Consider the following 105,638-nt stretch of genomic DNA (forward strand, 5'->3'; position numbering starts at 1 on the left):
AAAAAAAAAAAAAGCCTTTCCCACCCTGAAAGGCTTAGTTCTAAAACCAAGCCCCAGGCTACAAGGATCCTGCCTGCCCACAGCCTGGCCCCAACCCAACACACATTAATATCACCTGGGCGATGGCTTCTACGTGGGCAGCGCCTTTTTTTTTTTTTTTTTTTTTTTTTTTACAGAGACAGAGAGTGAGTCAGAGAGATGGATAGACAGGGACAGACAGACAGGAATGGAGAGAGATGAGAAGCATCAATCATTAGTTTTTCATTGCGCGTTGCAACACCTTAGTTGTTCATTGATTGCTTTCTCATATGTGCCTTGACTGCGGGCCTTCAGCAGACCGAGTAACCCCTTGCTGGAGCCAGCGACCTTGAGTTCAAGCTGGTGGGCTTTTTGCTCAAACCAGATGAGCCTGCACTCAAGCTAGGCAGCGCCATCTTTACAAAGTGAGCATAATATATATATTTTATCTGCCCAACATTGGCCAATGCAGGTTCGAATTTGATTTGGACAGATGGTAATGAAACAATGGAGCCAAGAACTGATGGGCCATTAGCTTTAATCCTAGCTTGCACCTTGTGGTCAAGTAAAAACGCACACTGGGAAAACATTTCCCTTTCCATTCAGAGCTCCCAAAGCCACTGACTTATCCAATTTTACTAGAATCAAAGGTTTCTAGCTCACTAGCCTTATTCACCTCTGTTCCCCATCTCCTTCTCTCTGCACAAACAGGCTTCTCCTTTAGCACTCTGCCATCTTGGCTACCTCTCCTCTCCTCCATGTGGTCTTTCTCTGCTCTCCTCTCTAATGCTAATCTCAGGAACTGAGAGAGCAAGCTCCCGGTCTGCCCCCATTTTATAGTGTAGAAATCAAAACCTTTAATCCAATATACAAACAAGGAAGTCTCTGATACAAAGTCACTTATCTGAGGCATAATGGGATTCCCTACATCATGCAATCAGTCAAGGGTGTGGGGAAAAGCTTAGTCTTAAAACTAAGCCTTAGGATATAACCACCCTGCCTGCTTACAGCCTGTCCCCCACACCCAATGCAAACTATAAGCGAGCTAACATATACATTATATTTACAAACTTATTTGACCAACAGCAATTATATAGGATGTTATCACATAAATATATATATATATATATATATATTTTTTTTTTTTTTTGGTATTTTTCTGAAGCTGGAAACGGGGAGAGACAGTCAGACAGACTCCTGCATGTGCCCGACCGGGATCCACCCGGCACGCCCACCAGGGGCGATGCTCTGCCCCTCCGGGGCATCGCTCTGTTGCGACCAGAGCCACTCCAGTGCCTGGGGCAGAGGCCAAGGAGCCATCCCCAGCACCCGGACCATCCTTGCTCCAATGGAGCCTCGGCTGTGGGAGGGGAAGAGAGAGACAGAGAGGAAGGAGAGGGGGAGGGGTGGAGAAGCAGATGGGCGCTTCTCCTGTGTGCCCTGGCTGGGAATCGAACCCGGGACTTCTGCACACCAGGCGATGCTCTACCACTGAGCTAACCGGCCAGGGCATCACATAAATATTGATGGGAAAAAATGGGGCAGGATAAGGGAGTCGGAAAGACCAGGTGTGGGGATTTCAATATTAAATAGGGTTGTCAAGGCCCTGGCCAGTTGGTTCAGTGGTAGAGCTTCGGCCTGGCATGCAGGAGTCTCAGGTTCGATTCCCGGCCAGAGCACACAGGAGAAGCACCCATCTGCTTCTCCACCCCTCCCCCTCTCCTTCCTCTCTGTCTCTCTCTTTCCCTCCTGCAGCCAAGGTTCCATTGGAGCAAAGTTGGCCCGGGCACTGAGGATGGCTCTGTGGCCTCTGCCTCAGGTGTTATATAGAATGGCTCTGATTGCGGCAGAGCGACGCCCCAGATGGGCAGAGCATCACCCCCTGGTGGGCATGCTGGGTGGATCCCGGTCGGGCGCATACGGGAGTCTGTCTGACTGCCTCCCCGTTTCCAACTTAAGAAAAATACAAAAATAGCCTGACCAGGCGGTGGCGCAGTGGATAGAGCGTCGGACTGGGATGCAGAGGACCCAGATTCGAGACCCTGAGGTCGCCAGCTTGAGCGCAGGCTCATCTGGTTTGAGCAAAAGCCCACCAGCTTGAACTCAAGGTCGCTGGCTCCAGCAAGGGGTTACTCGGTCTGCTGAAGGCCCGTGGTCAAGGCACATATGAGAAAGCAATCAATGAACAACTAAGGTGTTGCAACGCGCAATGAAAAACTAATGATTGATGCTTCTCATCTCTCTCCATTCCTGTCTGTCTGTCCCTGTCTATCCATCTCTCTGACTCACTCTGTCTCTGTAAAAAATAAAATAAAAAAATTAAAATTTTAATTATAAAAAAGAAAAAAATATACAAATAAATAAATAAATAAATAGGGTGGTCAAGACAGACTTCTTGCTGGAAGATGACCTTTGAGCAAAGAATCAAAGGAAGTGAAGGATTGACCCAGTGGAACTCTAGGAAAAGTATATTCTAGGCACAAGAAACAGTGTGGAATTTTTTAGGGATATTCTTGCAAAGACCTTAGTTGGGTTCAATATAAATGAATGAGTCAATGAACAAAGCATGTGGCCATCAGGAAGGTCCAGCACCTTCCCCCCCACTTCTGGCATTTGTAACTTCTGTTCCCTCAGCCTAGAACACATTTTATTTTTCTGAACAAACTGTCGATGGACCCTCAATCCTTAGCTCTCAGGTTACAGCTTAAGAGAGGCCAACTCTGAGACCTCGTCCTCACTCATGAGGAGTTCTTTCCTTGGGTTCCCATAGCCCTGAAGACCTTCCCCCATTCTTATTCCTCAGCCTTCTTCACTGGACTGAGTATTCAAGGGTATCTACTGGATTTAGCCCAGCGGTACATAGTAGGTGCCTAATAAGTCCTTAAGCAAGTATCCCTGGCTGGGTAGCTCAGTTGGTTAGAGCATCATCCCAATATGCCAAGGTTGTGGGCAGGGCATATACAGGAATCAACTAAGGAGTGCATAAATAAATGGAACAACAAATTGATAATTCTCTTTCTCTCTGAAATCAGTAAATAGAAAAAAAATTAATTTTTAAGCAACTAAGTGCCATTCTTTCATTCACCACATAAAATCTAAACTCAGACTTGTAAATCTGTCTGTAAAATCATAATCTGGTTCTGAGAAGAGACACACAGCTGTATGTGGTGGAGGCTTCTGGGAGGGGAACTGGTTGGTAGACAGGGGACAGAGGTTGAAGAAGACAGACTTTTCACTCTAGTTATCCTCGTAGTTTTTGAAAAGTTCTTTACCAGGTGTGCAAATTACCTACACAAACATAAACTAAATATATAAAATTCTACAAAATAGAGGACTAAAAGATCTTTTTGTTTTTTAATTTTATTTATTTACTTATTTTTTACAGAAACAGAGAGTGAGTCAGAGAGAGGGATAGACAGGGACGGACAGACAGGAACGGAGAGAAATGAGAAGCATCAATCATTAGTTTTTCATTGCGCGTTGCAACACCTTAGTTGTTCATTGATTGCTTTCTCATATGTGCCCTGACTGCGGGCCTTCAGCAGACCAAGTAACCCCTTGCTGAAGCCAATGACCCTGGGTCCAAGCTGGTGGGCTTTTGCTCAAACCAGATGAGCCTGCGCTCAAGCCGGTGACCTCGGGATCTCGAACCTGGGTCCTCTGCATCCCAGTCCGACACTCTATCCACTGCGCCACCGCCTGGTCAGGCTAAAAGATCTTTTTAAACTGCAAAGAACGTGGAGTTTCTAAAAAAGATTTTGTTGTTATTATTATTATTATTATATATTAATTTTAGAGAGCAGAGAAGAGAGAGAGAAAGTCAGGATTGGGAGGAGCAGGAAGCATCAACTTATAGTTTCTTCTCATGTGTGCCTTGACTGGGCAAGCCAAGGGTTTTGAACCAGCGACTTCAGTATTCCAGGTCGATTTATCCACTGCACCACCACAGGTCAGGCTGAATGTGGACTTTTAAACACACATTCACAGTTACCTTGCAGGGATAGCATGCACTATGAAATACATTTTAAGTTTTCATTAATACTTCATATAAATATCCATATGTTATATATCAGTTGCAACCCCCCCCCCCCCATCTTTGGTATATCATTCAGATCTTCCAGGGTCCACCCCAATCCCCACCTTTGCACTTACCTTGCTTTAATGACAAAATTCACTTTTAATAATAATAGTAATAATAATGCTATATATTAAATTTTTCACCTTGTGCCAAGTATGGCACACTTCACCATTATTTCATTGAAATCCCATAACTCACCCATTTTCCAGATAGGAAAACTGAGAATGGCTTCAAGGCCACGTTCTCGGCCCCAGACCACATTGACCTCCACATGATCAAGCCTGACCAGGCAGGGAAGGCTGCTATGGGCTCGTGGCGCCCCTTAGAGGTCGTACGGAGAACGTAGCAAAGAACCTAAAAATGACTATTTGGATTTCTGTTGAGTGGGGTGGGCAACGAGAAAGGTAATACAAGATCTGTGAATTCCTCACTTTGCTCTTTCCTAGGAGAGCCTTGCATGTCTCAGAAGGACAAGACCCTGGCCTAGGGCGTGGGGGAGACACAGACATGGAAATTGAGCGGACACAGTCCTGCCCTGTGGGATCTAAGACGATAGGAATGGTCCCGCAGGCTCAATCCTTAGGGATTTCTATAGGAGATAAGGCCCTGCAAGTACCAAACCAACAAGAGAAAGGCAAGTCCGAGAATCTAGAAAGCTAAATGAGGGTGGGGCGTGGAGGGCGTGGCTTACACCAAAAGCATAACAGTTATTGGTCATATTCCCTTAGGTGTCCTCCCCAGAACCGCCCAACCATGGGCGGGTCACTTTTCCAGACTTAACGCTCATTGGCTAAGCGAGTACCGGCTCTTTGGAGGCGGGACACAACAGAGGAAGGCCTACGGAGCGTGCGGTCATTCATTCATTCATTCATTCATTCATTTATTTTAAATTCATTTTAGAGAGGAGAGGGAGAGACAGAGAGAGAGAGAGAGAGAGAGAGGAGAGACAGGAGAGAGAAGGGGGGAGGAACTGGAAGCATCAACTCCCATATGTGCCTTGACTAGGCAAGCCCAGGGTTTTGAACCTGGGCGACCTCAGCACTTGCAGGTCAACGCTTTATCCCACTGCGCCACCACAGGTCAGGCCCCTGCGGTGATTCTTGCTGTGTGGTCTCGTTCCCAGATGTCACAGAGGGTCCTTTATGCCAGGAGTGGAAATTGGAGTCTGGAGGTTAATCCTGGGGCGGCGGTGGGGGCAGGCCAAGCCGGGCCCACGATCCTCGCTCTTGCATGCTCTGCTTTGCGGTGCCGAATCCGAGCGGAGCAGGAGGAGTCGCGGGCGTGACGTAATCGCAAGGCGCCGGTGTGCAGAGGGAGTCTCGACCTCTCGCCGTGAGGAGGTGCGCTGCAATGCTGCTGCTAGTCAGGGCCCGGGCGCCGGTCTGGTTTTCGCCCACGCGGAGCCTGGTGAGGCTGGGGACTGTGGGCAGGGTCGGAGAACAGAGGTTGGAAGATTCAGGGTTTGTTTCTCACTCGCCCACCGCTTATAGGGCCTGACCGCGCTAGCGGAAAAGGCAGTACAGCCGCTGGAGAAGCCAGAACCGATAAAGAGTGCGGGTGAGGTAGCCGGGGTCACCCTAGGAGGGGCGGCGCCTGGGAGCTCTAACTCTTGTTTCTGACCCCTGACTTCCCAATTGCTTCAGATCCCCAGGCACCTGTGCTGCGCAAGTGCGAGCTCCAGGTACCCACGCACCGGCGCCCGGTGCAGGCCTGGGTGGAGTCCCTGCGGGGCTACGAGCAGGAACGCGTAGGTCTGGCCGAGCTACACCCCGACGTTTTCTCCGTGGCACCCAGGTGAACAGAGCTGGAATGGTGAACTGGGTGACAAAGGGGCGATGAGTGCGGGTTTAGGAATCAGGTGACCTGGGCTTGAGCCTCAGTTTCTCCACCTGTCAAAGGGGATGGTTTTCCCTGCTGCAGAATGGTGAGGTTGAGGGCTGAGAGGCAACATCCTCTAGGCGGGTTAAGGATGCAGAGCTCTGAAGCCTGCAGAGGTTAATGATGCAGAACCTCTCAAATCTTGCCATCCCATATTGTGCTTTAGTGTATACCTGTCAGACATCAAGAGGTTGCTATGATGATTGAATGAGTTAACTCTGGCACATAGTAAGTTCTATAGGAATGTTGATTATCATTGCTGTCATTAGTTTTTGCAAAAAACAATCACTAACAATGTCTAAATCTTTACTGTGTGCCTGCCACAGCCTGTTTGCCTTTGGTTAACTGGATGTCATAGGAACCCTAGGGAGGGGTTCTGTTATTGTTATTTTGTTGATAAGGAAACTGAGCAGAGACTGGTTAAAAAATTTGCCCAGGGTCACACAGCTTGTAACCTTTTTTTTTTTTTTAAAGATTTTATTTATTCATTATAGAGAGGGGAGAGAGAGAGAAGGGGGGAGGAGCATAAAGCATCAACTCCCATATGTGCCTTAACCAGGCAAGCCCAGGGTTTTGAACCGGCAACCTCAGCGTTTCCAAGTTGACGCTTTATCCACTGCGCCACCACAGGTCAGGCACAGCTTGTAACCTTTAGAGGCAGTATCTCAACCTTATGTGGGCCAACACTCAGGGCTGGGTTATTGCTTTCCCAGGTGTATGATGCCTCTCATGTGCATGGTGTCTGGCACATAAGTGGTATTAAGTTGTTACTCTTGCCTGATCAGGCGGTGGCACAGCGGATAGAGCATTGGACTGGGACGTGGACGACCCAGGTTCGAAACCCCGAGGTCAGCAGTTTGAGCGCGGGCTCATCTGGTTTGAACAAGACTCACCAGCCTGAACCGAAGGTTGCTGGCTCGAGCAAGGGGTTACTCGGTCTGCTGTAGCCCCCTGGTCAAGGCTCATATGAGAAAGCAATCAGCCTGACCAGGTGGTGGCCCAGTGGATAGAGCATCGGACTGGAATGTGGAGGACCCAGGTTCGAGACCCCGAGGTCGCCAGCTTGAGCGCAGGCTCATCTGGTCTGAGCAAAAAGCTCACCAGCTTGAACCCAAGGTCACTGGCTCCAGCAAGGGGCTACTCAGTCTGCTGAAGGCCCGCAGTCAAGGCACATATGAGAAAGCAATCAATGAACAACTGAGGTGTTGCAACGCGCAATGAAAAACTAATGATTGATGCTTCTCATCTCTCTTCGTTCCTGTCTGTCCCTGTCTATCCCTCTCTCTGATTCACTCTCTGTCTCTTAAAAAAAAAAAAAAAAAAAAAGCCAGATAGTAAATATTTTTTGCTTTGCAGACTATAATGTATCCATGGCAACTATTCACCTCTACCAATATAGTGCAAAAGCAGCCATAGGTGATATATAAACAAATGAGCAGGGTTGTATTTCAGTAAAACATAATTACAGAAAGAGGCAGCAGGCCAGATTTGGCCTATTAGCCATAGATTTCCAACCTCTAGCCAACTACAACCCAGGCACCATGTTCAATGTAGCCACATAATGTGTAATTTAAATTCTGGCAGCCACTTTTTTTTTTTTTTCTGAAGTTGGAAACAGGGAGGCAGTCAGACAGACTTCCTCATGCGCCCGACCGGGATCCACCCGGTATGCCCACCAGGGGGTGATGCTCTGCCCATCTGGGGCGTCGCTCTGTTGCAACCAGAGCCATTCTAGCGCCTGAGGCAGAGGCAATGGAGCCATCCTCAGCACCTGGGCCAACTTTGCTCCAATGGAGCCTTGGCTGTGGGAGGGGAAGAGAGAGACAGAGAGGAAGGAGAGGGGGAGGGGTAGAGAAGCAGATGGGCGCTTCTCCTGTGTGCCCTGTCCCGGAATCGAACCTGGGACTCCTGCACACCAGGCCGATGCTTTACCACTGAGCCAACCGGCCAGGGCCCACATTTTTTTTTTAAGCAAGAGAGACAGAGAGAGAGGGATTGATAGGGACAGACAGGAAGGGAAAGAGATATGAAGCATCAATTTTTCCTTGCGGCACCTTAGTTGTTCATTGATTGCTTTCTCATATGTGCCTTGATGGGGTGGGGGTAGGGGTTCCATCGAGCTAGTTGTGACCCCTTGCTCAAGCCACTGACCATGGGGTCATGTCTATGATCCCACGCTCAAGCTGGTGACCTCAGGGTTTCGAACCTGGGTCCTCTGCCCCTGACCAGTGCTCTATCTATCTACTGCGTCACCACCTGGTCAGGCTGATAGCCACATTTTTTAAAACAATAGGAAGAAACAAATTAAATTGATTTCAATAATGTATTTTATTTAACTTGATATAACTAAAATATTATTTCAACATGTGGCACTGGCACATTTTAGGAGTTTAGTAGCCACACATGTGGCCAGTGTCTACCATATGGGACAGTGCATGGCTAAAGAGTCAAACCAGTTCGTAAAGAAGGTGGCATTAAGTAAGCTATAATTACAGGAAAGGAGCAAGGTGAGAATAAGAAACGCACAGCTTTCTCTTTTGCAAGGGTCCTTGTCTGGGAGATATTTGGGCTAAGATGCAGCTAGCCAGAGGAAGAGCATTGCTGGCAGAGGGAACAAATGCAAAGGCCTGGAGGCTAGATTTCATTTCACAGAATGGAATGGAGGGGGAGTGACGGTGGCATGACATGGGGTCAGAGAAAGGCAGGCGCAGATCTCATAGACCCTGGAGGTGGGAGGGAGGAGCCTGGGTTTTCATCTAGTGGAGTGGGGGCCGTGAGAGGGTTTTAAATGAAGGCACACCTCTCAAGTCTCCTTTCTCTACAGGCTGGATATCCTGCACCAGGTCGCCATCTGGCAGAAGAACTTCAAGAGAATTGTGAGTGTCCTGAGTGGGGCGAGGTGGGCATAGGAAGCCCCTTAGTGTGTTTTCTCTGGACTGCTGGGGTCGGGCCCATTTTCTCTCTCCTGAACCATTCACTGATGGGTTGGTCATTTGTCAGGCACTTTCTAAATACCCACTATACGCTGGGCATATGTGCTAGTGGATGAGACAGGAGAGGTCCCTGCCTTCGTGAAGATGGTCTAATTGGAGAGGTGAACATGAATCGAGTGGTACACTTGTAAATGTATAATTAGTAAAGCCCCACAGAAAGTGGCATTAACCTCAGGTGTGCACTCAGTAGCTAGGTGAAGGGGATAGCAGGGCTGGGATGGAAGTAGAGGGAGTAGCACATGCAAAGGGACAAAAAACAGCCCTGTGTGGCCTAGAGGTCAGCAAGAGAAACGGTGAAGACCTTAGATTTTATGCCAAGGTCATTGAAGTAGCCATTTTCAATTAGGATCTCTGCCTTCCATCTCCCCACTCAGAAGTGCAGCGAGTTCTCCCCTGGCCACACCCTCCCTGGCTCCTCATTGCCCTAGGAATGAAGCTGTCATCCTGGCATTGGAAGTTTGTCATGATTCCCTACCCTGCACCTCTCCTGATTCTCTCTAGCCATGTCTTATCCCAAGTTCCACCTTCCTTTCCGTTGCAGCCAAATTGAAATTGTTCAAAAACTACTGATCAGCTACTATGTGCCAGGCAGCAGATCCCCTGCCTTTCTGAGTCTGATATCCTGGAGTGGAGGAGGGAACTCTTGATGTCTTTATCCTTCCCTCCCTCTGAAAGTGATCTGATTGTCCTGATGGAACCCCAATCTCTGTGCTTCCTCTGTGGTTTCCCAACTGCAGGCCCAGGTCACTGTTATATTCCTGGGGATGACACCTTTTGGCTATGATGATGTTTGCTTCATGAACCTGACCCCATCCTCACTTTGTGCCCACAGAGCTATGCCAAGACCAAGACTAGAGCTGAGGTGCGAGGTGGTGGCCGGAAGCCCTGGCCACAGAAAGGCAGTGGGCGTGCAAGGCATGGCAGCATCCGTTCCCCGATTTGGCGAGGAGGTAAGTGCACAAGGCTGGGAGGAGTCTCTGGGCTAACTTGGGGCCTGGGTGTTTTTTTGCCACATCTGGAGTGATGTCAGTCCCATTCCCTCCACCTCATCAGCCTACCTGGAGCTGGGACAACAGGACTTAGACCCACACCCCTCCCTGCCCACATGCAGGGAGAGATCTGACAATTGTCCACTTTTCACCATCTGTCCTGCTGCCGCCAGCTCTGGCCTTGGCCTCTCATCAGACTATGACAACAGTCTGCTTTGGCCCAGCCTTCCATCTCTCCTCTTATGGCCCATGCTTGACACAGCAACCAGAGGGATCTTCCTAAACCTTCCAGCTCCTGCAGCCTTTGCATGGAGATCCTTTCCTTGGCATTCCAGGCACTGGTGGGTGCAGACTGATCTCCTCCACATGTCCTCTTCACACCCTTTCTGCCCAGATAGCACTAACTCAGAGTCATGTGCCATTTGCCTGGCCAACTGCTTATCCTTCTGTTGTGTTTAGGATATACCTCCTCCAGGAAGCCTTCCTTGACCTTCCCTCCCCCACACAGATCCTGGGCTACCCTGTCAACCTTTATTTCCTCTGTGGTCAAGCTTCTGTATGAATATGAATGGTATGAGGCAGGGATCCTTCCATCTTGTTCCCTGTGGCACTCTCAGGGCCCAGAAGAGGGCAGGTGCACAGGTGGACAGTCCTTACCTAGAGTTTGATGACTGAAGAAACAGAGGCCCAGGGAGGTAAAGTCAACTGTCTTAGATGATGTCCAATCAAGCCTCCCCTCTCCATCCCTACCAGAGGCCCTGCCCTCTTTGCTGGAATTGAGCCTGGTTGGCAGCACCTCCCCACCCCTACTCTTGCACCAGCCACTGGGACTAATTTTTTTACCTCCAAGTCCAGCTGGGACCCTCATCTATTTACACACCTCTGCCTGCAGGAGGCATTGCCCACGGCCCCCGGGGCCCCACAAGCTACTACTACATGCTGCCCATGAAAGTGCGGGTGCAGGGCCTCAAGGTGGCGCTGACTGTCAAGCTGGCCCAGGTACAGGCCCAATCCTATTGGGAGCCACTAGGGTCCTGGGGCGTGTGGGCTGTGAGGTCTGGGGAGCAAGGAAGGCTGGGGTGGTGGCTCAGACTATCTGTTCTTTCCTTCCACCAGGACAACCTGCACATCGTGGACTCTCTGGAGCTGCCAACTGCAGACCCCCAGTACCTGACAGAGCTGGCCCACTACCGCTGCTGGGGGGACTCCGTGCTCCTGGTGGACTTGTGAGGGTGCAGGGCAGAGTGGGGGTAGGGGTGCTAAGCTACATCCTCTGCAGAGCTCACCTCCTGACCTCCATTTCAGAGACTACAAGGACATGCCTCAGAACATCGTGACAGCCACACTTGGGCTTAAGACTTTCAACCTGATTCCAGTGGTAGGTGAGTAAAGGGCACTGATCCACCCCCGGTCCCCAGGGAGTGCAAAAGTCAGTTCAAATCCTGTCTCTACCTGTCAATCACTGAGTGATCTTGGAGAGTGACCACCCTCCCCAACCCTCAACTAGCCCAAACAAAGAGAGTCAGATAGGGATAGACAGAAAGGAAGGGAGAGAGATGAGAAGCATCAACTCATAGTTGTAGCACTTTAGTTGTTCATTGCCTTCTCATATGTGGCTTGACTGGGGTGGGGGTGGGGGTGGGGGAGCTCCAGCCAAGCCAGTGACCCCTTGCTCAAGGCAACGACCTCAGGGTTTCGAACCTGGGTCCTCAGCGTCTCAAGCAGATGTTCTATCCACTGCACCACTGCCTGGTCAGGCAGAGTGATCTTGTTCTTAAATGCTGTGATATCACATCTATCCAAGCTTGAGTCACAGTGCTGGGTGCGGAGTGAATGCAAAGGCTCACTGGCTGTCCCCACCTGGCTCCTCACTTAGAGAAGCAGAGAGTCAGGATCAGGTCTGTCTTGAGCACATCATACTCAGCCTATGTTGCTGATCCCCAGAGCTCCACCCCAGTCTCCTGATTGCATGTCCTGCTGCCTCCTGGACAGGTACAGAAGGGGGTCTGATAGGCATCTCAGCATCTCTTTCCTTCCAGTGGCTTAGGCCCCACACCATGCCATCACCCTCCACTCTAGTCAGTCAGCTCACCCAGTCGATTCCGTCTCTAAATAATCCAATCACCTCTTACCACCCTGGGCCAGCCCTCTGCCTGGATCAGCACAGCCCCCTCTGCCCTTATCCCTACAGTCTGTCCCCCTGCCCCAGCTGCCAGAGGACACCTTGGAGCAACTGAGTCCATGCACATCCTTCTGGTACCCACAGCTCTCCATGGCTCCCACCACACTCTCAGGGAAAAGCCCAAGAGACCCCCAGTACTCACCAGATCCTGATTGACCTGCCTTGTTCCTTCCCTGCCTTCCCCACCTCCCTCTCTCCTCTTTGCCTACTAACTGCAGCCACACTTTCAGTACATTGTTTCTATTCATCTGCTCTGTTTCTGGTCTGTACCCATCCACTGGAATGTGAGGTGTTACTCATGGCCAAGCAAGGGGCAGACTACCTGGGAGGCTGTCTGTCAGAAGCTGGTGGGTTGAAGCTAGTCCCTTGTCCAAGGTTCCCCAGTGGTGAGCTGCTGAGCCAGGGTTTGAACCCAGGCCGCAGGGCTCTCAAACCCCATGCCAGACCATGAGTCTCTAAGGGGGGTGCTCCTGTGAGGAGAGAAAGGGGTCCAGATGTGGAGTACATCCCACCCTGACTACACCCCCTGCCCCCCAGGCTTGAACGTGCACAGCATGCTGAAGCACCAAACACTGGTCCTGACCCTGCAGACTGTTGCCTTCCTGGAGGAGAAGCTGCTCTGGCACGACACACGCTACACACCCCTCTACCCTTTCCGCCTGCCCTACTGCGACTTCCCCTGAGCTCTGGTCCTGCGCCCCAGTGCCCTTCAGCTGCCTTCCTTCCTGCACCATTCTCCATGCCAGTGCCTGCTCTGAGCAAGGCCGAGCACCCCTGGCTGGTTTGGGGTCTTACACCCACCCTGCAAGAGCAGCACTGCCCGGACTCCCTCATCCCAGTAGGAAGCTGAGGCCATGAGTGGCTGGGCAGGCCAGGCAGGCATCATGACCGGAAAGGGTCAACTCGAGAGAAAGCCTGATCAAGTTCCTCCGCTAGTCTCTTTTCTATTTTTGAGATAAACTTTATTTTTTAATTACAGAGGAGAAACAACAGTTCGTTGCCATGTTGTGAATCATTCCATCTGACAAGTTGTCTCTTTCTCTGGTGGGGGGCACCACCGGTGCCTCTCTCTTCAAGGGGCAACCTCAGTACTATTTATAGAAATGACCTTGAATCAGCTTCCGTAGGGTGAATTGGCCTCCGGGAACTCAGAGGAGTAGAAGCAGTGCCCTTCGCTAGGAAACTGCTCCTGGCCCCTTCTGGCTCCCAGGCACTGTGATTGTGTACTTGCCTTCCTAACAGGGCCCGTGGTACCATTTGTTACAGTCCCTCAGTCCAATGTGCGGGCTTGATTCCAAAAGTAGGTGCCATATACAGACCTGAGTGTTCATCACAATGATTTCCCCTGAGCGCAGAATCAGAATCAATGTGGTCAATAAATGAGAAAATAAACATGTTTTTTTAAAGCGCCAAACTGGTACCATAATTCTTGAGTTTGCTGATACTGTTTTCTTCCTCCAAGTTAATTTTTTTTTCAAGTTAATTTTTTAATAGCCATAATACAGACTATAAAATAATGTGGCCAATTTCTTTAACAACTAGAGCTGTCATCTGCATATGCAGGCCCAGCCAGGCCAGACAGCCACAGTAGCCACTCATTGGCTGGGCTGTCCTTCACCAAAAACCTCTGGAATGCCTCTTGGGAGCAACCTCAGAGCTTGAACTACCTTCTTGTTTTTTTTTGTTTGTTTGTTTGGTTTTTTTTAAAATTCATTTTAGAGAGGAGAGAGAGAGAGAGAGAGACGGGGGAGGAGCTGGAAGCATCAACTCCCATATGTGCCTTGACCAGGCAAGCCCAGGGTTTTGAACCGGCGTATTCAGTATTTCCAGGTCGATGCTTTATCCACTGGGCCACCACAGGTCAGGCTGAACTACCTTCTTTGAAAGCCCTCAGTGGACATAAACTGATGGTTAAAGCACCAGATTTAACTAAGTAAAAAGGTTATTTGTAGTCAGTAGTAAGGGATGCAGAGAAGGAAATGCTGTGTGGGCCTGAGCCAAACTGTTAACTGCTTCTCCCTGTGTGTCAGGCTGGCCCTGTATGGTATCAAGACCTAAAGTAAGACCAGCTGTTGTCCTGATACACTTAGCCTAGTCTGCATGGTCTTGAAGGAATATGGCTCAATTGTCTACATCAGTGGTCCCCAATCTTTTTTGGGCCACGGGCCAGTTTAATGTCAAAATATTTTCGCCCTGGCCAGTTGGCTCAGCGGTGGAGCGTCGGCCTGGTGTGCAGGAGTCCCTGGTTCGATTCCCGGCCAGGGCACACAGGAGAAGCGCCCATCTGCTTCTCCAGCCCTCCCCCTCTCCTTCCTCTCTGTCTCTCTCTTCCCCTCCTGCAGCCAAGGCTCCATTGGAGCAAAGATGGCCCGGGCGCTGGGGATGGCTCTGTGGCCTCTGCCTCAGGCGCTAGAATGGCTCTGGATGCAACAGAGCAACGCCCCAGAGGGGCAGAACATCGCCCCCTGGTGGGCAGGCCGGGTGGATCCCAGTTGGGCGCATGCGGGAGTCTGACTGCCTCCCCGTTTCCAACTTCAGAAAAATACAAAAAAAAAAAAAAAATTTATATATATATATTTTCATGGACCAGCCTTCAGGGTAGGACGGGACGGATAAATGCACAAAATAAAATTATGCGACCGGCGTAAAAACTGGTATTTTTAAATATAATTGTCGAACTTACGATATTTATTGGGCTAAGTTAAAGGAGAACAAGCATGTCCTCATTATTCAGACTGTATTTAAATTTGTTATTCTGACAACATTTCATGTCTGACATGAATATGTAATATGATAGGTTCAGGCTCGCTACCAATCATGAACCTACGACAATAAAAATAAACATGAATCCACTGTGTACTCGTATGCAACTTTATTAGAAGCATCCTCTTTTTTTTATTTATTTACTCTTTTTAGGTTTTATTTATTCTTTTTTTTTTTTTTTTTTTTTTTCATTTTTCTGAAGCTGGAAACAGGGAGAGACAGTCAGACAGACTCCCGCATGCGCCCGACCGGGATCCACCCGGCACGCCCACCAGGGGGCGACGCTCTGCCCACCAGGGGGCGATGCTCTGCCCATCCTGGGCGTCGCCATGTTGCGACCCTACTGGGTGTCGCCATATTGCGACCAGAGCCACTCTAGCGCCTGGGGCAGAGGCCACAGAGCCATCCCCAGCGCCCGGGCCATCCTTTGCTCCAATGGAGCCTTGGCTGCGGGAGGGGAAGAGAGAGACAGAGAGGAAGGCGCGGCGGAGGGGTGGAGAAGCAAATGGGCGCTTCTCCTATGTGCCCTGGCCGGGAATCGAACCCGGGTCCTCCGCACACTAGGCCAACGCTCTACCGCTGAGCCAACCGGCCAGGGCCTATTTATTCATTTTTATTAGAGAGAGAGAGGAGAGAGAGAGAGGGAGAGATAGAGAACAGGGAGGAGCAGGAAGCATCAACTCCCATATGTGCCTTGACCAGGCAAGCCCAGAGTTTTGAACCGGTGACCTCAGCATTCCAGGTCAACGCTTTATCCACTGCGCCACCACAGGTCAGGCTAGAAGCATCCTCTTAATATCACACCAACATCATAACATGAGTAACATCCTCTCTACCTCCAACCACTTTCCAGTCGCTATGGTAACATTTAAACATGCCTTAAAAATAAGATACAACAGCCTGACCTGTGGTGGTGCAGTGGATAAAGCCTTAACCTGGAATGCTGAGGTTGCCAGTTTGAAACCCTGGGCTTGCCTGGTCAAGGCACATATGGGAGTTGATGCTTCCTGCTCCTCCCCACCTTCTCTCTTTCTCTCTCTCTTCTCTGAAATGAATAAATAAAATAAAAATTAAAAATAAAATACAACACAAAAACAAATATAAAGTGCATGAAAAATACAACTCACCATTGTTATGAATATTGTAAGTTAAGGGTTATTATAATGTCTATATAGAATGAGAGATAGTAACCTATCTCTCAACAACCATAACGCTAAATCAGTGGGAGCTTGTTTCTCTGCAACGAGATGGTCCCATCTAGGGGTAATGGGAGACAATGACACCCAAAGTGTGTTGCTTATGTCCAGTCTATTCCGTAATTTTGTTTTGATTGCTGTCACTGCAGAAAATCCCGCTTCACACAAATAGGATGTCGGAAATGGCAACAGGGTTTTTAGTGCTTTTGTGGCGATCTCAGGGTATTCTGCTATGACTTTAATCCAGAACTCTGGCAGAGTTGTAGTCTCGAACATATTTTTAAGGCCGCCGTCATTTGCGATCTCCAGTAGTTGATCTTGCATAGACACGCTGGATTCACCTGATTTGCTGACAAATGGATCGCGGATTCATTCCTTGGCAATTTGTGGGTCTTTTGTGGTTGGGAAGTAGCGTTCAAACTCTTTTAAAAGTAAATACAGACTGACCAGGCGGTGGCGCAGTGGATAGAGCATCGGCCTGGGATGTGAAGGACCCAGGTTTGAGACCCCAAGGTCACCAGCTTGAGCATGAGCTCATCTGGTTTGAGCAAAGATCACCGACTTGGACCCAAGGTCGCTGGCTCGAGCAAGTGGTTACTCGGTCTGCTGTAGCCCCACGGTCAAGACACATATGAGAAGGCAATCAATGAACAAGTAAGGTGTCTCAACAAAAAACTGATGATTGATGCTTTTCATCTCTCTCTGTCCCTATCTATCCCTCTCTCTGACTCTTACTCTGTCTCTGTAAAAAAAAAAAAAAAACACAGAAAAAAACTTTTGATGGAATTTTGTTTTTCACTCATTTTGCTAGTTTATGGGTTTAATTTTAGCGGCAACGTATCACGTGACCTAGACAAGCGTCAGGAGTGAGTCTTAGACGAATGTAACAGAGGGAATGTGGTCATTTTTAAAAAAATAAAACATTGGCCTGACCAGGTGGTGGCGCAGTGGGTAGAGCGTCAGACTGGGATACGGAGGACCCAGGTTCAAGACCCCGAGGTTGCCAACTTGAGCGCGGGCTCATCTGGTTTGAGCAAAAAGCTCACCAGCTTGGACCCAAGGTCACTGGCTCAAGCAAGGGGTTACTCGGTCTGCTGAAGGCCCGTAGTCAAGGCACATGTGAGAAAGCAATCAATGAACAATTAATGTGTCACAATGCACAACAAAAAACTAATGATTGATGCTTCTCATCTCTCCGTTCCTGTCTGTCCCTCTCTCTGACTCTCTCTCTCTGTCATTGTAAAAAAAAAAAAAAATTGTTCAGATTTAAATATAAATAAAACGGAAATAATGTAAGTTATTTATTCTTTCTCTGCGGACCAGTACCGGTCCGTGGGCCGGGGTTTGGGGACCACTGGTCTACATCATAGCCATCAGGAAACATGGTAAGACCAACCCTTGCCCAGTGATTTTTCAAAAAATGAGCCAGAGCCTGACCAGGTGGTGCTGCAGTGGATAGAGCGTCAGATGGACGCAGAGGACCCAGGTTCAAAACCTGAGGTTGCCAACTTGAGCATGGGCTCATCTGGCTTGAGCAAGGGCTCACCAGCTTGAGCGTGGGTCACTGGCTTGAGCCCAAAGGTCACTGGCTTAAAGCCCAAGGTTGCTGGCTTGAGCAAGGGGTCACTTGCTCTGCTGTAGCCTCCAGGTCAAGGCACATATGAGAAAGCAGTCAATGAACAACAAAGGTGTCCCAATGAAGAGTTGTTGCTTCTCATCTCTCTCCCTTCCTGTCTGTCCTTATCTGTCCCTCTCTGACTCTGTCAAAAAAAAAAAGGCCAAAACCTGTTCCCTTGTACTGGAATCCCTCAGCCAGATCAGAATGAAAAATAGTATCAGAGCCTGAATTGTGGTGGCGCAGTGGATAGAGTGTTGACCTGGAATGCTGAGGTCACTGGTTCGAAACCCTAGACTTGCCCGGTCAAGACACATACGAGAAGCAACTACTGTGACTTAATGCTTCCGGCTCCTCCCCTGCCTCTAAAATCAATAAATCTTTTTTTTTTTTAAGTATCTGAAAAAATATATATCTTTCTCTAAAAACAATAACATTAAAAGAAAAAGAAAAAGCCCTGGCCAGATAGCTCAGTTGATTAGAGCATCATCCTGATATGGAAAGGTTGCAGGTTCGATCCCTGGTCAGGGCACATTCAGGAACAGATCAATGTTTCTGTCTCTTTTTCTCTTTAAAATGAACACTTAAAAAAAAAAGATTTGACATCTAGAATATGCTTTTAAATAATTGGGGGTGGAGGTGGGAGGTGTATGCTCAAGCTGCTATAACAGTACCATAGGTTAGTGGTGATGCTTCAACAACAAATGTATCAGTCAGCTCACAATTCTGGAGGCCAGAACTCCAAGATTAACATGTCAGCAGGGTTGGCTCCTTCTGAGGCTGTGTTGGAGATTCTGCCCCATCCCCTTCCCCTGGCTTCTGGTGGTTTGCTGGCAATCCTTGGTGTCCCTTCGCTTGTAGACGTATCACCTTCATCTCTGCCCTCATCTTCAAATTCAGTCTCTCTGTGTGTGTCTGGGTCCAAGTTTATCCTTTTCAGAAGGACACCAGTCATGTTGACTTAGGGCCCACCTTAATGACCTCATTTTGGCTTGATAAAAGACTCAAATAAGGTTACCTTCATAGGTACTGGGGGTACATTCATTCCTCCCTCCCTCCCTTCTTCCCTCCTTCCCTCTCTCTTGCCTTCCTTTCTTCATTCCTTTTTTTGCATGGAGGAGAAACGGTTGAACCCATGACAGTAGGTAAGGAGAGATATGGAACAGGAAGATTGGCTGTGAGAACTAGGGAAGCTGGCACATGTGACTTTATCATGTGCCTTTGCTGTTGCCTATGTTTGAAAAATCTCTATAATAAAAAGGCTTTAAAAAAGAGAGAGAGAGAGAGAGATAGGTGAAGACATTTCTTCAAGGGGAGCTATTGCAACCTGCAAGTGCCCATCCCACCCTCTTGGGACAGGGACTAACCTAGAGCCCAGAGAGGAAGGGGAATTAACAGCTTTTGGAAAGTGTTCTTTGTAAAGGCTCCCAGGACTCAGGTCGACTCAGCCTACAAAAGCTGGGGGATCTGTTTTCTGGGAATCCAGAGGGTAAGAGGCAGGTAGCTCTGATGGTGGAGCCAGAGGGTCTGTTTATTGATGCTCAGTCGACCTGGAGGCCTCCTGAGAGAAATGAGATAGTAGGACCAGATCCTAGGGACTGGAGAGCCACAACCCAGATCAAAGAGGCCCAATCTAGCAAAGGGGTCTCCAGGAAAGAGGAAGCCTCCGAGCTCCTGAATCCATCACATATTCACCAAATCCACCAGAGGGCGCCACTGCAACACTGCTGCGTCATCCAAAGAGAGAAAAGCCATCAGCCAAGGAGGAACTACCCTGTCTGCTGTTCCCTTCTCCCTGCATCTGGGCAGGAGGGACCCAAAGGCTGGTGAGAGAGGACAAGGTGGAGAGGAAGAAGGTCAATCACAAAGGGACCAAGTCCTTCTTCCCCACTGAGGCCTCTAGCCTGAAGAGGCCTGATCTGGGGTTCCCATCCGACACCAAGTCAACTTTAGAAATTTGAATGTAAGGATGATCTGGGTCTGAATCTCGGGCAGAATTCTCAGCCAGGGTAGTGCAAGATTCCACTTATAAATGAAGCAGCAGAGGGAAAAGCAAAGTTGTTTTGATGACATCCAAACTTCATGAATTTTTTGCTTTATATCCTAAGGTCACTAGGGTAGCTGTAATGCCCGTGAACAAGATCTGTGAGAACCCAGAAGAGGAAGCATATATTTCTGCCTAGGAAGAGTGATGTGGGATTCTCAGTTGAGTCCTAAAGAAACAGACAAACAGTAAATACTACTACTGTATGTTATCACTTTGTACTTGGCCATATCAAGTGCTGCACATGAAACATCTTAATAAAATCTCACATCCACCCTTTGAGGTATGTGTTATCATCCCACATCTACAGCTGAGGCCATTAAAGTGCAGCCAGGGGAAGTGCCTTGCTCAAGGTCACAGGTTGTGGCGGGCACTCTCAGCACTCTGACTGACCACTTCTCCTTGGTTCTTGCTGTCCCAGGCACAACCCCGGCTTCCTATGCTGCAGGACTATGCTGGACTTGTCAGAGGACTGGGGAATCACAATGATATACCACTTTCAACCCATTAGGATGATAATATTAATAATAAAACAAAAAATAAGTATTGGCAAGGATGTGGGGAAATGGGAACCTTTGAACACTTGTCCATTTCTGGTGGGAATGTAAAATGGTGCAGCCGCTGTGGCAAAGAGTCTGGCAGTCCTTCAAAAAGTTAAATATGGAATTACCACGTGATCCAAAATTCTACTTCCAGTAATACACCCAAAAGAACTGAAAACATGTTCATACAAAAACGTGTATGTGCCTGACCAGGCAGTGACGCAGTGGATAGAGCATCGGACTGGGATGCAGAGGACCTAGGTTTGAGACCCCGAGGTCGCCAGCTTGAGCATGAGCTCATCTGGTTTGAGCAAAAATCCAACAGCTTGAACCCAAGGTCGCTGGCTCGAGCAAGGGGTTACTCAGTCTGCTGAAGGCCCACAGTCAGGGCACATATGAGAAAGCAATCAATGAACAACTAAGGTGTTGCAACGCGCAATGAAAAACTAATGATTGATGCTTCTCATCTCTCTCCATTTCTGTCTGTCCCTGTCTATCCCTCTCTCTGGCTCACTCTCTGTCTCTGTAATAAATAAAAAATGTGTATGCCGCCTGACCAGGCGGTGGTGCAGTGGATAGAATGTTGGACTGAGACGCAGAGGACCCAGGTTTGAAACTTCGAGGTTGCCAGCTTGAGCGCGGGGTCACTGGCTTGAGTAGGGTATCATAGACATGACCGTGGTCACTGACTTGAGCCCAAAAGTTACTGGTTTGAGCCCAAAGGTCACTGGCTTGAAGCCCAAGGTCACTGGCTTAAGCAAGGGGTCACTTGCTCTGCTGTAGCCCCCTGGTAAGGCACATATGAGAAAGCAATCAATGAATAATGAAGGTGCCACAACGAAGAATTGATGCTTCTCACCAAAAAAACTTGAATATTCATAGCCGCATGACTCACAATAGCCAAAAAGTGGAAACAACCACATTTCTATCAACCAATGAATGGATGAACAAAACGTCACATATCCATGCAATGGAATATTATTCAACTATAAATAGGAGTGAAGTATGCCCAGAAGAATTGAAAAGAGGGACTCTAACAGATATTATATGCCAATGTTTATGGCAGCATTATTCACAATTGCCAAATATAGAAAGAACCTAAACACCCATCTATAGATGAATGGATAAATAGAATGTTATATATCCTTACAAAGGAATATTATTCAGCCAAGAAAAAGGCAATAAATACTGATGCATGCTATGATGTGGATGAATCTTTATGACAAATATTCTGAACATCATGCTGAGTGAAAGAAGTCAGACATAAAAGGCTACATATTGTTCTATTCCATTTACATGAAATGACCAGAATATGCAAATCCAGAGAAAAAGAAAGTACATTAGTGGTTGCCAGGGGCTGTGGAAAGGAGGGATGGGAGGTACTAGGTTTCTTTTGGGGGGTGATGGAAATGTGCTGGAGTTAAATAGTGATTGATGACAGTTGTACAAGAGAGTGAATATACTAGAAAACCCTTAAAAGGCAAAAATATGAAGTTTATGTTATGTGAATGTATCTCTGTCTCAGTTTCATATATATATATATTTATGTATTTATTTTTTGAGAGAGAGAAAGGGAGATGAGAAGCATTAACCTGTAGTTGTGTCACTTCAGTTATTCTTTGAATAAGTCTCATATGGACCTTGACCAGGGAGCTCTAGCCAAGCCAGTGACCCCTTGCTCAAGCCAGAGACCTTGGGCTTCAAGCCAGTGACCTTGGGATCATGTTGATGATCCCATGCGTAAGCCAGCAACCCCACAATCAAGCTGGCAAGCCTGCACTCAAGCCAGATGAGCCCATACTCAAGCCAGCGACCTTGGGGTTTTGAACCCGTGACCTTGGCACTTCAGGTCAATGCTCTATCCACTGTGCTACCACCAGTCAGGCCATATACAGCTAGTGCTCAACTTACGACCACAATTGGTTCCAACAGACCAGTCATAACACAATTGGTCGTAAGTTGAGTAGGCTATATGTACAGTACTGTGAAATGATGTTATAAAAATCTTTAAGTCAGGGAGAAGACAAGATGGCGGAGTAGGCGGACGTACCAACTTCCACCTCCCAGAACCAAAGTGGATTACAAACTAATTTTAAGAACCATAGTCTGGAAAAACCAACTTTGGACTAAACTAAGAGGACTCTTCAACCAAAGATACTGAAGAAGCCACACTGAGACTGGTAGGAAAAGCAGAAATGCAGAGAGGGCTGCCGAGCTCTCCCAAGCAAACGGCAGCTGAGAGAGACTTGCGTGGCGGGAAGTGAGTTTAGCAGAGAGGGGAGGGTCCTGAGCCCCAGGAACAAAGCCCCAGCCTGCAGCCCCAGAGCCTAGAAGAGGCATATGGACAGTAGTTAGCTGGAAACAAGACAGTATACTGTTTGTGAGAAAGAGACTGATTTCTCAGACCCAGGATTCTTCTTAAAGGGACCACGCAGAAAACCGCTCTTACAACCATTCACCTGGGGCTCCAGGGGATGGGGAGAGAGGAGAGGACTGGAGTAGCAGGAAGAGAGTGTAATCTAAGAGGCACAGGGAGAAACATTTTGAAAGACAGCCACCCTAAATTCTGGGACGAGTCACTCCCCAAATCTGAAGTGAATATTTTCCCTGGAAACAGCATTACCAGCAAAGGAAAGCAGGACACCAGCCAAACAAGCTCGCCTGTGGCACTGGGGCAGAGTCACTTAGAAGGAGGGACTACAGTAGTGCGTCTTAGGGTCTGAGCTGCAGCGCCCTGACCCACACGGCTGAGGGCTCACCCTCGGGCAGGCAGCGGCAGGATGTGGAAGCACGGTTCTGTCAGCAAGGGCAGAAGCCAGCTGGCCACCACTGAGGCCCAGATGTGAGCTCAGTCTTGCCTGGCTGAGGAAGAGGGGACTTGCAAAAGTGGTCAAGCTCAGCTGCGGGCTGTCTGTAATCCAGCCTGCGGGGAAGGGCAGGAGCCCCAGAAGGGGTGGACACCTGCCCTTGAGCAAGGGCACAGGAGCACCCACAGAACCAAGGCTTATGGCCTGACTTAGGAGCCAGCTCCACTGACAGGGGTGGAGCCAAAAGCCCAGAACAGGCGGAGGCCTGCTACTGAGCATGAGCACTCAGTCCTGCCTAGCCTGTGGAGCCAAGTCTTGTAGCCATCCCACGAGGGGGCTCCTCCTGCAGGGGCGGGGCGAAAGCCCGGAATCAGGTGGAGACCTGCAGCTGAGCAAAGGTGCTCACCCCTGCCCTCAGGGCCAAGCATAACGCCACCCACAGGGGCAGGGTGAAGGCCAAGGCCACTGAGACTTGTATACCTGAGCACGTGATCACAGCCACTCCCATGAAGGAGAGGCAGAAACCACAGCAACAGCCCCAGTAGGCAGGCACCAGCAACACCCATACCCGAACGCCCTAGGCAGCAACAGCAGAGGGAGTGGCGGGCCTGCAGACAGACCACACCTAGGGAACACAGAGGCCACACCCAGTGGACTCCAGTGACCAAAACCTTCTTTTACACAGGAAAAATGAAAAGGCAGAGAAATGCAACACAAATGAATCAAGAGAAATCCCCAGAAAAGGACCTGAATGAGTCACATATAACCAAATTACCAGATGCAGAGTTTAAAATAATGATTGTTAGGATGCTCAAAGATATTATAACAACAATAGATGGTCATTACAAACACCTAAATAAAGAGATAGCAAATATAAAAAAGACATTGAAATAATAAAAAAGAATCAGTCAGAAATGACAAATACAATATCAGAAATGAAGAACACAATGGAAGGAATTAAAAGCAGGATGGATGAAGCTGAGAATCGAATCAGCGAGTTAGAGGACAAGATAAATGAAGGCACGGAAGCAAAGCAGAAAAAAGAAAAGAGAGTCAAAAACTCTGAGGAAACTCTAAGAGAGCTCTGTGACAACATGAAGAGAAATAACATTTGCATCATAGGGGTTCCTGAAGAAGAAGAGAAAGAACAAGGGATAGAGACTTTGTTCAAACATATCATAGCTGAAAACTTCCCTCAATTAAGGCTCACAAATTCAAGAAGCACAGAGAATTCCATTAAAGAGAAACCCAAAGAAATCTACACCAAGACACATCAAAATTAAAATACCAAAGCTAAGTGATAAAGAGAAAATATTAAAAGGTGCTAGAGAAAAAAAGACTATCACCTACAAAGGAGCCCTCATAAGGATGACTTCTGACTTCTCAACAGAAACACTTGAGGCCAGAAGGAATGGCAAGAAATATTCAGAGTAATGCAGAACAAGAACCTACAATGAAGACTACTTTATCCAGCAAGGCTATTGTTTAAAATTGGAGGAGAAATAAAAAGTTTTTCAGACAAAAAAAAAATTCAAGGAATTCACTACAACCAAACCAATACTGCAAGAAATACTAAAGGGCCTGTTGTAAACAGATCAAAGGAGAAAAAAATATAGCAAAAGATAAATACAGTTTTAAAGAATAAAATGGCAATAAACAACTACATATCAATAATAACCTTAAATTGTAAATGGATTAAATGATCCAATCAAAAGACATAGGGTAGCTGCATGGATAAGAAAACAGGACCCATACATATGCTGTCTACAAGAGACACACCTTAAAACAAAAGATGCACATAGACTGAAGATAAAAGGATGGAAAAAGGCCCTGGCCGGTTGGCTCAGTGGTAGAGCGTCGGCCTGGCGTGTGGAGGTCTTGGGTTCGATTCCCGGCCAGGGCACACAGGAGAAGCGCCCATCTGCTTCTCCACCCCTCCCCCTCTCCTTCCTCTCTGTCTCTCTCTTCCCCTCCTGCAGCCGAGGCTCCATTGGAGCAAAGATGGCCCGGGCATTGGGGATGGCCTAGATGGGATAAGTTTGCGGGTTCTATCCATGTAATTAGGTGAACCAAAGGATTCAGTGTGTGTCTCTCTCCCTTCCTCTATCTAAAAAAAACAAACAATTTAAAAAAAAGTAAAAGCAAAAAAAAAATATTAATACTCAGAAATCAGAGGCATTTTTAAACACTAACAATGAACTGTCAGAAAGAGAAATTAAGGAAGCAATCCCCTTTACCATTGCAGCCAAAAAAATAAAGTACCTAGGAATAAATTTAACCAGGGAGATTAAAGACTTGTACTCGGAAAATTATAAAACATTGATAAAAGAAATCAGGGAAGATACAAACAAGTGGAAGCATATATCGTGCTCATGGTTAGGAAGAATAAACATCATTAAAATGTCTATATTACCCAAAGCAATATATAAATTCAATGCAATACCGATTAAAATACCAATGACTTACTTCAAAGATATAGAACACATATTCCAAAAATTTATATGGAACCAAAAGAGAACACGAATAGCCTCAGCAATCTTGAAAAGGAAGAATAAAGTGGGAGGTATCACACTTCCGGATATCAAGTTATACTACAAGGCCATTGTACTCAAAACAGCCTGGCCTTTGCATAAGAACAGGCATATAGGTCAATGAAACAGAACTGAGAACCCAGAAATAAATCCACACTTTTATGGACAACTGATATTTGACAAAGGAGGTAAGAGCATACAATGGAGTAAAGACAGCCTCTTCAACAAATGGTGTTGGGAAAATTGGACAGCTACCTGCAAAAAAAATGAAACTAGACCACCAACTTACACCATTCACAAAAATAAACTCAAAATGGATAAAAGACTTAAATGTAAACAGTGAAACCATTAGCATCTTAAAAGAAAACAGGCGGTAGGCTCTCTGACATCTCTTGCAGCAATATATTTGCTGATTTATCTCCATGGGCAAGTGAAATAAAAGATAGAATAAACAAATGGGACTATATCAAACTAAAAAGCTTCTGCACAGCTAAAGACAATAAGAACAGAATAAAAAGACAAACTACACAATGGGAGAATATATTTGACAATACATCTGATAAGGGGTTAATAACCAAAATTTACAAAGAACTTGTAAAACTCAATACCAGAAAGACAAACAATCCAATCAAAAATGGGTGAAAGAAATGAATAGACACTTCTCCAAAGAGGACACACAGATGGCCAATAGGCATATGAAAAAATGCTCAACATCACTAATCATTAGAGAAATGCAAATTAAAACCACAATGAGATATCACCTCACACCAGTCAGAATGGCGCTCATCAACAAAACAACATAGAATAAGTACTGGCGAGGATGTGGAGAAAAGGGAACCCTCCTGCACTGCTGGTGGGAGTGCAGACTGCTGCAGCCACTGTGGAAAACAGTATGGAGAATCCTCAAGAAATTAAAAATCGAACTGCCTTTTGACCCAGCTATACCACTTTTAGGAATATACCCCAAGAACACTATAGCACTGTTTGAAAAGAAGAAATGCAGCCCCATGTTTATGGCAGCATCATTCACAGTAGCGAAGATCTGGAAACTGCCCAAGTGTCCGTCAGTGGACGAGTGGATTAAAAAGCTTTGGTACATATATACTATGGAATACTACTCAGCCATAAGGAATGATGACATCGGATCATTTACAATAACATGGATGGACCTTGATAACATTATACTGAGTAAAATAAGTAAATCAGGAAAAACTAAGAACTATATGATTCCATACATAGATGGGACATAAAAATGAGACTCAAGAGACATGGACAGAGTGTGGGAGGTTACGGGTGGGGGAAGGAGAGGGAAGGGGTTGGAAGGAGGGGAGAGGCACAAAGAAAACCAGTTAGAAGGTGACGGAAGACAATTGGACTTTGGGTGATGGGAATGCAGCATAATCAAATGTCAAAATAACCTAGAGATGTTTTCTCTGAACATATGTACCCTGATTTATCAATGTCATCCCATTAAAATTAATTTAAAAATGTAGCCTGACCTGTGGTGGCGCAGTAGATAAAGCGTCGACCTGGAAATGCTGAGGTTGCCGGTTCGAAACCCTGGGCTTGCCTGGTCAAGACACATATGGGAGTTGATGCTTCCAGCTCCTCCCCCCTTCTTTCTCTCTGTCTCTCCCTCTCCTCTCTGAAATGAATAAATAAAATTAATTTAAAAATGTAAAAAAATCTTAAATCATATTTTATCATAATTTTCTTTCATTATTGTTATATATCATAATTTTATTTGTTCATTTTATGCTATTTGTATCATCTCTACACCATTTTGTTTCTTATTTTTACATTCATCAGGTTTAAGTAAAACACTACATTACCAGTACAACTAGTTTAATATTTGCGAAGACAATTTCCTCTTGGTAGACATCTTGGGAGGGGTTTAATGAAAAATATCCAAGACACAAAACACAAATTGCTGTACTGAGTCTGGGATAACAGTTGAAATGGTGCACGCGGAGATGGTAATGCTGCTGGAAGCTGGTCCACACTGTCATATGCCCAGCTGGGCAACACTTGTGCTGCCAGACACCGAGCAGTCATGGCTAGCGATTGTGGTCGTAAAGTCGAATGGTCATAAGTTGCATAGGTTGTAAGTCGATCAATATTTGTATATATTTATATATGAAATTGTTGCAGCCACTGTAGAAAGCAGTATGGAGGTTCTAAAAAATTAAGAATAGAACTACCATGTGATCCAGCAGTTCCACTTTTGGGTATTTTTTTTTTTTTGTATTTTTCTGAAGCTGGAAACGGGGAGAGACAGTCAGACTCCCGCATGCGCCCCACCGGGATCCACCCGGCACGCCCACCAGGGGCGATGCTCTGCCCACCAAGGGGCGATGCTCTGCCCCTCCGGGGCGTTGCTCTGCCAAGACCAGAGCCACTCTAGCACCTGGGGCAGAGGCCAAGGAGCCATCCCCAGCGCCCGGGCCATCTTTGCTCCAATGGAGCCTTGGCTGCAGGAGGGGAAGAGAGAGACAGAGAGGAAGGAGGGGGGGTGGAGAAGCAAATGGGCGCTTCTCCTATGTGCCCTGGCTGGGAATCGAACCCGGGTCCCCCGCACGCCAGGCCGACGCTCTACCGCTGAGCCAACCGGCCAGGGCCCACTTTTGGGTATTTATCTGAAGGAAATAATATCACTACCTGGAAAGATATCTGCAACCCCATGTTCATTATTTACAGTGGCCAATGCATGGGAACAGCCTTAGTGTCCATGATGGATGAATGGATAAAGAAGATGTAATATATATATGTATGTAAAACATGTAGACACACACACACACACACACACAATGGGATGTTATTCAATCATTAAAAAGGAGGAACTCTTGCTACTTATGACAACATGGATAGACTTTAAGGGCATTATATTAAGAGAAAAGTAAATCAAAAACAAATACTGTATGATTTCACTTATATGTGGAATCTTAAAAAAAGGAAAGAGCCTGACCAGGCGGTGGCACAGTGGATAGAGCATTGGACTGGGATGCTGAGGACCCAGGTTAGAGACCCTGAGGTCGCCAGCTTGAGTGTGGGCTCATCTGGTTTGAGCAAAAAGCTCACCAGCTTGGACCTAAAGTCGCTGGCTCGAGCAAAGGGTTACTTGGTCTGCTGAAGGTCTGCGGTCAAGGCACATATGAGAAAGCAATCAATGAACAACTAAGGTGGTGCAATGCTCAATGAAAAACTAATGATTGATGTTTCTCATCTCTCCGTTCCTGTCTGTCTGTCTCTGTCTATCCCTCTCTCTGACTCTCTCTCTGTCTCTGTAAAAAATAAAAATGAATAAATAAATTCCCCATGAGATGAATTCCATTTGCCCCCAAAGGGGAAATCCACTAAAGTTCCCCTTTGCTGTCTCCCTTCCTTGATTCCCCCTGGCTCAGGTGTTTCCTGGGATCACCTTCCAGATAAACTACCTGCATGCCAATCTTGTGAATGAAATTCTCAGGAACGTTTTGTAAAAATGGTGGGAAGGGAATTCTGTGCTGGAAGAACAGCATGTGCAGAATGCTCAGAGACAAGAGAATTTCATTTATTCACCTATTATGTATTGATCACCTGCTAAAATGATCATTCATTGATTCAGGTTCTGTGGTGGACAGGGTCCCTGCCTTTCTTGGGTTCACAGAAATAAAGGTCATAGACAATCAGATAAATAAAAAGAATGTCGGCCTGATTGGTGGTGGCACAGTGGATAGAGTGTGGACCCAGAGCACCAAGGTCACTGGTTTGAAACCCAAGGTTGCTGGCTAGGGCCTGGAGTCATCAGCTTAAGCCCAAGGTCACCGGTTCTGTCCCTGCCCAAAGCATAGATGAGAAACAATCAATGCACAACTAAGTGGAGCAACAAGTTAATACTTCTACCTCTCTCTCTCTCTCTCTCTCTCTCTCTCTCTCTCTCTCTCAAAAAAAAAGAATTTCATCAAGTAAAGGAACTTTCAGTAATGAACCCATTAAGTCAAGGAACAGGGAGTGAACAGGGCATGGCTCAGGATTGGGGTGGGGGGAATAAAGGAAAGTTTTGGGGGTAGGCTCAGGCCCGAAGAAAGTAGGAGCAGGCCATATCGGAGATGAGGAAAGAGCATTCTCAGCTGAGAAAACCTCAAAGTGTCCACACCAAAGCTGAGAGTGAGGGGAGAGCAAGCATAATGTCATGGAGTTAGGCATAGATATCTCTGCCTTTGGCTTATTCTTTGGACTGTTCTAGACTGCCTGGCATCCTGGAGGAAGCCCTTCCTTTCCTGGCAACTGCAGCAAAGGACTGGGGACTATGCTTCCCTTTTCCTTGAAAAAAAAATTAAGGGGAGTGTGCATGTTCCTCCTGCCATTACCATCCCTCCTCACTCAGGAAATTACCCTCCATCCTCCCAGAGTCTCAGAGCATGACCTCAAGGAGTCATCCTTTGTTCTGCCCTGCCCCCATGTTTTAACAAGTTCAGTTGGCTCTGCCACCAAAACAGATGCCAAATTTGACTTCTCCAATGCCACTGTCCAGTCCAGGCCCCATGGTTACTAGCCTGAACTAGAGCATTCACTTCCTCTCCCATCTGTCTTCCACCCTGTCCTCCCACCCCTTGATTAGAGCTCCTGAAGTCTCAGGAGGGTGCCTGTAAACACCTTCCTCTGCTTAGAACACTCTATGGCTCCCACCTCACTCAGAGGAAAAGCCAAAATGCCCACTTCCCTACACACATACTCAGGCAAACAAGCACAGGCATGCTCTGCCTCACCCCCTTTCTGCCCTCCCCTCCTCCATCTCTCCACCTTCCTTACTGCATTCCAGTCACACTGGCCTCCTGGCTGTTCCTGAAGGCAGTTCCTACCTCAGGACCTTTGCACATTCAGTGTTCTTTGCCTGATATATTATCTTCTTAATATTGTCACAGCATCCTCTTCACCACCCTATGGTTTAAGCTCAAATGTCACCTACTCAATCTTTCCCAGAATTCTCTATTTAAAAGTACATTAACCCTCATATTACCTCTCCCCTTCCTCACTTTATTTTTCTCCTTAGCACTAGTAGCAAACTAACACTTCATTGATTTTTTTAATTTTAATTTTTATTTATTCATTTTAGAAAGGAGAGAGAGAAGAGAAGAGAGACAGAAAGAGAGAAGGGGGAGGAGCAGGAAGCATCAACTCCCATATGTGCCTTGACCAGGCAAGCCCAGGGTTTCGAACCGGCAACCTCAGCATTTCCAGGTCGACGCTTTATCCATTGTGCCACCACAAGTCAGGCCCATTGATTTTATTTTTTAAAGATTTTATTTATTGATTTTTTAGAGAGAAGAGAGAGAGAGACAAGGTGGGGGGTGGGAAGAAGCAGAAAGCATCAACTCGGAGTAGCTGCTTTGTGTGTGTGTGTGTGTGTGTGTGTGTGTGTGTGTGTATTTTTCTGAAGCTGGAAACAGGGAGGCAGTCAGACAGACTCCCGCATGCGCCCGACCGGGATCCAGCCGGCACGCCCACCAGGGGGCGATGCTCTGCCCATCTGGGGCGTCGCTCTGTCGCAACCAGAGCCACTCTAGCGCCTGGGGCAGAGGCCAAGGAGCCATCCCCAGCGCCCGGGCCATCTTTTGCTCCAATGGAGCTTCGGCTGCGGGAGGGGAAGAGACAGAAAGGAAGGAGAAAGGGAGGAGTGGAGAAGCAGATGGGCGCCTCTCCTGTGTGCCCTAGCCGGGAATCGAACCTGGGACTTCCGCACGCCAGGCCGACGCTCTACCACTGAGCCAACCGGCCAGGGCTGGAGTAGCTGCTTTTCATTTGCGCCTTGATCGGGCAAATTCGAATTTCAAACCGGGGACCTCAACATTCCAGGTCGATGCTTTATCCACTGCGCCAGCACAGGTCAGGCCAATTTTCTTTTTGTTTCTTGTCTGTCGCTCCCACTAAGACTACCTCAGCACGATGGCAGAGACTTTTGCTCTGTTCCGTTCTGTTCATTGTGTGTCTCCAGCATCTAGAAAGATGCCTGGTACAGAAGAGGCTCTCAATTAACACTGCGCAGCGGTGTGGAGAACCAGGCTTTTCTGGCTGCAGAGGGTATCTGGGCCGCGCGGGGGAGCTAGCGGCCCGTGCACTTCGAGTCAAGGCCAAGGGACTCCGCGATGCAAACCTGTGAAAAATCCGCCAGAAAATGACACCTCGCGCAGGATTTCACCAGACTCTCTGAGGGGCAGGGACGTCCCTGGTCCTCACTCAGCACTGGAGGGGAATTTAGCATCCTCCACCCCCTATGAAGAAAAATCCCCGTGGAAACTCCGCAGGAGCCATCGCGACTGTGGGAGGAGGGCGGAGGGACGCGTTTCTGGGTGACCAATGACTTGCAGCCCCATTGGCAGGAGGAAAGGCGGGGGCTTCCCCCGGGCCGATTCTCTTTCCCCTCTGCTTGTTGAACCCCTGACCCCTCAACGGTATCCATGGCGACGCGGCGCGCGCCCCACAACAGGAAGCATTGGACTCCACCACTTGGCGCGCTCGGATACTTCAGAGTTCCCAGCCTCGACGTGGTGGATGACGTGACTTGGGGTCACACGCAGAGGCTGGGACCTTAGGGATGGGGACGTGGGGGTGGCCTGTAGAACGCCCCTAACACCCTAATGGAACCAGCCCCGTCAAATTCCTGCACACATTTAGTGCTAGAGCCTGAGGTTCAGGTTTTAGGGTACGCGTTTTGAGAGCCGCAAGCCATGGGCAGGTGTTTGAGCGCCCCCTCTCCCCTCTCCACTTAGGGGCCTAAGAGCTTTCTCGGTTTCCTATGGAAAGGCAATGCCTCGAGCACCTCTCCTTCCCGCTCCAGGTTGGCTGCCTCAGTTTCCCTGATGAGCTTGGGTATGGCAACGGGGAGCTCCGCCTGCTGGGACCACCGAGCTTCCTTCCGTTTTCTGGGAGCTGTAAAGACGCCCCCGCGGCCAAAGCGAAAAGGGGAAGCGAGGCCTCGGGAGTAGGGGTGCCAATGGGTGGCAAGATGCCTATCCTGGGACGTGACAACGTTGTGTGTCGTCACCCTCGTGGTATGCAGATGCCTGGAGGTGCCTAGTCCGGCTTTGGCGCTTTTCGGAAATCTTTGCCAAACTGGGTAGGGACGTCCTCCTTGGGGGCAAGACACATTTGATGGAAGCTGCCCCGGGAGGATTCCCAGGCCCCTTCCCCTGCGAGGGATCGTCGACTCTACTAGGTTCAAAGAGGGCTTCAGGCGCTTGGGAGTCAAATCGCCTCGCATCTCAGAACTTTAGTTTACCCCTCTCTGGAATGGGCACGATAACAGTCCGTACTCTTCAAGGGTAGTTGTAGACGCTCAGCACAGTGTAAACACAGAATCAAGGTTAATCTGGCCTGGGGACCGGACCACTAGGACCCAGAGCACTATCCGGGTTGAATTGCATCAATTAGGAAATTCCAGCGCTCCAGCGGCCAGCGAGGGGGCACAGCCAGGCTGGGGCCCGGCACCTTGTCAACCCGGAAATGCCAGAAAACTTTGTTCCGGAGGGGAGGGCACGAGGTTTCCGGGAAGGCAGCACCGCCCTTCGGCCCCCTGTGGCCAGCCACTATAAAGGGATGTGCAAGTCGCTGGTCAAAGTCCGCGCTGCGAACAGCCTCACTTGCACGATTCTAAGGTTCTCCCTGCCTAGGTTGCTATGGTTGCCATCGTCGCCCGGCCCCCTCTGCCAGCGCTCCTGGCCCTGCTTGGGGCTCTGCTCCCAGGTGAGTCGAGGATAGGGCTGTCGTCTGACCAGCGCCCGGAATCCGGGCTGCGCCCTGAGAGCGGTGGTGGTGGTGGGGGATTGGCTCTCCACCGGCTAGGGACAAAGTCATTCGTTTTAGGTAGTTCTTTACTGGAAGTTGGGGCTAGAGCCATCCATTGAAAGTCAAGCGTAGCCTGACCTGTGGTGGCTCAGTGGCTAAAGCGCCGACCTGAAGGCTGAGGTGGCAGCGGGGAACCTTGGATTTGCCTGATCAAGACACATATGAGAAACAACTACTATGAGTTGATGCTTCCTGCTACTGTCCCCCTTTCTCTCTCTCTCTCTCTCTCTCTCTCTCTCTCTCTCTCCCTCTCTCTCTCTCTCTCCTCTCTATCAATAAATAAAATCTTTTTAAAGAGTCAAATGCCATAGGCTCAAATCCAGAAACTGCATCCCCCTCAATGTGTGGCCTGGGGTTAATAGGCTGAGCCTACCCAGCCTCAGTTTCTCAGCTGTAAAATAGAGGACAATAATGTAATTGTGTCCACCTTGCCTTGGTGTCACCTAGCCTAATGCACATCTGCCCCTAAGAGACTGTCAGGTGGTATGGGACGTGGTTACCCTCTGAGCGGACTGGGGACCCCCACACCTTATGTACTTTTTGTTCCTCCTTTCCTGCTCTTGGGGAAGTCCAGACATGCTTCTGCTCAGGGGAATTCCAGGCCTGACTTGCCCAAGGACCAGAGGCTGAGAAGTGAGATTCCCCAGCAGCCCTCCACTAACTCCGACCTGGAGGGAGAGGAGAAGGGGGTTGGAGAATCTCAAATGGTGGCCAGGGTGGGAGAGCAGGAGAGTGGAAGATGGACACCATGGTTACCAGCTCTACAAAATGGTCTAATGTAGACTGAAGTCCAGATTCTACTGCTTCCTGACTAACCTCCCCTCTCCAGGTCTCACCATTTCCCACTGTGAAATGGGAATGAGCTCTGGACTACTCTCAGAGAGCTGTTTTCACACCCCACCCCCACCCTAGATAGAGTGGGCCCAAAGCTGAGGGCAGGAATCTTTGGGGGTATTGTAGGAGGGAGGGGCTCAGAAAGACATCTTTTCAGTGTTGGAGGCACCAAGGTCTGAGGGAGCTAACACAATCCCTTTCCTTACCTGAGGCTACTTGCTCCCTGCTGTCCTTTGAGTTACTTTCATTAGCAGGGTTGGTGTGTGTGTGTTGGGTGGAGGGACTATACACACCCACCTTACAGATGAGGAACTGAGGCCAGAGAGAGGAGACCACTTGTCAAAGGGAATGAGGAACCAGCTTGATTCAAACCCCTCAATTCCAGAAGGCTGACCCCTGCACCTGACCTCTTGGGTGTGAGGACAGTGATGCCATGTCCCTCTTCTGCTGAAATCTTCCAATGGCTCCCCATTGTTCTCAGAATGAAAAGTGAAAAACACTTCCTTGGAATGGCTTACACTGCCTGCATGATCTTCTGACCTCATTTACCCCACCTCTTTCCCTTTGCTGACTGGGCTCCAGACACTCTGCCCCAGGACCTTTGCATTCTGGAACTCATTTCCCTTTCCTTTGTATGGCCCTTCTTATCTTTTATATCTCTGTTCACACACTACCCTGCTGCCAAGTCACTGTCTGTTCTATCACACTGTTTTGTTTTTGTCAGAGCTCTTATTAACATCAGTTATTAATTATCCTGTTTGCTTATGATTTTTTTCTGTCTCCCACACTAATGGCAGAGAGTTTTGTCTTGTTTAAGGCTGTGACTCCAGCACAGGCTGGGGACCCAGGAATGTTGATGATCCCAATTCATAATGCCTTTCTCTTCTTCACACTTTTGTTCCAGGGCCTGGAGCTGCCCAAACATCAGTGAAGCCCCTAGAAGCCATCATACCCCGAGGTGGCTCCATGAAGGTGAACTGCACAGCCTCCTGTGATCAACATCCCATTTTGGGTCTAGAGACTCCACTGACAAAGAGTGTTGTGGCCAATGGGTCCCACTGGGTGACCTATGAACTTAGTGACATACAAGATAACAGCAGACCAATGTGCTTCTCAAACTGTGGCACTAAGCAGTCGGCAGCTTCAACGTCGATCACTGTGTACTGTGAGTGGCTGGGCCCAGGGGCTGGACTAGGCATGTTGGGTGGGGAAGGTGGGCAGGGGAGTCCCCAGCAGTCTGTGAATGCCTTTGAAGTTTGGTGGTGGGCCCAGGGAGGTTCTCAATGAAGGGCAGGTGGGCACATCTTCAGAAAGCCTCCTTATCATTTGAAACCCTTCCTTGAACTTCCTAGGATGTAGTTAGAGCATCAATAGAGATTCAGCACATTTGAGAATGCTGGCTCTCTAGGCCACTGACAAGACCTTAGATCTGACTCTTTAATATGTGGCTTGTAATCTTTTTTTTTTTACAGAGACAGAGAGTGAGTCCGAGAGAGGGATAGACAGGGACAGACAGACAGGAACGGAGAGAGATGAGAAGCATCAATCATTAGTTTTTCATTGCACGTTGCAACACCTTAGTTGTTCATTGATTGCTTTCTCATATGTGCCTTGACCGCGGGCCTTCAGCAGACCGAGTAACCCCCTGCTGGAGCCAGCGACCTTGGGTTCAAGCTGGTGACGTCGGGGTCTCGAACCTGGGTCTTCCGCATCCCAGTCCAACGCTCTATCCACTGCGCCACCGCCTGGTCAGGCTTTTTTTTAATTTATTGATTTAGAGAGAAAGGAAGGGAGAGAGAGTGAAACATCAATCCATTGTTCCAACTATCTATGCATTCATTGATTGATTCTTGTATCTGCCCTAACTGGGGATTGAACCCACAACCTTGGCTTATAGGATAATAATACTCCAACCAACTGAACTACCCTGCCAGTGCCTAACTCTTTTTTAAAAGATGCAAATTAAAGCTAGCCCTGAAGTGGCTTTTTTCACATATTAGTAACAATGGAAATAGTAACAGCTGTGCTGGCAAGACTACAGGACAGCAGGCAGTGCTGGGACACTGCTGACAGTGTGGGAGCATAAGGAAGCACAACCTTGGCTTTCAGAGAGAAGTGGGCCTCAGTTCCTCAAATGATATGTGCATGTGTCCTTTGACACAGAAATCCTACTCCTGGGAAATGGGTTTACATGTGTGCCCGCCCACAAGGGAACTAGGGGTGGGGTTATTCACTGCAGTTTGATTTGGAAGGGCACAAAAGTTTGCAAGCCTCTCAAATGTTAAGGGCTGGAGATAAAGTATGATTTGACTATACAGTGGAATAGTATACAACTGTGTACAAGACTGAGGAAGCTCCTTTTGTTCCAAAAGAGAGTGTGCTCTAAAGGTCTAGACAGGTCAAGTTCAAAAGAAGTAAGGTATGCCCAGAATGAGTGGCATGCCATTCTGGGTGTTAGGGAGTGGCAGGAGTGGGGTGAGGGAGGCTGTGTTTACTGAAAGAAATGACCATATTAGTTTGGGGAGGGGAGGTGGCTCCAGGAGAGGGCAGGAGTGAGTTTTTTCTCCTTGTACCTTTTTTCCCTTTCCTTTTTTCTTTTTTCTCTTTCTTTCTTTCTTTCTTTCTTTCTTTCTTTCTTTCTTTCTCCTTTCCTTTTCCTTCCTTCCTTCCTTCCTTCCTTCCTTCCTTCCTTCCTTCCTTCCTTCCTTCCTTCCTTCTTTTCTTTTTACCTTTGGGCATTTTGAACTGTGAGAATAAGTTACTATGACCATAGGCAATACATAAAATTCAAATTAGAATAAAACAAACCAGGAAGGAAGGAAGGAAGGGAAAGGAAAGGGAAGGGAAGGGAAGGGAAGGGAAGGGAAGAAGGAGGGAGGGAGGGAGGGAGGGAGGGAGGGAGGGAGGGAGGAGGAAGAAAAGAATTGACCAACTGGCTTTGGGATTAGACAGCCCAGGGTTCCAGTCCCAGCATAACCCTTACTAATTGGGTGACTGTGGGGAACATAGCTTCTTGATTGACTTTCATATGAGACCTCCTGGGAGGGGTATAAAGACACAGCGAGGCATGAAGGACATTCCATCTTCATGGTGTCTGGGTGAGGAAGCCTTTGGGTAAATATCAGCTTTGCTTCTGATTTTGAGGATGTCTGAGCAGATGTTGGCCAGGTGGGGGAAGACCCCAAACATTCCCGGTTGCCTCTATAAACCCTGGGGAAACTTCCTAAAAGGACCTTCCACAGCTTGGCCTGATAGTTGAAAGCCCAGCCCTTCAAATGTGAGTGCCAGCTCTACCACTTTCTCCCACTGTAACTCTGGGCACCGAACTTTGCCTTAGTTTCTGCCTTTGTGAAATGGAGCACATAGCTGGCACACAGTAACAGGAGTGTCATCTAAGAGCCACTGTGGCTTGGTCCTGCCCCACCATCAGTGGAAAGATGAGGGGCATCCCTGGGTAGCCAAGCTTTCTCTAGAAAGCTTAGTGATAATTCCACAGGAGGTGACCCCTAACTAGGCCTTGAAGGATGCATAGGAGTTTGTAGACAAGCATTCTGGGCAGAGAGAACAGCCTGTGGGAAGGTTTGGAGTGGGGAAACATACTGCTCTGGGGTTGGGAAGGTCTTATATGCCAGGCCGAGGAGTTGGGAACTTCTCCTCAGGGTGATAGAGTGTGTGAGCAGGCCAGGGATCTAGCTAGCAGGAGGCTAGACATGTGGGAAGCCAGAGAATAGTTGGCCGAGGGCCTTGTCTAAGCCATACGTGTTGTGGGCAGTGGCTGAGTACAGGAAGAGAAAAACGGACAAATATATGAAGAGCAGAGTGACCTGGACTTGGTGAGGGACTGAAGGTAGGGGGTCAAGAAGAGGGACAGACCTATTTCACCAGTCTGGCTTTCAGGGCAAAGAGCTGGGCTTGGAGATGTGGGGGTTGAGGTTCAAGAGGACCTCTAGCTCTGCAAGTTGAGGTTTGCAGCAGATGATTAAATGTCAAAGCTGGATGTCTGAGGGTTTCTCAGCCTTTTTTTTTTTTTTTTTTAAAGAACCAGCTTTGAAGCGTGCAGTTCAATGAATTTTAGTGTTTATAGAGTTGTACAAACATCGCCACAATCTAATTTTAGAACATTTTCATCGCCCTAAAAGGAAACCTTATGCCCATTTACACTCACTCACTCAACCTTTTAAAATGGATTAATAATAGTCCTACTTCCAATAGCCCCACTTTACAGCACAGGAAACCGAGGCTCTGTTTTTGCAGCTTGGGGGCTGGGACTGTTTCAGAGCCAAAGTCACTCACCCATAGACATTGCAAAAAAGCAAAAAAGCTAGGAACCAAACCCAAGTCCCTGACACTTTAACAGCATCACTGAGTGGCATTTCAGTGCTTTTTGAGAAGGGGACAGTGACTGAGCCCTCTAGATCCCTCCCTGCAGAGCCTGGGGGGATTTCAGCACTAAGTCACAGCTCACCAGGATTCTATTGTAAATTTTCACAGGCAGTTTAGGCTCTGAATTCTGTTACCTGGTGCAGAGTGGAATCCCCGACCTGCAAAAACCAAGCCTACAAGTTGTGTTTTCAGGGGTTATTCAGAGTTGCATTTTGAGTGTCTGTGGGTTGTTCTTACATTTTTAACATTTCAGGGGATCACACAACACATTCAGGGAAAGCCCTTAAAACAGGCTCCTGAAAGTCCTCAAATCAGTGTGGGTGGCTCAACCTCATTCTTTCTAAAACTATAGAGTATCTACTGTGTACCAACATGACGGACACAAAGCAAACAAAAATCCCTGCCTCCTGGGCTGACATTCCATGGGGGGAAATTGAGGAGGAACAGTTCACTGAGTAGATCAGTGGTTCTCAACCTTTCTAATGCCGTGACCCCGCAATAGCAATACAGTTCCTCATGTTGAGGTGACCCCAAACCAAAAAATAATTTTGGTGGCTACTTCATAACTGTAATTTTGCTACAGTTATGATTAGGAATGTAAATACCTGATATGCATTATGTATTTTCCAATGGCTTTAGGCGACCCCACCGGGGTCGCGACCCACAGGTTGAGAACCGCTGGAGTAGATGATCTTGTACATCAGAGGGTGAGGGGCTCTACAGAGAAAAATATGACCAAGATAGGAGAAGGGGGAGGAGGAGTCTTTTTAAAACAATCTCTAATGGACTGGGCAGCTGAGATTTACTGTTTATTTCACCTGATACCTGGTAATAGGCTGGGAGGTTCTTTTTCACTTTTCAGACTTAGATACTGCAGTGAATAAAGAATTGTTTTTGCCCCTTCACAACCACTTGGGGACTTCTCACAGGTTTCCCCTGAAGTTCTTAACATTCCTGTATGGCTTAGGTGGTTTGGGGTGTGTTTAGGGGAGAGAGAGTGGCGAGGCTTCCCTGGCCCAGGTGCGGGGCCCCAGTGCCCCCTGCTGGTGGGTGTCCTGTCCAATTCACATGACACTCCCTCTCTCCTCCCCCAGGGTTCCCAGAGCGCGTGGACCTGGCATCCCTGCCCCACTGGCAGCCTGTGGGTGAAAACCTCACCCTACGTTGCCAGGTGAAGGGAGGGGCACCCCGGGCCCACCTCTCCGTGGCGCTGCTCCGAGGGGAGGAGGTGCTGAATCAGCAGCCTGTGGTCAAGGAGCCTGCTGAGGTCACAGCCACGGTGCTGGCACGCAGAGATGACCATGGCACCAATTTCTCTTGCCGCACAGAACTGGACCTTCATTCCCTTGGGCTGGGACTGTTCCAGAACAGCTCAGTCTCCAGACAGCTCCGAACCTTCGGTGAGATATTGGGGAGTCTGTAAGAGACCAGGCTTAGGCAGTGTTCCTGCTTGGGGTGCAGGGTTTCTGGGAAGGAGGGACTCCTAGCTATGAGGGTACTGAGAAAGTAGTGACCGAGATTGCAAAGGCTTTTGGGCAGAGCATGTTCTTGGCCTTTAGGGTGGGGTGTTGAGGGATGAGCTGAATGGAACACAGGATCTTCTGAGAAGGCTATGACCCAGGATAAAGGGTGCAAGTGTCCGGGGCAGTTTCCTGGGAAGAGGAGTTCCAGGTGATGGAATGAAAATGCTACAGGAAAGGGCTTCAGTCTCTTCTCTGTTCACACCCATCCTCTCTGGCTAGTCCTGCCAAAGATCCGCCCACGTCTTGCTACCCCCCGGATCATGGAAGTGGGTACACACTGGCCCGTGAACTGCACCCTGGATGGGCTTTTCCCAGTCTCAGAGGCTCGGGTCCACCTTGCACTGGAGGACCAGAGGCTGGAACCCACAGTCAAGTACAGCAAGGACTTCCTCTCGGCCACTGCTTGGGTCAACGTGACTGGGAAGGACGAAGGCATCCGACAGCTGACATGTGCAGTGATGCTGGGAAACCAGGATCAGAGGACTCAGGAAAATGTGACCATCTACAGTAAGTAGAGACCAGTGTGGGGCCTCTGAGGGGTGGGGCCAGAACTATGGGTGAAGTTCACTGTGTGCTCCTCCCCCAGGCTTCCCAGCTCCCAGCCTGACCCTCCGAGTTCACCACAGTCCACTCGAGGACCTTGGAAACAAGTTTGAGGTCTTTGAGTCGACTGTGGTGATCGTGGAGTGTAAGGCCCATGCTGGAGCTGTGGTGACGCTAAGCGGGGCCCCCACCAAGCCTCCAGACTCCAGTGCCCAACTGAAGCTGAATGCCAGTGCCGAGGACAACGGGCGTAACTTCTCATGTTCTGCTGCCCTGGAGGTGGCTGGGCAGATGCTGTATAAGAACAAGACCCAGGAGCTCCATGTCCTCTGTGAGTGGGGCTGCTGGACAATGACCCCTGACCTCCAAGGCCTACCTCCTAAGACCCAATGAGCTCCTGTCTTCCCAAGCCTACCTCTGTCCCTACCCTGGGTTCCCTACCTAAGTGCTCCAGTCTTGGGTGTTGAGGGGTGTCCTGGTCCCTAACTCCATCGCTCATCTTGTTTCTCCAGATGGCCCTCGACTAGATGAGAGGGATTGCCTTGGAAACTGGACTTGGCAGGAAGGCTCCCAGCAGACCCTGAGGTGTGAGGCCAAGGGGAACCCAACCCCCAAGCTGGACTGTCGCCGGAAAAAGGATGAGGCTTTGCTCCCCATTGGGGACCTGAGGCCTGTCAAGTGGACTATTTCAGGCACCTATACGTGTAAGGCCACCAGCCGTCTTGGTGAGGTCACACGTGAAGTGGTTGTGAACGTGATCTGTAAGTGTGCCAGTGTTCAGGGCAGGGCAGGGCAGGGGCAGTGAGCCTGGCCAAACCCCCACCTCCCCTTATTGTTCTCCATACAGCCCAGCCGAATAACATGGTCATCATTCTGGTGGCAGCTGCAGTCACCTTGGGCACTGTGTGCACAGCTGCTTACCTCTATAACCGCCAGCGGAAGATCCGGGAATACAAGCTACAGAAGGCCCAAGAGGCAGTCGCCATGAAGCTGAACACACCACCCTGAGCCTGTCCCTGGACAGGGCCTCCACCAATGTGGCAGCGGTCCTGAATTGAACAGTGGCAGACATATCCCATTCAGCAGCACCCTTCTTGGGGTGTCAGGGGACAGGATAGAGGCCTCGGTCAGAATAAAGACGGCATTTGGGGGTCATGGCACCTGCACACTCAGGACTCCCAAGCCTCACACCTGACCTGTAGCAACAGGACTGAACCAAGACTCTGAGGCAAGACGAGGGGCCTGACTGCTAGTGATATCAAAGGCTGACCTGGCCAGAGGGGTGTGATGGAGACAGGAACCTCTGGCATTGGGACACCCATCTGGAAAACATAGAGACTCACCCCCTACTGCATGTGCTAAGGCCCTATAGTCCTAAAAGAGAAGTGGCCCTGCCCAGACATGGGCAGCATAGAAACACAAACTACCACACTTCCTCCGACAGAAGCCAGCTCTGGCACTGCTGTCCACTGACTGGTCCCAGCTCGTAATTCATTTGTTCTTTTTTTATTTATTTATTCATTTTAGAGAGGAAAGAGGAGAGAGAGAGAGAGAGAGAGAGAGAGAGAGAGAGAGAGAGAAGGGGGAGGAGCAGGAAGCATCAACTCCCATATGTGCCTTGACCAGGCAAGCCAGGGTTTTGAACCGGCAACCTCAGTGTTTCCAGGTTGACACTTTATCTACTGCGCCACCACAGGTCAGGCCTATTTGTTCGTTTACCAGATATTTATTAGTGACTTTTATGGGGGGTAGAATGGTACACAGATGAACAGAAATGCCTAGCCTGTGGTGATGCAGTGGATAAAGTGTCAGTCTGGAATGCTGAGGTTGCTGGTTCAAAACCCTGGGCTTGCCCAGTCAAGACACATACTATAAGAAACCAATGAATAACTAAAATGAAACAACTATGAGTTGATAATTCTTGCTCCCCCAACACCCTCTCTGTAAAGTCAATTAAAAAGAAAAGAAAAGAAAAGCCTGACCAGGCAGTGGTGCAGTAGATAGAGCGTTGGCCTGGGACACTGGGGACCCAGGTTTGAAACCCCAAGATTGCTAACTTGAGCACAGGCTCACCAACTTGAGTGCAGGGTCGCCGGCTTGAGCGTGGGATCATAGACATGACCCCATGGTCGCTGGCTTGAGCCCAAAGTCGCTGGCTTGAGAAAGAGGTCACCAGCTCGGCTGGAGCCCCTTGGTCAAGGCACATATGAGAAAGCAATCAATGAACAACTAAAGTGCCACAACTATGAGTTGGTGCTTCTCATCTCTCTCCTTCCTGTCTGTCCCTCTCCTCTCTCTCTCTTTCTCTCTTGCAAAAAACAAAACAAACAAAAAAAAAAACAAACGAAGTTCCTGCCTTCCAGAAGCTCAGTCTATTCTCATTCAGGATGGTGAAGTACAGTTGTATTGGCTCTGCATTTTACCCTGCAAAAAGATCACATGGGGTGGAATTTCCCACTGCATTGGCCAAACTGCTTTCCCTGAGAAGGGGACTAGCAAACAATTCAACATGGTTTAGCTGGTGACATTCCCAGGGACAACCCACAGACTTTTTTTTTTTAATTTTGTTTATTTATTCATTTTAGAGAGGAGAGGGAGATACAGAGGGAGAGAGAGATGAGAGACAGAGAGAGAGAGAAGGGGGGAGGAGCTGGAAGCATCAACTTCCATATGTGCCTTGACCAGGCAAGCCCAGGGTTTCGAACCGGCGACCTCAGCACTTCCAGGTCGATGCTTTATCCCACTGCGCCACCACAGGTCAGGCCAGACTTCTTTTTTTTTTAAGATTTTATTTATTCTTTTTAGAGACGGTGTAGGGAGATAAATAGGTAGATAGAGACAGAGAGAGAGAAGGGGGGGAAGGATCAGGAAGCATCAACTTCTGTATGTGCCTTGACCAGGCAAGCCCAGGGTTTCAAACCGGTGACCTCAGCGTTCCAGGTTGACGCTTTATCCACTGCATCACCACAGGTCAGACATCCATGAAGTTCTTAACCCCCAGTACTGGTGCTGATCTCAGTTAGCCACCTCTCTACCTATATGCATCTCTTCTAGTGCTCACAAAGACACTTGGTGGCATGCCTAAACATGAGTGCTCACTCCTTAACAGCTAAACCATGGGGTCCCATGAAACTCTGCCCAATCCATTTGCCCCTGCTTTGTCCTACCTGTTTCCATCTCATTGGGACCATGGTAAGAATAGAACTCTGGCAGCTCCAAATTTCTGAGAGCCATGCAGACAGTGAGGAGGACTGCTTCCCAGCTCTGGAAGCCTCTCCTTTGTGCTAATAAAGCTTTTTCATTAGGCCCAGCCTTGTATGAGTTAAGGGAGGTGCCACGTCTAGCTGGAGCCCTTTTCAGCCCCTCTAAACAGCCCTGTCCTCCTATTTCCTCCCCCAAGAAAAGACAGCTGTTCAAGGCCCAACCCTGAGGCCCTAATCTAAATCTGGGTGTGTTAGGACCTTTTGAGACTTGAGAGAAAATTAAAGACCCTTCTCTGGAAAAAAAAACAAAACAAAAAAATCACGAAATCATTTGGTTTATAATGGGGTCTGGTATCCCCTTTTTTTTTTTTTTTTTTACAGGGACAGAGAGTCAAAGAGAGGGATAGATAAGGACAGACAGACAGGAACGCAGAGAGATGAGAAGCATCAATCATCAGTTTTTCGTTGCTACACCTTAGTTGTTCATTGATTGCTTTCTCATATGTGCCTTGACCATGGGCCTTCAGCAGACCAAGTAACCCCTTGCTTGACCTTGGGTCCAAGCTGGTGAGCTTTTGCTCAAACCAGATGACCCTGGCCTGTTGGCTCAGTGGTAGAGCGTCGGCCTGGCGTGCAGAAGTCCCGGGTTCGATTCCCGGCCAGGGCACACGGGAGAAGCGCCCATCTGCTTCTCCACCCCTCCCCCTCTCTTTCCTCTCTGTCTCTCTCTTCCCCTCCTGCAGCCAAGGCTCCATTGGAGCAAAGATGGCCCGGGCGCTGGGGATGGCTCCTTGGCCTCTGCCCCAGGCGCTGGAGTGGCTCTGGTCGCAACAGAGCGACGCCCCGGAGGGGTAGAGCATCGCCCCCTGGTGGGCAGAGCGTCGCCCCCTGGTGGGCGTGCCGGGTGGATCCCGGTCGGGCGCATGCGGGAGTCTGTCTGACTGTCTCTCCCCGTTTCTAGCTTCAGAAAAATACAAAAAAAAAAAAACAAAAAAAAACCCAGATGAGCCCGCACTCAAACTGGCAACCTCGGGGTCTCGAATCTGGTTCCTTCCGCATCCCAGTCCAACGCTCTATCCACTGTGCCACCGCCTGGTCAGGCTTTTTTTTTCTTTTTTTAAAAAATTCCATTCGTGAGTTGTTCACAAAAATTAGGGGAGCAGGGAACCTGCAGCTACTCCAGTACTTTCAGCCTTTTGTACAGTGCATTTTCATCAATTAAATAAAAGTTGGGTTTGCATCTCATTTGCATAATCAAACAATTCTTTGACTTGTCCTTTGCTTTTCTGATGTTCTTTTTTTCTTCTTCTTCTTCTTTTTTTTTTTTTTTTTTGTGTGTGTGTGTGTGTATTTTTCTGAAGCAGGGAGGCAGTCAGACAGACTCCCGCATGCGCCCGACCGGGATCCACCCGGCATGCCCACCAGGGGGCGACGCTCTGCACCAGGGGGCGACGCTCTGCCCACCAGGGGGCGATGCTCTGCCCATCTGGGGCGTCGCTCCCTTGCTACCAGAGCTACATCAGCGCCTGAGGCAGAGGCCACAGAGCCATCCCCAGCGCCCCGGCCATCTTTGCTCCAATGGAGCCTTGGCTGCGGGAGGGGAAGAGAGAGACAGAGAGGAAGGAGAGGGGGAAGGGTGGAGAAGCAGATGGGCGCTTCTCCCGTGTGCCCTGGCCGGGAATCGAACCCAGGACTTCCACACGCCAGGCCGACGCTCTACCACTGAGCCAACCGGGCAGGGCCTGATGTTCTTGTTTAATAAAAAAAATGCTTTTTTCTTTAATCGTTTCATATTCATTTTGAAATATCCCCTAATTTTTGTGAGCGGTTTATTTCAGGGCTCCTGGCCCTCTAGGAGCCTCTGTCTCTCTGGGTGGGGTCGAGGAGGCGGGGCTGTGGGCTCCCTTATCTACAGAGCCTGCTTTGGCTTCCTGGCGACTGTCCCTCAGCTCGGGCTCCTTGCCATGGGGTTTCTGCTCCCGCTCTCGCTGCTGCTTTTGCTGGCGGCAGCCTACCCGGGAGGCCCCAGGGCGCGGAGGCGCGGGGCTGCACGGACGCAAAGCCCAGGAGTCAGCTCTTCTGCGCCCTCAGCTACCACCGCGCCGTTCTGGGTGCGCATAAGCCCCAAATTCATGGCCGTGCCGCCGGGGAGTTCAGTATGGCTCAACTGTAGTAGCAGCTGCCCCCTGTTGGAAGGTTCCACCCTGCATACTGGGCTGCGGCGGGGCCAGACGCTCAGCGGGCCCAGCTGGGTCTCCTTCCAGCTCCTGGATATTAGGGCCTGGAGCTCCGACGTGCACTGCTTCGTCACCTGCTCAGGAGTAACGCGGGGGGCCACGGCCAGGATCAACGCCTACAGTGAGGGACTTGGGTTCAGGCCCTACTGGGGAGAAGGGAGGGGGACAGAAATGGGGCAGTTAACAGTTGCGCTAGGGGACGCGCACCGACCTTACTCAGCGGCCCCCTCTTGCTTTAGAACGGCCACACAGCGTGATTCTGGAACCTCCAGTTTTAAAGGGCAGTGAGTACACTCTGCGCTGCCACGTGACGCACGTGTTCCCAGTGGGCTTCCTGGTGGTAACCCTGCAGCACGGCGGCCGGGTCATCTACTCCGAGAGCCTGGAGCGCTTCACAGGCCTGGATTTGGCTAACGTGACGCTGACTCATGTGTTGAGGGCTAGGCCCCACGATTTTTGTCAGCCCGTGACCTGCCACGCGCGCCTCAATCTCGACGGCCTGGTGGTCCGCAGCAGCTCAGCTCCCATGACGCTGAAATTCTTGGGTGAGGCACCCTTGTAATCCTGGGGACTTGAGGAGGTGTGGGTAGTAAGGGTTATGAACCCATGAGGGTGTGCTGGCCAATCTGAACTCCACGTGAGTCGTCACGCCTTCAAGTGTCCCATTCCTAATTCTCATCTCCTACCCCCAGCTTGGAGCCCAACGTCCAAAGCCTTGACTTCCACCTCCATCACAGCCCTTGTGATTATTCTTCTCATCGTGGGGGCCTCCTATCTTCGAAAGTACCTACTGATGCAGTCCCCTGCGTAGAGAGGGTGGTCCATGCCTGCTGAGCCCGGGCAGAAAGGGATCAGGAACAATTTGAAGACCCCTGCCTAGATCAATAAAGCCTCCCTCAGCCAGCCCTTCCCACGGTCTGAAGGCTCCCCAGTAGAGCACTGCCTCTGAGAAGTGGTCTTTTCTTGGCCTTTTCATAATCACTTTCTCCTAGTCCCTTGACTCCCTGAAGTTTCCTCACGCTGGTCCACTTGGGGTTCCCAGCCCCTCAGCATTTCTAGCAGGTGTAGTAAACACCTCTAACTAGTGGTATTATCAGTGTGGTGCAGATGGGCAAAGCCTGAGCGCTGCAGGGCCTTGGGCTGTGGGTGGGAGCCTTCACATGGCTCTTGCTGACTGGCTCTGTTGCTATCAGGCAGTAGCTCTGATTGGATGTTACGTTTCCTTTCCCCTTTTCACTTAAAATTATTTAAGGAAAATTGATTGATTTTAGAGAGGAATGGAGAGAATCATGGACTGTTGTTCCACTTATTTATGCATTCATTGGTTGATTCTTGTATGTGTCCTGACCCAGAGTGAACTCGCAAACTTGGAGTATCAAAAGACCTGACCGCCCTGAGGGTATAGCTCGCTAGCTGGAGCATCATGCTAAAGCACAGAGGTTGGAGGTTCGATCCCAGGTCAGGGCACATATGGGAACAGATAGATCAATGTTCCTGTCGTCTCTGTCTCTCTCTCTCTCTTTTCCTCTCTCTCTAAAATCAATAAAAGAAACATTAAAAAAAAATTTTAACCGGTTCGAAACCCTGGGCTTGCCTGGTCAAGGCACATATGGGAGTTGATGCTTCCAGCTCCTCCCCCTCTTCTCTCTCTCTGTCTCTCCTCTCTCTCTCTCTGTCTCTCCCTCTCCTCTCTAAAAATGAATAAATAAAAAAAATTTAAAAAAATTTTAAAAAGACGTTTAGACCAACTGAGCTACTTGCACCTTTGGTCCTGCACTTTGGAGGACAAGGGCGTATCTAGAACTGATTCCCATAGCTGACTTGTTAGCGCTGGGGACAAGAGCACAAATGGGCTGGGTCACATGGACATACTGAGGGACGTGGATATACAGAAAAGCTACCCCATGTGTTGACTAAGGGAAAGAAGTAATCAGTCCATGTGGGGTGCCACAGACTCGCGTTCTGGCAATGTTCTGATAGTCACCGGGCCTGGAGGGCACGTGGGGGCCCGGATGCTGAGTCAAAAGTCACAATTGGTCTCATGGTCTCGCGTGGACACAATCGAGGCCGCGCTGGATGACTGGCAGGGCCCACACGGTTGAGGGCCCTGCCCACCGCACAGAAAGAGAATTCAAGGGCGCTCTTCCGCAGCTCGCGCTCGCACACTCGGAATAAACACGTGCCCGCTGCACGCTGGGTAAATACAGACCGCCAGCCGAGCCGACCCTAATTTGGACGCCCACGAACGCTGCGCACACGCACACGTGTTCCTGGCTCGCAGGCACTTTGGTCCCCACCCCCTCTGTCGCGTGCGGGGGCGGAGCTGGAGGAGGACTAGTCCTAATCCTCAACTCCCCAGGGTTAAAAGGGTAAGGATCTAGGAGGGAGGCATTCCACTTCCGTCCCTAGAACTGTACCTATCCTATCCTGTGCTTCCCAGTCTCTCCTAGCCCACAAATCTATCCTGGTTCCAAGGGGCGTTGATGGGAAGGGTAAAATATGGGGGAGGAGCTCGGTGTCCAGCTCCTCATTTTAGCATCTAAGCTAGAGGTGGAGTGGGGGTTTGAGAAGGGCAACCCAGAACACCCCCACCCCACTCTACGACCTACGTGTCGCCCCGGGGAATGATGCGGAAGCTCGCGGCCGCCCCCACAAGCCACCAGGCGATAGGGGCGGCTTCCACGTAGATCCCCGGGGGTCGCTAGCTCTTGCCAGCACGCCTTCACCGAGACCGGCAGCCTGGCTAACGCTCGCCCTCCCGCCTCCCCGTCGCCTCTGACGCCTCCCCCTCCTTGGAAACCAAGTTACCAACGTTAAACCAATCCCAGAGCTCAGCTGTGCCTCCTCCATACCCCACCCGCGGCGCCGCGCCGTCCTCGATCTCAGCTCAGCGCTCGCGCTCTCCTTTCCTCCTGTACTTACCCCGCGGTGGCAATGCCAGGGCCCTCGCCAGGGCTGAGCCGGGCGCTGCTCGGCCTCTGGGTTGCCCTTGCCTTGGGGCTCATCGGCTTCTCAGGTAAGAGCCAGTCCGGGCTCTAGGTGGACAGGGCGGGGGCGGAGTTCCGGGACCTGAGAAGCCACCTGCCCCTCCCGGCTCCGCCCTCGCCTCGCTCCCACGCTTCCCCCTTCTTGAGCCCTGGGCTTTCTTCTCTATATCTCATCCCCCAACACACATTGGAGACCCAGCTTTCCGACTCCTCGCTGGCCCAGGTCTCTACCATACCCCCTTCGAGATCCTGGGTGTTCTTCCGCATCCAACCTCATGCCCCGGAGACCCCGCGTCGCCATTGTCCCCTCCGGGGTACCTCCTCAAGCTCTGCTATGCACCATGGTCCACGGATTGGCATCTTCCCCATTTGCGGCCCACGAGGATCTGATCTCCCCAACTGCCGTGATTCAGAGGCGCTGTTCCGCCCCACCCCGGAGTCCTGACAACCGAGTCCCTCGATGTTCTCGTGGTTCCTTCCTTGAGCCTAGCCCCGGATCCTCTTTTTGTGTTCTTCACCCGGGTTTGGAGTCCTCCCTTATCCTTGATTCCGCTTCATCTTGTCTTTACCCTCACCTCAACCTCAGTCTCCCCCTCTCGGTGATAACCCTGAGAACCAGTTCATTACCCTTCGCCTACTTGGAGCCTCCTCCTCCCAGAGTTGCTGTGTGTCGAAGACCCCATTTCCCCTCTCACCTTCCCTCAAACTCCTATGCTTTCTCATCACCCCATTGGCACCTTGGAGACCAGAGCTCTCCGCTGTCCTGTCCCAGAGACATCCTCGAGGTTTTGTACCCTGGAAGCGTGCCTCCAAACCTGAGGCCTGGGCTCCTTCCTATGGAATCCCTGAGTCAGCATAGGGGCGCTAAGATGCTAGGAAGGTGACTCCCCAGGCTGAGCCCACATTTCTCTGGGTAGCGGTCGCGCAGGAGCCTTTCTGGGCGGACCTGCAGCCCCGCGTGGCGCTCGTGGAGCGTGGCGGATCGCTGTGGCTGAATTGCAGCACTAACTGCCCACGGCCCGAGCGCGGTGGCCTGGAGACCTCGCTGCGCCGGAATGGGACCCAGAGGGGTTTGCGTTGGTTGGCGCGGCAGCTGGTGGACATCCGTGAGCCGGAGACCCAGCCGGTCTGCTTCTTCCGCTGCGCGCGACGCACACTGCAGGCGCGTGGGCTCATTCGTACTTTTCGTGAGTTCTCTTCAGCCACTCTCTAACTCCACTACTTTCCCTCCCTTCCGGGCCCTGCCCCCTGGGTCACGAGGCCCTCCCCTTCAGACCCCACACTCTGGCTCCCCAAACCCTCCCGGCTTGGTCCCTGGATAGCACTACACGTACAGCTGAGCCCCGGCTTTTCTAAGAGCCTTGGTTCCTCCCTTGCAGAGCGGCCTGATCGTGTAGAGCTGGTGCCGCTGCCTGCCTGGCAACCTGTGGGCAAGAACTTCACTCTGAGCTGTAGGGTCCCTGGCGCTGGGCCTCGTGGGAGCCTCACAGTCACCCTGCTGCGGGGCGCCCAGGAGCTGATCCGCCGCAGCTTCTCCCGGGAGCCACCTCGAGCACGTGGCGCAGTGCTAACCGCTACAGTACTGGCGCAGAGGGAGGATCATGGGGTCAATTTCTCATGCCGCGCAGAGCTGGACCTACGGCCCCACGGCCTGGGGCTGTTTGAAAATAGCTCGGCCCCCAGAAAGCTCCAAACCTTCGGTAAGTGTTTGGGGAGAAGGGGACGCAGAGACATGGGCCCAATGCTCAAGAAATTTGGAGGTAGAGAAATCTGAATTCTAATCCTACGCCAACACTCACTAGCTGAAAGCTATTTTGCTCTCTGTGTCTCGAGGATAGCAGGTTAACATAATGCATATAAAGCACTTAGTACGTAAATATTGAGTGTTCAGTACTTAAGTTCAAGCTCTCTTGTTCGACTCTCAGCACTGTCTCCGGATCCCCCACGCCTCGCTGCCCCCCGGCTCTGGGAAGTGGGCTCGGAAAGACCTGTGAGCTGCTCCCTGGACGGGCTGTTTCCAGCCTCAGAAGCCCGGGTCTACCTGGCACTGGGGCACCAGAGGCTGAGTCCTGATATCACCCTCGAGGGGGACGCGCTCATGGCCACTGCCACAGCTACAGGTAGCGCAGAGCAGGAGGGCTCCAGGCAGCTGGTCTGCAACGTGACCTTGGGGGGCGAGAGCCGCGAGACCCGGGAGAACGTGACTGTCTACAGTAAGAGGGAGTGAATTCGGACTTCAGAGGCTTGGGGGTGGGGCCAGTAAAGGGAAAGCGGGATAATGATGGGCGGGGCTTCTAATTGGAATGGGGGGGACCCGAGAGTCCCGAGGGGCGGGGCAGATGGAGGGCAAACTGAAGAGCAAGAGAAGCCGAGTCGAACTTCCGGAAGGGGGTATTGCTTTTTACCACCTGGAAGGGGTGAGGTGAGAAGGGGCGGAGTCTGAGTAGTTCGAGAGGCGGGGCATGCTAGCTAAAAGAGTTCCTGCTGGTAAGGGGAGTGGTCAGTCGACTCTTCAGCATTTGCTCCTCCCCAGGCTTCCCAGCGCCCCTCCTGACCCTGAGCGAGCCCAGCGTCCTGGAGGGGAAGATAGTGACAGTCACCTGCGCTGCTGGGGCCCGAGCTCTGGTTACTTTGGATGGAGTTCCGGCCGCGGGCCCGGGACAGCCCGCCCAGCTCCAGCTAAATGCCACTGTGAACGACGACAGACGGGGCTTCTTCTGCAACGCCAACATTGAGGTAGACCGAGAGATCCTGAGCAAGAACGAGAGCACTGAACTGCGAGTCCTCTGTGAGTTGAGCTTTCTCCTCCTTGTGATCTCCAAGGACCTACCCAGCCCCTGGCCATGTCATGGAAGTGGAGCCTTTCTCATGGTCCAAGTGTAGCCTCTCTATCCCACACCCCTGCCCCCAGATGCTCCCCGGCTGGATGATTCAGACTGTCCCAGGAGCTGGACGTGGCCTGAGGGCCCAGAGCAGATTCTGCGTTGCGAGGCCCGTGGAAACCCAGCACCTTCTGTACACTGCGCCCGGCCCGATGGTGGGGCAGTGTTGGCGCTGGGCCTGCTGGGTCCTGTCACTCGCGCGCTCTCCGGCACATACCGTTGCACCGCAGCCAATGTCCATGGCAAAGCGGTTAAGGACGTGACACTGACAGTGGAGTGTGAGTGGGGGTGCACAGGGTGTATCTTTGTCTGGTTCCAGAGTCTAGAAGTAGCCAGCTTATAGGGAAAAGTCGGAACAGAGCCTGAGGGGTGAATTTGGGTAGGATTTTGGGAAAGGGAACAGACTGCTGTTTGGCATTAAGGGAAGATCTTGGAGGGGAGTGGGTTAGTGGTGTGCAGGCATGGTATTTGGGCAGAGTCTTGGAAAGGTGTGCTCCAAGCCATCTAACAGTTTTGAGGACAAAAAAACTGGGGGAAGGTCCTGTGGGCACTTTACAGGAATCAGAAAAAGGTGTCCCTTGCGGTTCATGGGACTCTAAACAGCACGTGGCTTGACTGGTGTGAAACCCCTTTGGTTCACTGTCCATATGCAGGGTATTAGCCTGCCCAACCCTATGTAGCTGCCTTGGAACAGAAAAGAGATTTAGGGAAATTAGGATGATTCCCAAACCCAACAACACTCTTGTCTCCAGACGCACCAGCGCTGGACAGTGTGGGCTGCCCAGAACATATTACATGGCTGGAAGGAACAGAAGCCTCACTAACCTGTGTGGCACATGGGGTACCACCGCCCAACGTGAGCTGTGTGCGCTCTGGGGAGAATGAGGTCATCGAGGGCCTGCTGCATGTGGCCCGGGAGCACGCAGGCACCTATCGCTGCGAAGCCACCAATGCTCGAGGCTCTGCGACCAAAAATGTAGCAATCACGGTGGAATGTGAGTGGGGGCAACAAGGGGCAAGTTGCAGTATGTCTGAGTAACTCTGCCCTGACTTTCAATTCCTGTGTTACTCTTTGCTCCCCAGATAGCCCCAGTTTCGAGGAGCTGAGCTGCCCCAGCAATTGGACATGGGTGGAAGGATCTGGACAGCTGTTTTCTTGTGAAGTTGATGGGAAGCCACAGCCAAGAGTGGAGTGCATTGGCTCCAAGGGCACCAGTGAAAAGGTGGTGCTGCCGCTGGCACCGCCAGACCCTAACCCCAGAGCTCCCAGAATCCCTAGTGAATTTGCCTCTGGTATCTACACCTGCAACGCCACCAACCGGCACGGCTCCATGGTCAAGATGGTGGCCGTGAGTGTGGAGTGTGAGTGGGCCGGGGTGTGGGGGTGTGGGCAGGTGGGCTGGAGTAAAGGGTGTCCCATTCTGGCTCTTCCTTGACAACCCCATGGCTGCTTTGCAGCACCTCCAAAAATGGATGAGTCCACCTGCCCGAGTCACCAAACGTGGCTGGAAGGGACTGAGGCTACCGCACCCACCTGCGTTGCCCTGGGTCGCCCTTTCCCACAAGTGAGCTGCTCTCGGGAAGGTACTCCCTGGCCTCAGCGGCTGCACGTGTCCCGACAGGATGCAGGCACTTACTTCTGCTTGGCCACCAATGTGCATGGCACGGACTCCCAGACCATCACCGTGGGCGTGGAATGTGAGTAGGGGCAGGACCAGATAGAGAGTCCTCAGTCCTCAAAACGTGGACTTGGCCCTGGCCGGTTGGCTCAGTGGTAGAGCATTGGCCTGGCGTGCAGGAGTCCCAGGTTCGATTCCCGGCCAGGGCACACAGGAGAAGCGCCCATCTGCTTCTCTACCCCTCCTCCTCTCTCCTTCCTCTCTGTCTCTCTCTTCCCCTCCTGCAGCCAGGGTTCCATTGGAGCAAGGTTGGCCCGGGCGCTGGGGGTGTCTCTATGGCCTCTGCCTTAGGCGCTGGAATGGCTCTGGTTGCAACAGAGCATCGCCCCCTGGTGGGCGTGCCGGGTGGATCCCGGTCGGGCGCATGCGGGAGTCTGTCTGACTGCCTCCCCGTTTCCAGCTTCAGAAAAATACAAAAAACAAACAAACAACAACAAAAAAAACCCGTGGACTTCCAGCAGTGGGACTGCGCAGGGGAGTCCAAGGGTACCTCCCCTGGTCCCATTCTCTGGGACAAGGGATTGGCCTAAATCTGAGGGCCGAAGGAAACTGTAGGGACGAAGAGCCTGGTCCCCTCAAGTACTGGGTGAGAAGGACACATGGCATCCTCCCATTCAGTGAAGTAAGGCGTGGGATTTTAGTACCTACTACAGCCAGTTTGTAGGGGGAGGAGGCTCTGATGCAAGGCAAGATCCTGCCTGTGCATCAGAGCAGGGTTGGTCTCAGATTATGGTGGGCGGAAACAGGGCACTTGGTCAGCGTCAGGGCTGGCGCTGAGCCCCTAGCTAACCTCCCATCCCCTGCAGACCGGCCAGTGGTAGCCGAGCTGGCAGCCTCGCCTCCAGGAGGCGTGCAGCCAGGGGGGAACTTCACATTGACCTGCCGTGCTGAGGCCTGGCCCCCGGCTCAGATTAGCTGGCGCGCACCCCCAGGGGCACTCAACATCGGCCTGTCAAGCAACAACAGCACGCTGAGCGTGGCAGGCGCCCTGGGTAGCCACGGAGGCGAGTATGAATGCTCAGCCACCAACGCACATGGGCGCCATACGCGACGCATCACCGTGCGCGTGGCCGGTAAGTGGCAGAGGGGTGTAGCCTGCATCTTGGGATATCTGACCCCATCCCTGCCTCCCGCTCTGTCCCCACAGATAAGACTGAAGGAGGCCGGGGTAGAAGTCAGGGCCTTCTTGACGGGTGGGGCTTTTGATGTTTAGTTGGGGGTGGGAGGAAAAGGGAGCTGAATGAACTTCAAGAGGAGGAACCCTCCAGGGCTGTGTCTGCTGTGGGGAGGGACTTACTAACTTGGGGGGACTTTTGCTTGGTTGAGACTTGGTCCAATTCACTCTCCACTATATCGCTGTGGAGAAGGGGACTTGGAAGAGGATTTAGGGTAGAGGATTGGAGTGGGGGGCAATTGACTAGATCCCTTCTCCCAGTTCATGCCACTCCAAGGTTTGGTTCTTTCTGAGGTAGAAGAATGACATGGTACCCCCCTCACCCTCATTGTTTTTGGGGTGAGGAGAGTTGACTTGGTACCTATGGTCAGCCAGGGTGGTATATCCCCATGTGCTCTGGTGGCATGTAAAATGGGTTATGGGTCGCACCAGCACTGGGGATGGCTCGGGCTTGGCATCTTGTTGGAGTGGGGGGAACCCCAAGCTCGTCCACCCTCTTTGAGGGCCTCCACCCCGCAGGTCCGTGGCTGTGGGTCGCCGTGGGCGGTGCGGTGGGGGGCGCGGTGCTGCTGGCCGCGGGGGCCGCCCTGGCCTTCTACCTACAATCCACCGCCTGCAAGAAGGGCGAGTATAACGTACAGGAGGCCGAGAGCTTGGGTGAAGCTGTCTGTCTGAACGGTGCGGGCGGTGGCGCAAGCGGGGGTGCCAGCGCTGAAGGTGGAACAGAACCAGAGGGCACCACAGAGGCACCATCAGGGGGTGAGATCTTCGCCATCCAGCTGACATCAGCATGAGCCAGCTACCCTCTCCCCGCAGGCCGGGGGACATCCCCCAACACATAGGGGGCTATTTGTTCTATTTATTCCTTCATTTATTTATGTATTCAACTCCAGGGTGTCACCCCCATTTTCTAATGCCCCCAATAAAGTTTTTACAAAGGACTTAGGATTTGTGTCTGGTCTCCCCATGAGGAAGCAGCCCAGCTTTCAAATCCCAACCCCATGTGTTATTCATTCAAAAAACTTTGTTTTTGACAGCTTACAATGTGTTGGGCACAGTCCAAGCTGTCTTTGCACAGTGTGACCTGGAGCTTCTCTCTGTTCCCCATTTCTTGTTTTCATTTGACACTTGGGCCAGAGTGGGGACCATGCTCCTTTGTCCCTTTCTCTGCTGATTATCATAGGCCCAGCACTGCCCTCTAATCCAGCTAACTCTTAGGGGTGAGAGCTAGGTGCTCCCCAGGCCTGGTTCTAGACAGAGCTGAGGCTGCCTTCCCAGGATGGATATGCCCCCTCTCCTGGGGATCTAGTGTGGGGACTCTGCCCTGAGGCCTCGACTGGATGGAAGAGGGAGGAGGTGGCTGCAGCTATGGGTTCAGCCCCAATATATTGTTGTCCCACTCTCAATGCTTCATTTAGTGCCTCAGTTTACCTCATGATTCTGAAGAGACACGCAGGGTATCAGCTGCAATCCCCACTGCACACCAATATCCCCCTCATTCCTCATAGCATAAGAAGAAAACAGGTGGGTTCCTTACCTGCCCTTCACCTGCCTCAGTCTTCTCCTCCCTCAAAAGCAGGAACAAAGCTGCAGAGAAGGATGCAGGTCTGGACAGCTCCAGCTCCACTGGCTGCCCATGCAAACATTGCATGAACAAAGGTGAGAGCAGGAAAGGGAGGAGCTAGAGGCCAAGCCAGTATTGCATGCCACGTACAGAGGCAACAAGGTGCAAGGGTGGTATAGCCCCTGTTGTCTGAGCCCCACTCCCACTGCCTCCTCCAGATTCCCTGAACCCATGCCATAGGGCTTTGCTCTTGCCATTCTATCTGCCTGGAGTGTCCTCACCCCAAATAGTCCCGTTGCTAGTTTCTTAATTTCAGGTCTCTATGCAAATGTCACCTCCTCAGAGAGGCTTTCCTGATAACCATGGCTAAGCCACCCAACTCCTTATCCTCTGCTATACTTTTATTCTCTCTGTAGCACCAATCACTACTTGACATTCTATTAGACATGTCATTGAATATTTCTTTCCCTCAAATTTATTTATTGATTTTAAAGAGAGAGGAAGGGATAGCAAGAGCAAGACAGAAACATCAATCTGCCCTGCATATGCCTTGACAGGATTGAACCCACATCTTTTGCACATCAGGAAGACAATCTAACCAAGCTATCCAGCCAGGACATAATTGAATATTTTTTTTAACTGTAATTCTAGTATACTGGCTGCAGAGAGTAGAGATCTTTGTTCTTTTTACCATGCAGTGTCGCAATGTCCCCTTTAAGGCCTGGCACACAATAGTTGCTCAGTAACTGTTAAAAATAGTTGGCAAGTATATCCAAGAAACATCTGATACAGCCAAACATTTTTAAAAATTTATTCATTTTGGCCCTGGCCAGTTGGCTCAGCAGTAGAGTGTAAGCCCAACATGTAGAAGTCCCAGGTTCGATTCCCAGTCAGGGCACACAGGAGAAGCACCCATCTGCTTCACCCTTCCCCTCTCCTTTCTATCTTTTTTTTTTTTTTTAAAGATTTTATTTATTCATTATAGAGAGGGGAGAGAGAGAGAGAAGGGGGGAGGAGCAGGAAGCATCAACTCCCATATGTGCCTTGACCAGGCAAGCCCAGGGTTTCGAAACGGCGACCTCAGCATTTCCAGGTCGATGCGTTATCCACTGCGCCACCACAGGTCAGGCTCCTTTCTATCTCTCTTTTCCTCTCCCGCAGCCAAGGCTCCATGGGAGCAAAGTTGGCCCGGGCGCTGAGGATGGCTCCATGGCCGTCGCCTCAGGCACCAGAATGGCTCCAGTTGCAGCAAAGCAACGGCCCAGATGGGCAGAGCATTGCCCCCTGGTGGGCTTGCCAGGTGGATCCCAGTCGGGTGTATGCAGGAGTCTGTCTGCCGCCCTCCACCCTGCTTCTCATGGAAAAAAAATTATTCATTTTTAGAGAGAGAAAGATAAACATTGATTTATTGTTCCACTTATTCACATATTCATTGGTTGATTCTTGTATGTGCCCTGACCAGGGATCAAACCTGCAACCCTGGTGTATCGAGACAATGCTCTAACCAACTGAGCTACCTGGTCAGGACAATAAATGTTAAATAAAGGGCTAAAAATAGAAAATAGCCATGAGTTTGCAGACACACAGTCTGAGACCTTTGTGTGTGTTTCTGAAGAGGTTCCCTATGCTGGGCACTGGGGTGACGTGTCATGGTCAGGGACACAGATGTAGTGGTAAGCTTGGACCTTTGAAGTCATGGTCCAGTGGAGGAGGGGAATGTGAAAGAAATGACCTTGGAGAAGCAGACAACTAAAATTTCTGGTAGGTTCTAAGCAGGAGACCACAAGGAGCTGAACTTGAGTCTGCCATGGGTAGGAATGAAACGTCTGTTTTAGATGAGGCTGTGAAGGGGACTTCACTTTGAAGGCTAAACCTCTCCTCCCCAAGTGGTGAGAAGGCGGCAGCTACGGGAGTCATGGGGGGACAGTGTTCTGTACCAAGGAAGGTTGGAACCAAATGAGTCAGGGATGGAGTCTGAGGAGTCTGAGCCCAGGCCTTCTGTACAGGCCCACCCGGGAGACGATGGGGGTCTTGCAGGGGCTTGCCTTTCTAGGGCATGTGGCCGGGCAAGTCTCACTCACGCCCAAGGCAGTGACCACCTCTGCCCTCACTGCGTCCCACCCATCCTTGACTCTCACCCTTCCCTCCCTCCCAGTGAGCATTGGTAGTCAGCATGTTCTGACGGCAATGGCAGGGCTGCCATCAGAATGACGGAAAAGCAAGGGCTGAGCTCTGCTCAGGGCTTGCTTTTCCCATAAGGCTTTGGCTTCAGGCTGGGGACATCTTTTGTTGGGTTAGAGAGATCTTGAAAGAGGGAGAGGCGGACATTGCAGGGATTGGTGCCTATAAGGATGCAAGAGGTGACCTTCTGCAGGCAGGGGTGGAACTGATAGGTGAAGGACCAATATATGTCATATGTGTGTTTCATGTGTCCGCTGACATGTGCATCTATACTGTTTATCTGTTGTGTCTAGTGATATGTGTCTATCATGTATCAGTGGACATGTCAACCCATGTTATCTTTCGGTCTTGTGTACGGTCTGTCTCTATGTGTGTGTTTGTCTCATGTGAGTGTCAGCACATATGTATGTCTCTATGTGTGTCCTGTGTGCTAATGTATGTATCTGTGTTGTGTGTGTGTTCCGTCTTTCTACCTGTTGTCTGCCTCTGTGTGTGGTAGCTGTTTCCTTCTGTGGGACACTGTGATGAATGTGGCTAATCTCCTGCGGAGGGGCTGGTGCCTTTATATATATGACGGTGTGTGTGTGTCCCTCTGAAGCCCAATAAGAAAATGCCTGCCCCACATTCTGGGGCTGGGGGAGTGGCAGGTGAGGGCGCACAAGGTAGGATCCCTGAGTCACAGTGCTCCTTCACTGAGTAGTTCTGCTCTTTATTGTCCCTGCTATTAACAAACAGTATGAATGTCACTACTGAGAACATTTCCTGAGGGGGAGCTTAACCAAGCTGATTGGAGCAGGGGCTGAGGAAGGGGCCAGTGACCCCCAGAGACAGGGACTCTGGGACTTGAGGCCTATGTCATCTGCTTGGGGTTACTGAATGGGGAGGGGGAAGAGAGGAAGAACACTGCAGCCCTCAAGACCCAAACTCTACCCATTCTCCCTCTAGAGAAACTGAGGCGAACAGGCTTGGCTAGATGAGGAAGGGCTTACCCTTCCTGGCTTGGGCCTTGGTGAGAGTCCAAGGACATCCCACATCTGCCACATAACCTCTTAGGCTGGACGTTTTTCCTGGGCACCAGCCAACAGCTGGAGCACCGGGTGCCATATTTCTTGTACCTGGGGTGGAGGAACAAAAAACCAACATTCAGGATACACCAGCGGCACAGAAACCACCACAAGGAAATCCCTTCCTTAAAGGTATTTTCCCTCCCCAATAGCCCATGCTAGCTAAGCACATGCTGATTTGGGGACCCCACCCCAACTCCCTCCTCTACTCTGCAGACCTGATACCACAGGCATTGCAGAGAGGTGTCCCATCTTCAGCATCTCTCCAGAGTGGGGTTCTCTGGGTCCTACAAGAAGCACAGCACCGGGGTCCTGAAGGGGCAAAGGCCAAAGGGAAGGTGTCAAAAGTCAAGAGTCCCAGTTCAGGAGGTCCATGTGGGTTGGGGAATACTGGGAGGGTCTCCGTGAAGGCCCCACCTGGCTCTGGGCCAGCCCTGGGTGTCGCCAGATTTAAGACAAAGGAAAAGTGAAGAAGGGAGACAGATGGCAAAGCTCTGGCAGAAAAGGAAGCTGGGGGTGGGAGTGACTCAGCAGAGTGAAGGGGGGCACTGAGACTCATCCTGGATGTGTTTAAATGGGGAAGCAAGATGAGGAGAAAGACAGGGAGGATAGAAGGTCGCCTCCCCCACCCCCTAATATTTATAGCTCTCATATCTCCAGGACTTACCCAGGGCCTCACTGCCTCCTGGGTTGGCCTCAGGGTCCCCAGAGGGTCCTGTAGGGGGCCCCTGAGAGCGGCTGCTGCAGGCCAGGCTGGGGATCAGACAAGGCATTAGTATTGTGGAAGTCTGTCCTGTCCCAGAAAGCCTCCCAAAATGGAGATTTACTATCAAGACATCAGGCATTCCTCAGGAGGCATCTGATATCTGAAAGGCCTGGCTTAGTCTCTCATCAGTAATAATAATAATTTGAAGAGGCCCTGGCTGGTTGGCTCAGCGGTAGAGCGTCAGCCTGGCGTGCGGGGGACCCAGGTTCGATTCCCGGCCAGGGCACATAGGAGAAGCGCCCATTTGCTTCTCCACCCCCACCCCCTCCTTCCTCTCTGTCTCTCTCTTCCCCTCCCACAGCCAAGGCTCCATCGGAGCAAAGATGGCCTGGGCGCTGGGGATGGCTCCTTGGCCTCTGCCCCAGGCACTAGAGTGGCTCTGGTCACGGAAGAGCGACAACCTGGAGGGGCAGAGCATCGCCCCCTGGTGGGCAGAGCTTTGCCCCTCGTGGGCGTGCTGGGTGGACCCCGGTCGGGCGCATGCGGGAGTCTGTCTGACTGTCTCTCCCCATTTCCAGCTTCAGAAAATTAAAAATAATAATAATAATAATAATTTGAAGAAGCAGTGGGCCTGGGACCAGCCTGCCAGGTTGAAATCCCATTTCTCCCTGTTCTTGCTGTGTGACTCTGGACAGCCACGTCCCTCTCTGTGCTTCAGTTCCTGAATCTGTAAAATGGGCTTTACCAGGCTTCAATGAACCCATATACATCAAGTGTTACCTCTTATTGTTGTTCCTGACGAATGCTAGCTACTATCATTATTGAAAAAAATAACGGTAGCAGCAGCCTTCAGTTGGTCAGACCCCTTTCATAAAGAGGAGACACAGGTTCAGATTTGGGTATGACTGGCTATGGCATCAGAGCAGTGACTGGCAGCAGTCTTACTCAGAGATTGGGCCACTTGGATTCTAGCGCAGGTGTAGGAGTTTGTGAGCCCACGCTTGGAGGTGCCTCCCCACAGGCCTCTATCCCTACTGTTATCACTATTAACTACATAAATGGCACCCTATTGGAGGCCAGTTCCTACCTGTAGCTGGGTATGATCTGTAGGCTGGAATCCGGCTTAATCTGAAACTTCAGAGTCACTCCCTCAAACTGGGGGTCCACTTTCTCGGCACCCCGATGTGGGTTCGACTGCTTCCGGGGTCTCCTCTGGGGTGGGGCTGAAGGGGCCGGGAAAGTCTCCAGTGCCACCAGGCCTCCTCCTTGCTGGCTGATTGGGGTCAGCATGGCCTTGGTATCCCTGGCCAGAAGTGGGGGTTCCAGGACCCCCAGCACTTTCAGCTCCCAGCAGGGCCCCAGGGCCTGGCTATCCTGGGTGGGGAGCTGGGCCAGCCCCTCAGCTGTCTCTTGGAGGAAGTGCAAGGTGGTGACCGAGTCCTGATGTGCAGGCCACAACGACCTGAGGAGAAGGGCAGTGTGGTCACCCCCTTCTCTGGGCAGCACCTACATAGTCCTCGAGACATGGGGCAAAGGCAATTGCAAGGCCTCTGACCACATATACATATGACCCCACCTACCCCTAGGAACCAGACCCTCTTCTTTGTAAGTATCAGAAACCAACATTGTGACCCCTGAGCAACCCCAGGGATCAAAGGTCATGACCCCTTGACCACTGGGCCAGTTTGGAAGAAGGGGCAGCTCCTTAACGCACCTGACATTGGGTCTGAGGCATCTTGGGATCCTTGGCGCCTGCTGGGTGGGGGGTCTGGGGAGCGGATCGGGGTCCAGACAGAATGGCGCCAGCAGATCTCGCAGCATCATCGAGAGGTCCCGCGCTGGCTCGGCCTCCATCATGCCCCAGCCCACCCCCACCCTTGACTAACTTGCCCCGCCCCTGCGGGCCCACGGATGAGCGCCACCTGGGTGAAGCGAAACCTGCGGGGTGCAGGAACTTCAGGCAGAGTGGATAATGAGCCTCACGTGGGTGGGGCGGAGCGATGCCAGAGGCCTTTTTCCTAGCCCTCACCCTCAAGCCAGCCCTGATCCCTCTTTCCCTTCCGACTTGGCTGTTCTGCTCGGTTGGATTGCACACCCCTCGTGGCCAAGAGCGGCTTGGGCCCCTTCAAATCCCTCCGCGGATGCAGGGGCGGGGCCTTGCCACACTAATGCACGTGGCTCTCAGACTCCCAGGCTCTCTCCTCCAAGGCCTCTGCCTCAGTTTCCCCACTGAACCCCACTGTTGTGGGAGGGGAGAGTGGAGGTCCTGGAAGAGTTATAGGCTTAGGGGCTGCTCCCCACCTCCCCGCCAAGGACACTCAAGATGCTGGAGTTCTGTAAGATGGTTTTAATGTCACTCTAATTAGATTCCAACCCTATCCATACCCAATTTCTCAGAGGCTTGGAGCCTGTATGGAATCTCTCTTAAGCATTTGACCTTCTTAGCACTTCTGACATCCCTCTTGGCCCTGTCCATGCTTGGGATAGGCTGGAAAGTTGGCTATTCCTCTAGTCCTGGCCCTGGGGCCGTGGGTGTCTGCAATGGTCCAGCTGCCCATGTCAGTGCGGCTTGGGGATATGGCCGTCCACGTAGAAGTTCCTAGTGATCTTGGGCAGGGTGAATTCAGCCCCTTCCAGCTCCGGTGTCAGCATGATCTGGCAGCCCAGTCGGGAGTTCTCCTGGAGGAGGGGAGCCATGTCCAGCATGTCATCCTCCCTGGACAAGGGGGAGAGTGGTTAGCAGTAGTGAGGTCGATGCAGCTGGTGAGGGTCCAGAAGGGCAGCCTCTCAGGCCAGGAAGGGGCAGGTTGACTGAGTCCAGAGCAAGTGATTAGGGGGCAGTGCCCCTGCCAGCCACTGGAGGGGAGGAAAAAGCTGGGGCTGCCCTTTGCTATTGCCCAGTGGACCTCTGGACACCAGGAATGCAAAGGTGTAATGGAAAACCCTGCAGTTTGGAGCTGGGAGGGGGCTGCTTTGCTCACCTCTCATCAGGAGAAGGCAGAAGTTCCAGGTGGTCCTCACTCACATACACGTGGCAGGTAGAGCACGCCAGGGAAGCTTCACAGGCCCCTGGGGGACAGCAAGTGAAGGGAGCATAGATGAGAGGAATGATTAGGCTGGTGCCATCCAGTGAAAAACAAGTGAGAAGCCCTTTGTTTCAACATATATTCCCTCATCATTCCCTCCGAGGCCTGGATGCCCACTGTGTGCATCCTGCACCCTGTCTACTCAGCTAGCTATTCCCAAGCTGCGAATAGGTTCTTCAAAGGGATGTCTAGAATCTCCCATTTCCCAGGGACTCCCCAGCAAGCTGAGGACCAGGCTGGGTACAAGGGACCATTAATGAGTGTGGACTTGACTTAAGTGTAGCAGGGAGGGGAATGGCCAGGCAGGTTGCCTGTAGCTTTTTTTTTTTTTTTTTTTTTTTTTTTTTACAGAGGCAGAGATAGATAGGGACGGACAGACAGACAGGAACGGAGAGAGATGAGAAGCATCAATCATCAGTTTCTCGTTGCGCGTTGCGACTTCTTAGTTGTTCATTGATTGCTTTCTCACATGTGCCTTGACCGTGGGCCTTCAGCAGACCGAGTAGCCCCCTGCTGGAGCCAGCGACCTTGGGTCCAAGCTGGTGAGCTCTTTGCTCAAGCCAGATGAGCCCGCGCTCAAGCTGGCGACCTCGGGGTCTCGAACCTGGGTCCTTCCGCATCCCAGTTTGACGCTCCATCCACTGTGCCACCACCTCGTCAGGCTCCCTGTAGCTTTTGAAGTTCCTTGCTGTGACCCTGTCAATGTGTTGAGCAATGTGGTTCTGCCTCTCTTCTGTTCCTGAAGGAGGAACCCACTCACTTTAGGGGGTCATTAGGGGGTCATGCCTTGCGGGCATGCAGAAGCTGGGGTTTCCTGATTGTCCTTGGACACACTCCCAACCTTCTGACTGATGACTGAAAACTCTGTTTGGGGGGGATAATGTCCCTCCTGGATTAAAACCTTCCAAAGGTTTTTTTTTTTTTTTTGGCAGAGACAGAGAGAGTGACAGATAGGGACAGACAGACAGGAAGGGAGAGAGATAAGAAACATCAATTCTTCGTTGCGGTTCCTTCGTTGTTCATTGATTGATTTCTCTTATGTGCCTTGACCACAGGGGCTGCAGCAGACTGAGTGACCCCTTGCTCGAGCCAGCGACCTTGGGGTCTTGCTCAAACCAGATGAGCCCGCACTCAAGCTGGTGACCTCGGGGTCTCGAACCTGGGTCCTTCCGCATCCCAGTTCGACAATCTATCCACTGCGCCACCGCCTGGTCAGGCCCCTTCCAAAGGGTTTTTACAGCCAGAATAAAACCCAAAGTCCTCTACTCAGTCCTGGTGACCCTCCTCCACAGCACTCACTCCACAGCAGCTACACCAGCCCCCTTGTTTAACTCCAACATCACAAGACCTTTCCCTTGGCCTGGAATGTTCTCCTCTTCACTCTTTCCAGATCTTATATTCAGAACTCAACTGTCCTGCAAGTCCCCCATCTCCTGTTTCTTTTCTTTTTTTTTTATTTTAGAGAGGAGAGAGAGACAGAGAGGGAGAAAGAGAGGAGAGACAGAAAGAGAAGGTGGGGAGGAGCTGGAAGCATCAACTCCCATATGTGCCTTGACCAGGCAAGCCCAGGGTTTCGAACCGGCGACTTCAGCATTTCCAGGTCGACGCTTTATCCACTGCGCCGCCACAGGTCAGGCTCCCATCTCCTGTTTCTTGTCCTTCCTTCTGCCTTGTTAATTCTTACTAATTTCTGTGCAGCATTTATCACAATCTGAAGTTACCATCTTAATCTCTGGGTTTACTTGTCCCATCAACCTGTCCTCCTCTTTTTGAACTTGGTATTGAGCCTGGCATGCTGTAGATCAGGGGTAGTCAACCTTTTTATACCTACCGCACAATTTTGTATCTCTGTTAGTAGTAAAATTTTCTATCCGCCCACCAGTTCCACAGTAATGGTGATTTATAAAGTAGGGAAGTAACTTTACTTTATAAAATTTATAAAGCAGAGTTACAGCAAGTTAAAGCATATAATAATAATTACTCACCAAGTACTTTATATCAAATTTTCGCTAAGTTTGGCAGAATAAATCTTTATAAAACAACTTACTATAGTTAAATCTATCTTTTTATTTATACTTTGGTTGCTCCGCTACCGCCCACCATGAAAGCCAGAATGCTCACTAGTGGGTGGTAGGGACCAGGTTGACTACCACTGCTGTAGATGGTCAAGAGACATGTTATAAGCGAATGATGGGACAGAATTCTTTCTCTTCCAAACATGTTGGACAATGAGGGTGGAGATGCAGGCAAAACTTGTCTCCTGAAGAGAAATTTGGCCTTGAAACTCCAAGCAGTCCCTGGCATCTCTTCCTAACTCTCTTTCCCATTTTATTAATATCTTCGTCACTTGAGATCAAGATTACCTAATATAAATATCCCAGCTTGTCACTGCACACTAACCATGTGCCAGCTACTAAGCATTAAGTATGACATCTGTTTAATTTTCCATAGCAACCCAGCAAGATGGAACTAACTTATCCCATTTTATAGATGAAAAAACAGACACCCAAAGATACTAAGTACCTTGTTCACGGTCACACAGCTGGTAAGAAGCAAAATTTGAACACAGGCCACTTGTCTCTAAAACTCATGTTCCAATCTTTCCAGGACAGCTTGCCACTGGATTCCAGAACAAAACGAGGTAGGCCTGCCATGATGTAACCTCTCCAGTATCTCCACTTCCACTAATGATTAAGTCAGCCTACCTATTGGATTCACCCAACACATAACCTTGTACATTTTTTTCAGACCACCCTTCTCAGCTGCTGATGATAAAATTACATATTTACTCCCTACTAGGTGAAATGACAGGAGCCTTACCTATTTTGTATACCGTTGCCTGGCACACAGTGTTCAACATTCATGGAAGAGCAGCACAGTTGTTAATGGCTAAAATTGCCTGGGTTAATCTAATTTTGCCACTTCACCTTGGACCAAGTCTGTGTAACCTGGGGCTCAATTTCCTCACCTCTAAAATGAGATATCCTCCCCTGTTGCATAAAATTGTCATGAAGAGTCAATCAGTTAGTATGTATTAACATGCTTTGTAACTTCTTTTTTTTTTAGATTTTATTTATTCACTATAGAGAGGGGAGAGAGAGAGAGAAGGGGGGAGGAGCAGGAAGCATCAACTCCCATATGTGCCTCGACCAGGCAAGCCCAGGGTTTTGAACCAGCAACCTCAGCGTTTCCAGGTTGATGCTTTATCCACTGTGCCACCACAGGTCAGGCCAACATGCTTAAAGTAATGTCTGCTATTACCTATCCTTCAACAAATACCGATTCAATACCTGTTTTATTTAAATACCATGACAGGCAACAGATACATGTAAACAAGCACACAGGGTTTCTGATCTCATTTGGGGGAGAGATGACAAAGAAGGAAACAAAATGATGAGAAGTGCTATAAAGACAATAAAAACTATAATATGAGCCTGACCAGGCGGTGGCACAGTGGATAGTGTCGGACTGGGATGCGGAAGGACCCAGGTTCGAGACCCCGAGGTTGCTGGATCGAGCAAGGGGTTACTCGGTCTGCTGAAGGCCCGCAGTCAAAGCGCATATGAGAAAGCAATCAATGAACAACAAAGGTGTCGCAACGCACAACGAAAAACTAATGATTGATGCTTCTCATCTCTCCGTTCCTGCCTGTCTATCCCTCTCTCTGACTCTCTGTCTCTGTAAAAAACAAAAAACCTCATAATATGAGAAACTTGGGGTTTGCGCACTTTAACCCTGCTGAGGAGGGGGTGAGATCATCAGGAAGATGACATTTACATTCCGACTTGAATGATGAGAAGAAACCAGAACATCTGGTGGAAAATCACTACAGACTCTGAGAGTAGCAAATGCAAAGGCCCTGAGGCAGGAATGATTTTGGAAGTTTGAGGCATAGCAAGTAAGCCAGCATGGCTAGAACAGTGGGAGGAAGGAGAAAAACAATACAATCTCCCAGAGACTAGTAAAGTTTTAGTAACCTCTAGGAAGTGCTCAGTAAACAAATGCTGCTGGAATGAAAGTAAAGAGCTGCACAAGGGTTGAGGCAATGGTAAGGAGTCTAGATTTTAGTCCAGGACTGATGGGAAGCCATGGGAAGGTTAATCAGTGGAGAGACATCTGATCTGGGGGTATTGTTTTGTTGGGTTTTTTAAACGAATAAGGGTCCCCTAAATTCCCTGTGCCTGGCTCCCACCTTCTAGGTCCACCCCGTGGCGCTGGGCCAGGTGAAGAACACTGTCCCCGACTCTGCCTCTCACCGGAATCCGTTGGCCTGATCGGTCTATGAACACCACGTTCACCCTGGGGACAGATGGGGATGCGGATGCCGAACTGGATGGTGGCCCAGGGTTCGGGTGGAATCTGGGGTGAGGAAGTCGGGCTTGGGTTTGACGGACAGGGAAATAGGACCAAGAAGAGGGAACCTCAAGGATGAGACTACAGAATAAGGTGGGGATTAGAAAAACCTCGTGGAATGAGTAATGGGGGACTTGGGCCCCTCACTCACACGTCCCCAGGCTGCTCAGGGCCGCTGGATTCTTCCTCCCCAGCTAAGCGCGAGCCTGGAAAACAGTTGGGTGAACCATGCGCAGCGCCCTGCGGGCATTCGACCAGTTCATGTTGCCCCACCCCCACCGAGGCGCCCCAGATACCTGTTACCCGGAAATTTCTGGCTGTCGCAGGCGCCGCTGCCTCCCCTGATCGGCCCCACCAGGGGCCCTTGGCTACCCGTAGCAAGAACCCGGCATTTACTCCGCCCCGACCCACGGAGGCGGCCATGACAGGCACCACATGACCCAGGACCAGAGCCTGCGCTCTGGCACACAAAGGGCCCATAATTATCCGAATATAAGCGCAGACGTCTGTGGGACTGTTGAGCGTCTGGCCAGGAGCAGGCTCACACACAACACCGGCAGGGCCCATCCCACTGGGGCCCATTGTCTCAATAAAGAGTCAACTCTGCTTTCTTTAAAACCATTTACTTACAAACTTTAATTCAGCAAAGGTCTGTGTGAGAGGATTGGGGATTCCCCCCCCCCAAGTGGATGTAAACCCTGCCCACCCCTCCAAGAGAGGAGAGGGAAGCTGGTGGCCTAGCCAGCAAAGGACAGGGCCCAGGGTAACTTCAGGCCAACAGGTCCTGCTGTGGGCAGGGGCAGAGTTTATCTGCATGGAGTTGTTGGGGAGTCCAGCAATGGGCCAAGGGGAGGCCAGTTCCAGGTGACCTGGCCTGGGGATGGAGTGGTGGTACTCATCTTCAACACAGGAGAAGTCAGCAGAGACTCAGTGAGATGCACAGTGCCCAACTCCCACAGATAAGGAGCAGGGAAACTAGTTTCAGCTGGCAGAGAAAGCCTATCTCTGCACCTAGGCCTGGGCAGAGGGATGGAGTTGGTTTGCCAAGACCAAGGCTTTGACCTACAGTCCCCAAGGTGGGGACCTCGGGTAGAGGGACCCAATCCCACAGGCCAGAGCTGTTTGGTCCTGAGTCAAGCTTCCAGAGCTTGGCATCTGAGAGGTTCTGGCCAGTGGGGCCTGGGGCCCAGATTTAAGGCATCAGAAGGCAAAGGGATTGTGGCAGGGAGCAGGGAACCCAGAGCTGGATGGAGCACAGGCCAGACTGGGCAGGCAGGGGCAGGAGATAGTCATGCCTGCAACAGACATGGGAGAAAGAGAAAAGGGATGAGCCATTTCAAACTGAAGAATGTGGAATGGAGGCCAGATATGTTGAACCTTGCAGGTATAAGAGCTGGGGGTCATCCTAGATTGTTTAAAAAAATTAGAAAAGGAAATAAAAGTCAATTGTCAAAGTTAAAAAAGGGGTGTAGTATCTGATCCTCACGGGAGGTCAGGGAAACCTCCAAGGCACTCGAAAGGCCAAGATACAGGAGCGATGAGGCAGGAGAGGACGCAGGCAGACACAGGGGAGGGCAGAAAGGGGGGGGCCCCAGCCTGCCCTTTCTCTTAAGGCTGCAGGGTTTCCATGCCAGGAGCAGGCCAGAGATGTAGAGTGGCCCCCAGACTCTCCCACATTCCTTGGGCTCCAGCTGGTTTGTCAGCAAAGTCTTTCAGAGATTTTTCTATTACTGAAAGGAAAAACAAACAAAAACATAAAACACCAGAAAATCCCAAAGCGATTTGGTGCAGGCCCTGGAGCATCTCTGGCACTAGCCCCTTAGAAAATCCTCTTGCGCTTCAGGTACGAGTCTGCGTAGTGGCCACCAAGGCCTTGGGAGTGCTGTCCCACGTAGCTGCCTTCTGGACTGGGCTCTGGTGAGGGCAGCAGGTGGGCAAAGCTGCGTTTATGACCACCCAGTGGCGTCTGGAAACAGAGGGGAGGAAGTAGCAGGTCAGGGGCTACCAGGGGGGTGGGGGGGCTGTCACCATTCCCCAGCCCTGTGTGTCCCCACTCCTTGCCCATACCTTCAGGAGGTGGCTGTGGCCATTGGGCCCAGGGCCAAGACCCAGAAGCCCTTCCCCAGAGCCCAGAGGGGAACCAATCGCCTGGTAGAAATAAAAGATGGGAATGGGAGAGGAAACATCCATCCCCCAGAGCAAAGGCCAGGGCTTCAGGTTCAAATCCTGCCTCTCCTGCTTACTAGCCATGAGATTGTGGGTCAATTACCCTCTGAGCCTGTTTTTCATGTGTCAACTGGGCCTAACACCACCCACCTCATGGGCTGCTGGGAAAGTGAGCAGAGGCCCAGGTGCGGGAAGGATGGCCTGTTTCAGCTGGCCCTGAGCAAAACTAACCCCTGCCATCACCCTAGCCTTGTTGGAGGCACTGTTTGTAACAGGGGTCCCCTGCATCCTGGCTGTTCCTGGGAACCTGTGCTTGGCTGGGGGAGGCTCCTCACCTTGTTAAGGTGGCTCTGTTTGAGGCCAGCCTGTAGGCCACTGGTGAAGTAGGAAGTGGGCGAGCCCGAATAAAAGTGAGAGAGGGGTCCCCCACTGCCCCCACCACTCCGTTCGCTGAAGCCACTGGGTGGGGGAGACATCTGCAAAGAGGAGGCTGGCTGAGTGAGGCAGACTATTGCAGTATCCACCCGCTTTTATAACCCATCCTAAATGATTCTGGGCTGTTTGGATGAAGATGCAAAACAGAGGTACCTGCCCCCCACTCCTACCCCTAGCGAACCCTGGGACCACCACCATGTGCATGTGCACAGGCCAGCCTGCTCCATGTGGAGTAGATACACCATCCCAGCTGAGGCCTCAAGTCAAGGCCCATTCACCAAGCCTACTGACTGCCAGATATATGACTAAGGCCATTGTGAACCGCTAAGCACCAGCTAAGCTGCAAGGTGACTGCAGAGAACCACCCACCCAGTGCCCTACAGAATGGTGTGAAATAATAAAATGTTTGCTGTTCTAAGCCAGAAAATGGTAGGACCACTTGTTATACAGCAAAAGTTAACTGATATAACTGAGGAGGTGGGAATAACAAAGCAGCTCTTACTTTGTGTCGGCTGGGTCTATGAGGCCCAAGGGCTGGCTCCCGTGGATGGGGGAAGAGCCGCCTAGGTCCCATGTCCTAAATGAAAGCGGGAGAAAGTGTCAGTTGGGGTCTGCACTGACCTCACTCCTAGCTGAATTCCTTAGCACAGATTTCATTTCGGAAGTCTGCCCCTTCCAGTAGAGGGCAAATTCTAGTGCATGGGGCAAACCTGACCTGTAGCATGGGGCAATGAGACACAATATGCTGTCCCAAAGATGGCTCCACCTCAAGCCCAGAGATGACTGTTACGAAGTCATGTGGCCCCGATGTTTGGAGTTTTCAAGGTAAGCTGAGCATTAGAGTTCTGTGAACACTTGCAGTGTTTATATGTTGGTATCAGTGTTTCAGTTATTTTTTAATATTCTGTGTGAGCCAAACGTAACACAGGTTGTCTGCAAGTGGCCAGTCTGTAATGTCTGACCTCGAAGACATTGGAATCATAGAAGAAACAGTTCTCCAGGGGGGAGCGACAGGAATCTTAGAGGGGAGGCGAGAAAGAAAGGTAGAGAAACAGACAGGAGGCTAAGCCCTGTCCCCAAGGAGAAGAAGAAATGCAGCCTAAGGTTTCTTGGGAGAGAAAAAGAGACAAGAAGCAAGGTCTGATGTGCAGAGACAAACAGACAGAAGATCAAAGGGCAGGGACTATGTCCAGCATGTTCTTCACTGTCTCCCTAGTGCCTGGCCTGGCACAGTCGGTACTAGAGAATTATCAGTTTGAAGACAACTTGCTCCTATGGTACAAAGGGCCACAAGAGCTGGCCCTCGGGAGGACTGACCACAGGCAGGCGGATACTCACCGAGGGGTAGTCGAAGCCATAGCTGTCAGGAAGCCCTGGTTCAGGGGGCAGGCGGGTACTGGTGAGGGGACTAAGCAGGCGGGACTTGAGCTGGAAGGCTTTGCTGCTGCCACCGCCTCCACCACCACCTCTGGGGGCTGAAGGGTTAGGCAGGGGGCCCTCAGCTGGGCGGCGGCTTCTCCCAGTGCCTCCCCAGCTCCGGGCCTCCTTACCCGCCAGGTTGCTGGCCGGGAGCAGGCTATGTAAGTTCAGGTAGGGGTTCAGGGGGATGCGGAAGTCCTTGGGGGGCTCCCCCAGCAGTGAGACCTGTGGCAAGAGGGCTGGATTCGCAAGGGTCCCTGACAGGCGAGACGTCACAGGGCAGGGGTTAGAACAGTTCTGGGCGCAGGGCAAGGCCTTACCCCAGGGGGCGTTGGCAGAGGTCCACTGTCTTTCTGGAGGCCTCTGAGGCCAGTGCCTAGGAGCCCCACAGGGGCAGGGGGTGGAGTGAGTTGGGTTGGAGGACCCAGGCCCATGGTATCTCGGTCACCCCCGGAGGGGCCAAGCAATGGCGGCAGCAGGGGTGGTGGCTTCCCTCGCCGGGGTGGCAGCTCTGGGGGCAGGCCCCCTCCTGCAGAGAAAAGAAAGATGTCAGTGCCCCAGACATACAGGATCCTTCCTTCCTGGGGTCCTACAGCATCTGCTTGGACCAGGGTGAACACCTGAGGGGCAACTATGTGCCAGGCACTAAAGAGAGCCCTCTGAGTGCATCAGCCCCCAGAATGCTCATGGACCTCCCAGGAGGTGGGTGCCCAGCTGACATATAGTGAGACCCAGAAAGGTTAAGTCACTTGCTCAAGACCATATAGCTGGAAAATTACCACACCCAGCAAGGAAAGGGGAAGCAGAACGGGCCCAGAGAGATGAAGAGGGCAGGGTCTGTTACCTGCAGACAGCTCCCCGAGGAGGGGGTTGGCTGGCTGGGCCCCATGCTGGAGGGTGCCCAGGGGAGAGTCTCCCAGGATCCCGGGTTTCTGGGAACAGAGTACAGTCAGCTGGAGGTGGGGGCAGTGGCCTAAGCAGTAGACAGGTGTTGCCCAGGGTCGCGGCAGTCAAAATGCCAACCCAGATACCCAAGGCCAGTCATGTGTTCCCCAGTGTCTGTGACATCCTGGCCATCACCCATCTGGCCATCCAGTGGTAATCAAGGGCCTCTTGCATGCCAGAGCCCACCTGAGATCTTGGGGAGATCCAGGAAACAGAGATCACACACTCAGCAGTCAGGGCCTACCACCCCACCCTGTGAGTCACCATCAGACAAACAGGCACCCACCATCCCACACCCAGCCCCCTTGCTGATTATCACGGAAGCAGTCATTCTTAGCTACACATGGATTCAGTCAGTCTCTTAAGCACACAAAGATCCAAATCCACAGCCTCACATTCTGTCAGTTATCATCAGACGTACTCATGTCACTGACTTGGCCCTAGTGAATCAAACCAGACAAGGCGGTACATGTGCATGTGTGTGCATGTCTCCATATGTATGTTTCTGCTGTGTGCACACATCTCCATGTGTGCACTGAAGTGGTATGGTACATTTGTATGTGAGTCTATTTTTGTAAGTCTGTGTGTGTGTGAGGGAATGGGGGTGAGAGGCCACTCTATTCCCTGGTGCGGCCAGGTCTTTCTTCCCCAGACTGAGCCACTACCTGAGTCCTGAGGACCTGCAACAGGCCAGGCTGTATATTAAGCACCAGGGACACAGCTACATGGCCCACAACCCTGAGGGCAAGGGAACTAAAAGGCAAGCGACTGCCAGTGCACATGCAAGTGAGAAGGGAACCCAGGGCCCACGGCCTTGTTACCTTCTGACCCTGGGTCTGCAGGGCCAGCTGCAGCAGTGCGGTGGACAGGGCTGGCCCATTGAGCAGTGGCATGGCTGGAGGGGCACCCAGGAGACCTGGAGGGGAGACCCAGAAAATGAGTGGTGGTCCCCTGGATGGAAGCCCTCCCTCCACAATTAAAGACAGCCGTTGGGCCTGAAGCCGAGACTGCAAGTGAACAGCGGAAGAAAGAGTGTGGGAAGGGAGAGCCCATCCTAGGAAAGAATGGTTCCTTTCCCCACCACGCTGCCTCACAGCAGGCTATAGTGCTTCCACCTATGACCCGTTGTAGCTGCCCTCCATTCTCATCCCAGCTCTTGCTCATGGGGCTCTTGTCACTGGGAGCTCAGATGGGAGGTGCCCAGTTCTGAGACTGGGGACCCTGTCCACTGTCCACTTGACCTTACCTTGCTTGCCTCCTGAGTTGCCGTGAAGCAGGGGATTGAGCAGCAGCTGGAGAGAGGTGGAGGGCCCCAGGTTGTTGAGCAGCTGCAGGATGTTGGGTTCAGGCAGCAGCCCTTTGCCCCGATTGAGGGCCTAAGGAAAGAAAAGGAGGGTGGGTGAGAGCCCTGCCAGGCCACAGAGGTGGGGCCTCATCCCTCCCTGTTGCCCTCAGAAGCCAGGTGGTGACCGCCAGGAACCCTGACTTCTTGAGGGAGGATGGGCCTGCCTCCCCCACCCCCCAACTCCCTCATGCCCACTCCCTGGGCATGCACTCACCGTGGCCTGGGCTGCGATGAGGGCAGCCAGCATGCTGCGGCCAGGGGGTCCCGGGGCACAGAAGGATACGCGCAGGTGGCTGCCCTCGAGGGCCAGGCCGTCTGCCTGCTGCTGTGCCTCTTCAGCCATCTCTGCCGTCTCGTACTCCAGCACAGCAAAGCCCTTCAGCTGCCCATCCTGGCCATATGCCAACTGGTGGGAATGGAAGGAAGGTGGACATGAGTGCTGGGGGGCAGTGACTGCTCTCACATAGAATGATAGCTGTGACCAGATATGGATGCTGACTCTGACAGAGACTCCCTCCCCAGAGAAAGTAGATTTTTGACCTCAGTACTGTCCTGATCCATATTCTTGCATTAGTTCACAGAATCTTCTCAAAGGCCCTGGGAAGCTGCATCCTACCCACATTTTTTTTGTATTTAAATTTTATTTATTTTATTTTATTTTATTTTTGCAGAGACAGAGAGTGAGTCAGAGAGAGGAATAGACAGGGACAGACAGGAATGGAGAGAGATGAGAAGCATCAATCATTAGATTTTCATTGCGCGTTGCAACACTTTAGTTGTTCATCGATTGCTTTCTCATATGTGCCTTGACCGTGGGCCTCCAGCAGACTGAGTAACCCCTTGCTGGAGCCAGCAACCTTGGGTTCAAGCTGGTGGGCTCTTGCTCAAACCAGATGAGCCCGCGCTCAAGCTGGCGACCTCGGGGTCTTGAACCTGGGTCCTCTGCATCCCAGTCCGACACTCTATCCACTGCGCCACCACCTGATCAGGTTCCTACCCACTTTTCAGAAGGGGTAACTGAGGCTCAGAGAGGTCAGTATGCTCCAGATTACATAGCTGGTGGGAGGGCGAAGCCTGACCCGCCTCATAGGGGTCTCATTGCCAGCATCACTTTGGGACTTTGAGATTCCTGAGCATGGGAAGGCGCAGAGAGAGTGGGGAGCTGAGGTTGCAGGGCTGGGAAAAGGAGGGACTGGGAGAAAAAGGGAATGTAGCTTTGGAGCACCAACAAACCCAGAGCCTGCAGCCAAGGACACTGCAGCCACTGCTCAGAAGGCACATAGCCTGGGAACAAGGCAGATGGCCTCTGAGCTCAAGTTGGAGGCTGGCCTGAAAGGTAACACAGCCAGTGAGCTCACTGGCAGGCCACACCCATCTGGTACTTCAGGCCCACAGTCCTTTCTTTTTTTCTTTTTTTGTATTTTTCTGAAGGTGGAAACGGGGAGAGACAGTCAGACAGACTCCCGCGTGCGCCCGACCGGGATCCACCCGGCACGCCCACCAGGGGCGATGCTCTGCCCACCACGGGGCGATGCTCTGCCCCTCCGGGGTATCGCTCTGCCGCGACCAGAGCCACTCTAGCGCCTGGGGCAGAGGCCACAGAGCCATCCCCAGCGCCCGGGCCATCTTTGCTCCAATGGAGCCTTGGCTGCGGGAGGGGAAGAGAGAGACAGAGAGGGAAAGCGCAGCGGAGGGGTGGAGAAGCAAATGGGCGCTTCTCCTGTGTGCCCTGGCCGGGAATTGAACCCGGGTCCGCCACAAGCCAGGCCGACGCTCTACCGCTGAGCCAACCGGCCAGGGCCCCACAGCCCTTTCTTAAGACTCTGGGGCCAAATGTGTTCTAGGACTGAAAATTTTTATAAAGTAAGAAAAGGAGAATGGCCCTGGCCGGTTGGCTCAGCGGTAGAGCGTTGGCCTGGTGTGCGGGGGACCCGGGTTCAATTCCCGGCCAGGGCACATAGGAGAAGCGCCCATTTGCTTCTCCATCCCCCCCTCCTTCCTCTCTGTCTCTCTCTTCCCCTCCCGCAGCCAAAGCTCCATTGGAGCAAAGATGGCCCTGGTGCTGGGGATGGCTCCTTGGCCTCTGCCCCAGGCGCTAGAGTGGCTCTGGTCGCGTGGCGCGTGGCAGAGCGACGCCCCGGCAGAGCGTCGCCCCTGGTGGGCGTGCCGGGTGGATCCCGGTCGGGCGCATGCGGAAGTCTGTCTGACTGTCTCTCCCCGTTTCCAGCTTCAGAAAAAAAAAAACTTAAAAAAAAAAAAAAAGAAAAGGAGAATGCCACACATATTATATATTACACATCAGTCACCCCAGTGGGATCCAGGGTGCACAGAAAATCAAACACACAAATAGCTCTGCAGGAGGACACAAAGACAAAGGCCCCGAACAGCCCCGCATCAGTTCTCTGCTGCTAGACCTCTTGGTTTTCAGGGTACTGTAGGTGCTAGAACTGTGGGTAAGGGCTGCCCCAGGGCAAGTAGATACTAGGTGAGAGCACTCAGCTGGACTGTTTACTGTATCCAGATGCAGGCACTGTCAGCATGCTCACTCTGCAGATGAGGACACTGAGGCTCAGAGAGGGAGCAGTCCCTTGCCCAGGTCACAGAGCTGGAGCTGGGATCAAACAAGGCAAGACTGACACTTTTTTTTTATTTTTATTCATTTTTTAGAGAGGAGAGAGAGAGACAGAGAGGAAAGAGAGACAGGGGGGAGGAGCTGGAAGCATCAACTCCCATATGTGCCTTGACCAGGCAAGCCCAAGGTTTCGAACTGGCGACCTCAGTGTTTCCAGGTCGACGCTTTATCCACTGCGCCATCACAGGTCAGGCACTCTTTTTTTTTTTTAAAGAGCGTGCAAGAGAGAAAAAGAGTAAGGAACAGGAACAGGCAGAGAGGAGATCAGAAGCATCAACTCACAGTTGCAGCACTTTAGTTGTACTAATTGCTTTCTCATATGTGCCTTGTTTGGGGGGCATGGGCTCCAGCTGAGCCGGTGACACTTCGCTCAAGCCAGCAACCTTTGGACTTTTAAGCCAGCAACCATGGGGTCATATCTATGAGCCCGTGCTCAAGCTAGTGAGCTCGGGGTTTCGAACATGGGTCCTCAGCCTGACCAGGCGGTGGTGCGGTGGATAGAGCATTGGACTGGGATGCGGAAGACCCAGGTTTGAGACCCTGAGCAAAAAGCTCACCAGCTTGGACCCAAGGTCACTGGCTTGAGCAAGGGGTTATTCAGTCTGCTGAAGGCCCGCACATATGAGAAAGCAATCAATGAACAACTAAGGTGTCACAACAAAAAACTGATGATCGATGCTTCTCATCTCTCTCCATTCCTATCTGTCTGTCCCTATCTATCCCTCTCTCTGACTGTCTCTGTAAAAAAAACCAAAACAAAACAAAAAACCCCAACATGGGTCCTCAGCGTCCCAAGCCAATGCTCTATCCACTGTGCCACTGCTTGGTCAGGTAAGACTGACACTCTTAACAAGACTGGCCACCTCAGTGTGGAGATGGCTATCCCAAGTACCAATGCCCTTCCTCTGGGTTCTGAGTAATGTGGCATGGTTTGGGACCAATGCAGTGTTCTCTAATAAGAAATATGTAGAATGGAGTCCATAAAATGGAATATAGTGCAGCTTTAAAAGGAAGGAGAAAGCCCTTGCATCCAAACATGAAATGCTGCTGAAACAAAATGAGTGAAACAACCAAAACACAGGCATGGTAATAACTGGGTCAAAAAAAGATGAATGCAGGAACATCTATACACATTTGTTGAAAATGCCTAGTAAAATCTTACTGGAAGGAGACAACAGACTGGTGTGAGCAGGGGCTGCAGGAAAAAGGGGGGGGGGGGGCTGGGACGGAGACTTTCCCAAAGAATGTGCTAAATTTCCAAAAGCGATTGGACTGCCCATTCAGAAAAACAAATGGAAAATGCTTTTCTCACATCTCGTGAAACCAACTTTATACATATCGATAGCATTTAAATATTTTAAAGCAACTCTGTAATGAAATAAAGCAATTATATGTAAATTATATGTGAATAAATAGCAAAGTACACTAGAATAGGTTGCTATGGGATCTCTTTGGCGGTCTCACCTTGACTCTGTTGAATATAAAGGCTTCCAGCCTGACCTGAAGTGGTGCAGTGGACAGGGTGTCGACCTTGAATGCTGAGGTCATCAGTTCAAAGCCCTGGGCTTGCCTGGCCAGGGCACATGTGGTTGATGCTTCCTGTTCCTCCCCCCCACCCTTTCTCTCTCCCCCTGTCTCTCTAAAGTGAATAAATAAGAAATTAAAAAAGAGGCCCTGGCCGGTTGGCTCAGTGGTAGAGCATCGGCCTGGCGTGCAGAAGTCCTGGGTTCGATTCCCGGCCAGGGCACACAGGAGAAGCGCCCATCTGCTTCTCCACCCCTCCCCCTCTCATTCCTCTCTGTCTCTTTCTTCCCCTCCCGCAGCGAGGCTCCATTAGAGCAAAGATGGCCCGGGCGCTGGGGATGGCTCCTTGGCCTCTGCCCCAGGCGCTAGAGTGGCTCTGGTCGCAACAGAGCGACGCCCCGGAGGGGCAGAGCATCGCCCCCTGGTGGGCGTGCCGGGTGGATCCTGGCGGGGCACAGATGGGAGTCTGTCTGACTGTCTCTCCCCGTTTCCAGCTTCAGAAAAATACAAAAAAAAAAAAAAAAAAAAAAAGAAATTAAAAAAGAAAATAAAGGCCCCCAGGAGGACATCCAACTCCCAGCATGCCATCGGCCACCTTGAGGAACAGGGGCTCCCAGTTAAGAGCATGGGTCCCAGAGTCAGCTGCCTGACCTGGACTCCCAGCCCACCTCCACTGGCTGCCTGGCCAACCTGGGCCGGTGTCTACAAATGCCCATCCCTGGCCCTTGGTTTCATTTGTAAGACGGCTCAGCAACAGTTCAACAGGAGCAGAGAAAGGTCCCATCCATCCTAGGCATAGCAGCTCAGGGAGGCTGTTGGCTGGAGCCAGTACCCGCTCTGAGTGCTCCGGCAGGGAAGGCTCCAGCCATCAGCCCACCTCTGACCAGGCCCTACACAATGACCTGGACACGTCTTCTCACAATCACAGATGGACAGAAACTCAGAAGGGTCAAAGGGCAACTGAGGCCACATGGCTCTTAAAAGGAGAACTGAGGCTCAAACCTCAACCTGCCCGACTTTGGAACCTGGCCTCTGTTCAACTAGGATGCCTAATGTAAGTGAAAGAATAAACAGGCAGCTCTTCACAACCCAATCAAAAAGTATGGCTAGCCCCATTTCCAGATGGGGAAACAGTCTCAGAGAACTTGTAGTTTCAGCTGATCATGGCCTCGCCATTCTCAACCTCCAGCCCCTGAGCTAATTCCTCTATGTCCTGAGCCCTACTCAGGGCCTGACACACAGTAGCTGCTTAGGGAGTAAGGGGAGGAGTTCCTACAAATGTCCTATTCCCCAGGCCCTACCATCCATTCATATAAGAGGAGTGGGCCCCACCCAACACCACAAAGCTGATCTCTAAGCCCAGGACTGTCTGGTCTGAGCCAGGTACCAGACTTCCTCCACACTGCCTGGGGTTCTGAAGTCAGGGTGCAGTACTCTGACCTGATTGGTTTCATTAACCAATGTGTGAATACTGAATCTTTTTGTGTGTGTGTGTGTACTCAGTGAATACTGAATCTTTTTTTGTGTGTGTGTCAGACAGACTCCCGCATGCACCTAACTGGGATCCATCTGGCATGCCCACCAGGGGGTGATGCTCTGCCCATCTGGGGCGTTGCTCCATTGTGGCTGGAGCCATTCTAGTGCCTGAGGAGGAGCCTTGGTTACTGGAGGGGAAGAGATAGAGAGCAAGTAGAGGGGGAAGCGTGGAGAAGCCAACGGGCGCTTTTCCTGTGTGCCCTGGCCAGGAATCGGACCCGTGACTTCCACACGCCGGGCCAACGTTCTACCACTGAGTCAACCAGCCAGGGCCAATATTGAATTCTTTCTCTTTTTTTTGTATTTTTCTGAAGTTGGAAGCTGGGAGGCAGTCAGACTCCCGCATGCACCCAACCGGGATCCACCCGGCATGCCCACCAGGGGCGATGCTCTGCCCCTCTGGGGCGTAGCTCTGTTGCAACCAGAGCCATTCTAGTGCCTGAGGCAGAGGCCACAGAGCCATCCTCAGAGCCCAGGCTAACTTGCTCCAATGGAGCCTTGGCTGCGGGAGGGGAAGAGAGAGACAGAGAGGAATGAGAGGGGGAGGGGTGGAGAAGCAGACGGGCGCTTCTCCTGTGTGCCCTGGCCGGGAATCGAACCTGGGACTCCTGCATGCCAGGCTGACGCTCTACCACTGAGCCAACCAGCCAGGGCTGGATCCTTTCTTAAGAATAAATCTGGTCAGCCCTTACCAGGTGGCTTAGTGGACAAAGCATCATACCCAGCACACTGACGTTGCAGGTTTGATCCCTGTCAGGGCATGTACAAGAAGCAATTAATGAGTACACAACTAAATGGAACAAAGTGGAATTGGAACAGTGAGTTAGTGCTTCTCTTTCTCTCTCTCCCTCTACCCCTCTCAAATCAATGAGAAAAAAAATGAATCTGGTCAAGTCCACTTAAACAGACCAGGCTCATTGGGAACAGCCTTCTCAATGCCGGGCCTGGGACCCATTAGGTGTTTAAGAAACATTTGAGTGCAGGAACAAAAGTGAACAAGGCTCTGCCCAGCTTTTACAAAGGCAGTCTTGCCTGTACTTCACAGGGGGAGAGAGAGGCCAGCAAGGTTAAGCCAGTAACTAGAGGAAGTGCAGAGATTTGAACCTCAGTCATCTGGCTCCTAACTGAGCTGTCACCCACTGCATCATGTGGCCTCTCTAACAAGAACCTCAGTTAAAGTGGCACTGTCAAGATTTTACTGACAAAGGATAGAGGAGACTGGAGAGGCAGGCGACTCCAAAGGGCCCTTCTCAGGGGCTCCAGGACTGGTGTCTGTTCCCCAGGTCCCCACTCCATGCACAAGCTCACCTGGCAGAAAGTCGGTGTGTGGACAGCCGACAGAGCCCGGCGCAGGGCATCCACATCACTGAAGCCAGGAGGCAGGCGGTCAACACAGAGGCAGCGGGAGTGGAGCAGGGCAGGCGTCAACTGCCCTGCATCTGTCCAGTGCACGTAGAGGGTGCGGGAACCCAGCGGCTTGCCCAGCAGGTCTGACTTGGCACGGGCAGCTGAGTCCTTCTTCATGTACTCAGCGAAGCCATAGCCCTTGGAATGGCCGGTGCGCTCACTATAGACCAGGAAGCAACGCTCCAGGCTACCAAAGGGCCGCACCAGCTCCTCGAACTGCTGCTGTGTGAGGCTTGGGGGCAGGTTGGCCACACAGAGCAAGGCATCTGTGGGCTGCAGCTGCACTGACAGCTCCCGCTCCCGCAGGTGGCTCTGGTGGAAGGTGCTGATGGCAGCCTCAGCCTGCTCCCCATTCAGCAGGGTCACAAAGGCTGTAGCAGGAGGGTGAGTGGGTCAGTGAGGAACTTGAGAATTTGCCCCTCAACCCCTTGGCTGCCCACCCTTCTCTCTCTCTAAACAATGTGTGATCTCAGAATATTACCCAACCAGCACACCCTAGGCCCCAGCAGACGGGATACTTGTCAGCCTTGAGCAACTTGCCCAGGTATCTCCTACCTCTAGGAGGTCTGCTCCCTGCCCTCCTCCCTACCCTACTCTTACACTATAGCAGCACTCACCTACTCATGGGCTCCCTGCCCTCTTACCTACTGTGCACCTGTCTAGGTGACACATAGGGAGTAGGTGCATGACTTGGGTGACACATAGGATAGTGGTTAAGCATGCAGCCACTGGAGCCTGGGTTTCAACTCCAGCTCAAGTGGCTGTGGAGGTCTCAGTTTCCCCATTTTTTAATTAGGAATAACTTACTCCTCCTAACCACCATTGTGCCAGCAAGGAAATGGGTACAGAGCAGCATCCCCTCAACCCAAGGGGAGGAGCCTGGACTTGAACCCAGGCAGATGGGCTCCATAGTCCCACTCTGCCCCCCTTCCTCACCACCCTTCTAGACCACCAACAGCTCTTACGTCCGAGCCTCTGCCTCAGCCTTGCTACCACTCCTGGTCTGCTGTCTACCCAATAGCTACAGCTTTTCAAAATGATAATCAGAATGTTTAGCCAACTGACTGGGCGGTGGCGCAGTGAATAGAGTGTCGAACTGGGATGTGGAAGACCCAGGTTCGAGACCCTGAGGTCGCCAGCTTGAGCGTGGGCTCATCTGGTTTGAGCAAAAAGCTCACCAGCTTGAGCCCAAGGTCGCTGGCTCGAGCAAGGGGTTACTTGGTCTGCTGAAGGCCCGTGGTCAAGGAACATATGAGAAGGCAATCAATGAACAATTAAGGTGTTGCAATGCGCAACAAAAAACTAATGATTGATGCTTCTCATCTCTCCGTTCCTGTCTGTCCCTGTCTATCCCTCTCTCTGACTCTCTGTCTCTGTAAAAAAAAAAGAAAAAGAAAAGAAAAAAATTAGGGTGATGTGAGTGACATACACACACACAAAAAGAATGTTTATCTAGGGGCTTCTCACTACAGGGGCCAAAGGAGCCTGTGTGGCCTGGCAACATGGCCTTGATAATCTCCTCTCCCATCTCTTGCTGCTACTGCCTGGATCATGCCAAGCAAAAGGCCTTTGCACTTGGCTTTTCCCTGAGCGTGGAACACTGATCTCCAATTTCTCACCTGGTTAACCCTGATCCACCCTTCAAGCTGAATGAAAACATTCAGCTTACCCTGACCGCTCCTGCTTCAGATCCCAACTCTGGGTTCCCACAGCGTCCTGTTGCTTCTGGTCCCATAACCACTGCACCTTTGCACCTGCAGCTGTGTGAGTCACATCTTCCCCTAAACTAGATAATCTCTGTTTGGGTCACAGCTATGTCATGTACCGGCACATACTGGTGCTCAACGAACATTTATTCAAAGACAATATTAAAAAAAGTCACTTAACTCCTGGATCCTCAATGCCTGGCATGTGCGCACACATACACACCTATGTATATGTGTGTATATATACGTACATATATGTGTGTGTGTATTTATATGTGAGATGTTCAGTAAACAGTTCTGACCTGTTACCCCTGCCAATGTTTACTAAGTATCTACTAGGTGCCAGTCACCCAGAGCATTTTGAGGTATTTTAATGTGTTTGGTCTTATGGTCAACCCAAGCAGGTCAGGCCCAGTTTGCTAATGAGAAAACTGAGGCTCAGGTAGAGTGAATCACTTGCCTATGACCAAAGAATGAGGACACACGAGAACTCAAACCCAGATCCATTTGCCTCCAGCGCCCAACATCTTAACCACTACCCTAACCCATCAGGTAGGTCTCCTGGGTCTCCTGTCTTCACCTGCTTCTCACCCAATTTAGAGACTGCAAGCACAATGACTAGAGGACACCCACCCACCCACCCACCAAGGGTCTCCCACAAGGTGTGGGGTGCAAGTCTGACAAGACCTGTCCCTGTTCTCATGGAGATGACCACTCAGTGCAGAAGGCAGGTGAGTGAGCCAACAGCAACAGCCCAGAGTGATCAGTGTTGTGACAGGGAGAGGGGACTTGGAGCACTGTGAGGAGCTGCCTGACTTCACCTGGATAGAAGAGGGGATAGCTAAGACCAGTGGCAAAGGGAATGCCTGGAAGCTTGCCACCGAGGAGATGGAAAGGCCAGATGGAGCACATCTTTGCAAGATAATGTCAAGAGGAGCCTCAGATTTAAAAAAAACAGGAGCCTTAGACAGGTTTTAAGAAGAAAAACAATCAAGTTAGGATTAGGTTTGATCAGATTTGCAATAAGACTGGTCAGATTTGATCAACCCTGGCTCCCTGGGAGAGGGCAAGTAGGAGTGTAAAGTCATGCAGGCAGAGAGGCCAGAGGGAGGCTGCCATTCTGGCAGAGATGGAGGGGCACCAATTGTTTTGGAGTGCTTAAAGAAGACCATATAGGTCTGGGTGACTGGCTGTTGTGTGTAGGGGGAGATGGTATGGGAAGCAAGGGAGCCCAATGTTCAGGTCTGTGGCTAAGCAGCTTGGAATAGGAATAGGAATATCAAGGATGTGCCATAACGGGCATACAGGCAAGACTGGGGTAACAATCCTGTGTTGGCCTAGGGGACAAGATGATGTTGGGCCCAAAGTTCACGAGAGGAGACACTGGGCTGGAAAGCTTCCAGCTTTTGGGAGCATTGCCCCTTGTCACTAACCCACCCCACGGCCCCACAAACCTGTCCCTTTGTATTTGTCCACAAAACAGTATTTGAGCTCATAGTCGCTGAGCAGGTCGTGCACTTCCTGCGGAAACAGAAGCCAAAGGACAGGGAGTCATCACGGACTGAAGGAAGCAATCCAGTGCTACCTGCACATGGAACAGCTACAAAGGCAGGTCAGTTCTATTCCCCATTTTACAAAGAAGAAAACAAGACTCAGAGAACTACTTGGCCAAAGCCATTGAAGACATAACTGGCAGAGCTGGGATTCAGAGTCTAAATGCAGACCCCATATTCTTAACCAACACAACACACTCTTAGAGAGCCAATTATGTCTGAGTTCAAGTCCTAGCGATGTTGTATGCCCTTAAGGAAGTTGGTTAACCTGTCTGACCCTCAACTGGCAAAACTGACTCTTTCCAGCAACACTAAAAGTTAGGTATTAATAAATCCATTTTGCAGATGAGGAAACTGGGGCTCAGAGAGGTGAAAGTAATGGGGTTGGTCAAGCAGCAGGAATGCCATCCAGGGGTACCTGACTGGGGAGCCTGCAAACTTGAAGCCCAGATTGTGAGGCTTCAGGTACTTCCCAATTCCCTTCTGCTGATACAGCCTCCTTCTTGCAAGTCAGCTGTGGGGGAGACGAGGCTCTAAGCCTTCTTGTGCCAGATACACTGTGCACCCTGCAGGAGACACAACGTGTTCCTAGCTTGTGTTCCTAGATGGGAGATGGTAGGTGCTAGGAGGAGGGCCACTTCTAGAAACAAACCAGACCAGGCTTAATGGTGCTTGCCCCAGGTCTGCCTCAAGTCATGCTCCTCCCCAAACTCTGGGGGCCTCATCATCCATGTGCCCACTTACAGGAAGAGTGAGCCAGTGGCAGATGTGATGATGGGCCAGAGAGCAGGAATTCTCACCAACAGGAAGAAAGAACCCATTTCACCACTGCAGGGCAGGGCATACCAGATGTAACCTCCTTGGGTCCAAAGGTCACTGGGAAGACCTGCCCTGTGGGCCCCAAGAAAAGAGCACCCCTGGCCAGATCAGCCAAGGGAACTCCACAGAACACCGGCCCCTCCTTTCTTTCAGGTCTACAGGCTGGGGGCTGAAGACCACTTTTTCCAAATTAGTCCTGGGACTTTTGGAGAAGAAAGACCCCAGGAGTTGCTTCAACTTCTGATCTACTCTAAGAGAAGTTAATAAACCATGCTAAGGGTACTTCTAGCCAATCCTGAAACTGCTGGCTATGAAGTTCCGCCACCCCATGGCAGAGGGGAATGAGGAAAATCACAGAGCAGGGAACTAGCGTTCCTATTTCCACAGACCCAGTCTAGCTGCCCATTCACAATCCCTCAACTTGGTCAAAGCTGCTCGCCCACTTCAATCACTTGGTCTCTCTTTCAAGCCTGTGGTCGCCCCTAGCAACGTCCTCCCTCTGTCCAGAGTTGGTTTCTTCCTCCATCACCGCTCCCCCACAACCCGTTCTTGGTCTCTCCCAAACCCTCGTGGATTTTGCGCTTGGACTCTACAGCCGACGCCCCCTCCCCCCAGGCACACCAGCGATAGTGTTGCCTGGTTCCCCCCGCGCACGCGCACGGTGGTATTTCCCGCCACGCTCCCACACCGCCCCCCCCATACCTGGTTGGTCACGTCCCCCGGGAGGCCTCGGATCAGTATCTTACGGCGGTTACGGAACTGGCGTTCGGTGTGTTCCAGGCGTTTCCTGATCTCCTCTGGATCTAGCGGTGGTAGTTCTTCTTCGGGCGTCCGCCGCTCCGTGGCATCGTCGGCTTCAACCTCGGTCCCAGCCTCTGGGCTCAGCGGGGGCCGGTGAGTAACGGACACGTCGGCCGCCATCTTGGGAAACCCGGCGCCTTCTGGGACCAGCGAGCCGAGGCGGAGCGGCATAGAGCGGCAATGAGGCCGGGCCCCCTTATTGGCCGGATGGAGCCCCTCCTCCTTCTCGAACCCCTCAGCTCATTGGCGAAGGCTCAGCCGCCTCCCGGAGTTCATGCCCTGTCTCCGCACCACAGGCCCCACCCCTTTCCGCAGCAGAGATGTCACTCAATGGACGCGCTGCGCAGTGGGAGATCCCCTCCGCGTAGGTGAAATCAAGCCACAGACTCCGGCTTTTGAGAGCTTTATTTTGCGGAACCCGGGGATACAGCCAAGCTCCTGTCGTCTTTGGCCCATTACTCCTGTGGCCCGAGGCTCAGGATGGCTGCTCCTCCAGCGCCTCGTCAGGCTGTCTAGATGTGAGGGGCAACCATGTGCTCCCCTGATTGACATAGTAGATGTCACTACGCTTCTGCAGCCCAAAGACGTACCATAAAGCTGCGATGACAACAAGGGTCAGGATCAACACCCCTATGACGATGGTGATAGTGAGGTGGTTCCGATCTGTGCAGAGAAGCGAGGAGTAAATACTCGTACTATTGCCCCTCCTAGGTTTGCCCATCCAGACCCGCGGACCCGCCTCAGCTCACCCTGAAAGTTTATCGCCACGGTGACAGTGTAGGTGCCCTGTGAGCTGGCCGCCTGGCAGTAGTAGGTGCCGCTATAGTTTAAGCTTACGCGGAATGGGATCCCAACGGGCACCTGAGACCTGGAGCCTTCGTGCAAACACTGTACCTGGGAATCTGGGTTGCCCCGGGCTTGGCACTGCAGGACTTGGGTCGTTTTACCTTTCCACATCAGGTGCTGAGGACATTTGGCTGGGTCAATCTTGGGACCATCTGTGGGACCGCCAAGTGATCAGACACACTCGAGGTACAATGGGGCGAGAAAGAATTCAAGTCTTTCCAAACCAGGAGAACGAGAGATTAAAGGTCAGGTTGATCTACTCACACAGGACACGCAGTTGGATGCTCCTGTCCCTGTGCAAGATCACCCCATCCACCTCGAGGCTGGCATTGCAGAAGAAGCTGCATCTGTTGTCCCTCTCGGTGGCGTTTAGCTGAAGCAGGGCGAGCTGCCCCAGGGCCGCAGCTGGAACACCATCCAGCATGACCTGCACTTGGGCTCCAGCAGCGCAAGACACATTCACTGTGGTGCCCTCAGGGTCAGTGGGCTCACTCAAGTTCATGATGGGCCCCCAGAAGCCTAAAGCAGTGTGACATTACCTGGGAGTTTGCTAACCACTCCCTCACATTGGGCAATCCTAGCCCTCCACGCACATCTATCCCCTCGGGGTATCCAGGCTTTGCCTTTAACTTCTCTATGGCCCACCCTGACTTGGGACACTCATGCCATATACTTAGTTCTTAGTGCCCCCCCCCCATTCCACTGCAACTCCTCCCGCTATGGCAGCTCAGTGCCCACTTTTCCAGCTTGGCTTCCCATGTGCCTTGCCCTTTGGGCTAATAAAGCCTCACTCCCTTGCCTCACCTCCCTAGCTGTTTTGGCCTGGCCCCTCTTACTATACATGGTCAAATTCTCCTGAGTCTCCCAGTTCTCGCCCCCCAGGGTCACACTGCAGACAATCTTCTGGGTGCCCTCCAGCTCCGTGTTAGCTGCGACTGTGGCTGTGGCCGTGAGCATGTCACCATGGCTCGTGACTTGGGAATTCAGCATCTGGTCCCCCAGTGCCAGTTGGACCTGTGCCTCTGATGCTGGAAACAGCCCTTCAAGGGTACAATTCACAGGCCAAGATGTTCCCACCTCCAAAAACCAGGGGACAATGAGATCCAGGGGTGTCACAGACAGGACTGAAGAGAAGAGTAGAAATGAGCCAGAGGTCTCACAGTGGTGGAAACCCCTTTCCCTGTGACACACTCATACCACCCCTACCCCAAGCAGGGTCCTTCTTTCGTAGGATACCTTGCAATCTGGATCACCCCTTCCTAGGACACATCTATTTACTTTTTTTTTTTTTTTAACTTTCGTATATATGTGAGAAGTATGATTATTATTCTTTTATTTATTTTTTTTTAATTTATTTATTTTTACATAGGCAGAGATAGACAGGGACAGACAGACAGGAACGGAGAGAGATGAGAAGCATCAATCATCAGTTTCTCGTTGCGCGTTGCGACTTCTTAGTTGTTCATTGATTGCTTTCTCACATGTGCCTTGACCGCGGGCCTTCAGCAGACCGAGTAACCCCCTGCTGGAGCCAGCGACCTTGGGTCCAAGCTGGTGAGCTCTTTGCTCAAGCCATATGAGCCCGCGCTCAAGCTGGCCACCTCGGGGTCTCGAACCTGGGTCCTTCCGCATCCCAGTCCGACGCTCTATCCACTGCGCCATCACCTGGTCAGGCACATCTATTTACTTTTGAGAAGTTCCTGGGCTGCCCCTGGCCGGTTGGCTCAGCGGTAGAGCGTCGGCCTGGCGTGCGGGGGACCTGGGTTCGATTCCCGGCCAGGGCACATAGGAAAAACGCCCATTTGCTTCTCCACACCCCCCCCCCTCCTTCCTCTCGGTCTCTCTCTTCCCCTCCCGCAGCCAAGGCTCCATTGGAGCAAAGATGGCCCTGGTGCTGGGGATGGCTCCTTGGCCTCTGCCCCAGGCGCTAGAGTGGCTCTGGTTGCGGCAGAGCGACACCCCGGAGGGGCAGAGCATCGCCCCCTGGTGGGCAGAGCTTCGCCCCTGGTGGGCGTGCCGGGTGGATCCCGGTCGGGCGCATGCGGGAGTCTGTCTGTCTCTCCCCGTTTCCAGCTTCAGAAAAAAAAATACAAAAAAAAAAAAAAAAAAAGTTCCTGGGCTGCCTATCTCCTGTCTGAGGCCACCCTGCCCCATGGCCAAAAGTAGGCCTTCCCAAAAGCCTTTGAAGTCCAGGCCACCTGCTTCTCAGGAGCCTCACAGGGCACTGCTGCTTTGGCTGAACTCATCATCCACAATCTGCAGTCCCTTCCCTCACCGAAGGTTTGGAGCTGCCTGGGGGCTGAGCTGTTCTGGAACAGCCCTAGCCCTTGGGGCCTCAGGTCCAGTTCAGTGCGACAAAAGAAATTGGCACCATGATCGTTTCTGCCTGTTAGCACAGTGGTAGTGACTTCTGCAGGCTCCCCAACGGCCAGCTGTTGATTCAGCACCTCTCCTCAGAGAGCAGCAACACAAAGAGGTGGGTTCAGGGTGCTCCGCCTGCCACTCAGCAGCACAAGGTGAGGTTTTTTCCCACAGGCTGCCAGGCAGACACAGGTGCCAGCTCCCCATACTCCGGAAACCCTGGAGGAGGAGTAGAGGGTGGAGGGAACAGAACTTATCAGGCAGCCCTGCAATGCCCTCCCCAGAGTGTGGAGAGGAGCCAGTGGTGGCCCAGTGTAGAACCGTGAACTTTGTATTGATAAATCTAGAGGGCTTAGAAATGTGCCAGTGGAAGTCTTTACTATTGTTATTACCATCATGATTATTATTTTCTGTTTCATTAGACACCTTACCAGGCATGGATGGATGCATGGATGGATGGATGGATGGATAGATGGAAGGAAGCAAGCAAGCAAGCAAGGAAACTAATGTTTATGACCATTTATGATGTTAACAGTAACTACAAGTTCCTGTTTAGAGCTTTCCTTAGACTTTCCAGATGTCATCTAGGCAACCATCCTCATTCACATAGCAACTGAGTAAAATTTTCTCTACTGTCTCTTTTACAGGTAGAGAAACTGAGGCCCAGAGAAGTGATCTGCCCAGAGATGCACAGCTAGGAAGAGGCAGAACCTGGGTTGGAATTTGGGTCTCCCAGACTTTAGATCCGTGTTTCCACCTGCTTCTTTTTTTTTTTTAAGATTTTATTTATTCATTATAGAGAGGGGAGAGAGAGAGAGAGAGAGAGAGAGAGAGAGAGAGAGAAGGGGGGAGGAGCAGGAAGCATCAACTCCTATATGTGCCTTGACCAGGCAAGCCCAGGGTTTTGAACCGGCAACCTCAGTGTTTCCAGGTTGATGCTTTACCCACTGCGCCACCACAGGTCAGGCCTCCACCTGCTTCTTTTTATTGATTGATTTTAGCAAGAGAGGAAGGGAGAGAGAGAGAGAGAGAGACAGGAACATCAATCTGTTCCTGTATGTGCCCTGACTGGGGATCAAACCAGCAACCTCTGTACTTCAGGACAATGCTCTAACCAACCAAGCCATCCGGCCAGGGTTCCACCTGCTTCTTTGATGTCACATTGAAGGACTCCCTGGCCCTCCTCCCAGCTGCTGGCCTGGACTATGGCCTTGGCCTCTCCAACAGCTTGGTCCAGCCCTTCCCAACCAGTCCCAGGTATTCAAAACTCTCACAGTCTACCTGCCTGAGGCAGCCTCTCAAGGTGCTCTGGCACAGTCAGAGGACATGACACCTCTAGGCTGGGTCCTCCCAGACACAGTACAGTACCCTTTGCAGGCTGACATACCAGAACCCTTAAGTTCCTTAGGAAGCATCTTGTCACCTTCAACTAATGGAGCCTGGCTCTCAAACTGTCAGAGAGACCAATGGACTGGCTGTTATGAAAAATATTTAACATCTTACTATTTACAATTTTAGAATATTTAACAAGAAGGCCTCCCTCTTAACGTCAGGCATCACAGATAGCAAATGCTGGTAATACTTGGGCTCTCGGGGGTAGGGTGGTAGAGGCCAGACAAGGAACATTTTCAATTTCTGCAGTGTAAATACTCCCACTATGGCTGATATCAACCTCCCCAATGGGAGACACAGTTGGGGAGAGATGAGCACAGTCATATGTCATGAGCCAGGACCAATAGGCTCCCACACAGCACTGGACAGGCACCTCACACACACGGATAAGGACACACAGATTCATACAGGCAGATACACACATGCAGATATACATCTTACACAGAAATATAGATACAAACATATATGTCTGACCTGTGGTGGTGCAGTGGATAAGCGTCAACCTGGAATGCTGAGGTTGCTGGTTCAAAACCCTGGGCTTACCTGGTCAAGACACATATGGGAACTGATGCTTCCTGCTCCTCCCCCCACCCTTTCTCTTGTTCTCCTCTCTAAAATGAATAAATAAAATTTTTTAAAAAAATATGTAGCCTGACCAGGTGGTAGTGCAGTGGATAGAGCGTTGGACTGGGATGCAGAGGACCCAGGTTCGAGACCCCAAGGTCACCAGCTTGAGCGCGGGCTCATCTGGTTTGAGCAAAAGCTCACCAGCTTAAGCCCAGGGTCACTGGCTCAAGCAAGGGGTTGCTCAGTCTGCTTAAGGCCTACAATCAAGGCACATATGAGAGAGCAATCAATGAACAACTAAGGTATTGCAATGCGCAACAAAAAACTGATGATTGATGCTTCTCATCTCTCCATTCCTGTCTGTCTATCCCTGTCTATCCCTCTCTCTGACTCTCTCTCTCTGTCTCTCTCTCTCTCTCTGTCTCTAAAAAAATTTTTTAAAAAATGTAGAGCCTGACCTGTGGTGACGCAGTGGATAAAGTGTCTACCTGGAAATACTGAGGTTGCTGGTTCGAAACCCTGGGTTTGCCTGGTCAAGGCACATATGGGAGTTGATGCTTCCAGCTCCTCCCCCCTTCTCTCTGTCTCTCTCTCTCCTCTCTAAAAAAAAAAAAAAAAAAAAATGTAGATACACAGACACAATCAGACATGCTCACACAGATAACACAGGCAGTCACACATGGTGATGCATGGATAGCCCATGGATATACAGACATAAATACAGACCGAGGCACACATGCAGATATACATGCATACTTGCACAGACACAGATATAATGACATGCTAATGCTCATGGACACACACAGGTACACAAACACATAGACACTAGTGCTCACATGAGCATACACATGGCTACATGTGTATACTAATCTATGAAGGTTTCACCTGGCCTGTGGTGGCACAGTGGATAAAGTGTTGACCTGGAATGCTGAGGTCACCAGTTCAAAACCCTGGGCTTGCCTGGTCAAGGCACATATGGGAGTTGATGTTCCTACTCCTCCCCCATTCTTTCTCCTTTTTCTCTTTCTCTCTCTCTGCCTTTCTCTCTCCTCTCTAAAAAATGAATAAATTTTAAAAAAAACTTAAAAGAAATGATATGATCGCCTGACCTGTGGTGGCGCAGTGGATAACGCATCGACCTGGAAATGCTGAGGTCGCCGGTTCAAAACCCTGGGCTTGCCTGGTCAAGGCACATATGGGAGTTGATGCTTCCAGCTCCTCCCGCCTTCTCTCTCTCTCTCTCCCTCTCTCTCTCCTCTTTAAAAATGAATAAAGAAAAAAAGGAAAAAAAAGATAAAAAAAAAAAAAAGAAATGATATGATCTACGAAGGTTTCACAAAATAGTAGGCACCATGAGTGATATTCTCTGCTATTTTACAGTCTATTAATGTTTCTTTTTAAGATTTTATTTTTTTGGGGGGGAGAGGGAGAGAGAAGGAGGGGAGGAGCAGGAAGCATCAACTCCCATATGTGCCTTGACCAGGCAAGCCTGGGGTTTCAAACCGGTGACTTCAATGTTCCAGGTTGACGCTTTATCCACTGCGCCACCACAGGTCAGGCTATTCTATGCTTTTAAATGCAGAAAAACTCTTGGAATCCTTCACAGGAAATCAGTACTAGGGGGATGCACAATCTGGAGAGGAAGATGTCACCTGTTAAGAACAGGGACTTGGGAGACAGACTGCCATCCTCACTGCTTATGGGCTGTGAACCTGGTAATTAACTTTACCCCACTGAGCTTCAGTTTCCTTAGCTGTGATAGGAGGCTCATAAATGCACACCCTACCCACACCCTGGGACTTTTGTAAGGATTGAATGAGTGCTAAAGTGGGTATCTATACTTAAAACAGTGGTCACTGCCAGCAGCACTAGGTAAATGGAGATTTAACATTTATACTTTTAAAATACTTTTTGATTTTGGAACCCTGCCATAAAAATATAAGCAATAAGTAAGAGATATGAATTATCTTTTTTTTTTCTTTTACAGAGACAGAGAGAGAGTCAGAGAGAGGGATAGACAGGGACAGGCAGACAGGAATGAAGAGAGATGAGAGGCATCAATCATTAGTTTTTCATTGCGCATTGCAACACCTTAGTTGTTCATTGATTGCTTTCTCATATGTGCCTTGACCGCGGGCCTTCAGCAGACCGAGTAGCCCCTTGTTGGAGCCAGCGACCTTGGGTCCAAGCTGGTGGGCTTTTGTTCAAACCAGATGAGCCCGCGCTCAAGCTGGTGACCTCGGGGTCTCGAACCTGGGTCCTCTGCATCCCAGTGCGACGCTCTTTCCACTGAGCCACCGCCTGGTTAGGCTCTTTTTTTTTTTTTTTCAGGCGAGAAGAGGGGATATAGCCGTGACCAGGATCCACCCAGCAACTGATGCTCAGGTACAAAACTATTTTTAGCACCTGAGGGTGACATGCTCCAATGGAGCTATCCTCAGTGCCTGGGGTCACACTTGAACCATTCCAGCCATTGGCTGCAGGAGGGGAAGAGGGAGAGAAGGGGGAGAGGATGCAGGGGAGAAGCATATGGTTGCTTCTCGTGTATGCCCTGAGCGGGAGTTGAACCTGGGATGTCCATATGCTAGGCCAATGCTCTATCCACTGAGCCACTGGCCAGGGCCTGAATTATAATTTTTAAATGCTTCCTGGGATTCAAATAAATTGATTTTACATTGCTGCCCTGGCATAGGGTTGAGAGGCATCTCTGTCTCTGTCTGTCTCTCGCTTTCTGTCTGTCTCTCACTCACACATATCCAAGTCCAAACTCTGGGTGAGAGGCCTGGTCCATTCCTGCAAACTCAGGGCCCATTCCCCCACACCATTGGCCATTTATCCCCACCACTGCCTAAGGCCAGTCCCACATCCAGGTGCATCCACTCACTGTATGCTGTGATTTTAGAGGATCCTGTCATCTGTGAGCCATTGCAAAAGCAGAGCAGTGGAACTCACTGTCACCAGTCACATTGCTGAGCTGGAAGGCTGCCCAGCCTGGGCCATTGCCCACTGGTTCCTTTAATAACGGTGTCTCCAAGGTGATGAGTTTAGGGTGGGGCAATCTGTACTGCATTTTACCAAGAGGGACCCTCCAGCAGACACCACTGGGTCCTGGGGCTCCACCCGAAGCAGGAACTCCTGCCCCTGGGTACCTGTGGGAACAGAGGGAAGCTTTGCTGCTTGATCCAGTGCCCCCGACCCCAGCACTTGAGGCCCTGTCATCCAACATCTCCTCAACCTGAGCTATAATGGCCTCTGCCTTCATGGTGCTTCCAGTCCAGTGGAGAAGCTAAATGATGGATCAGGGACAGGGAGAGCTCAGAGGTCAGGGAAGGCCCATAGGAGCCTATAGGAAAAATTGAATCAGGGAAGCTTCCTGGAGGAGACAACAGCAGCCAGTTTTTTTGGGTTTTTTTTTTTTTTTTTTTCATTTTTCTGAAGCTGGAAACAGGGAAAGACAGACAGACTCCCGCATGCGCCCGACCGGGATCCACCCGGCACGCCCACCATGGGGCGACGCTCTGCCCACCAGGGGGCGATGCTCTGCCCATCCTGGGCATCGCCATGTTGCGACCAGAGCCACTCTAGCGCCTGGGGCGGAGGCCACAGAGCCATCCCCAGCGCCTGGGCCATCTTTGCTTCAATGGAGCCTTGGCTGTGGGAGGGGAAGAGAGAGACAGAGAGGAAAGCGCGGCGGAGGGGTGGAGAAGCAAATGGGCACTTCTCCTGTGTGCCCTGGCCGGGAATCGAACCCGGGTCCTCCACACGCTAGGCCGACGCTCTACTGCTGAGCCAACCGGCCAGGGCCAGCAGCCCGTTTTGACCAGTAAGTAGGACTTAGCCATGTGAAAGAGAAGAGTGATCCTGGCAGAGGTCAAAGGTACAGAAGGAGCAGAGAGAGTTGGGGGGGAGACAAATCACATGCAGAGACTGGACCTTGGGGAGCCCTGAAGGCTAAGTTCCCACAGCTTTCTAGGACACTGGTGAGCCCTTGTCAGATCTGAGTTTAAGGAAGTCTTTGCAGAGAACCACAGCAGCAGGATGTGGGGAGTTTTGTTTTCTGTTCCCCCATCTTCTACCAGCCCTTAACTCCAGCCGTCACCATGTTGACTCGCCTCACCTGGAGTTAGAAGACAGCAGGCCAGAAGCAGGGAGATGAACGGACTCCAGCGGGCCCCAGGCAGTGGCGCCAAGGGCACCACAGTGGCCAGCCTGTGGAGGAAGGTGCCTTAATGTGGCACTGGGCAGGGCAGAGTGGAGCAGGCGGGGCCAGCCAGGTGATGCAAGCAAAGCCACAGCGGAAGTCTAGGGGCTGCACCTTGCCCAGGCCTGGGGAAGGACGGGGAGATGTTCTGTAACCCCGGAGGTCCAGAGTAGGGAACCCAGGTAGGGTTCAGCAAGATGTAGGGCATTGGTGAATCTCCAGTAGGGTGAACCTCAGTTACAGTTCTGGCCCCCAAATGAATTCACAGGAAATGCTGACACAACCATCTTCCTTTTTTCTCAGTACTGGGAGGTCTGAGTGGTCAGTAGGAGGAGACACCTCCTCTTGCTAAACTTGGGTGAGGGTGTAATTTATGACTTTTCCTCCTTTTTAAAAATTTTTTATTTAGAAAATTAAATTTAATGGGGTGACATTGATCAATAAGTACATAAGTTTTAGATAAACATTTCTATAGCATTTGAGTTATGTGCCCATCATTCATAGTCAAATCATTTTCCACCACTATGTCTCTGTCCCTTTTTACTCCCCCTCCCCCTGGTAACCACTTCACTTTTATCTACGTCCATGACTCTCAGGTTCATATCCCACCTATGTGTGAAATCATATAATTCTTAGTTTTTTTCTGATTTACTTATTTCACTTAGTATAATTTTCTCAAGGTCCATCCATGTTGTCATAAATGATAATATGTCATCATTTCTTATGAAGTGGCCTCGTGGTGATCCTAACTGGCCTCATCCCACATCCTGACTCTCCCACCTCTCTCTCCTTTGCATGTCCACACCCTTAATCATAAGCCTTCAAAACAATGATGTTCTAGTGAGCAACAAATAACCTTAGAAATAAAACCTCAGGTCTATTTACCACAGAGAAAGATAACATCTAGGCCTCAGTTGTGTTTCAGCTCCAGACCGGGAAAGTGGAATGATCTCACCAACCAAATCCTGGCAAAACCAGACCAAACAACACCATGGCTGACATCAGGACTCAGTTGTTAGGGGACAGCTGAATCCTGAGCCATCATGTGTCAAGGATGCTACTTATCCCTTACCTCGTGCTGACCAGTTGATAGAGACCATGACTAACTCCCTTAGTACCTTGGGGATAACCTATCCCAAGAAGCTATTGGGGGCCAGGTCATTGAGCACAACTCACCTGTGATTCCAAGTATAGCATAATTTCCTTAATTAATAAACCTTTATTTTCTTGGTTGAAAACTTTTCGTTTGATTGGGCTTTGATGCATGGAGGTGACCAAACCCCTTTGGTTCAGTATCAAAGGGGAAAGTGTTTTGTCCCTAAAGAGAAAGTTAATGGGAGACTTCCAGACACTGTCCTTGAACTGATGAGGTAGGGTTTCAAGGGAACAATAGGAGACTTCTAGGCAGGGCCTCAAGGGGTCAGTATGAGATCTCAATATTCGTCAGTGAATAGAGCTTCGGACTGGGATATGGAAGACCCAGGTTTGAGACCCCGAGGTCGCCAGCTTGAGCACAGGCTCATCTGGTTTGAGCAAAAGCTCACCAGCTTGGACCCAAGGTCACTGGCTCAAGCAAGGGGTTACTCGGTCTGCTGTAGCCCCACGGTCAAGGCACATATGAGAAAGCAATCAATGGACAACTAAGGTGTCACAACAAAAAAAAAACTGATGATTGATGCTTCTCATCTCTCTCCGTTCCTGTCTGTCTGTCCCTGTCTATCCCTCTCTCTGACTCTCTCTCTGTCTCTGTAAAAAAAAAGAAAGAAAAAAAAAAGAGGGATCCTCTGAGGGAAGCCATGAAAATGAACAGAACCCACAAGAACCCTGGCTCTTGTGCCAGGATCTGCGTTGGCTGTCAGAGTGGCTCCCTTAGGGCCTTTTACCTTTGGAGATTTGTTGGGGGGTCCTGCCATCTTTAATGGTCTTGGGAGATCTCTGTGTTCTCTGTGCACAGTGCTGAGGAGAGGGGTTTAATGGTCTTGGGAGATCTCTGTGTTCTCTGTGCACAGTGCTGAGGGGAGGGGTTTAATGGTCTTGGGAGATCTCTGTGTTCTCTGTGCACAGTGCTGAGGGGAGGGGTTTAATGGTCTTGGGAGATCTCTGTGTTCTCTGTGCACAGTGCTGAGGGGAGGGGTTTAATGGTCTTGGGAGATCTCTGTGTTCTCTGTGCACAGTGCTGAGGGGAGGGGTTTAGGGGACAGCTGAATCCTGAGCCACCGTCTGTAAAGGATGCTACTTGTAACTTGCCCTTAACCCTGTTCTTTTTTATTATTATTATTCTTTTTTTTTTTTAGAGAGAGGAGAGGGAGGGAGAGAGAGGAGAGACAGAGAGAGGGGAGGGGAGGAGCTGGAAGCATCAACTCCCATATGTGCCTTGACCAGGCAAGCCCAGGGTTTCGAACCGGCAACCTCAGCATTTCCAGGTCAACGCTTTATCCACTGTGCCACCACAGGTCAGGCTTAACCCTGTTCTTTTATCTCTCCCCTGCCTTCCCCTACAGGAAGTTGGTCTCTTCATCCCAAGAGAAGGGATAGGAGAGTAAGGTGGCCGCTCCCACCTCCATCTGCTCCATCTCTCAGGGCTCCAATCTGCCTCTTGTTCCTCTGATCTGAGCTCCAGTGAAGAGCTTTGTTGAGGGCCTTGATGGCATCCAACATTCATCCACTCTCCGTATCTCTGAAGCCATGCCCTCTCTTCTATCTGGGCATCTCCTCCCTTCAATCAGGGGTCTCCTCTGCTGCCCTGCTCCTCCATTTCCCATGTGGTGCTGAGAGAGCAACTAAAACTCAAAAGTATTTGGCCTGACCAGGTGGTGGTGCAGTGGATAGAGTGTTGAACTGGGATACTGAGGACCCAGGTTCAAAACCCTGAGGTCACTGGCTTGAGTGTGGGCTCACTGGCTTGAGCACAGGGTCACTGACTTGAAGCCCAAGGTCACTGGCTTGGCTGGAGTCCCCTGTTCAAGGCACATATAAGAAGCAATCAATGAACAACTAAGATGCTGCAACGAAGAATTGATGCTTCTCATCATCTCCCTTTCCGTCTCTCTCTTTCTCTCAAAATAATAAATAAATAAAAATATTTGTAAATAATATATCCTTTAAAAGATTATATCCAGATTGTAGAGAATTCTTACAATTCAACAACAACAGCACAAAAGCTATTCAAAAATGGGCAAAAGACTTGAAAACCAGGAATCCTAACTGCTAGAATTGTGTGGGAGATGACTAAAGGACTTAAATAGGTATTTCTCTAAAGAAACTATTTGTATGACCAATAAATATCAATACATAGAAAGGTGCTCAACATCATTCGTCATTAGGAAAATGCAAATCAAAACCACAATGACCTAGCACTTCACACCCATTAGGATGTCTACCACCATCAAAAAAATAAACCCCAAAATAGCAAGTGTGTGGAGAAACTGGAACCCCTGTACTTTGCCAGTGGGAATATAGTTTTGATTTTTCCTCCCAAAATTAATTTTTAAAAAATTTATTCATTTTAGAGAGGAGAAAGAAAGAGAGAAGGAGGGAGGAGCAGGAAGCATCAACTCCCATATGTGCCTTAACCAGGCAAGCCCAGGGTTTCGAGCCAGTGACCTCAGTGTTCCAGGTCAACGCTTTGTCCACTGCACCACTGCAGGTCAGGTTGTCCCTCCCAAAGTTAAACAGACTGAGGCAGCAATTCCTCTCCTAAAAGAATTGAAAGCAGAGACTCAAATAGATACTTGCACACCAGTGTTCATAGCAGCATTATTCACAATAGGCAAGAGGTGGAAGCAATCCAAATTCCATCAACAGATGGATGGATAAACGAAATGTGTTGTACACATACAATGGCATAGTACTGAGCCTTAAAAGAAATTTTGACAACTGCTACAAGATGGATGAATCTTGAAGACATTATGCTAAGTGAAATAAGCCAGGCACACACAAAAAAACAAACATTTGTCTGACCTCTGGTGGTGCAATGGATAAAGACTTGACCTGGCTTCACCAGGGGGTGGTGCAGCAGCTAGAGTGTCAGACTAGGACGGAGAGGACCCAGGTTTGAAACCCAAGGTCGCCAGCTTGAGCATGGGGTTGCTGGCTTGAGCACAGGATCATAGACATGACCCCATGGTCGCTGCTTTGAACCCAAAGGTTTCTGGCTTGAGCAAGGGGTCACTTGCTCTACTGTAGCCCCTGGTCAAGGGACATCTGAGAAGGCAATCAATGAAAATGAAGATGCCGCAACAAAGAATTGATGCTTCTCATCTCTCTCCCTTTCTGTCCCTATCTCTCTCTCTCTCTCTCTCTCTCTCTCTCTCTCTCTCTCTCTCTCTCACACACACACACACACACACACACACACACACACACACTACCTGGAATGCTGAGAAATCCCAGGCTTGCCTGGTCAAGGTACATAATGGGAGTTGATGCAAGTTGATGCTTCCTGCTCCTCCCTGCCTTCTCCCTCTCTATCTCTCTTTCCTCTCTCTTTAAAAATGAACAAGTAAAAATCTTAAAAAAAAACCAAACAACTAAAAAACAAATATTCCACTTACATGAGTTTCCTAAAATAAAGAAATTTATACAGAAAGTACAATGCTGGTTAACAGGGACTTGAAGAGGAGGGAAATGGAGAGGATTATAGGGAGGGATTGGGGGTGCCTGACCTGTGGTGGCGCAGTGGGTAAGGTGGTGTCTGCAATGCTAAGGTTGCCTGTTCAAAATCCTAGGCATGCCCAGTCAAGGCACATACAAGAAGCAACTATGAGTTGATGTTTCCTGTTCCTCCTCCCACCTCACCTTTCTCTCTCTCTCTCTCTTTTCTCTAAAATCAATAAATAAAATCTGAAAAAAAAAGTATAGAATGGGGACAGTCTGTAAATCCATAGTGAAGTTGGTTACACAACATTATGAATGTGTTGAATGCCACTGAGTAGTATATTTAAAAATGGTTAAAATGGTAAAATTTTATATTATGTATATTTCAACACACATACACAAATACCACATCTACTTATTTTGATTTGTATCCAAGCCATGAATGGATTCATGGCCCAGGAATGAAGAGATAGATGGAGATACAGTGTGACAAAGTAAATTTAACAACATAGTAATTGTGGGATCTAAGGTGTTCACTGTACTATTCTTCCAACTTTTCTGTATGTTTGTAATTTTTCAGAATGAAATACTGGAAAATAAAAACTGCATCCCCAGTGGGTCTGGGTGGGTACTCATGTCAAAAAAGGAGGGACAAGCAGATCTTGAGTGCCTTCTGTTAAGAGGGTACAACGGGCCCTGGCCGGTTGGCTCAGTGGTAGAGCGTCGGCCTGGCGTGCAGAAGTCCCAGGTTCGATTTCCGGCCAGGGCACACAGGAGAAGCACCCATCTGCTTCTCCACTCCTCCCCCTCTCCTTCCTCTCTGTCTCTCTCTTCCCCTCCTGCAGCTGAGGCTCCATTGGAGCAAAGATGGCCCAGGCGCTGGGGATGGCTCCTTGGCCTCTGCCCCAGGCACTAGAGTGGCTCTGGTTGCGACAGAGTGACGCCCCGGAGGGGCAGAGCATCGCCCCCTGGTGGGCAGAGCGTCGTCCCCTGGTGGGCGTGCCGGGTGGATCCTGGTTGGGCGCATGCGGGAGTCTGTCTGACTGTCTCTCCCCATTTCTAGCTTCAGAAAAATACAAAAAAAAAAAAAAGGGGGGGGGTACAACGGCCTCTGTGAAAGACTTGCCAAAAAACAGAAACTGAACCTAATCTTCTGTTGTCAAGATGAAGAAAGAGCAATGCATCAGAACCACACCACAACGGTGACATCAGACTGGTAAAGTCTACGGGATAAATAACTTTGTTTCTTCAAAAAATATGTTGCAAGGGGGATAAAAAGAGCTAGCCCTTACCCAAATGCAGCATATTTGTCTGGATTTTTATTTGAACAAACTAAATAAATGAACACCAAATATTTAAGAGACAATTAGGGAAATAGAAACATTCACAGGCTGCCTGACCAACCGGTGGTGGTGCAGTGGATAGCTGAGGTCCCAGGTTCGAAACCCCAAGGTTGCTGGCTTGAGTGGGTTCATTCAGCTTGAGCACAGCTTGAGTGCAGGGCTGCTGGCTTGAGCGTGGGATCATACACATGATCCAATGGTTCTGGCTTGAGCTCAAAGGTCACTGGCTTGAGCTCAAGGTCGCTGGCTTGAGCAGGGGTCCTGGCTTGGCTGAAGCCCCTCTGGTCAAGACACGTATGAGAACTAATCAATAAAGAACTAAAAGTGATGAAACTACGAGTTGATTCTACTCATCTCTCTCCTTTCCTGTCTGTCTGTCTCTCTCTTCCTCTCCCCCCCCAAAAAAGAAAAGAAAATTCACAGGCTGATCCTGGATGGGTGCTGCAGTAGATGGAGCATTGTCCTGGTACACCAAGGTCATGGGTTTGATCCCCTGGTCAGGGCACGTATGAGAGGCAATTAGTGAATGCACAACTAATTGGAACAGCAAGTTGATGCTCCTCCTTCTCTTTCTTCTTTCTCCCATGTCTCTCAAATCAATAGAAAAATATATATATTTTAAAGTAGCTGCATAAAAATAGGCCAAGATAATTTTTTAAGGGAGAGGAGGGGAGATAGTGAGACAGACTTCCACATGCACCCTGACTAGGATCCACCAGGCAATCCCATCTCAGGCTGATGCTTGAATCAACCCAGCTACTTTTAGTGCCTGAGGCTGATGCTCTGGGACCAATCAAGCCATCCTCAGCACCTGAGGCTAACAGTCAAACCAATCAAGCCACTGGCTGCAGGAGGAGAAGGAGCAAAGGAGAAGGGGGAGGGGGAGAGGAGCAGATGGTTGCTTCTCTTGAGTGCCCTGACTGGGAATTGAATCCAAAAAGTCCATACACCGGGCCGATGCTCTATGTACTGAGCCAACTGTCCAGGGCCAATAATTTTGAATTAAAAAAAAAAAAAAGGAGAGATCTACCCTATCAAATACCGAAACATATTCTAGTGGCAGCGTCTCTTTCCCAATTATCAGGCTAGATCCTGCAAGCAGCTATTCCTGTGAATATACCTACAGATGGCCTTGAATGTGGGTGAAACGATGTGCTTACCTGCTACATGACACAGCAGTGTCATGGACACAAGAAAGGGTTAGAAATAACTACATGAACCCCAGCAGGATCTCTAACATAACCACAAAATAGAACAAGGAAAATACTGTATGTCTGGATATGTAAGACCATCTCCAAGACCTATTATAGAGAGGAAAAAAGAACAATGATACAGACTAGAGCTGTATACAGTTGCATATGCTACTATTTTTGGAAAAGATAGGAAAGCATAATATGTGTACAGATTTCTTTGTATGTGGATAAATTGTCTCTGGAAGCAAAAATAGAAAACCAGATGATATTAGTTCCTTCCAGGGAAGTGACAGTGGTGGCTGATAGGAGACATTTCACTGCTATGTCAACATTACCTATACTCCAGGCTCCCCCAAAATATAACATAATCATAATGAATATTTAATTTTGAAAAACATTATGTGGAGTTGTCCATTCAAGAGAGCTTCAATGTGTAAGATCTTTTTTTTTTTTTTGTATTTTTTTTCTGAAGCTGGAAACGGGGAGAGACAGTCAGACAGACTCCCACATGCACCCGACCGGGATCCACCCGGCACGCCCACCAGGGGCGACACTCTGCCCACCAGGGGGCGTCGCTCTGTTGCGACCAGAGCCACTCTAGCGCCTGGGGCAGAGGCCAAGGAGCCATCCCCAGCGCCCGGGCCATCTTTACTCCAATGGAGCCTTGGCTGCGGGAGGGGAAGAGAGAGACAGAGAGGAAGGGGGGGGGGTGGAGAAGCAAATGGGCGCTTGCCTATGTGCCCTGGCCGGGAATCGAACCCGGGTCCTCCGCACACCAGGCCGATGCTCTACCGCTGAGCCAACCGGCCAGGGCCCAATGTGTAAGATCTTAAGAAGTCCTATGGGAAAGCAAATTATTAACTGCTTTTCACAATGTGGTTGATACATAACCCATCTCAAGTACATCTTTTAAGTAGAAACACTTTGGCCTGACCCGTGGTGGTGCAGTGGATCAAGCGTCAACCTGGAACGCTGACATCGCCGGTTCAAAACCCTGGGCTTGCCTGGTCAAGGCACATATGGGAGTTGACGCTTCCTGCTCCTCCCCCCTCCTCTCTCTTCTCTAACATGAATAAATAAATAAAAATAATTTTAAGTAGAAACATTTTGGTAAACACCAGATTAACAATATCAAATATTTATTAGTTGTTTTTATATCTCTCAGCTAAGCATTATACACAATCTCATAGCTCTTTACATTAGTCCTCCAAGGTAGCAAGCATGACCATCCCCAGTTCATAGTTGAGAACTGAGGCCCAGAGAGGGAAAGTCACTTACCTGAGGTCACACAGGGAGGAAAGGGTAAAACTGGCAGTCTTATCAATGTGGCATGTAGCCTTCCCAATTTTTTGCTGGTATATTTAACAAGTAATTATTGAGCACCTTGTAGGTTCCTGGCACTGGTCTGATTGTTAGCTAGTGATTTAGATGTGATACAGGTTGAACAGTTGAATCTGGCTTCTTCAGTAGTGCCTTGCAGTTGCCACAGTCCCCAGAAAAGCAGAAACTTGCTGAACAAGGACCCAAGGACTACAGCCTCCAGGACAGGAAATAAGAGTTTAAAACTAGCTAGTGGAGATGGATGGCTTAAGGGTTGGAGCTGGGGGAAGGTATAAAGATTGGAATGAAGGCCCGATTAGCTGTTTGTCCTGGATCCCTTCAGAGCCTGTGTCAGGTTCATGACTGGAAGTTTCTATGGTTTGAAAGTTTGTGTCCCCTCATGATTCAGATGTTGAACTCCAAATGCCCAATGTGATAGTATTAGGAGGTGGGTCTTAGGAGTGCACAGGTCCCGCATGAATGGGATTAGGGCCCTTATAAAAGAGATTCCAGAAAGATCCCTTGTCCCCTTCCACCTTGTGAAGACACAGTGAGAAGACACAGGCTAGGAACCAGAAAGAGGACCTTCGCCCAAACGGAACCATGCTGGCATCTTGATCTTGGACTTCCAGTCCCCAGAACTGTGAGAAATAAATTTCTGTTGTTTTTAAGCCACCCAGTCTGGAGTATTCTGTTACAGCCGTCTGAGAAGATGAAGACGAGGAAAGTTGGGTCACAGACCTGGGGTCTCGGAGTAATGCACCCACTTTCCCCAGGGGTGGAAGTGGGAGGCCCTCTGTGGTGTCTACTGGCTCCGATTCCCAGAGCAAAGCAGCTGACAGGCTTCAGCAGACACTGAACACTGAGGGGGCCTGGCCCCGGTATTTCTCATGGACTGTTTTCAGGATGGGTATGAGATTCTGGAAATTTGGGCGAAATGAGGCTTCCGCTTCCCAGCAGTTCTTCATGAGGAGATAGATCTGGGGGAGAAAAACTGGGGCTGTGGTCACTGCTCTGTCCACAGTCTGAGGGTGGGGACAGGGGAAAGGAGGGAAATCTCACCTCATAGGGACATTTCTCTGGCCGTGGCAGCCTCTCCCCTTGTTCCAGCAGCTCCGTGAGCCTCAGTACTGTCATCTGCCCCTGGGTGAGGCCTATGAGCTCAATGAATTTCTACAGAAGAAACAAGATAAGTCTTCAACAAGCAGGTCTGCCTAGGTAGAGGTCAGGAGCTTACAGTGCTACTACAGGGGGTCTAGCCCTGCCTGTACCACTTCTCAGCTGCATAACTTTGGACTTAGGATCTCAATTCTATAGGCTTCAGCTTTCTCATCTATAAAATGGGGTGAAAACGTCAATCACCTGGGATGTGAAAGTTACATAAACTCATATTCATAGAATAAGTCCGAGTCAGGTGTTTGCTGTTGTTATTAAGCATCCCAGCAAGCTGTTAACCTGTCCAGGATCTTTTTTCTCCTATAAAGGAACTCTGATTTACTTTGGGAATAAACCCGAAACATTCTCTTGGCTCCTCCCCCAGAGCTGGCCAGGCCAATACTGTAGCCTATGGATACAGTGATTGTCTTCCAGGAGGACACGTGACCCAAGCTGGGGCACTCAGTCCTGAGAATTAAGGGAAGAGAAGGATCTTTTTCCCCCTCATCTGGGGGGA

The 105,638-nt window shown here is 50.6% G+C and overlaps 8 protein-coding genes and 1 long non-coding RNA gene across 30 annotated transcripts in view; 4 read left to right on the forward strand and 5 right to left on the reverse strand.

Moving 5' to 3' along the window:
- The first annotated feature begins 5,141 nt into the window (after positions 1–5,141).
- MRPL4 (mitochondrial ribosomal protein L4) lies at positions 5,142–13,536 on the forward strand. Of its 2 annotated transcripts, XM_066272864.1 has the most exons (9): positions 5,359–5,503; positions 5,587–5,653; positions 5,740–5,890; positions 8,799–8,850; positions 9,800–9,917; positions 10,849–10,955; positions 11,073–11,182; positions 11,262–11,338; positions 12,676–13,536. In XM_066272864.1, exons 1-9 carry the CDS (start codon positions 5,447–5,449, stop codon positions 12,819–12,821), a joined length of 885 nt encoding a protein of 294 aa, XP_066128961.1. In that variant the 5' UTR covers positions 5,359–5,446; the 3' UTR covers positions 12,822–13,536. The 2 variants fall into 2 exon arrangements, with proteins under 2 accessions (XP_066128972.1, XP_066128961.1); XM_066272875.1 differs by lacking the exons at positions 10,849–10,955; positions 11,073–11,182; positions 11,262–11,338; positions 12,676–13,536 and adding an exon at positions 10,021–10,819 and having other exon boundaries at positions 5,142–5,503.
- LOC136333560 (uncharacterized) lies at positions 13,371–14,968 on the reverse strand. Its single transcript, XR_010731054.1, has 2 exons — positions 14,014–14,968; positions 13,371–13,805 (listed from the first exon to the last, which is right to left on the reverse strand). It is a non-coding gene; the product is annotated as an uncharacterized lncRNA (long non-coding RNA).
- Positions 14,969–33,192: 18,224 nt separating this feature from the next.
- On the forward strand, positions 33,193–45,208 carry ICAM1 (intercellular adhesion molecule 1). The gene is made up of 7 exons (XM_066272893.1): positions 33,193–33,358; positions 35,199–35,459; positions 39,772–40,077; positions 40,420–40,707; positions 40,787–41,074; positions 41,256–41,504; positions 41,591–45,208. The coding sequence occupies exons 1-7, from the start codon at positions 33,292–33,294 to the stop codon at positions 41,749–41,751; spliced, it is 1,620 nt and encodes a 539-aa protein (XP_066128990.1). The 5' UTR covers positions 33,193–33,291; the 3' UTR covers positions 41,752–45,208.
- Positions 45,209–45,683: 475 nt separating this feature from the next.
- Positions 45,684–46,994, forward strand: ICAM4 (intercellular adhesion molecule 4 (Landsteiner-Wiener blood group)). Its single transcript, XM_066273018.1, has 3 exons — positions 45,684–46,304; positions 46,423–46,728; positions 46,876–46,994. Exons 1-3 carry the CDS (start codon positions 45,692–45,694, stop codon positions 46,992–46,994), a joined length of 1,038 nt encoding a protein of 345 aa, XP_066129115.1. The 5' UTR covers positions 45,684–45,691.
- Positions 46,995–49,029: 2,035 nt separating this feature from the next.
- ICAM5 (intercellular adhesion molecule 5) lies at positions 49,030–55,817 on the forward strand. Of its 2 annotated transcripts, none has more exons than XM_066272965.1 (11): positions 49,030–49,199; positions 50,088–50,357; positions 50,550–50,870; positions 51,096–51,383; positions 51,704–51,958; positions 52,082–52,330; positions 52,805–53,047; positions 53,136–53,414; positions 53,511–53,750; positions 54,538–54,804; positions 55,425–55,817. In XM_066272965.1, the coding sequence occupies exons 1-11, from the start codon at positions 49,118–49,120 to the stop codon at positions 55,697–55,699; spliced, it is 2,769 nt and encodes a 922-aa protein (XP_066129062.1). In that variant the 5' UTR covers positions 49,030–49,117; the 3' UTR covers positions 55,700–55,817. The 2 variants fall into 2 exon arrangements, with proteins under 2 accessions (XP_066129062.1, XP_066129072.1); XM_066272975.1 differs by having other exon boundaries at positions 55,409–55,648.
- Positions 55,818–57,906: 2,089 nt separating this feature from the next.
- LOC136333570 (ferredoxin-2, mitochondrial) lies at positions 57,907–68,295 on the reverse strand. Of its 6 annotated transcripts, XM_066272906.1 has the most exons (8): positions 68,156–68,234; positions 68,011–68,065; positions 63,402–63,489; positions 62,135–63,099; positions 61,508–61,882; positions 60,382–60,467; positions 59,933–60,026; positions 57,907–59,765 (listed from the first exon to the last, which is right to left on the reverse strand). In XM_066272906.1, exons 4-8 carry the CDS (start codon positions 62,275–62,277, stop codon positions 59,636–59,638), a joined length of 828 nt encoding a protein of 275 aa, XP_066129003.1. In that variant the 5' UTR covers positions 62,278–63,099; positions 63,402–63,489; positions 68,011–68,065; positions 68,156–68,234; the 3' UTR covers positions 57,907–59,635. The 6 variants fall into 6 exon arrangements, with proteins under 6 accessions (XP_066129003.1, XP_066129012.1, XP_066129022.1 ...); XM_066272915.1 differs by lacking the exons at positions 68,011–68,065; positions 68,156–68,234 and adding an exon at positions 67,699–67,749; XM_066272925.1 differs by lacking the exons at positions 68,011–68,065; positions 68,156–68,234 and adding an exon at positions 64,111–64,138.
- Positions 68,296–68,466: 171 nt separating this feature from the next.
- RAVER1 (ribonucleoprotein, PTB binding 1) lies at positions 68,467–86,311 on the reverse strand. 3 transcript variants are annotated; one of them, XM_066272996.1, is made up of 14 exons: positions 86,049–86,311; positions 84,429–84,495; positions 81,170–81,639; positions 74,384–74,575; positions 74,071–74,200; positions 73,646–73,740; positions 72,724–72,811; positions 72,200–72,408; positions 72,011–72,104; positions 71,799–71,935; positions 70,963–71,037; positions 70,361–70,501; positions 69,927–70,007; positions 68,467–69,825 (listed from the first exon to the last, which is right to left on the reverse strand). In XM_066272996.1, exons 1-14 carry the CDS (start codon positions 86,265–86,267, stop codon positions 69,679–69,681), a joined length of 2,145 nt encoding a protein of 714 aa, XP_066129093.1. In that variant the 5' UTR covers positions 86,268–86,311; the 3' UTR covers positions 68,467–69,678. The 3 variants fall into 3 exon arrangements, with proteins under 3 accessions (XP_066129093.1, XP_066129086.1, XP_066129102.1); XM_066272989.1 differs by having other exon boundaries at positions 71,799–72,104; XM_066273005.1 differs by lacking the exon at positions 69,927–70,007 and having other exon boundaries at positions 71,799–72,104.
- Positions 86,312–86,344: 33 nt separating this feature from the next.
- ICAM3 (intercellular adhesion molecule 3) lies at positions 86,345–95,545 on the reverse strand. The gene is made up of 6 exons (XM_066273032.1): positions 95,431–95,545; positions 94,198–94,462; positions 89,269–89,573; positions 87,258–88,117; positions 86,897–87,145; positions 86,345–86,810 (listed from the first exon to the last, which is right to left on the reverse strand). Exons 4-6 carry the CDS (start codon positions 87,493–87,495, stop codon positions 86,623–86,625), a joined length of 675 nt encoding a protein of 224 aa, XP_066129129.1. The 5' UTR covers positions 87,496–88,117; positions 89,269–89,573; positions 94,198–94,462; positions 95,431–95,545; the 3' UTR covers positions 86,345–86,622.
- Positions 95,546–103,768: 8,223 nt separating this feature from the next.
- The window catches only part of TYK2 (tyrosine kinase 2), a 23,613-nt gene continuing 21,743 nt past the window's right edge, over positions 103,769–105,638 (reverse strand). For 12 of the 13 annotated variants that reach the window (XM_066273091.1, XM_066273118.1, XM_066273135.1 and 9 more), the window contains 2 exons: positions 105,029–105,139; positions 103,769–104,946 (listed from right to left, as the gene is read on the reverse strand). In XM_066273091.1, coding sequence (XP_066129188.1) covers positions 104,812–104,946; positions 105,029–105,139 — 246 coding nt within the window. In that variant the 3' untranslated portion in view covers positions 103,769–104,811. Of the gene's footprint in view, positions 104,947–105,028; positions 105,140–105,638 lie in introns of those variants that run through there. The other variant, XR_010731071.1, reaches the window with a different exon arrangement.

The sequence above is a fragment of the Saccopteryx bilineata genome, chromosome 1 (assembly GCF_036850765.1).
Source record: "Saccopteryx bilineata isolate mSacBil1 chromosome 1, mSacBil1_pri_phased_curated, whole genome shotgun sequence".
Taxonomy (NCBI): Eukaryota; Metazoa; Chordata; class Mammalia; order Chiroptera; family Emballonuridae; genus Saccopteryx; species Saccopteryx bilineata.

Excerpts from the sequence above, each read along its gene's own strand:
- ICAM4 (XM_066273018.1), top strand. The coding sequence starts at position 45,692 with ATGTTCTTGTTTAATAAAAAAAATGCTTTTTTCTTTAATCGTTTCATA. Across the intron at positions 46,305-46,422 it reads GGCCAGGATCAACGCCTACA|AACGGCCACACAGCGTGATT; the intron begins GTGAGGGACTTG and ends CTCTTGCTTTAG. Across the intron at positions 46,729-46,875 it reads CATGACGCTGAAATTCTTGG|CTTGGAGCCCAACGTCCAAA; the intron begins GTGAGGCACCCT and ends TCCTACCCCCAG.
- MRPL4 (XM_066272864.1), top strand. The coding sequence starts at position 5,447 with ATGCTGCTGCTAGTCAGGGCCCGGGCGCCGGTCTGGTTTTCGCCCACG. Across the intron at positions 5,654-5,739 it reads AGAACCGATAAAGAGTGCGG|ATCCCCAGGCACCTGTGCTG; the intron begins GTGAGGTAGCCG and ends CAATTGCTTCAG. Across the intron at positions 11,339-12,675 it reads CAACCTGATTCCAGTGGTAG|GCTTGAACGTGCACAGCATG; the intron begins GTGAGTAAAGGG and ends CCTGCCCCCCAG.
- ICAM5 (XM_066272965.1), top strand. The coding sequence starts at position 49,118 with ATGCCAGGGCCCTCGCCAGGGCTGAGCCGGGCGCTGCTCGGCCTCTGG. Across the intron at positions 50,358-50,549 it reads TGGGCTCATTCGTACTTTTC|AGCGGCCTGATCGTGTAGAG; the intron begins GTGAGTTCTCTT and ends CCTCCCTTGCAG. Across the intron at positions 53,751-54,537 it reads CATCACCGTGGGCGTGGAAT|ACCGGCCAGTGGTAGCCGAG; the intron begins GTGAGTAGGGGC and ends CATCCCCTGCAG.
- LOC136333570 (XM_066272906.1), bottom strand. The coding sequence starts at position 62,277 with ATGATGGAGGCCGAGCCAGCGCGGGACCTCTCGATGATGCTGCGAGAT. Across the intron at positions 60,468-61,507 it reads CAGATCATACCCAGCTACAG|CCTGGCCTGCAGCAGCCGCT; the intron begins GTAGGAACTGGC and ends TCTGATCCCCAG. Across the intron at positions 60,027-60,381 it reads AGGAGGCAGTGAGGCCCTGG|GACCCCGGTGCTGTGCTTCT; the intron begins GTAAGTCCTGGA and ends TTGCCCCTTCAG.
- RAVER1 (XM_066272989.1), bottom strand. The coding sequence starts at position 86,267 with ATGGCGGCCGACGTGTCCGTTACTCACCGGCCCCCGCTGAGCCCAGAG. Across the intron at positions 70,502-70,962 it reads ATAGACCCAGCCGACACAAA|ATGTCTCCCCCACCCAGTGG; the intron begins GTAAGAGCTGCT and ends TCCTCTTTGCAG. Across the intron at positions 69,826-69,926 it reads GCCACAGCCACCTCCTGAAG|ACGCCACTGGGTGGTCATAA; the intron begins GTATGGGCAAGG and ends CTCTGTTTCCAG.
- ICAM1 (XM_066272893.1), top strand. The coding sequence starts at position 33,292 with ATGGTTGCCATCGTCGCCCGGCCCCCTCTGCCAGCGCTCCTGGCCCTG. Across the intron at positions 40,708-40,786 it reads GGAAAATGTGACCATCTACA|GCTTCCCAGCTCCCAGCCTG; the intron begins GTAAGTAGAGAC and ends CTCCTCCCCCAG. Across the intron at positions 41,075-41,255 it reads CCAGGAGCTCCATGTCCTCT|ATGGCCCTCGACTAGATGAG; the intron begins GTGAGTGGGGCT and ends TTGTTTCTCCAG.
- ICAM3 (XM_066273032.1), bottom strand. The coding sequence starts at position 87,495 with ATGAACTTGAGTGAGCCCACTGACCCTGAGGGCACCACAGTGAATGTG. Across the intron at positions 87,146-87,257 it reads CATCCAACTGCGTGTCCTGT|ATGGTCCCAAGATTGACCCA; the intron begins GTGAGTAGATCA and ends GCGGTCCCACAG. Across the intron at positions 86,811-86,896 it reads CGTGGCGATAAACTTTCAGG|ATCGGAACCACCTCACTATC; the intron begins GTGAGCTGAGGC and ends TTCTCTGCACAG.